The sequence below is a fragment of the Cydia pomonella genome, chromosome 6 (assembly GCF_033807575.1).
Source record: "Cydia pomonella isolate Wapato2018A chromosome 6, ilCydPomo1, whole genome shotgun sequence".
Classification (NCBI taxonomy): domain Eukaryota; kingdom Metazoa; phylum Arthropoda; class Insecta; order Lepidoptera; family Tortricidae; genus Cydia; species Cydia pomonella.
The window spans coordinates 266,523-410,701 of record NC_084708.1 but is presented as its reverse complement, the minus strand read 5'-3'; the positions used below and the strand labels follow the sequence as shown (position 1 = coordinate 410,701).

Genomic DNA, 144,179 nt, shown 5'->3' with positions numbered 1-144,179 from the left:
TTTCTAACGCTCCTTCATAGGTATTTGAAAGACAGAGAGGCAGATATCGAAATTTAGATTTTCGCGTTAGGCCCTTTAGACAGTCTGATATATCGTCCAGTTTCACCATATCGTACCGATTTATCGGTCGTGTGCCAAATTGACATTGGCGCCGTATGTCGTATGTCATGCTGTCAAGTTGCGATAGCAGGATTGTGGAATGTACGATTGTCACGCGGGAAACTTTGTGCATGGTTTCACAATCCGTGTATGGTTTCACTTTCAACAAAAGTGGAATTAATTTTCAGCCGTTGTTGCCGGTCGCAAGTAAATATTTATTATATCAAATCATATAAACGTATTCGAATTTTAGTTATTCCATCTCTTTCCGATATGTAAAGTCAAAAGTAACTTTGCTTAAAGAAATGTCACTTTTGACACTGAGAGATCAGTACCCCTAGTGTAACTTTGATCGACATCATAACGTGACGAACGCGTTTGCGTTAAGTCTCATTTTGTATAGGATTTTGAGGTTCCAAAACGTCCCGCTTGGCGCGCTCTTTCGAAATCCAATACAAAATGAGACTAAACGCAAACGCGACGTCACGTTTGGAAATCGAATTTAGTTACACTAGGGGTACAGTATCATATTGGAAACTATGGAAGGTGGAGGTAAGGAATGGAATCTAAAAACCTAGGTGGCGTAACAATACCTAAAATACTTGAAAAAAAAAATCAAATCATAGACAGCGCACTTCACTCCGTCACTAAGGCCTAGGTTCTTAGCTACTCTAGCGCTACTCTGGAGAGATTTGGAACTATTATTTATAGCTGACAACTGGACACTTTTGCATCAGTTCTGCCTATGGAGATTGCCTTCCATATTGGAAACTGATCGAATAACTAAAATTCGAATTGGAATGCGACGGCTCGAAGGCAAATAACATTGTGTGACCATCTTAAAGCTCAATGGAGTTGGAAATTCTACTTAAGTATGCTGCCGATGGTCGTTTTCTATCAGACAAGCCATTGTTCGAACCGTGTAATAAAATAAAATAAAATAAAAATAACTATTAAGAGCATGTCAGACCATGCTCAAAAGGGAGTGACGTAGTTATGTTACCCGTCCGTCACAATAGGCTACCTAAAACGGGGTTATTACTAATTATCATGTTGTACATAACCAAACCCCGGTTTGACGGGAGCAAAAATACGCTGCTAGTGTTTAACTAAATATCGACTTTTCTATTGACATCTATATGAAGCAATATACATAAGTAGGTCGCTAGATAAGTTTTGTAGAAGTACATTTTTGCTCCCGCCAAACCGGGGTTTGTACATAACAAGTAAAAGGATCAAACTTCACAGCACTTGTATCACGGAGCAAAGCCCCGCCCGGACGGACATACAGATAGGGTTCCGTAGTCAACTAGAGGGTTTCCATTCTAGTTGAATACTATGTAAACGGCACCAATCATAGGACATTTAAGAGAAATTTGGAATATTTTTGAGATTTCACCGACATCTGTGAAATTTCTACCACTTTATGCTTTATGTTTTATATGTATTTAATGAAAGCTTATGCAATTGGTTCAATATTAATAACTAATTAAAATTATGGTTTATTGCTCCAGTCATGGGATGTGTGGCGCCATTAACTTTCAAACAAACAAATATCAATGAAAAATTAAACTTAAGCAGCTCTTTGGCTCTTGTTTATGGTAAATTGTTGCCAGCAATTAAACTGATAGTAAATACTTGTTTTACAGGATTTGTCTATACCATCCCGTTACAGGTGCCTGTTCCATTATAGGGTTACCATAGAAACCCTCTAGTTGACTACGGAAACCTAAAAACTTTATCCTCCATTCACGAATATATTTCATATTTAATCCCAAGGGCCGCGTTCCTAAAACAGGTTATACAAATTAACTCAGATGATTGGTCGCGATGATTTGTCATCTCACTGTTCAGACGTTTCAATGAGGCTTACTTCGTAATGAATTCAATTAATTCATTGTTTTGTATCTATTTGTTTATTTAAGGTTTGAATAAGAAGAACAATTTGTGATATTAGAAATTACATATAATTTCTAATAAATTGTCTATAAACAAGGGATTTGTGGAGAATCATATTTAGTTAAACAGCTTTTTAGCAAATATACTGTTTAAGATATACATTTCCACGTATAGGTACAAAATTTTATTATTGTAAGATGTTCAGGTAGGTATACAAGTAGAAAAATCCAGCTGTTCAATAAAAACATCAACACACGGTTCACCGAAATGTATTGAATAGTTATTTATTTTACAAAGGAGCAAATTTGTTGTGGCAAAACCTCGTGCCTTGAAACCTTCGCAACGCTCAAGATTCCACTTTTCGAATCACTCGCTACGCTCTTGGTTCAATTTTGGAATCTCTCGCTTGCTCGGGTATCAATATTGGCACGAGCGGTTAAACAAATTTTGTAACTTAGTGAAACACAAAATTTATCACCACACCAACAGCAAAGAAAATTCTAACTTCTTAAATATTAAATAAAATTAAGTCCAAATGAAGTTTATTAAATATTCATCATTCAAAATCATCGTTTAAAAGTCAATTCCACATAAGGATGTAAGTAAGTAGATTACTTTGCCATACGTGCGGATAAAATGGAACTATCTCATCCGTTTTTGAACAATTAAGAGAGACTTTTACCAGCTGGTGTGGTAAAAAGGCTTTTACTCGTACTTATAGTTTGCGATCTCGGGGTTGGCTCCTTCCCTAGTAGGTAAAGTCTGTACGGAAAGAGAAGAGTCCTGGATTGAATTGGACCCCATAAATTCCACGACTCTTCTCTTTCTGCACAGACTCTAGTGTAGGTACAAATTATCAGTATGACATATATAGCCCTCAGAGTACCTACGGCAAGACTTTAATACGAGTACCATTATTTCTAATTCGAAATATAAGATATCTTAAGGACACGCAAGGGCACGTTAATGCAGTCCATTTGTTGTTTATCTTGTGCTGTTAAATCCGGCACGCAAGTGTAACCGACTATATGGCTTGGTCGCGTGTCAAGTAGAAGGTGTTATCGGTGTATCCAATATTGCATGGAAGTGCAATTTGGATGAAAGGAGTTCGCTAATGCGGTACAGCCAGCGAACGAAAAAAACATGGAAGACTAACGTCATACAAAATATCAGCGTAAAAGTGGCCCCACTATTAAAACACGCAGTACTGATAACGGACCAATTGCAACTCGTCAAAGTTTAGGTCTTGTTTTCTTCGACGTAACTTCGTTTGACTATTATTAGTCAATTTAAACCACCCGAACTACGATTGGTGTATTATAAAATACGGCGCTGTGATTGGCTGTAGCGTTAACACTTGAAAATACAGTTTCATAGGTTTCATGCGAACTATAGAACCATTTAAATGCAATATTTTTGTATGATAATTGATTATGTTATTTTAAAATGTACTAATATAAAGGCTTATTATTTGTTCGTTTGTCGCACATGTTTAAAGGCAATTGAGCGTCCGAACTAATTAGTACATTGTATCGTTCATCTTATAGGGCACCTGTGATGTTTAGTTGGGTGGCACAGAAATATGTTACTTATCTCCTCTTCGCAAAAATGCTTCTCTTTTTTTTTTTTTTTTAGAACACAAACAGTCACTTATACAAATGGATTTGAAGTACAATGTAGAGTACTTAACATACTTAAGAATCATAGACCTGGAGGTTCATTCTCTTTTGATGTTTACATATATGAACCTTGTAGCCGCCGTGCAGCTCAGGATCTCGACGACTTAAATAAAACTTCGATTTATAATGAAGCGAAGTATAATCTTCCAAAGGGCACTGGTTTACAAAGGTTCTTGTCAAAACGGTTCAATGTAGAAAAGTGGGTGTTGATAGTATGGAGGATGATCTGTTCCGGTCTGTTTTTATAATTTTTTTTGTAAGTAATGTCTATATTTTTATGTGTAACTGTATGTATTCTGAACAATAAATAAAATTAGAAAATCCAATACGTCTTAATAAAGTTCTAAAATGAACCTAATGTTTCATACCTGAGGTTCGTTTAGGATTGAATAGTAAGTAAACATCGTGCTGAGCCGTTGAGTGAGTTCATTAATTAGTTGTATTGACAAAGAATGATTAATTTAGTCGGTCCGTGCCGTTTGCACGCTGTGATTGAGTATCTTCACAATATCCTATTGTGTATTCGGATGGTTTGAACATATCCAGTTGTAATAATAAAGCCTACATTTCCCCGGACCATCGGATATACTTATACCAGACATTAGACAAGCTTTTGTTTTGGAACTGAAACCCTTCTACATACATTTCTTAACGGAAATACAGACTGAAATCTGAATTACTCGTATCCACAATTAAGGTTATTAATTAGTATTAGCGTTCGACCGAAATTTCCGTTTCCGTTTCCGTTTCGGCAAGTTTTGGCATACATATTCATCGTATTTCGGCTGAAGTCTTGGTTTCAGTCAAAAATCTTTACCAATTGTTTAATTGCTGCTGCTATAATTGCTTTTCAAGTGTCACTTTCGGCAGGTTTTGATGTAAAAATATTTCTTCGGCCGAAGGGTTTCAGCCAAAAAAGGTTTTGGTTTCGGCAAAAAATCCTGTTTCGGTCGAACACACGTGCATGCATGACTGACATCATGCTGACTCAAAAGAGACTAGAGTTCATAGCTCAAATCTACAAATACTATTATTAGGGCTTTATTACGAAACAATAATTGTATATAGTTAGCTGGGCAGTAAATAATTATGCATATACTAACATTAGCCTTAAGATAAACACTATCACTAACACACATTAATCCAAGTTGGCCGTAAATAAATGAATTTATTTTATTAAAAATATATTGGAATTACAAATAATATGTATAATATCTCTGTACCCGCGTGCTATTTTTTCTATCGTGTAATTCTTTATAATGGTATCATTCCGGGAAAATAACTTTTAAAGTCAGATCATGATTTCCTATGACAAAATTAAATTCCCCACCACAAATCATATCGGCGTGGACATTAGTCATTGTCGTTTCAGGCTGGAGTCGTGACGGTGCCGTGCTAGGGTCGCGGCGCGGGTGGTCGTTATTCATTCAATATCAGTTCGTTTCTCACCAGCCCGTCTAGCTTGGACGACGAGTAGGGTTGTAGAAGACAGTTCTGACACATTATCATATCAGCCGAAAGACGTCCACTTATCATATGACTTCAAGAATATCCACAATTAGCTATGGAGCGCTGGTAATCTTCAAATGGTTCCCGGCAATCTTGGCTAGATTGTCAGTCAACCTTGTTGGAAGCTTTCTGCTGTTCAGTTCACGCTCGCTAGTCAAGTATTTATCGGATTCATATAACATCTGAGCTATTGACCTTGGTTCTCTTTTTGATCTTCTCTTCCTAAGTACCATTGCCCATCTAAACTGCTATCTGCTAACTGACAATTTGTATATCTCATAAGAGTTATAAGGTCCACCGATGATGGACTTAGAAACGTGTAATTTAGTTAGAAAAGTGTAGTAGGTACTAACATTGACATATAATTTTGGCAGTTTGTTATTTATCTAATTTTAATGTAATCTATGAGTTTATCATAATGTTGTTAAATTTTAGTAATTAAGTAATTTATTTTGTTGAAATGTATTATGTTGTTTGTTGTGTGACCCCAGATGGTCAAAATAAATGTGAGGATATTTATAAGAACTTTTAGTGTCAGCCCTGAGCCCTGTTACAAGTAATTCTCTAGCTCGACCATCGTTAGGTCCTAATCGAGTAAAGCCTAGATTAGCATACCGCAAGCTGGACTATCGTATCGTTACGTTGCGAGGGTTCTGCCTTATGCATAATGCTTTACGTAATGAGGTGTCCGATAGCATTGCTGGAGGTTATTTTTAATTTGTAACAATTATTATTTGGGTGAATCAACTGTGAAGTGTCTCTCGTTGCCATGGTTACGGTACGGTAGTAAGGTGAGTTGTCCAGGGGACAACAATTCTTAAAGTTTTGATTCTCCTAACAAACTGTGGCCACCATTGTCCGGATTGTCCCTTAGACAACAGGAAAGAGTAACAACACAAAAAATAAACCAACCATTTTTATAAATTAAAAAAATGTAGGAATATTTCTAATTCCGTTCGTTTCAGTTATTTAATCAAAAGAATCGGATACAAATGGTAGCGATCAAAAGATCGATTCGTATAATTCGCACTCACAAATCGATATCAATATGTTATCATTTCGCCCGTACCCAATTGTAGATGCGAGCGAGATATTTAGGTACACGTTATGCCGTTCTGAACTTAGTATGCCAAACGTGATAAAAAGTCTATTGTTTACATTTCTATGGATTTGGCATAGAAAGTTAAGTTTTCATGTTTATCCTCACTAAAATGTTGTGACAGTGTTCACGGGTATATTAGCACATGACTAGTACTTAGCTACTAAGCTCGGATTACACGAGACCAGTGGTAACGCAAGTGAACTGGGACATGAAGAATTTGTACCGAACGAGCTGTACTAATCAAGTTTATTTTCAACCGACTGAAAGTCATCGTGAGATTAGTGAGTCAGTGATTTCAAGAGGAGAGGATGGTCTCAATTCGGTTGTATGTTTTTTTTATGTTTGTTATTTCATAATTATGAAAGAGGTATCTCGATTCGTAAAAAAATATCTTGATAGGGTCTTACCAAAAGTACCATAATGACAAAGACGACCTTACAATTTCGACGAGTAGATACAGTTGTGTGCAATATAACAGCAGTACATAATTAAATGTAAACTAAGGGAAAACTATAACTTTACAATCAATAATATTGTATCTTTTTATATAATTATTCTGCATTACTTGATATTGTTTCAAAATTAACTGCAGCCTTTACTTAAATGATATTGGAAGTAAAAAAATATATCATGAAAATCGGCTATTTTTACTAAGTTGCGGAAATTCCTATAAAAACGTAAAACCCTACGAAAAAAATACAATTGTGTACTATAATTGTCATTTAGAATCTTTCCTATTATTTCCCATTTCCAATCAAAGCTTTATATCTAAACTCAAGTCATCCAGAAAAAAAAAAACTATAAGACGATCTTCGTCGCAGAGTGTACTGCTATTATATTGCACACAACTGTACCTACATTACCTACTTACTCGTGTATCTTAAGGTTTTCACCTCAGAGCATAGAATACTACTATATTCATTTATCTATGGTTTTCACCTTTTGTTGCAGTATTAGACAGGTGACAATGATATATTCTTGTGTGAGACACTACACTTCAGCGTGCACTATACTGTAAGGTTATTCGTAGATCATGAATTTCACATATCAGAATTGTATTAAAAATAACTTTGGTGTGTGAGTTCGCTCGCTCTAAAACACAACTGTGTATACGGTCTCACTTTAGTACAAATTAAACGAAGGCCTTTTATTCTATGACATAGGAAACAATCGAGCAGACCACTCGTCTGATGGCGAGAGATTACCGTCGTCCATGGACACCTGCAACACAAGTTACATGTACATATTTTGAACTCTAATAAGTTGCAAGTACATGTCAGACGTGATTAAATAATCCGCATTGGAGTCGTACGTTCGACATGTCTTGTCGGACAACAAATGTGACAGCGGAAGCAGAAGAATCAGCAATATATATATAAAGCTACCATACAGGCAGGAAATCATCTGACTCATTTTAGATTCTTGAGAAAGAGAGTCAATTTGTTATAAAAATAGAAATAGTTTATTTGGAGTACATGAACCTTAACCAGTAATACATCTTATTCTAGAAAAATCTTACACCAAATTGGATGCCGCTCAGCATATGCCGATGACTAAGATCCTTAGCCATGGCGCTGGTTTTCAGGGCAACCACAGAGAAGAAAAAAAATACAGAAAAACACAATAAAATACAAACACATCTTAACTGCAACTACTGTTTATCGTGCTGCTCACCACCAGACCACCTGAAACTACTAATGTAGCGGCTAACTGGCTGCTACACCGGCGTTCAAGATGGGAGTACGCTCTTTTCTTGAAGATTATTATGGAGAATCTTACTAGCTACCGATTTGATTCGGCAAGTTGTTCAACGACAATTAATGACTCTTCTATGGCCCTTCGGTGCATAGCACCGAACGCGACATATAATTAAAATAGAACTGCGTTTGTAGAGAGACTGCGCCATATCGAAATTAAATTGATATTGTAGCTTTTGTTTTTGGAATAAGTCGTCTGCTCTTGTGTTGTGTTCACGGATCGTCGTGTCAACCGCTAAGTAAACCGGCGTGTCAGAGTACACGGGTTGCTACTTAGCGGAGTATAACTTGAAGCTGAGATGCTTCAGGTGTTGGAGAATGTACGTAGTTTAAACGTAGTAGTTAATGAAGAAACAATTACACATATAGACTCCATTCTTTCACCAAAAAATAGTTTGATTTGTGTTAGTAATGTAGTTCTAGGAACCAAATCGACAAAGTGGGTCCATCACTCTAAATGGGAGACATATATGTGATACGCAATGGCTTTTAAATCAAATTGATGTTAAGTATAGCTTTTGTTTTGGATTGGAATAAGTCTTCTGCTTTTGTGATGTGGTCTTGGAACGTCGTGTCAACCGCTAAGTAAGCTCGTGTCAGAGTACACGGGTTGCTACTTAGCGGAGTAAACCTTGAAGCTGAGCTGCGTCAAAACTAAAGGTTTTTTTTTTGTGATCTATGATATGATATAAGTTATGATATGATAAGATATAAGTTACTTTTTCGGTTTTATGGTCGTAGATATTTATATTACAAATGCACATTTCATACGGAAAAAAGGTTTCCGTTCTAAATGTACTATTTCCTATTGCCTAGATCAGAGGGCCTACCGCGAACCACGTTCGACGTGTTGCCTCCCTAGCCATACTTACGTATGAATCTACAAGTGCGACAGAGAGGCAACACGTCGAACGTGGTTTGCGGTAGGCCCTCAGGGTCTCTAAATTTATTGCCCCACAAGAGCCTCACTCAGGTTTCTAGTGCCTCCACCTTTTCGCGGGCTGGATTTAATTAATTATTTATTTGAGCATTATTGCACAATAAATGATCATAGAAATGGCGGATTTAATGCCAGAAGGCAATCTCTACAATTCAACGATGGGCTTAACCGAAAGATTGAGTTGGTGCAGGGTCGAACAGTTAGATCCTATCCTAAATTGTATATCTAAATATTAAGCCTATGTAGATCGATTGAGCTAACGATGTTGATAAAGAAAACATCAAAAAAGTTATTTCTGAGATGAAAGTATTTTTTGTTACAGTCGCCTCGGATATATTGGAGCTGCTGATTGGTCAAAAATATCTGTACCCGCATTCTAGCGCCTTGAAAATAGAGGCGTGTTTAGATATTCGTGAGCACCTTGGCCGCTCTGATATATCTGATGGGGACTGTACAATAGTTGACGTTTCAGCCAAAAGCTACTGAATGCAATTTTATTCTTGCACGTAGCTTCGCGAAGTAAGGGCTCAAATTACAGTGTATTTGCCCTGATTTGGACTTCAAAAACCTGATTTTGGTTTGATATTGATGATATGAAAAACCTGATTTTGCTATGACAGTGCAGCTCGGCCATCTTTGTATTGTGCGCGACATGAAGTATAAGTAATGTATCTCAATATCATCATTCACAATGTCGTTTATTTGAATAACTAAAAACATATCATTTAATTTCGTCTTTGCTGCAATTAATTACTATTGTATGAAACTGTATCCATCATTTAAAAAAATCCTAATACATATAAACATACTTAAATGACTCTCGGTAGACTTAATGTTTCTATAACAAGGTATACAAATTAAGAACAATGCTTAGAAATATTGGAAAAGTGGAAAAACTCAGTCCGTATCGCTCTGCCAACAGAGCTACTGAGACTTATCCGTTGGCAGCGAATATTTCCACCATATACCTCATATGCGCATTTTTTTTAAATTTATTGAGAAATAAATAGTCTTAAAATAAACAAAAACATAATTATGAGTTGGAGTCTCACCTGAGTCGGTGAGTTTTTCCACTTTTCCTTTATTTATTTTACGCTATGACAACCCCTCTGGTGTTGCAGGTGTCCATGGGCGGCGGTAATCGCTTACCATCAGGTGATCCATCTGCTCGTTTGTCTCCTGTATCATAAAAAATTCCAAGCATTGTCGTATCGTTTGCAGACGTTACTGCTTGATAAAAAGTTAAATCAAGATCAGATTTTCCAAGATCGAACGCGTCTCCCGGAGCCTGGGAAGCTCGGAGCCAATAATTAATCACGTCGTAACGGTTGCATCGTTAATGATTTCGGTGAACGCCACAATTCGACCAGTATTTTTGCCACTCGGTGTGTAGAACATGCTATAATTCGGCTACTTTAATGTCATCGCTCTTCATTTCGGTGAACGCCACAATTCGACCAGTATTTTTGTCATTCGGGCCGAGCAAAGCTATTTTCATGAAACGCGGCTACTTTTTGTCATCGCTCAACATTTAATCCACGTGATTTACTTACGAGCCGAGACAGAGGCGAACCAAAAAGGAACTGTTTATGATATAAGAGGCAAACGAGCAGACGCTTTGCCTGACGGTGAGCGGTTACCGTCGCCCATGGACAGCCGCAACAAGCATGCAGCAAAAGTACACGCTCTTTGTTCAAGGTCGTTCTTTTGAACAGAAACAATTATTAAATGTATAAAAAATATTAAAAGGCATTTTTTTTACTTTTTGCTTCTTCGTAGTTGTTCTAGGTTTTAGAAATTTCCAAAGAGAACTCTCGAGCGGCATCCTCGCATGAGTCGCGTTACTTGTATTCGGGGACCAAATGTTCTTCTTTCTTGTTCCCTTGCTTCCATTGCTAAGGATCCCGACTACATATGATTTGTCTCCTTGCTGTATTGTCATAAGCTATGTGGACTACACGGTTTGGACTGCCGCCAGCCGACCTCTTCATTGCGTTCGACTATCTTATACATCCCCAGCCCGAGCACGTTTGCCATTCATTCGACCTTAAATCATATGTATCTCCATATCATAGATAGATAGATAGAACACTCTTAATTGGCACACGTCAGTAAAAATATACAAGAAAATAAACAATTGATTAAATGTAGAGGCAGACAACAGGCGGTCTTATCGCTGAAAAGCGATCTCTTCCGAACAACCTTTGGGTAGCAGAAAAAGAGAAGTTAAACGAAAAAGTAGGTGTCGCTAAACCGTTATGAAGCCTACATTCACACACAATTACAGTGAATAAACATACACATATTAGAAATACAAATAGACATACATAAACATACATATAAATATATATAAAATTAACCGAAACATAGCATATATCATGCAGTGGAGACCGCATAATATGCCCGAAGAATAAGGGCTCTCTCATGGCATGTTGTGGAGAGCCCAGGGGCAACGTTGAGCTCTGACTCTTAGAATAGATAGGTTTTTTCTCCTAGCTGTCCAAGGTAAATACGCAACAGTCTCCGCCAACATCACATCTCAAAAGCGTCACACTTTTAGAGGCTCCACGTTTTACATCTCAGTGGAACCTCGAGCGACACGCGCGCATCAGTCGAGTTACACTTGTATTCGGGGACCGGTCCTGCGGCCAGTTTTTGCAGCCTCGCCCGCTGCTCGTTACGTTATCGAGACACGACCGACAAACATATGTATATACATATAGATATAGACATAATACCTACAGCCACGTAAGAAGTGAAGTGGCTATAAAATCACGGGGCGTTTAGAGAAATTTGTATTGTCTTTAGGTGCCGGAGTTTTTAATAACAGACTTCTAACATAAGACTGTCATTAGCTGGGGATATAAGTAGGATGTATACTACAAATCTGTCTATAAGGGTGTCGGGATTAGACTGCCTTTCCACTGGGGAGAGTTGAGACGAGAGATGTGCAGGAAATTAATTTGTTTTAAAAGTTAGGGGTAGTTTTGAAATTGAAAAGAGGGTTATTAGTTGGGTATAAAACGAAATTACACTTGGCCGACGGTTCTCAGTTGATTTGGAGTCGTGCTAACGAACGGATGTAATAAGTCGAGATTATTATGATTGTGAATACTATTATAAGTTGGAATAAGACAGGAAAATAAATGTTTATTATTTTACACGTGTAACGATAGTTTGACAACTGTGCGTGATACAACAGTGGTTATTCTTAATTATTGCTCTTTATTTCTTCGAAATGACCACAAACCACCTCCATTCCACGTGAAAAGTTTATTACTCCAGCCCCCAGCCTATGCGTATTAGAATAATGGGGTTGTAGGGTCGTATTAAAGGTAATACGACCCTACAACCGACCCTAGCGAAGTATCGTTAATTAGAGTATAGGTAAGGACCTATACTCTAATTAACGATACTTCGCTATGTGGTTTTAAGCTGTATACAGTCAGCGACTGTGGTGTACGATACACCATCGTATCACTTATTTGGGTTGTTATTTTGGGTTGGGGACGAATTTGGATGGCAACTATTCCGAGCACCGTTTAGTTGACGTTCGGATCTCAAATGATCGCCGCCGCATTACAGTCGTGATTATGACGTTTATTCCATCACTCGTTTTATCAAGGAAGTTGACAGATACCGCGGCGGCTAAAGCAACGCCGCAATAATGCAGATACAATTCGAGGCGCAGTCTAGACAGTGTGACCTCCTGTAGTCAAACATCGGTTTTATATTAGCTATTGAAAATTCTACTCGTACTTAAATAATATTCTATTCTCTGCCAGCGGCAGTGCGATGACTCCAAGCCCAGCTGGTCCATTTATCCGGTGTACTATTATCGGTACTAACAACACTAAACTGACCATCTGTGGACCCTATGTGTTTGCAATAAGGTTTAAGAAACGTCAATGGACAAGTACATGGGCTAGTTAAGCGCGTGCCCATTACCCTGCCGTTGCATTCTTAAACCCTGTTCTCTTCTTTGTCGTATCCTCATGAGTCCATGACTGAAAGATGTGACGACTGCAGCCACCAATACTGTTCGAGCTGCTCTATCTTGGGCCTGGTGTATACTAGCCTGTAATGTGGCTTTGGCTTAGACCATAGTTTTACTAACAGGACTGGCATTTCAGTCACTTACCTATCCCTCTGTCAAAAACCTTGCACAATCGTATAAAGACATTTCCATGAGTGATATGTTTGAGAGCGTCAAAATGAGAATGTGTTTGTTAAGTGTCTCTTCGTGTTTTGATCAATTTTTGTTTGCATCTGTGAGTAATCTTTTGCATGCGTTATTTCTTCACCTTCTCGCAAAATTGGGCAGACATTATTCTACGCAAAAGGAATGCCTTAGCTTAACAGTCTCTTGACGTGAAATATGTATTTCATACAATTTTTTATTTTTTTATTCTTTGACATTTGGAGAACCTTTACACCTCCAAATCTTATTATTGTGTATTATTATTTTTCTCCGACCGTGGGGACCTTATACATCTCCAAACTTAATATATTAACCGTGGAGACTATACGTCTCTGTCATATTGTATAATATACTTGACTTGGTACATACTAGTTATGTACAGAATGTAGCATTAGTTTATGAGACTGCTAGTTTAACAGTCCAGACGCGGTTTATTTATTTAGTATAAATTTTATTTTGACACTTGGAGAGACTTTACACCTCCAAATTTTATTAGTATTAGTACTCTGACATTGGGGACCTTTTACATCTCCAGATTTAATGTGTTTTTAACCATAGAGACTATACATCTCTATTGTATTGTATTAATTATTTATTTTAAGATTATTATAATGTAATGTTTACCCAGGTATTGGCTGTTGTATTTATAAATGTTGTTATGTATTTTTCATGTCACTATATGATGTTACTATAAATGTTGTATTGACTTGTAAAAGAGCCCTTGAGGCCTACTTGCAGAATAAATTTTTGAATTTTGAATTTTGAATTTTTAGATGCTAAAAATGTATACAATGCAGTTTTAAACTCTTTAATGTTTTCTTGTTTTAGGATGCGTAATTTATTAAATATTCGGGGCGCCATATCCATTATGCTTTTAGACACAAAGGCGGTTCTAGATGACTTATAATTAATTTTTCTCTGATGACGCCGAATATTACATTTAACATAGGTTCCTATTTCATACACATATAAACAAGGAACTGTCAGTATTTTAATATAATTCTCTAAAATGAGGTTTACATGAATCCATGGTTGTAATACCGCATACTGATCTTAAACATTTCTTTTGAGTCTTGAAAACCAATATCAGATTGGCTGTGACATAACGATGAACCCGCACGATCTTTCGTCCCCTTCTAATTTCAAACATTAACATAATTGTGATACATAAATACAAGTTACAAAAATTAGGAAGTCAAACAAACTGCAAGCTGCATAGTGAACAGAGTAAAAAGAGAAAAGCAAATAAATAACAAAAAGAGCTCCGCCGTGACAGTGACGCCTGTCACTGCCGTGACCAGGATTCGAACCTGGGTTACTACGGCCACAACGTAGGGTCCTAACCACTAGACGATCACGGCTATCGGAGCTGTGTCCGACACAGCGAAAAATCCAACCACTTTAAGAAATTTAAAATAATCTTGTAAATTAAAATGGTCTTTAAATAATATTACATAAAACGTAAAATGGTTTATTTACTGTCGAATCTGTAGTTGCGTTGATAACATTACAGAAAATACTAATTTAGAACCCTGCCATAATAAAGTAACCAAATACGAGTGGCATAAATTTATTGAAGGAGTGAAAGTGACAAGGTTCTAGGGCGGTTACTCGCTGACTTTCACTTGTGATCAACTCTTGCGCCGCCGTCCGATACAGATTTGCTTTTTTGTCGCAAGGTGTTCAAAGTGATTATAGAGATACTAGCTTATGTTCGCGACTTTGTCTGCGTGGATAATGATGGTCAATAAAACTGTTCTATTTCCTTCCCCGGGTCTCAAAGTATCTCTAATTTAATTAATTTGTATGAAGATAAACTACTTCCCCACTCTTTGTACTATGCAGAGACTGCAGGCAGACTGACCGGTAATGGGTGGGATGCCCTTTATGCTCACAAGGTACTCGATCATCGTATTGCATTTTTCAAAAATGTCTATTTGAGTATTGGCGTAGCGGTTTCATCCCTTACAGGCCCCTTGTTCTATACCTATTATTAAATTACCAGACACAGACAGATTAGCCAAAAGTAACAGATTGATTACCAGATTACATATCACAAGGTCATGTATGTGACAATTTTATTTCAGTTTAACTGCACGCTGTGCACTCGTATTCAGAAATAGATAATGCAACCTGACACCAATTTGATTGTTTTATGTAGGCATATTTACGTAAAGATATTTTTTTATAATAATAAGAGCCGGGAGGCTAACGAACTTACATTTGACGTCCAAATGATGTTATTTAGTTAGAAATTCCCGTGTGCATTTAGCTCCTACTGGCCCGTACTTATTGGTGCGAACGTGACGCACGAGCGAACAAAAACAAAAAGATATAATATTGATGTCATAATCTTCTTCTTCTTCCTAGCGTTGTCCCGGCATATTGCCACAGCTCATGAGAGCCTGGGGTCTGCTTGACAACTAATCTCAAGATTTAGCGTAGGCACTAGTTTTTACGAAAGCGACTGCCATCTGACCTTCCAACCCAGCGGGTAAAACTAGGCCTTGTTGGGATTAGTCCGGTTTCCTCACGATGTATTCCTTCACCGAAAAATGTCTGGTAAATATCAAATGATATTTCGTACATAAGTTCCGAAAAACTTATAGGTACAAGCCGAGGTTTGATCCCGCGACCTCCGGATTGGAAGTCGCACGCTCTTACCGCTATGCCATCAGCGCATCCGATAATTTATAATTTTCGCGCTTCATAATGAATGCTTCATGATGATGTCATAATGTGAGTTCGAATTAGCCTCCCTGTATAAACTGTCAAAATAAATCTATACAGTTTTGACTTGATAATGTCAAATTAAATCAAATGAAGATTTTTAAAATTCACATGCCGCTTCTAGAAGACTAATTCTGACCTGATTTTGTTATGGATATGATCTGCCATATCCATAACAAATTTATAATCTATTATTACAATCAGAATACGCCTCCATGGCGCCTCTAAAAGCTTATTGCCAGTCCATGTACACTTGCGCCATCTCAAAGCTTATTGTCAGTCCATGTACACACGCCCTGTGGACCAGATATACGCAGAAATCGTACAGTGCTCTCCGGGTCCAGTATAACAATGCCTTCAGGGTGCTGATGGGGCTGAAGGAATATTGTAGTGCATCGGGAATGTTTGCGGAAGCTCGAACGGATTGTTTTTATACAATAATCCGTAAACGTGTCGCCTCCCTGATGCACAGGATATGGAACAGCACCAACAGCATCCTGAAAGCCATTGCCGAGAGATGGGACAATCCTATCTTATTTTTCTGGGTGAGAAAACACGCAGTCGAGTTTTATCACCCGGAAAATATTATTAAAGGATTATTTTTGTTTATTCATTTTAATTTTAAATTTACTAATTTATTCATATTCATCATTCTTTACTAACCATTTTTCTACATGTGTAACAACTACTAACAAAAATATGGATTTGAAGTCTGTAAAAAAGAACTATTTTCATTTTTTTTAACCCATAAGTCACACGACACCGGCATGCTACGATCGTAGCAAAGGATGTTTCGTAGCGACTAGGTTCGGCGTACTGTGGTGCAAGTCTTGCCTTATATACGATATTCGGGTATATAAAATGATGTTAGTTGCATGCAAATACTACGTCATGTTATTTCCAAAACTAATACGAAATCCAACATGAAATTTAGGTGGAAGGTAAATATTGGTGTTTGATAAGTTCACAGATTGCAGCGGCATTATGCTCAGTGGGGATCTTATTTTAACGTCCAACTTTTTTTTTACTTCTTAAATGTGTGTTTTTGATGTACTATTTGGTACTATGTAGTCTACGTAGTTTATTTTAATAAAATTAAAGCCGTTTAGGAAAATAATCTTTTTTGGTACCCTCTAATTTTCAATGTAAATTATGGCGTGTAGCCTTCTATCCGTGCTGCACATTATTTGTGACGACAGCATGCGTTTCAAGGCCGTGAATTGTTCCCCTTCAGAGGGCCTACCGCGCACACCAAAGTTCGAAAATTGCGGGCATCTTTCTCATTTACCCGTAATTTTCAAATTCGGTGTTCGCGGTAGGCCCTCGGGAGTCACGTGGCACGATACGGAGCCTAATTCAGATTTAACGGGTGTGATCTTATTTTGATACGACGTGAAATGCGCGCCAATCACCAAGACGGTCGTCAAGGTTGTACTCGTATCAAAACCAGTTCAACACCATAACAGATTATTGGATCTGAATCGGTGACACGACACCGACATACATACGGTGGGACATTTCGTGGTAAACTATTTATTTATTCTATGTTTCTTTCTTTTGTTATGTTGTTATACTTTTTTATGTCATAGTTTATTACGAATAAATGCAATGATTTCTGATGATTTCTGATTTCTGCACTTTAAGTGGTACCTCTCGTATTGTGTCAAAAAGCCATTAATTTCTTTCTTAACAACAATATGAACGTTAATGTGACTCGAAATAAACTTTACTTTCCTCGTACCAAGTTAATGTCTTGAACATTGACACAATGATGAACGACGCAGAAAAAGTTATTCCTTGACAAGTTTTTCAGGACAAATGCACGATTCCTTTGGGAGTGAGTATTTTTGTAATAATATTTTTTACCAGTTCTAAGCATCGAGTAAATCTGCGAGCAATCATATTTCCTCTTACCGCCAGTGCCCTGCGCTCCTTTTCTATGTCATTATCGTGATAATACAAATAAATGCCATGCAGAGTTGGCTAGACTCTGCGCGCGTGTCAATGTGAAACGTGTCATTCGTGGTTCGGACTAATTTATAACTATAATTTAATAACAAGCTACATAATTAACACAGATAAACCGCAATTCAAAAAACATTCTCATTAGCAAACTAAAACCTAAAGCGCCTGCAAAAACATGTGCGGCAACAACTCTGACAAGCATATTTACCTTTATATTTTTCACACGCAAAATTTAAATAACACGAACAAACTGTAAATTAATGAAGTCCTAATGTAGTGGGTAGTTATAAATACTGGCGCTGCCAGCTGCCCGCGGCGGCGGGCGCGGGAGCGTGAGCAAATGGTTGTTTTGTTCCTAACGGCGCAGTTTTACTAGAAATTATACGCTTTGTTACAAAGAGATCTGAATTTTATTGTGTGTGCTATGTACGGTTGAGCTGAGTTGGGTTGAATGAACACTTGTGTATTTGTTTTTAAAGGTTATCAAAGATTTCAAAGTAAATATAGGTCTGTTCATATAATTCCGAGCGAACATGTATGTACACAAACGCTATATGCGCGAACGCACTGGCCCACTTCCTAGGGCCCGTAAGGCCCGTCTTTAAGAAGTTAGTACATAATTCATGGCTTGTATTTTTTTATAAAAAAATGTCATGTTAATTTTTGTTTTGGGAGGCTAACTTTAAAACCTAAAAATATGCTATCATTTTTATTTTTCTGCGTCGCACTCACACATCAGTCATGTCGAGAGTTAACAGTTTAATCATTATATCGCCAAAACAATAGATGGAAACGTACGGAGTTTTTATTATTAAATCAATAACAAAGACCGACCATCTCAAACAAAGCATATTTTCTGTTGATATTTATTATACACAGTTTCAAATTGCATACATAAACATTGTTTTAAGGATAAATGTCAGTCCGTTGCACTTAGCTTGCATAAACCGCACGTAGCCAAACTAGCACAGAAACGAAAACAAAAAGTTAGCCTACACCTTGTTTGGCACAACACGTTTTTGCTTAATATTAATATTCATCACTCTGCGGCGTCTAATAGTATTTAGATCGGTCAAGTGAGGCTACAATAATGTTAGACGACCGGTCTGGCCTAGTGGGTAGTGACCCTGCCTAAGAAGCCGATGGTCTCGGGTTCAAATCCTGGTAAGAGCATTTATTTAACACAATATTTGTTTCTGAGTCATGGGTGTTTTCTATATATTTATCGTTGTCTAGGTACCTACAACACAAGCCTTATTAAGCTTACTGCAGGACTTAGTCAATTTGTGTAATAATGTCCTATATCATTTATTTATTTTAATAATACTAGGGTTCCGTTCCTTTCAGATTCACAAATAAAAAGAGTTTTCGTCTTGGTTTCCTAAATATGGACTGAAGTCAGTTTTTTTATTTACTTAGGCAGATATGATTTTAGATTTATTAGGACAGATCGTAGTTATTACATATTAATCATAGATGAATAAGCTATTTCAGAGTGATCACTTCATATATCAGCTTCCTTACTTAATCAATAATCATAATAAGTTGTATGGTGGGTTATTAATAAGCTCACTTACAACTTAATACTTATAAGTTTTCGCAAAGCGTGCTTAAAACTTTTTTCTATGTATGGAGTAAGCACTCTAAGCCTACTATGTGTTAATAGATATCTATTTGTACAGTATCCGAAAATTATTATTATTATTATTTGGAGCTTGTCGTGTCCCACTGCTGGGCAAAGGCCTCACCCCAATCTCTCCACTGATCTCTGTCCAGTGCTATGTCTGGCCACTCCTTCATGAAGGAGTCCAGTTCATCCCGCCATCGCCGGTGAGGTCTGCCAGATCCCCGATTCGAGTTTTCGGGCTCCCACTCTGTAGTGACTTTGCCACACAACTCATTCGGCATTCGGCAGACATGACCAGCCCAATCCCATTTTAGCTTGGACGCTTTCCGAGCTACATCGATGATTTGTGTCTTGGAGCGCAGCATCCGAAAATTATTACCGATAATTAGTACCTGCTCATTGTTACTGCCTGTCACAAACAAATTGGAAAAGGAAACTCTACGCTTTATATTAAAATATAAATATATCAATTATCCTCCTCCTTATAAAATACAAGCATTTCTGAAAAGAGTTCGCTCGGCCAGATAAATGAGTCTTTTTGATATTGTAGCCACAAATACATACGAGTATACGTAATGCTACGAAAACTTTGGCAGCGAATGTGTTAATAAAAAAAGATCAATAATACCATTTGCGCTATAGAAATATATTTCATATTTTAGCACATTAGGCACTAAGTAATAATGCTTTTCAAATACTTTACTCGTATCAATGCAAAGAGATTTGAATTCAAATGTTAAAAGCATTTGCTTCATATTTTATATTTTTAATATAAATATACATAGTTACTTATCTACGTTCTGGAGAGATATTCTGATTGTGAAAATACCATTTTGATGTGAAAATTATTGTGATTCTTTTTAATGTGACTGCATAAAAGTACAAATAATAAAAAAAACTTTAGTAAGTTAATGAATGATATCGCATGATGAATTTAAAACATGTAAATCCCGACGTTTCGAAACCTTTACGGCGTTCGAGGTCAGCGGGAGACCAAGGAAAACATACGGCCCGATTGCAAGAATGATTAAGACACGTTTAAATTCTTGGAAAGATTTTTTAAAAGATCGATAACTAAACGATTCCGCTCTGATCCCAATAAGATCTATCTACGATATTTCTAACGTCAAAGTGACATTGGTTGCCCGAATCGAGTTGATTCGGTCAATTATACGACATACAAACGATATCTAAATCAGAACTTATCTAAACCAGAACTCATCGTTATCGTATTTCATGCTTCGAATCGAGCCGATACATTAATATGTTTACATACAAAAAATTATTTATATACATAATGTTTTATTTTAATTCATTATATAGTCCGTTCTTAATTATAAATCCGTTTACATAGTCTTATTTCACGAGTAACTATTGCGGTAACCGAAGACAGTAAACAATTGTTTAAGTACTTATGTTATGAATTAAAGCTAGCTTAAATATTCTTACTTAAAAAGTGAATATTGAAGGTTCGTAATGGGAACAAAGTTTGGGCACCGCCTGTCAAGGTGTCCGCGCTTCCCAAACTTCGTCGCAGTCAATTAAATGTTTCGTATCGACTTGTACTTTTATTTCCCTTTCCATTTCAGTATTAAGGAAAGGGGATGGCCGCTTTTCCATTCAAAGGTAGTCCCTATTTTCCTTTCTGGATATTGATATTATGGAAAATATTTTTATTTAATTTAATGTATATTAACCATAGCTATACCCCTACGTTTGACTTTATGCGACGTTTTGATTATTGTAAAAATTAGGAGCGTAAAACAGATTTCATACAATTTTTTAAATGCTTCTAACTCTTATAGTAATTAAAAATTCGATAAAAATCAAACATAGGGGCGTAGCTATGGTTGATATCCAACTAATTGTGTCAAAATATTTCAATAATGTTTATATTCAGAGAGGAAAATGAGGACTACGTTTGTATGGACAGGCGATTTCGCGCAGGTCCTCCACTTTCGTCTTAACAAGTTTTCGGAGTCTCAATTCTAGAGGCATTATTAAACTGAATTGTATTGGATTATTTTAGGCGTAAAACCCACGTAGCGGCGTCGTGTGTACAATCTAGAAAGCGGATTGTCTACATCTTGACAAAAGGGGGCCTACCGAGAAAACCAAAGTTCGCAAATCGCGGGGATCTTTATCTTTTACTCTCACTTAGACGTAATTCGAATGACAGAGAAAAATGCTCGCAATTGACGAACTTCGATTTTCGCGGTTATAGTCAAGGTTTCGCGCCGCGCCTCCGCCGTACCGCGTGCCGCGTAGCGCAGCGGTGCCACGGCCTCGCCGCTACGTGGTGGGTTCTTCACCCTCCAGGGGCTTCCAGGGGGGCTAGCAAATATGACAATCGTACATCGACAAACGATAAACGAAAATAAAATATATATCGGGATGACAGATGCTACAAGTCACGTGACTGATTCCATATACTCGTAATATTTAAGTTCCAATCAACTGGTGGTGAAAACATCGTCATCTAGGCCTCCAGAACCACTCGGCTGGACACGATCAATCGCGTTAATCTCACGTGAATGAAAATCGCGATTGACGGTTTACTGGTACAACCCTGACTGAAGTGATTGGACAGTTGTAATATTACACTGTCACTTTTGAGCCACATTTCTACGGTAATATTTTTAAGTTTTAATAACTATACTGTTGGACTATTTTAGGTGGGAGTATTTAAAATGAAAGTAACTAAAAACAAATACTGCAGGTTCCCTATAGCCAATGTTGCAGATAACATGAAATATTTGCGTATGAAAACTGCCATACTGCTATACGTAAAATTGGAGTAGAATGACGTCATAGTCAGAAAAGTAATAATCAACACAAATTTTCAGACTAATAAGACTTTTAAATTATTGTATTAGAAACCATTTTCTTAAAGCATTATTTGATATAAAAATGAGGCTTATCCTATTAAGAGAAAATTATTATATTAAAGTAAGATTTTTAATAATGTAGGTTGAGAAGAATTTGAGAGTCAAATCGCGCGAAAATTGAGAGCGGGCCACCTGTTGACGCGGTTCGACAGGATCGCTAGTCAAAGAATATAAATACTGTTTAATGTACACCTCAATGAAATAAAATAAGAATATAGGAATCAATTATTACTACTTTCTAAAAGCACGTCAATTACACGTCAAGATAGTTTACCTTTTTTTAACGCAAAAAAAAAAAATTCTCCGAGGCCGAAGTACATGCTAAAAATAAAATACAAAATTCGATCATAAATAAATACTTTTAATCTTAGTCAGTCAGTAAATGCTCCATCCCTACATAATTGAATGATGCTTAACTTCTTAGCTACTGCATACTGCATACAAAAATTAATTCTTTGAATGTCATCTCGCTTTGTGTGGTAGGGCACACCACAGCGGATGTCATTCCAGATCTAGAGCAGAGCCCAACTGGGGCAGTACCACCACCTTACAGAAAACCGCATTCAAATAACACTAGAGCCTAATCATAGGGTTGTGTTCCTGCCGGTGAGTAAGCTTGCCAGAGCTCAACGAAGGTGTGGAGTGTCAGTGTCGGCAACGCGCATGTAACACCTCTGGAGTTGCATAGGCTACGGAGACTGCTTACCATCAGGCGGGCCTTATGCTTGTTTGGCACCGACGTATTATAAAAAAAAAACTGTCATCGGGGACATCATTCGACGCGAGAGGTCGGTTTTATACAAAATTGTTTCAATATTGCTGTTAGTTAGGCAGCCACAATAAACTCCCTATCTGTAGCAATCCTCGTACGATCAGCGATGTGTTCTATTATGACAAAATTATGAAGGTTTGCTCGTCGCGTTATTCTTCAATAGAAGGGCACGAGAATACTTGACCCGCTTGTTAACTCCGGCTCCAGGCTTAATTTATAAAGCTAACGTACAATCTTTATATGTTTATATATTTTCTTATATGCCTTAATTAGCAAGGCTTGGAACCGGTGTTCAAAATAGCGGGAAATACCGGTTTATTTCGGTTTTACGCAGAACTGTGTGCGGTGTGTGTTGTGTTCCCGCCGGTGAGTAAGGTTGCCAGAGCTCATCGAGGGGGGCGGGTTTAGGGTCGGCAACGCGCATGTCTCTCTCTGGAGTTGCAGGCGTACATAGGCTACGGAGACTGCTTACCATCAGGCGGGCCGTATGCTTGTTTGCCACCGACGTAGTATTAAAAAAAAAACTTTCTTAAGAACGCGAACGTTATAAGAACTTTATTGTAACCTATATAAAACCAGTTTATTCGACGAGCGACGAGACGGCCGGCCGACCTGTACCCCTAGTGTAACTTTGATCGACATCATAACGTGACGAACGCGTTTGCGTTAAGTCTCATTTTGTATAGGATTTTGAGGTTCCAAAACGTCCCGCTTGGCGCGCTCTTTCGAAATCCAATACAAAATGAGAGTAAACGCAAACGCGTACGTCACGTTTGGAAATCGAATTTATTTACACTAAGACACCGCCATAGGAAGAAACCGGTTTTTATTGTTCTAAACCGGTTAATCTGACATGAACTTTACGGGAAATGTTCTTCTAAAAAACGGTTAAAAAATAACGGTTTTACAAACGAAATTTTTAATAAACGGTTATGCGCCAAGTACAACATGATAATGGTTTGGAAATTTAACCGGTTTCCGAGCCTTGCTATTTATGTCCCAATGCTGGGCAAAGCCCCGTTTTGCATCATATGTTAATGTAGACATGTAAGGATTGTAAGGTAGGTGTTACCCACATGAAAGAATTGAATGATTTAAAACTTTCAGCCGACTACGATTTTTCGTGGAGCTTTTCTTTTATTTTTGATTTAAGCTTTTTCAATATTATTATTTCTCATTTATTATATTGGAATAGAAAGAATGACATCACAAAAGAAAATTATACAATGATTGAGATCGCTGGGGAATAACATTAATTTCTTGATTGGATTAGATCTTTAGATTACTTTCCACGCAGATAATCCCAATGCTTAAGAAAAATCTTAATTAATGGTGTGTTGATAATTAATAAGGGCTTCAATTCATAATAATATAGAATTTAGAAAACTTCGGGGTACCTATGTATAAACCTTTAAGGAAACGAAATAGCATAGTTAATTTTCGAAAATTTGTATAATATTTTTTTTTTCATGAAATGTAATTAAATGATGCATGCGTTGTTGTAATACGGGTATTATTATTTAACTCAACCAAACAATTGAAAACGATGACATTTCGAACATCGATCGTTCTAGATAGTTCTTATGTTAATTAGAATATGTACAAACTAAACGCTAATCAATATGTACACAGGCCCTAAGGCAAGATTACGCGTTCGTGGGGCCTTATCAAATAAAAATAGTAATTTAGTTTTAATTTAGTTTTATTTAATAGATAAGTTAGTTTAATAAAAATTAGTTACTGATTATCCACGAAATGGAGTTAACTAGAATACCGGTTTCTTTGTGAAAGTAACCTAATCTGAGCTCAGGGAATGCACCCTTGAAATTAACGGAAATCAAAAAACACGGTGTATTATTATATATTTTAGATAATAATTATCGACAATCCACACAATCAGTAACAAAGTGAATATGTATTTAATTACTTATTGAGTAAAAACCTATACAGTGTGTCCCTAGCCATTGGACAAAGCCGAAATGTACATATGCATTAGGGTATTTAGAACCAGTGTACAAAGTATTATAACAGCCGGTGTAGCGGTTTCGAAGAAATTAACAAATTTCCAATTTTTACTTTGAAGCAGCCTGTATGTGTTAGTAGCTCCTAAGGTTATATCCTCAAAGAATAGTATGGAACCTTCTTCAACCTTTTTGATTATCTTTTTTATTTATGACACTAATAAGCTTCTGACTTTTGATAAATGTCATCATTATACAAATATTTCGAACAAATTGTCAAAAACACTGCCAAAGATTAACACAGTGTGTTTCTTTTTGTTGTCGAATTTATTTTTTTATCTTTTGTTCTTATTAAAGGCTAAGGTCAACCTGTATATTATAGAATACTAGAGATTTAGAAAAAATAAAGCTGTCGAACTATTAGACCAATTCGAACGTCCACTGACATCAGCATGGTATTTGAAACATATACTTAGTGCATCTCGCTACATGTACGTACACGTACTAACGAAATGCACGGTACCATTCGACAGTTAGAGGCCTTTCTGATATCAGTGTGTATTTGACTTATTGTTAGCCTGTATGAGTATTTTTTATTACAACGCCTACAACTTGTATATAAGCAAAATAATCAGTTTTTGATTTAACAAGGGGCGAAGTGCGCCTGCCGTGTAAGTGCGCCTACCTTTGATATATCCTGTAAGCAGTGTTCGATATATTGAAGGTAGGCGCACTTCTCCCCCCCCCCCCCCCCCCTCCCTCACCTTACAGCTTTGATCTTTTTACAAGAACTTGCAATGTATGCATCTATGTTAGTATGGATCAAATCTTACAATTTAAAGACCCAATTCCCGGTTTCCGATGAAGCTGAAAATTGCACCATCGAACTGATCTGATGGTGAAGGCAGGTGGTGGTTATAGAACTCTATGGTATTATCATTGTATTTGGGGGTTTTAAGATGCGCTGGTGGCCCAGCGGTAAAAGCGTGCGACTTGCAATCCGGAGGTCGCGGGTTCCAACCCAGGCTCGTACCAATGAGTTTTTCGGAACTTATGTACGAAATATTATTTGATATTTACCAGTCGCTTTTCGGTGAAGGAAAACATCGTTAGGAAACCGGACTAATCCCAACAAGGTCTAGTTTACCCTCTGGGTTGGAAGGTCACATGGCAGGCGCTTTCGTAAAAACTAGTGCCTACGCCAAATCTTGAGATTAGTTGTCAAACGGACCCCAGACTCCCATGAGCCGTGGCGAAATGCCGGGACAACGCAAGGAAGAAGAAGATTTGGGGTTTTTAAAATTCGATGAATATTAGTTTCCTGTGGAAAGAAAAGTAGTCAGCGATAAAAGCGTATACCAAAAATGAAATTTTTGCCAAAAACTTACTTTGATATCATCTTGAAGATCGGTAACGCTGATTGGTGCATGCGAAATGAAGTAAAATATTGTAGGTGGTATCAAAACCAGGTCAAAGACATAACAACTTGTGTTGAGGCTCCTACCAACGAAGGGGAAGCGGGGACTGCATACCAATAAACCAGTTGGCCCATCTGCCGCGCCCCTCGCCGCCTCTAGACGCCTAGCGAGCTCACTTGGCTCTGAGATACGCGCTCATGTGCGCGTCACACGCATTTCCAAACATATTTTTCTATTAAGCTTAAGTACCTTTGTGGAACTCGAATTAGAAGTTTTTAAAAGTATCTAAGATTTTTATTTTAATACTCAAGACTCCAGGCTTGATCATGGTGACCCATCGACGTGATTAATACGCAAAGATAGCTTCTGCCCGAGTCGAACGAAAGTCCTACGTGTGAAGAAGGCAAAGGTCACGACAGCAACAACGTGGCACAAATTGGACAACCCGGCGCCAACGCAGTTTTTTGGATCCGCCTGTTGGATTGTACCTATCCACGACGCCAGTTGTACTGTATAAATATTCGGAGATTTACGACGCCATTTTGGAAACTGCAGACACCCTTACTTCAAGCCCGCCGGTCAGAACTACGCCGCAGCCAGGTTTAGCAAGGGAAGTGCACCATTCCTTCATATTTCCTACTCTCTGCTCGTACTTTCCTCCACCTATTTGACTATTTAGCTTTGCCGTCTTCACCCCTTGCCTTGCCGTACTTAATTTTAATTGTATGCCATTTTATTGCATTAGTGACGTAAACATTTGTTAGCCACGTATCCTCTTTTGATAGCAAGTGTCAGTGAAATAATCTGGTCGCTGCTTTATAGCCAATTCAAAACTTATAGCCTTTTGCGCAAATTTAAGCATTTATTTAAGAACAGAAACGCTTATTTGAGTGACATTCTTATTAGTTAATTTCATCAGCTTAAACTTTTCTCCATTTCATAAAGCATACTCCTACTTTGTGCTAAATACACAAACAAAAAGAATACTGTCTAGCGATTTTACTAATTACGCGCAGTTAAATCTCAACGCATAAAAAAAATCCATTGCATTTCATAGTAACACAAGTGTTCGTGCGATCGTGTTACAGATAAGAACCGGTCGCGTCGCTCCCCGGCAACAGCTACCACTCAGCTGCAGCTGCGGTGTGTTTTCTGCTGACTCCTGCATTTCGCATAGCACTGTTGCCGACCGAGCCAACCACTGTGACTGTGAACATAGGCCAGAAAATTTACGTATTTATTCCATATTTTTATTTTTGATTTCTGATTTCCTCATTCGCTGTTTTCATTGAAATCAGATCTTTGTCATAAGATGGCTACGTTGGTACCCACTAGAACGTCTATTAAGGGACGTATTACTAAATTTAAAAATTATATTGCCGATTTGAATGCTCAGGAAAGCATTTCCTCGAAAGATGTAGACGAACTTTCGTTGAAATTGGATCGTTTTCGTAGTATGTTCACACAGTTTGACCAGATCCAAACTCAAATAGAAATTGCGACTACATCAGAAATGCAAACCGAAATTGACATAAGAGAAGAGATGGAAAATGATTTTATTTCTCTTATTGCCACGGCTCAAAAGATTATTAACAAGACAGCCGAAGGATCTGATTTCGCCAGCGTTAAGTCTGAAGTTCAAAGTAACCGTGGTCATGACAATACATGCAACGGTTTAAATTTTCGTTTGCCTGTGATTAAAATCGCTAGTTTCGATGGTTCGTACTTTAAGTGGCTCGAATTCAGAGACACATTTGATTCCCTTATTCACAGTTCCGACAACATCAAGCCGATTCACAAATTTCACTATTTAAATTCTTATTTGGATGGTGAAGCGGCTCAGGTGATTAGTAATTTAGAAGTGTCGGACAGTAATTACGCTGAGGCCTGGCGTCTTCTCTGCGAGAGATATGACAACAAAAAACAGCTGATTAGCAACCATTTGAACTCATTGTTTAATTTGCAAGCGATTGGTCGCGAATCAGCAAAGTCCCTTCGTTACTTAGTGGATCATGTGTCCAAAAACCTACGGGCTTTAAATACGTTGGGCCAGCCCACTGATAAATGGGACACGCTTCTTATACATATGATCGCAAGTAAACTCGACAGTAACACTAGCTTAAAATGGGAGGAATTTAAAAGTAATTCATTTTCAAATGACGATTTGCCGTCATTGGCCGATTTTAATCGCTTTTTAAAGGGACGTGCTGATGTTTTGGAATCGGTTCAGCGTAATAAATCTGATATGAAAAATAATATCACAAATAATAATAATAATAAACGCGAACCTATTGCCTCGCCTCATAATAAACGTGAGAAGTCTAGCACCAAGTGTTTTGCGGTTTCAGCCACTCCTGCTGCTTCGGCCTCGGCCTCTCCTCCTGCCTGTGTGTTCTGCAGCGGTGAGCACCGGATTTACGATTGCTCGTCATTCCTGTCCCTGTCCATCGAAGACCGGATCTCCGGAGCGTCAAGGTTACGCCTTTGTCTCAACTGTTTGCGGAAGGGGCACACTTCTCATCGCTGCAGAGTAGCTCCGTGTCACACTTGTAAGAAGCGCCATAATATTTTATTGCATAGGGAGACTCCTCAGGTTGCCACTGCGCCCGTAGATGCGCCTCCGCCGCGCTCGGAGCCCGGGCTCGGGCTGTCGTCAAATATGACCGTATCGCGCTCAAATCAGGTACTTTTACCTACCGCGTACGGAGACATATATAGCCCGGCTACTAATGATTATGTAACGGCGCGCGCTTTTTTAGATTGCGGAAGCATGACTTCTATTGTTACAACCGATTTTAAACAGAAATTGCAACTCGCACCGCTGCCCAGTAATACAAATCTTTTCGGATTATCTGACGTGCCTATATCTAGTAATCCGGAACGCTGTTTTGTGCAAATTCGGTCTAAACATGATAAAAATATTAAATTCGATATCTCATGTTTAGCGCTGCCCGTAATTAACAGCAATTTGCCACTAAGGCCTATCGATGTGTCGAACGTCAAGTGGCCACGTAATAAAAAACTCGCCGATCCTCATTTTAATCAGCCTGGACCTGTAGATATCTTAATTGGGGCTGACGTTTTTTGGAATTTGGTTGGAGGCGAGCAAATTGATTTAGGGCACGATACGCTTGTTTTGCGCAAATCAAAACTAGGATGGTTAGTTGTCAGTAAGTACAATGCATACTCAGCGTTCGATGAAAAGTCGTTCAACTCTTTTTTACAATGCAATCACCTGTACACAACCAGTGATAACAATCTTGACGACTCGCTTACTAAATTCTGGCAGCTGGAGCAAGTGCCCCAACCTAGTCAACCGTTTACCGATTTAGAGGCGGAATGTGAGCAACATTTTGTCACTCACACTTATCGTGACGATAACGGTAGGTTTCACGTACGCTTGCCATTGGTTACGGAGCCCGATTGTTTAGGGAACTCGTATCGCTTAGCTAAAAAACGGTTCTTTGCATTAGAGAAACGATTTAAACGTAACCCTGATTTAAAAGCGGCTTACGAGCAATTTATAAATGAATATGCCGAATTAGGCCATCTCTCTGTGTCCGATTCTGACATTCCGGACCCTTCTTTTTTGTGCCACATCATTGTGTGCAAAAGCCCTCCAGCGAATCTACGAAATTAAGAGTCGTTTTCCATGGTAGTGCCCCCACCACGTCTGGTTATTCTATAAACGACCTGCAGATGGTCGGGCCGACGATTCAGGATTCATTATTTAATATTCTATTGAGGTTTCGCACTTACAAATACGTTTTGACTGGGGATGTCGCTAAGATGTATCGGCAGGTCTTGGTTCAGGAGTGTGACCGCGATTTACAATTAATTCTTTGGCGCTCCAATGAGAACGGACCTTTAAAAACTTTAAAACTTAACACGGTCACTTACGGATTTTCAAGTGCTAGTTTTTTGAGCACACGCTGTTTATGGCAGTTGGGCGAAGAATGTGCAGATGAAAAAATTAAGACCATCATCCAAAATGATTTTTTAGTGGATGATTTGCTAACAGGATCGGACACAGAGGAGGAATTATGTTCTATTAAAGAGTCGGTTGAGCGTGCGCTGGCAGCTGGTTGTTTCCCTCTGCGCAAATATCGCTCAAATTTATCCTCAATTTTGCACGACTCAGAAAACTCAGAAAATAAAGGTAGCTTGATCATTAGCTCGTCGTCGCATACGTTAGGAGTGGGCTGGGACTCTGAGACAGATATCATTCATTTCCCTACTCAATATTCGGCCAAGGACGGCCATCCTACGAAACGATCAATTTTATCGGACTCGTGTAAAATATTTGATCCATTAGGCCTCCTTTGTTTGCTGACAATTATACCTAAATTTTTAATTCAAAAATTATGGATTGAAAAAATCGACTGGGATGCTCCCGTGCCGAGCTACATAAACGAGTCTTGGCAGGATTTTGTAAACGGACTAGCGTCTTTAACTTCGATCCAAATACCTCGTCATGTTCTATGCGACTCGCCGACGTATATCGAGATGCATGTATTTTGTGATGCGAGCTCAGTTGCATATGCGGCCTGTATTTATTTAAAGTCAACAAATGAGAAGGGCGTTGTTATGGTCAGGCTGCTGTGCGCCAAGGCCAAGGTCACGCCGGTCCAGGCTACGACTATTCCTCGTTTGGAATTATGTGCTTGCCTTCTAGGCGCTCAGCTCGCGTCAGCTGTCTCTAAGACGTTGCGCTGCCAGATTGCGCAAAAATTTTATTGGACTGACTCGTCAATTGTGATCGCATGGCTTAAAACAAATCAAACTAAATTAAAAACATTTGTTGCCAATCGCGTGGCTCATATTTTAGAACTCACCGATGGTAGTGAGTTTCGTCACGTTCCTACCGCTGTAAATCCGGCTGACTATCCATCTAGAGGGGTCGAAGCGCGTCGCTTACCTGATTTGCAAATGTGGTGGACCGGGCCGTCCTTTTTGTACGAGCCACAGAATAACTGGCCTCAGTTTTCCTCAAACTCGGAATTCGATTTACCCGAGCTAAAGGTCAACGTCGCGATCACTAAAGATTCACAAAAAAATGATGTCGTTGATTTCGATCGATATTCGACACTTAAAACTTTGCAACGTGCGGTAGCTTATATGCTTAGGTTTGCGCATAACTGCCGTCTCTCAACCAATAAAACTACGGGTGTGCTACAACCTGAGGAGCTCGAGGCTTCTTTTAAAAAATTGGTCGCTTTGTCGCAACAGGCTAGTTTCCCCCTCGAATTGAAACTGTTGCGTGACAAACAATCTCTAGGCCCTAAATGCCCTATTCTATCGCTTAACCCATTTTACGATGAAGACGACAAACTTCTCAGAGTTGGTGGACGTCTGTCCTCTTCGTTTTATCAATTTGATAAACGCCACCCAATGCTTTTACATGCCAAACATAGATTTACTAGATTGCTGTTTCAACAGGAACACATCCGTCTTCTGCACGCTCCTCCTCAGCTGCTTTTAGCCGCCATTCGCGAGTCGGTATGGGCCGTATCGGGGCGCACACTTGCGCGCACCGTCTCGCAACAATGCGTCACCTGTCGCCGCGTAGCTGGCAATACTTCTGCTCCATTGATGGGCGCTCTACCCTCTCAGCGCGTAACGCCTGATTTTCCGTTCATTAGTGTCGGCGTAGACTTCGCTGGGCCTTTTATGATTACGGACAGGCATGGCAGAGGTTGCAAAATAACGAAGTGCTATTTAGCGATATTTGTTTGTCTTCGATACAAATGTTTGCATTTAGAGGCAGTAAGCACGCTATCGACGGATTCGTTTATTCTTTCGCTGCGACGTTTTATCTCTCGCAGAGGGCGACCTCGCGAGATCTTCTGCGATAATGGACGTAATTTTGTAGGAGCGGCCAAGGAAATTAGCGATTATCTTAGTTCAAATTCAGACACGGTTTGCAATTTTGCAGCAAATGAGGGAATACAATTTAAATTCCAACCGGCATATGCTCCTCACTTTGGTGGTTTGTGGGAAGCAGGAGTCAAATCTGCCAAATTTCACCTCAATCGCATTCTAGGTAACGCTCATTTAACCTATGAAGAATTGGCAACTTTATTTAGTCAGGTTGAATCAATCCTGAACAGTCGTCCTTTATGTCCTTTATCGTCCTCACCAAACGATTTCCAACCCTTAACCCCAGGTCACTTCATCATCGGCCGCGCGCTCACTTCGTTGCCGTCGCCCCACCTCGCGGATATAAACCCAAGCCGTTTAGACAGGTTTCAGAGGCTCGAGGCACTAAGACAGCACTTCTGGCGGCGCTGGCAAATGGAATACGTCTGCGAGCTCCAGCAACGGACGAAATGGCGTGTTCCAGGACGAGCTCTTCAACTGGGTGACCTGGTCCTAATCAAGGAAGAGAATACTCCTCCACTGCACTGGCGGCTTGGACGAATCTCCAAATTGTTTCCTGGCGCCGACGGGATTTCGCGAGTAGCCGAAATTGCCACTGTAACAGGCACCTATAAGCGAGGTGTGAAATACCTCTGCCCTCTGCTGGACGAGACCCATGAAGCCTTGAAGGCTAAAGCCTCCAAGGGCCCCCAGGATGTTGCGGCTCCTACCAACGAAGGGGAAGCGGGGACTGCATACCAATAAACCAGTTGGCCCATCTGCCGCGCCCCTCGCCGCCTCTAGACGCCTAGCGAGCTCACTTGGCTCTGAGATACGCGCTCATGTGCGCGTCACACGCATTTCGAAACATATTTTTCTATACATACAATTTAAGCATAAGTACCTTTGTGGAACTCATATTAGAAGTTTTAAAAGTATCTAAGATTTTTATTTTAACACTCAAGAATCCAAGCTTGAACAACTTGTTAAATTAGAATCTACCTCCAGCGGTGGCAGCATGGTTCCACTCTTATCGCCTGTCACTATGCCCGTCGCTTTCGTTATAACGTGACAGGCAATAAAAATGCGACCGTGCTACCACCCCCGATAGTTTTATTTTATACTGTGAGTAGTATCTCTTACAAAATCATTTCAACCCTGTAAGATATCAAACAAAATCAAACCAAATCAAATCCAAATGAACTTGAACGTCAACATGTTAAGTTACAAGTATGTTTCGTAGTAACTTTACTTTTGAGTGGCATTAACGTAAGACACTTCATTCGGTTCTTGTCTGTTTATCTGATTTAATTTCATGTCTTTTAATTTATATATAAGAATTCAAGTCTTGGAGACCCTTTACATCTCTAAGGATATTTTAATAATCGTTTTTTTATTATATTTTATCTCTGACACTTAGAGACTTTTACATGTCTAGAGAATTTTAGTATTAGTTTATAGTTTCTTTTTGTGTGATTTGACATTTAGAGACTGTATACATCTCTTATAAAGTATAAAATGATTAATTCCATATTTGTTATTTTTATTGATTGTAAAAATGTTAAATGTAAAAGTGCCCCTGAACCGAATAAATGTTTGTTTGGCATTAAATATTTATAATCATTACGTAAAAGTCAATTCTGTCAGCTAACATAAGGAAACAACTCAAAATTGGCAGATTATTTTACCACACATGTGGATAAAATGCAATTTTCTTTCAAGGGGGCCTTTACCAGCTGGTGGTGTGAAAAATATTTTTATATTTTAAAGCTAATTTTTATCCAATTTTTGTTTAATAGACAATATCTGGGAGACATATAAAAACTCAAAAATGCGCGTTTTCCTAGAGATGAGATCAGATCGAATTTTTCGCCCCTGAAAACCTCCTTATAGCAAATTTCATCGAAATAATTGGAACCAATATTGTACAAAATCTTGCAACTAGCTAATAGCGTTCCTAAATACACATTTAAGAACAATATTAAGTTACTTCAATATACTAGACGCTAGACATTGTTCAGAAATGCCAACCTGCGTTTTCAGCTAAAAACCATTACAGCCTTTATAATTATATGGGAAAAGTTCAGATTTTCCGGCAAATGTAAGTTTGTAACATAAATGTCCACTCAGAGAGAGTCCTCGGGCGACTTTTGACACAAGATTCTATATAAAAACAGAGTAGGATCAAGTCATGAAGCGACAAGCTGCAAATTTAGTTCTTAAGTTAGTACAGTTAAGTTATATTATTGAATGCGACAGCGGTTAGACTTTGAGGGCTTATTCAGTCATTCTGCTTTTACTTTGAAATGTTTTGAGTAATTAGGTAGCAGCCCGCGGCGATCTTGAAATTGCACGTAAATATAGAGTTTTCTCAGGTAAACTAAAGATGACCCAGTTATAGGAACTATGACAGTAAGCTATCTTTGGTCGTGTCACAGGTCTAAAATGTACAATGTGCGACCAAAATTGGAATCATGTCAATATAGTCATAGGAAGTTTTGCTTGCCGAACAGTATTCCTTAATGCAGCGCTTCATATTTTGCAGTCTGTGCTAACCTTAGGTTTTGGTATATTAAAGCGCCCGTTAACGGCTGCTATGAAGCTCAAAAGTGCTCACATTTTTCCCATATGTAGTCTTTTTCGCACTCATGAAATGTTCATATACGTCATGACGACTCTTTTGCACACTTCAATTATATTTTAGCGTAAGCGTCATTGTAGACCGGTGGCAGACATTCATGACGTGGCACCTCGTTTAACGTTCTAATGTCGGATACCAGCACGGGTCGTCTCTTCTAATCTTGGTTAGTGGTTTACCTACTATGTTCTGTTTTCATGTCGCAAATCCTGAAAGGACAGTTCTCAATCTACGAGTATATAAACAGATCTAGACGACCGCAGCCGGAATCGAACTGGCGCTGCGGGATCTTCAGAAAGATGTATTTCATACACTTTATTTTTTATTTTATTTTTGACACTTGGAGAGCTTTTACACCTCCAAATCTTATTAATGTCATTATTATTGTCTATTATTATTTTTCTCAGATCATGGGGACCTTCTACATCTCCAAACTTAATGTATTAACCGTGGAGACTATACGTCTCTGTAATATTGTATAATATACTTGACTTGGTACATACTAGTTATGTAGCATTAGTTTGAGACTGTTAGCTAAACGAGAATGAATTTTATTTTGACACTTGGAGAGACTTTACACCTCCAAATCTTATTAGTATTAGTACTCTGTCATTGGGGACCTTTTACATCTCCAGATTTACATAATGTATTTTTAACCATAGAGACTATACATCTCTATTGTATTGTAGTAATTATTTATATTAAGATTATTATAATGTAATGTTTACCTAGGTATTGGCTGTTGTATTTATAAATGTTGTTAAGTATTTTTCATGTCACTATATGATGTTACTATAAATGTTGTATTGACTTGTAAAAGAGCCCTTGGGGCCTACTTGCAGAAAAAAAAATTGAATTTTGAATTAACGCGGCTAACAGCGCCCTTACCTCTAAGCCCCCGGGTCACGGTGGTATCCTAATTTCTCGAGTATATCCAATTTTTGAAAGGTTAATAGCCTCTGAACAACTCTAAACGGCGAGCACAATTGCACACCCTACATGTATCCCTTACGGGATATTCAGCCGAATGAGCGCATGTTATATTTTTTTAAGGGGGACAACTGTATTATAACATATATTCTAACTGAGAACAGTCATTTTATGCATAGCCCCCAGCTTATTTTATTTTATTTTATTTTCCTTTATTGCAAACCATGGTACATATGTTGTTACCTATTCTAAGCCATTGTACATCTCTAGAAGATTTTAACAAGCATACAATCAAGCTGTATTTCTTTTGTTTATGTTTAAGTTGTTTAAGGGTTGTTTCCAATTTTTTTAAACGCTTGTATTTTTTTTTAATTTATTTGAATCAAAAGAAGATTACAAAAAGCCTTAAAATCCTAATCTGCCAAACTGCAGTACAGTTTGTTGGCAGAAAAAAAAAAACTAAATCTACCCTCCATCAACTAGTAGGTATTGTAAATATTAATAACTATAGCCGCTTTTGCATACGTATGTATATTGAAACCTTGGTATGTTAAAACTTAAACTTCAGAGTGGTTATCACATACTGTTATCCTTTAGGCGGGCCAGGGCAGATTCGTATTGAGACTGTTTCGTTTTTGGGCCCGAATCTGAGTAAGCCCGACTCTGTAGAGGCCAGATTCGCCATAGGTATCTTTCTGAACAAAACAATATCGACATACGACTTATGATATAGAAGTCACTTTCTTTTTAAAACAATTTCTGAGTAGGTCAGATTCGTATATGGTCCCGTGACATGACAGTAATACGTCTGATTGGTAATAAGTTGGGATCGGATTTATGCAGTTTCTTATCTCATCCGATTAGCAACGATTCGATTAAAATATTAAGCAGATTCTTTTAATGATGAATTCTGGAAATAACGCTTTCTTATTAGGACAGATTTTATGTATATTTAATTTCGAAAAGGCCAGGTACAATCAGCAGATATCTGAGATACTGGCCACTTTAAGATTAAATATGATAAAGTAATTAATAGATAGTTCTTAATGACAATGTCACAATGGTTATGTGATTTTCTGACCTACTCAGAATCCGGCATTATGAGAATCTGAAGAGCTAGGAATTTGAGATCTTAATAACCTGACATCTTAGGAACTTGGATAACTAATAAAATGCTCTATACATTATCGAACTTACTCAGAATCAGAATTAAATAGAAACTGGCAACATTAGAGTCATACTTACTCAGATTTTGGCCTAAAACTCAACTGGTTTAATACGAACCCGTCTTGCCCCGCCTAAAGGTACAAGCTATTATCGCGGACTGTATACTTTTCTTTCAACATAAACGCAATTAAGTTTTATCACAGAGTTCCCATGGCCACCTCGTTTGTCCGTCAGATCAGCTCGATGTTACCAATATATTGCATTGCGTTCGACTTAGATAATAACATGTAAGTCAAGTTTCAGCTCAATCGAATAATGAGAATTGGTTCTAATTTAACTTTGCAAGATTTGACCCAAACATGCATACATACAAACTTGCATGTTAAATAAATGCTTGTAAAAAGCGAGTATGAATGCTGCTCCAGGACATAAAAGAACTCGTCCCAATATCCGGGCATTCAAGAAAACAACATTGCAATAAAACTCGTACTTGGATTAAGTCAATCAACTAGACGTTCACTCCAGCACGAGCAATGAAAAACTTTGTATGAAAAAACTATGTAAATTTAGATTTCGATAAAGTGTTTTTTCTAGTTTAATAAAAAAATAAGGCCTGTATAGTTATACATGTTAAGTAACGTATCGGCCAGTGGCGTAGCGTGCCTTGGCGGGGCCCCGTATAAAAATTTGTTTGGGAGCCTTTAGGAAGGGTAAAGATTTCTCACAAAAAGTCACGTTGTGGGCCCCCGTGGCCCGGGGGGGCCCGTATAATTGATACGGCAGATACGGCGGTAGCAACGCCGCTGGTATCGACTACCATATTCATGCAGTATTTATATCGAATACTAATTTAATAGGGTTGTTTCCATCTACAAATCTTAGGGCAGAATTGTATCCCAATAAATTCTTTTGGATTATAAGAACATGTTAAACTACTTTTAGGGGACCTGTAATGATCATATTTTTGTAAATATTGAATTTAGAATATCTTTTGGCACACGTCACGTGACCAAACTCGAAACGTCATTGAAGATTCTGATGACGTCACAACTCTTGGATTGACACTGTTGACAGTTAGGCCATAAACAATAAATGACAAATGCCAGTTGACAGTTCGTATCTTCTACGTGTGTATGTAGTTATGTGTCAAACCGTAAACTGTGACGTCACACAATTTTCAAAGAGCGTTTTGGGCGCGAAAGCATCTGTCAAAATATATTTTGTTAATTTAACATAATTAAAGCCGTTTTTAGTATAAAAGTTGAATTTTAGGGCAACTTTTAGTTAATATAGAACGTAATACAAGCGTTTCAAAAAGCGTTTAACATCATAATCCTTTTAAAATGTAGCCCGTTTTGATTTAATTTTGTATATTGGCGTTTTGTAAGAGGAGTTGAAATTATATATTTTAGGTAAATATATCTGTCTCGCAAACGGAAGCGGCTCCTAAAACTAATGCGATAAGGATAACGCCAGGCCAAGCGAAAAATCTTGCGAATTTTTTTCAAAAAACGTTGGTCGTACTCGACTGTTTCCTTCTCGAAAACTTAACTTAATGTGACGAAATTTTGAGGTCTAAATTTCGGACTGTTTTACTTTTTAGGCTAATTGATGTCAGTTTTGAATACCATGCTTCTCTTTGCGGCCTAGTAAATCAGGCCGTTTTTGCGAATATTTGAAGTGCACTAGCGCCTTAAGAAACAAAAATATCAAAATAGTCCGACAGATATTAATAGAAATAATCTGTGTTGAAAAATCTTCAAAAACCACGGAGGAAACAGTCGAGTACGTTTGTATGGAGAAATGACCACTCCTGTTGCCTCTTAAAAAGCGACCTTTTCGCTAAAGAGCGATGCAATGTGTGCTTTATGGATTATTGTATTATGACCGCATAACAATGTATTTATGATTTTGGTTTGATCAGATAATTATGTAATATTATGATGCTGCACCCTCTATAAAGTACAGTCAGCATCAAAAGTAGTGCATAAAACAACGAACCAAAAGTATCAGGCACCCCGCAACCCGCAATACTCTCCCAAATACAGTTTCTCGTCAAATAACTGTTGCAGTTGAATTGTTCTAAATATACAGGGTGTAACAAAAACAGTGGGGTGGGATCCGTTTATATTCGGTATCGTGTTGTGATAAGGAAAATGTAAAAGGATTTGTTTGTCGCGAATTTTTTTTTTGTTTGCTGGGGTAGGTCGTTTTTAGTTAGCCTACCCTCCATACAATAACAAAGTCCAAAAAAATTTCGTATCAAAAATAAATTTATTAAGAAAACCCCGGCTCGTATCAATAAGTTTTTCGGAACTTATATACGAAATATCATTTGATATTTACCAGTCACTTTTCGGTGAAGAAATATCGTGAGGAAGTCGGACTAATCCCAATAAATCCCAAAGATTACCCTCTGGGTGGGAAGGTCAGATGGCAGTCGCTTTTGTGAAAACTAGTGCTTATGTGTACTCGGGATTAGTTGCCAAGCGGACCCCAGGCGGGAGCCTGGGGTCAGCTGATGGGAATGAGCTGTGGATAAATGCCGGGACAACGCGAGGAAAGGAGGAGAAGAAGAAGAACAAAAATTTCGCCTACTTTCTCCTAATCAAAACACGGTACCGAATAAGTATGCGTTTAAACGGAGCCCTAGGTACTATTTTTATTACACCCTGTAAAGACATACCCCGCTTAGGTAAGTTATTTGAGAATGGTTAGATACTTTTGACGCGTAGTGTGATTCGTACTTCTGATGCTGACTGTGCACTTGTGCAGTGACTGGCATAAAAGTGATGGAGGTGGATTGGGAGGAAATGGTGCCCGGGCGGAGTTTGGAATGTCACTGCTCTTAAGAGGGCCTCAGTAACTCGTTGATTCATCATGGCCGGAGGGCCTTTCAGGGCTAGCTGTGTTTTTTTTTTATAAAATGTATAGGTACATTACACGTACATACGCATTATATATTTACGTTTAAAATATTATATGACATAACATATAACATTTTAAACTTTCGCGGTTTGAACACATTTAAAAACATATAAACCGTGTCTATCGCGAAATTATTTTGTTACCTTTATTTCCGACGCTTCGACGCAGGTTTCACTAGTCAAAACAGGAACTGGACTGGTGGAAGGTAACAAAATAAATCCGCGATAGACCCGATCTCAGATGTGTTTCAAAATGTATGTCATTTAAATACACAATAAGTCCCACAGTAAGCTCAACAAGGCTGGTGTTGTGCGTGGGTACTTAGACAACGATATATATACATTATATAATATAGAAATACTTATAAATATTCCATTACATAGAAAAACACCCATTACTCGGGAACAGATCCGTATTCATCACACAAATGAATGAGAGTTTGAGTGAGGGAGTGAGCAATGGATTCATTCAACATATCTACATCAACTCAAACAGTCAGGCTGCTCTGCTGGCACTAGATTCCCTTGAGTCAAACTCAAAACTAGTCCAGAACTGTAAAACAAACCTAAATGCACTGGCTAACTCCAACAGTCATACTTAGATGGGTACCAGGGCACTCCGACATTAACGGAAACGAAGAAGCGGACGATCTTGCTAGAAAGGGCGCAGACATACCCCTGGTCGGCCCAGAACCGTTCTGTGGAATCACAAAACGGGATGCATATTCTCCTTTCAGCAACTTAGAAAAAACAAGAGCAATGGATTGGTGGAAGTTCGTCTAAGGACAAGAACACTCGAAAGCTCTAATTAAAGGGTTCAACAGCAAATTTGCTAAGGAGCTTCTAGGGCTCAAAAGACACAAAACATGCGCGGTGACCAGAATGTTGACTGGACACTGTAAGTTGAACAAACACATGAAACAAGATGCGACATGTAAGTTCTGCCAGGAGTCAGAGGAGACTGTAATGTACACTCTGTTCCTGTGGACCACTAATAACAAAAAGAAGTACCCACTTAGGGCGGCACGTATTGCAACCCTATGAGGTACAGAACATTACGGCCCAAAGAATCTGGAATTTCCTGGATTCAACGGGCATAAGTAATGAACTTTAAAGGGCTGTCACAATAGATCACTGCCTGGTCGACGTGGCACTCAAAGGCCCACAAACTCCAATAATAAATGGATTCATAGACTCCTGCCTTCAACCAAGTAGGTTAGATAGGTCGTCAAAATTGTTACTTATTTTCTTTTTTTTTTGTGAATGGTATCAGTCGTGAACGCTTTAAGGCCTGTGCACACCGAGTGCGTGAGTGTAGACGTGCACGTGCACATGTTTGTTGTAATATACAGATCCTTATGAGAGTCGATACACCGCTTACGTGACGTGTGCGTGTGCGGCTCAAATATTTTAGCGCACGCGCACGTGCACGTCCTCCACGCACACGTAGCCAGTGTGGCCTGGCCTTTCGACGTTAGTTCAAATCCTTAATCGCCGGAGGGTTTGTCTATTTTTTTGCAGCATCGGTATAAGAATGATACCTTGTTAATAATTTATAATTAATATATGGAGTGATATTTCTAATGTAAAGTATTTTGATGTCGTTAATTGTCATGTCCTCTTAAAATTGCTAAATTGTCTATGTAATTGACCAAAATTCGTGACTTAAGGCTTGTGCACATCGGATGCGTGTACATAGACGTGCACGTGCACGTCCCCTTAAATCTTGGGGTTGTGGATGCAAGCGGTGTGCCATCTCTCGTAAGGATTTGTTCAAATACAAGTACGTGCACGTGCACGTCTACGCTCTCGCACTCGATGTGCATAGCCCTTTATTGTAGGTACCGGTTGTATATCTGGTGCAGACTTTCTCGGAAATCTAGGGAACTGGCATTGCCTGGCTTTGATCTAGTGCGATAATAAACATGGGTGGCTGGGCGCGACGGTGACAGAAGTGTACTGTCGCCAGAAAAAAATAAGTTGTTATTTGTAGCCCAATAAGAGCCGCGTCACATATTTTTCAGCCCTCGTTGTGTATCATATTATAGCTGATGACGGTACTTTATTTTTATAAGTGAAAAAAGCGTTCGTAGTTATACAAAAAGGTTTTGAAAAAGGCCATAATATAGTTATTTTTAGTATTATGTGCTTGGCATCTATTGTTAAGAATGTGTCAATATTTGTGTGCTTTTCTTTAAAATATTGTAAGTTTTCACAAACTAAGTAGGTAGTTAAGACCTCAAGTCATTATTTTCGAAGGCTTCTAGGTTGCCTAGATCATGTACCCAGTCCAATAATAGACACAATTTATAAATTAGGAACTTGACGTATGTGGCAGTGTGTAGCATATTTATGACAAACGATTCATATAAAAAAAATTGTTTATATCGGACCATAATCCATAGAAATTAGTTAATAATTTAGCTTCTTAAAAAATCTATGTTAGTCTTATGAACTATACATCTACAGGAAACTTAACCTAGTAGGTATTGGGAGCGATAAATAGTCTTACCCTATTTGCCCCTCCCAATAATCACATCAACCCAGTATTTTGTGAGCGGGCAGTCGAGGCGATCGGCCAACGTCCTTAGCATGCTGCTTCCGCGCACTCTCCCAAGCAGTGAGGCAATTCTTTTTCGCCTTATAGCAAAAAAGTCGTCTGTTCTAGCCTCGGCGAACATGCCCGATGCGCTGCAGTGTTGAGGTCGCCTCAACAGCATTCTAAGGACGTTGTTGTATTGCACACGCAGTGTATTATAAGCCTTCTGTGTAAATCTCACCCACAGGCTGCACGTGTAGAACGTCTGGCAATAAGCCCTAAAAAGTGTCAGTTTTACTTCCTCGTTACAGCGTGCGAACCTGCGGGTGAACATGTTACCTCGTACTGCCAAAGCTCTCCTCTCTCTTTCCAAATCCATATCATCACTGAGCTCCCTCGTAACTAAATGCCCTAAATATTTAAATTTATCAACTATTTTGAGAGCCACTGCCCCCAGCATGATCTCATGCATAAATATCATCATCAATTTATATTTACACCACACTGTAATACAAATCGAACCTTAATTATCACATTATTTCATTCCCAAAATGAATTACATTTTGAAATAGGTCGTGTATTATAGCGGTCGTACATTATACACGCTTTTCTACATGGCATCAGAGACACAATAATGCTCAGTACATATTAATCTCTATGAAAAAAGTAGTATCAAATTAAGAAGTTCCTATACGCTTGAGCTCTTTTAGTTCTAAGTCACTTTGTGCCGAACCTTTATGAAAAAGTAGTACCGATATAAGAACATTCTATACGCTTAAGCTCTTTAGGTTGTAAGGTAAAAAGGTCGATCATAACGGCCGGTCTACTTTCTAGTTGATCGATGGGCCGACCTTCGCGGTTAAAACGGCCCTTGGAATAATGTACATTGGTGTAATGGGTTTGATTGTGGGACCGAGAATAAGATGACGCTGGCAAGCATCTGTATTTTTTTTCGGCGTAAGGTGGCTCGCGTCCTTTTACCCAACAACGTAGCGGCAGCTGACCTTCACAAGGATTAATAAAATTATACATCTCTCTTTACATCGAAGACTAACAGTAGGCAAAGTTGTGGCTTAAATTTAAGGGTTTCAAGCCACGAGGTTGCTACAGAATGAAACACATTTTTTCCATCACACCAAGGTGAGGAAAATACTAACTGTATAACATTACAAGTCAAATCCAAATTACTGCTATTAAATATTCATCATCAATCATCACTTAGAAGTCCATAATCCACCAGCCAACATGAGGAAACAACTCAGAAAATGTTTTGTTTACACTCCTGTAAATAAAATGCAACCTTCTCATCAGTTTTTGACAATAAAGAGAGCCTTTACGTGCTGGTGTTCTAGCCAAGATGACAATCGTCCATCGACAAACACCGATTTGTTCCTTGGCTGGGACCGCTGGAAGGTGAAAAATTTGTTGGCTTTGGGTTTCTTATTGCAGACTTTGCTCAAAGCAATTTCTGCTGCGTTCATTGAGAATCTTCGAGAATTATTCTCTTATTTCACGACGGTGGTAAACACGCGTTCAGCATGCCTAAAAGTAAGCAGACACATTAGCAATATGAGTAATGTGGTAATAATTTTACTAACAGCCTTTTTGAACTTTTAAACATTGCGTGATGATATGAAAATGTAATGATTATTTTAAGCTGAAATAGTTTCCGAAGGCCCGTTGTTCATTTGCCTAATCAATATATATATATATACATTATGTTTGTTATACCTACATTAAATAATAACAGCATGTAAAGTAGATTCGGACCACGCTAAGTTTTCACGCCAAGTGCTACGTCAAGTATGGAGCTGATAGGGATATGTATGCATTCTTACTGCAAAGTTAGCTTGGTCAGAGTCTAACCTATGTTATGTGGTTATGTGTGTTATGTTGTGTTATGTGTCTAAACTATTTTCTTGTGAAGAATCATTGACTTGCTCAGCGAAATGACTCAATATGACTTGTTCTTATTAGTAGTGGGCGCTCGTCAGTAATTGACAGTTGAATCGGCCGAATTAATCGGCGGCCGCATTTATCCCGGCGCGGGCGCAGCGCGGGGCGCGGCGGGGGAGGGGTAGGGCTGCACACACCCTTCGAAAGTACTACAATAATTAGAAAGTTTAGCTACGAAACGAGAATGTGTAAAACGACACAACGGATAAACCCCACCTAATATTATAGTCATAAGTAGTAATAGTCATTTATTTATAATATTATAAATACGTATTACATGTCAAGTTATAGTTAGTTATAAATACGAAAGTGACTCTAGTCAATTTGTTTGTCTATTACCTCTTCATGTCTAATTGAACCGCTGAACCGATTTAGGTGCAATTGCGATGCGATTTAGATGGAGATAGTTTGATGTCCGGGGATGGGCATAGAAAAGTTATTAACAATCATCATCAACATTCCACGCAGACGAAGTCGCGGGCAGAAGCTAATAAATGTTATATAAATGGCACGGGTGGCGGCGTGATAAATTGATAGCACGTAAAATAACATACTTTCTAGCGATTTACTTGCTTAGTGAAAGGGCTCAATATTACTTGTACTTAAAGTACTTCTACGTAAAGTAACATAATTTCTCGTGAAGAATCACTTGCTTAGTGAAATGACTCAATATTACTTGTCGCATCTCATTAGTAGTAGCCGCTCGTCACTTCGTCAATAATTGACAGTTGAATCATCCGAATTATTCGGCGGCCGCATTTATAGCGGTGCGGGCGCAGCGCGGGCGCGGCGGGCGAGGGGCAGGGCTGCACACACCCTTTGATTTTTGGAACGCATTATAACCAAGGTACATAAGTACGTACCTACTAGAAAGTTTTGCTATCAAAACGATAGTGTGAAGCACGATAAATTATGTTATACTTATAATAAAACATATATAATATATTAAAACGGGTCACTCACATATTTTAAGTAGCAAATTGCTCGACATGTTTCACTCCATACCGAGTAGCATCATAGGAAGCACGCGTTGGCGGACCGACGCAGAGTCGCCGGCTCAATATCATAGTTAATATGTCTGTGTTTCACGAAAGTTTTGTTATTAAAATAATAAAGCCCTAGAAGGAAACAATCGACAAGAATTGAAACATGAAGAGGTACCAACAAAGCTGCGACGATGATCTATAAATGGTTAAATTATATCCGTAGCTTAGGTATTTTTCTTGTAAAAGTAAAAGAAAAGCGTTATAACTATGAACTGTGAATACGTACGTACCTCGTTGTCTCGTGTAAAAAAAAAAACTATCTATGTATTTACATACTTAGCTTATTTATATTATCGAGTATACAGTGGGTGTATACTAATTGCATAATAAATATAAGACTAGATCGATATGTAAAATAAAAATCCATACTTATTCAACTACACCTTCGAATACTATTATAATATACGTATAACAGACATACAATAAAACCACGCCTCGGCATAATAAAATTAAACCGACACCCGTGGCGGCACCCCTACCCATCGAAGGCAGGAATGCAGCCTCTTGTTCCTTTTGGGAGCGCCCGCGCGGCCCAGGTAGGCGTCTCGTTGCTATGCGGACCTTATCGTACTAAACGACGTAAGCGACACGCTTTAGTAACTCCTTTACGTCATTTTAGGGCATTATTGACGAATATTAACAAAGTTATAAGCGCTATATACACCTAATGTACTTAGGCCGTTCGATATATCTGTCGATGCTTATAAAAAAGGTGTAGGTGCAGTGCTGTTCCATAGACTTAAGGTGTTTTAAAATTGGGCGTTGTAAGAAGTTATAAGAGAAATCCTGGTTGTTTTACGTTTGGCGGGCTTGTTGCTAAGTGGACTTTAGTTCGGAATAAGTTCAATTCAATTTAAACAGTGATCTCTATTATGTGGAATACACAGGGTAAGCTTTTGCCTGCGTATCTAACAAGCATTGTAAATATTGTAAAGCTCGGCATTCATGAATTAAATTGGCCTTTAATGATAAAATCAAGAATTATTATCACTTTATCGAACGGCTATAACGATATTGGTAAATTTTACGATCTAAAGGGGTTTAGAGGCTCTTATGTTTTTTTTTTTTTGTGTTCGAGCAAAAGGTCGATTACCCTGTTGCTTATCAAATCTTTATATAAATTGTGAATACTTCGAACTTCAACCAAGTAAACAAGTATCAGTAATTAACACAAGCTAACAAAATGGTAAAATAAATATTATATTGATTTGTAATTCAAAGAATTCTGTATGATTACAAAATCGGTTGATAATTCAATCATTAAAACCCATCAAGTACAACTAAATATTTTCAGACAAATGGGCTGATTTTTATTTAGTTGTCGAATTTGGATATATGTATGTATTATTTTTAATTTAGCTAGTCTGAAGAGCTCCTCATTCTGGGTGGAATAAATACAAAATCACAACTTGTCCCAAAAAAAGTGTGTGTAATTTTTCGTCGAGTTACAATACAATACAATACAATACAAACGAAACAATACAATACAATAGTTACGAAAATACCATACGTTTTCGTAAATCAGATGATTTAAAAAAATCATACGGTGAACTTATACTGAAATGTATACCAAAATTTATCGAAAAATGACGAAAAAAAGATTCGGCAACAAAATACAAATCGGCACAAATACGCATTAAAAACATAACCCAGACTACGCTGCGCAGCCGGGTAATAAAAAGTCCAGCAGACATCCCATACTAAAGCCTCTACCTGGCCACTCGACTGGCCTAGCACAAAATGACAAATCACAAAGCAAACTGGCGTCAGTTAAGACCTTCTGTGATAAGGCTTGTAAGGCCCTTTATTTTTTTCCGTGCCCAGTCCTGAGGTCAGACAAGCAGTAAAAGTTAAGTTGGAGATTTTTAACTGACCTTTCTGTAGACCTTATGACGTATAAATAAAGTTAACTTTGGTTACTTATTTAAGAGGTCTTTCATTGGTTAAAATTGATTATGGGTAGATACTTAAGCTGGATTTAAAGGTAATTTTATAGATTTATCTATATGTATTTATATACATAGTGTACGAGAAAGAAAGTGAACTTTAAGAAATCTTTGCGATTACCCCAAAAATCGACTAAAATACGATTATCTTTAAAAACCTTATGTTAATGATTATATAATATTTTGACGACCGGTTTGGCCTAGTGGGTAGTGAGTCACTACCCACTAGGCAGGGTCACTACTAGTGACCCTGCCTACGAAGCTGATGGTCCCGGGTTCAAATCCTGGTAAGGGCATTTATTCGTGTGATGAGAATGGATATTTGTTCCTGAGTCATGGATGTTTTTTATGTACTTAAGTATTTATAAATATTTATATATTATATATATCGTTGTCTAAGTACCCTCAACACAAGCCTTAATGAGCTTACTGTGGGACTTAGTCAATTTGTGTAATAATGTCCTATAATATTTAATGATAGGAAAAATAAAGTTGTTAAGTATAAGGCAAAGCGACTGACGGTTTGTTAGCCTATTAGCCTATTAACTATTTTATAATACAGGTTATTAAGCTCGTTCTGATTAGAACACATATTCAGTGTAAATTTCAGTTCAGTACCTTGTAAATCTTACAGACAGACATGCAGACAGGCAAACAGACAGACTAACAGATGGAAGAACGTTTATAGGTATAGTATTGTGAGTCCTATGACTGCACTCTTGATTGCAGTGATTAAAACTGAACAGATTTAAGGGAAAACATTAGTTTCGTTATTCTTCGATATGAATGTTGAATTGTTGTCTCTAGTATGTGACCCTAGAGCAATGATATTTTATGCTAACACTAAGATTTTGCGGTTTAATTTGGGATTCGCCGGATTCGGAAGGTTTACCTTAAAAAACGAATATGCAAGAGTGATAGGCAGATAAGGAAATTTGATATTAGGTTTTCGCGATAGGCACTCAGCGTTTACAAATTTTGAGATATGGCATGTCTCCGCCAAGTCCAGAAAAATCTAGATAGCATTAGAAATTTAATTTAACTTCTGTTGTCAATAATTAATAAATAATAACCAATAAGGTCCCATTTCCCGAACGGTATTAAACGAATAATATTTGTTTATTGTGACTTGGGATTACCAAATGACAGCTCATAGACTAATATTGTTTCTCTAATATCATTCAAGAAATAGGTCCTAAGTAGGTGATTAAATCTCTAATATTTTCATTGACGTGCGATTACTCAGACTAAACAAAATACATTTAAATCCATAAATATTTGATAAATCTTTCCAGGGCATTATTTTTAAATCCACGTCGTTTGTGGCAGGCTTACATAAATGGGCTCGGCAGTCAATGAGCGCAATCCGATTATATACGTCGCATTACTTATTAAACAACTCTTCAAGGACCTTTTTTTGTGAGAGTTTATGAATGTGGACACATATTTTGTAAGTTATTGGAAATGATGTGGAATTTTGTGATTTTGGTGGCATTATAAAATTTGATGTCAATTTGACTTTTTTAAATGTAGTGGTGTAGAATTGTAGATGTAGATGAAATTATGAAAAAAATGATGTAGAAAATAGTGGTGTAGATTGTTAGCATTGGAGTGCAACGACTTTGTTTTTATTTTCATACTTTATTTACTTTAAGGTAATCAGAGACTCTTCACTGTTAAACCCCGTATAAATCTTGATAAGCCATTAATTTGACGACCTGTCTGCCATAATCGGTCCTGCCTATGAAGCTGATGGCCCTGCTGTCGAGTTCTGGAAAAGGCATATTTGTGTAATGAGCACGGATATTTGTTCCTAAGAATTGAAGTTTTGTTCAACCTAGCGTTTATCCGGCCTATTAGCGCTGGGTCCGCTTTCCTACTCCTTCTCCACTTTGCCCGGTCTTCGGCATCCTTAGGTGTGAGATTATTCTCTTCCATGCCCGCTATCACGACGTCCACCCAACACTTCTAGGCCTACCACGTCCGCGTTATCTAGGACCTTGGATAGTGAAATCGAGGCAGTAAAATATTTATTTATTATATGCATATATCGTTGTCTAAGTAAGTTCTTACAACACATGTCTTATTGAGCTTACCGTCGGGCTTAGTCAATGCGTAAGAATGTCCAATTATATGAGCATAAGCTTGATCGTCCCGGTTAAAGTATGTGTAAAACTTACAGTATAAATCCTTGGAGGTATGTCACATCTGCACAGTTCGTGGCGCTCGACCACTTGATAAATCTACTCCGTTTCCGAGATAAAACCTTATCAGATAGCGACAGACAGACGGACAGGTGTTGGACGTATATTGCAGGCTCAGTAGAACCTGCTGTGGGTAGTAAAATCAGGTTAATTGAGAAAATCGATTCAATTACAGTTAATTGACTGGTGATATAAGTAGGCTCATGTATTTTCCAATATGTAGGTACGTATTGTAAAGTCTATAGTTTAAAAAGGGCAGGCAACATGACACGTGTGTTGTACTTATCCACGGACAGACAGACGCACACGGCGCAACTATCACCTAAAGGCCATTTAGCAAAAAGCTCACGCGAATTGTATAATATGTGTTGTGTGTTGTACAACGGGGAGTGCTCCGAGGAATTGTTCGGATTAATCCCTGCCGCTTCTTTTCGCCATCGCCCTACGCGACAACATTTCCATCCTCACCACTTAGATGGTTGGCAGTCCTCAACTGTGCGTTTTTCCAGGAACTTTCTGCCTCGCACAGCTAAACTGTGGAATGAACTGTCGCCTGCGGTATTTCCGGACCGATACGACCTTCAAACCTTCAAGAAAAGAGCGTACTCCCATCTTAAAGGCCGGCAACGCACTTACAACCCCTCTGGTGTTGCAGGTGTCCATGGGCGGCGGTGATCGCTTACCATCAGGTGATCCGTCTGCTCGTTTGCCTCCTCTACCATAAAAAAAAAAAAATCGTATAAAATAAATATATGTGCTTTTCTCAATTGTATGATGGCTGTAAACGATGACAAATGAAGCGTCTAGCGCGTCTACCGATTTTTTGGTGAAGGCATAAGGGTTCCGTGTTAACTACGAAACCCTAAAAACGAAACGCAGAATCATACTTGGTCAGTGAGTTGCCAGCCTCAGAACGCGAACCGATACTAACGAAAGATAAGAATATCTTTGGCTAATAGCAGAAGAAAGCAAGCTTGAAACGCCTCACGAGTGCATTTGAAGATTCAAAATATTAACTTGATTTGCCATTGCCTGCAGAGCATGATGATTGTATTTATTGATGTACACACATTTTACTTACACTTGTTGAATCGCCGATGTGTTCTGATAATTATTGGAGGATTCAACAACGGGAGTCGCCTTTTCATTATATTGTATGGACTGACGGTTATCTGACCGCAAAAATCGGCAGACTTTTTTGCACAAAAATTTACAGACGAGGCTTCTCCAGTTCTTAAATCCTCCAAGTGCACATTGGATGAAGTAAGTAGGTAAGTAGTAATTATATAAACATTCTTTAAGTAAAACTACAAAGAAATTTTAAAGGAAAATATAACAAACTTTGGGAAGCGATGATAGCTTTTGTAGCGATGACGATGATGATGTTGTTAGCGATCGTAGTTTAACTTTGGATGAAGCATGTGGCCTGATTCGGATCCCTTTGTTTGACATAATTATTAAAAGTCATAATGTAATGATAGTCATATTATCATTAGTCATAACTCTGAAACCGTTAACTTTTCAGGAATTTCCTTAGGTTATCCTATAGATAGATTAGGTTAGGTTAAGTTTGTTTTATGGCAATCCTGAAAAGTTACGCGTTTCTGAGAAAAACCAAATTATGCCTAATGAAAATGCGGGCAAACAATACATTATGGCTTAAATCTTTATGGGAAACAATAGAGACCCGGCCTGATTACATTACTCTTTTTACGCGGAAATACAGAACTTCGATTAGTATCCGAACTTCGACTATCCGATCCCTCAATATCCGAACGCTGAATTAGTTTATCCGAACTCTCAATTAGTTATTCGAACTTTATTAAGTTGTTTTATATTTTAAAGTTAATTTCCACATCAAATTTAGGTACTGTATTGTTTTTATGTATACGGGTTTTGTTTTGGTTTGATGCAGATTCCAATTATCTGAACCTTTGATAATCTTTTTCCCGATTAATTCAGATAATCGAAGTTGAACTGTGAATAAAAAATTCTCGTCTAAGAAACATGTAAATAAAAATCAGCACGAGTAATATCAAACCTAGTTGGGAGTTTCTAAAGAGCAAAATCCACTCTAATAAATTCTATAAATAATATGTTACCCGTTTGACAGTGTAATAGCCTGCCTCCAGATGGTTCATTATCGACGTCTTTATAGCCGATGCAATTAAAGAAATACGAGCAACCACATAGATAGAGTAACTATGTGAAGTGGAGTACCTACCTATAATATCACCTAAAACTTGCGTACCGAGATTGCACTGGAAGTGCATTGGCCAAGTTATGGAATAAGCATTACTTACACTCGCGAAGGCAAATATGTGTCCTGTGAACTGAAATAGATGTCATATACCTACTGCAAAAAAGGGCGGCACTGGAGGGATTAGTCACTTTATTTAGATTTATTTCCTAAGTTTTATGTCCTGTGCATTAAAGTCTATCGTACAGATGGCGTAGGTATTGTTTTCAACCTGAAGCCAGATATGCAGAAGCTTCCTTCATAGCTCGCGCCTCGCATTATATCTTAGCAGTTCTTATAATTGGTTACATGTTGAAATATATGGGCCCTGGTAGGAGGACAATTGAAAAAATGTTTCGATTTAATCTACAAGTAAGGTAGAAGTACTAGTGCTCGACGCTGCACTAGTCACCGACATGGGCACTTTATTCCATGGAAATATAGGTTAAATTTGAACAACGAAGATTTTTCTGTATTCGAACTTAATCCTTGTCAATTTGACATAAAGTGCCCATGTCGAATACTAGTGCAGCGTCGAGCACTAGTACTTCTACCTTGTATGATAATTAAATAAAATATAATACAATTTTTATTACATTTTTGCCTCGCCATTCACCATGAGTGGACATGACGTTTATGCTTGCATTAGCTTTATTTGATGTTCATAAGCGCATTGTATTATATATGCCTAATTGAAAAAAACTATCTTAATTATTTACCTATTCGCGACAATGTCGCATATATCCATCTGAAATAATGGAAATTTCTTGGATTGGTCTAATCCCCAGAAAATCTTGTTACAACTTATCTATAAGCGCTCTGAAAGCAGCCGCAGCGGCAGCCCAGCGCTCCGTGAAACAATTGCCGAATGTGTTGGACATCACCTAAGATTATCATAATAGGATGAAAGGAAATGTAAGACTTCCCATAATTTAATTTTGTGTCTTTTTTATATTTTCTTAAAATAAATGCGTAACGCGAATAAAATAATAATACACACTACGCGAATACGCGGCTTAATTTAAATAGGTACTTCAGCTAATGAGAATACTGTTCGGGTTAAACTATCGATTACAAGCGTGTCTTTAATTAATTAATTACATTAGGGCGAGAACTTGCTCATACCGAAGTCCTTACGCCATTGACTTAAGGTTTCATTTTCCTTGTGAGAAATGCTTCTATAATGCGGTAGGTAATAGAGCCGCGATTGTATTAACGTACAATTCGATTAAAACGCTTATTACCTGAATTAATTGAATTGCCACGCCCGAACCCTGTCCAATATCTATTGGCATGTTTACAGACTTGGCTTATTTTTTACACTTGATAACTATATTTAGAGAGACAAACTAATACAGGGTGCTTAATTATGGCTGCCATTAACCAGTAAAAGTGCGAAAATAAATTATTTTTATATCAGAACATGCTATAAAATCCAGGAAATAGAGTGGTTTTCATAAATGTTATAGAGAGTTTAGTTATGCAGCAGTTTAATGGAAATTCTGCAGTTTTTATTATTTAGTCTTATAACTTTTTGACCAACATTTTGTACAAGCAAGTACAAAACGAAACAGTCGTATTCAGAAATTACGTCGTTTGTATGGAGCAATGGTCATCCACCATCTTCTTAATAAGCAGGTCATATCATAAAGCACTAAAGGCCAACCTCGTTATTTAGTGTGTCAATAAAACTTTAAATTAAATTTTAAGGGCATAAACGAATGGTTGTTACCCGCTATAAATTGCGGGGTTAAAATATTTCTTTATATATGTTACTGATGGGTGCCATTAAAATCCTTATGGGCCTTTTCTTCACCTTTAAGTGCGCTAAGAGAAGTCCTCCTGTATTTTTGGATATTTTTGATAAAAGCTTTTTTTTAATACTACGTCGGTGGCAAACAAGCATACGGCCTGCCTGGTGGTAAGCAGTCTCCGTAGCCTATGTACACCTGCAACTCCAGAGGAGTTACATGCGCGTTGCCGACCCTAAACCCACCCCCCTCGTTGAGCTCTGGCAACCTTACTCACCGGCAGGAACACAACACTATGAGTAGGGTCAAGCTTACTCGAGTAATAATATTTTATATTGAGTTTTTTAAATATAAAAGTAGGGTATATGCAAGTAAATAAATAACGTAACCATAAACTGTAATCCGTAATCTTGGAGGATTTAACCACTACTAACAGTCCGCCAATTTTTTCGTGTGAGGGGCACGTCAAATGTATGGCTATGTGTACGTAACGTACATAATTATTAACCTATAGGTGGCGCTACAATATCTAGAATACTTGAAAAAAAAAAAACAAATTATAGACAGCGCACTTCACTCCGTCAATAACGCCTAGGTTCTTAGCTACTCTAGCGCTACTCTGGAGAGATTTGGAACTATTATTTATAGCTGACCACTGGACACTTTTGCATAAGTTCTGCCTATGGAGATTGCGTTCCTTAACGACAGAGGGGTTAGCTCCTTAAGTGCCTCCAGTTGTTAAATTCTCCAATATCACGGGATATTAATGAATTACTTTTTTTCTTTTATAGGAATAAAAAAATAATAATAATTACTTAATCTAATGAAGAAATGCATCTACAATAAGCCATTTTCTTCAAGTGTTGTAGAGCTCCATTGATAAAGGATTTACTTATTAAAATTTAACCCCTATGGGGAGAAAATTGGGTTAAAAGTTTTTAACAACACAAATGAAGTCACAGATGGGGGATAGCTTAAATAAATATGCCTGAATTAAAAAGAGATAATTCGACTTCTGTGATAAAATAAAACTATGTAAATGGATTTATCGCGCACCTTTAATGAAAATTACATAGTTGTACAGTCGCCATCAGATATATCGGAGCGGTCGGGGTGCTCAAAAATATCTGAACACGCACTCTAGCGCTTAGACAATAGAGGCGTGTTCACCTATTTGTGAGCACTTTGGTCGCTCCGATATATCTGATGGCGACCGTACAGTCACTAATAAAATATCGATACGAAAAAGTGGCAACACGACCTTCTTCCTCGCGTTGTCCCGGCATTTTGCCACGGCTCATGGGAGCCTGGGGTCCGCTTGGCAACTTATCCCGAGAATTGGCGTAGATACTAGTTTTTACGAAAGCGACTGCCATCTGACCTTTCAACCCAGAGGGTAAACTAGGACTTATTGGGATCAGTCCGGTTTCCTCACGATGTTTTCACCGTACATAAGTTCTGAAAAACTCATTGGTACGAGCCAATTCAACACGACCTTGTTGCCCATATATTAAGGTTAGTGTATACATTTATTTTTGGCACTGACCGTACTGAGTAAGTATCGCGGTAGCCAAAGACAACATTCGACTTCTGCCATTCCTCCTCGTTTGTGACTCCTAATGAATATGAGCTTACTGACACAGAATAATTAATAGATATAGTGGAATGATTGGAGTAATTATCGCTTTGATGCCGTCTGGAGCACTCTAACTGATCAAAACGTAATGTAGCAATTGACAGACGCCTTCTAAACGAAGTAGCTATTAGTCTAAGTAATTATTTCAAATAAATAATAAGTAATTATGTCTTGAGAAATTAACAAGCAATTCATACTCAAATATATATAATACCTATAAGGTTTACTAGCTTCTGCTCGCGACCGCGTGGGCTGATGATACTCGTAAATATTGGTAAAATCTTACAAATTATTATTTAAAATAAGAATCAATTCTTATTTTAATGTTCTTACGAATTTTCAATCTGACGAATCTGTCGGTCACGTGACCTGTCGCGAGTTTAACATTTTTTCCCCATCACAAAAAGTGCACAGCGCCGCTAAAGAAGTTTTCACTTCAATAAAATCTATTCTTAGTCCTTCCCCAGGCCTCAAATTATCTGCATACCAAATTTCATCTGAATCGGTTCAGCCGTTTAAGCGTGAAGAGGTAACAGACGGGCAGACAAAGTTGCTTTCGTATTTATAATATTAGTAGAGATGGGAAAATGCTTTCGTATGTTTGGGTGTACGGATTACAGGACTGAAAGTCAGATTTCTTAACGGATTTTTAATTTGTCAGTTTGGATTTTTTTACCGCGCTAGAGAGAAGGTCTCTGTTTCATCTTGGCTTGGCCAAAAATATTTTCTTTAGTTTCTCCGTATGTTCTCATCTGTCGCATTTCTCAGTCGATTCTCGTGAAATTTGGTGAGATAATTCTACATATTTTTTTGTAGATTCAGTTTTTTTTTCAAAATGGTGGATCCACTGGGGTTCGTGAGGAATACAGCCCACAAAGCCATGAGTAGCATATACACATACTTATGCTACTCATACATATCTAGCCTTATATACATATATAGCCGATCAAATAACTTTGCCGGTAGAAAAAGACGCGAATTTCAAATTTTCTATTGGACGATAACCCTTCGCGCCTACATTTTTTAAATTAGCCGTTTTTTTCTACTGACGGAAATGGCTTGACAGACTATACTTAGTATATTAAAAATGAATATCTTTATTTCAGGCAACTAGTGGCCTATAGATAAATAACTTGAAACTTACACATATTATAATAATATATTTTAAAACGAAATACTACAAATCACATTGATATACAGGGTGAAATTTTAACCACCGTTCATACTCTGCGTAGTGACTTCATAGGCCATACTGAACAAGTTTTATTAAACTTTTAATAATCATCATTCGTTTGCCCTTATCCCATTCATTTGGGGTCGGCGCAGCATGTCTTTTTCTTCCATATCTTTTTGTCCCCGTCATCTCATCATTCACTCGCGTTCGGTTCATGTCATCTCTCACAAAATCCATCCACCTTTTCCTATAATAAATAAATAAAATAACGGTGGTTGTGGAGGATGAAATTTTTCCTATATTTTTAGAAATTCGTTAGGAAACTTTCCATTCGCTAGCGCCAAGTATACTTAGTTACTTATTGTGACATTTCTTGAAAACACTTAAAATATTACAATCTCAGTTTCGTCATGTTTAAACAAAGAATCTTTCAATAAATTACAAGAAATAGTAATCGGAATAAATGCGAATCGTTTTTTATGGGCCATAAAGTGTTTTTTGTTTTGGTAACGGCCAGTCGCGGCCGTTAAACTTGTGTAATCTGCTTTATTATCTATGGCCTGAACACTGCCAATAATAATACCTAGTAGTGGTCGTTGAGATTTGAGATAAATATAGAATGACTAATCTATAGAGTATACACTCTCAAACATTTATTAGGGCACACTTAGATTTTATATTTATGGCAATAATGACCACCTTTTTTTTTTGTCATGCGGAATTTTTACAACTTTAAGGGGGTGATGAGGCTTGAATAGTGTATTTTTTTTAATTTTGTCCGTAAAGGGATAATGAACGTAGCTCTAATACAACATTGAGGTCGTCCTCATGATGTTTCACAATGGGTATATATTTATACCGGGTGTTTCCTGTAACACGAGCAAATAATTAAACCATATATCATACTCCTAAAACGATATAACTTTTGATTAATTAACAACTTTTTAAAAATATGAAATCTTTAGAATTTAACTTTTTCATACAAATTAAATATTATTTTCAATGTACACTGACATCAGTGTGTTTGACGTTGCTTGTCACGATTTAAACATAACAAAATTCGCAATACATTTCGTCTTAGAATTAACTTCAATGTGTAATAAAAATTAAACCATAAGTTATTTAAAAAAGTTGCTGAACAAATGTTGGTCAGTTTGAGGAGTACAGCCTACAGTTCAATTTATTGCTCCTGTTACAGGAAACACCCGGTATATGTATGTATTTATATTTATGTATCATATTATTTATGTACGTATAATTTTATATAATTTTGTGATATTTTATTTTTTGTCATTTTACTCTGTATTCTGACCCTGCACCGATTTGGCTCATGGTTGACTGGTAGAGAATGCCTTCTGGCATTAAGTCCGCCATTTGTACTCTTCATGTATTGTGCAATAAAGTTTAAACAAATAAATGAATAAACATGAACCAGAAATCCTGTGAAATAAGTATTTAACCTGAGTTTTTAAATATTGGATTTCGTTTTAAAGAAATGGTGCCATGATTTAAGAAAAAAAAATTGGATTTTATTTTTTAATTACATATATTGAAACCAATTGCAGTATCTTTCATTAAAAACATCAGAAACATAAAAGACTAATAAGATAATTTATTCAACTTATAAGCATACGTCGGGGTTTTCGGTGCGGGAATGTTTTCTTGTATTTATAACTTTGTCTATTGTAAAATAATTACCAAACTATGAATTAAAAATAGAAGGTAAGCTTCAAATGCGCTTAGAAATATTTAAATAGTATTGGTTTTTATAGTTTTAACCTGTTTATTGGCTAGTGTATAACATTCCCGCACCGAAAACCCCGACGTATGCTTATAAGGCGCAAAGCGGTAGAAATATATCAAAGATACTCCAAAATTTTCTCTTAAACGTTCCGTGACTAGTAGTGTTAATAATAGGAATAGTAAACTACTTACATGTTACAAAAACGTAAGTTTGGATACAAATATGGGGATAATATATTTAATGCAAATAAGACTGGCTACGCCTACGCATAATAATAAAAATAAGTTTTTGGCAAAAATTTAATTTTTGGTACTTACAAGCTATTATCGCTGACTGTATTTTTCTTTCCACAAGTAACTAATACTCATCGAGACAATTCTAAAAACCCCAAACACAATTGGGTTACGTTGTTTTATCACAGAGTTCCTATGGCCACCTCCTGTCTCCATCATCAGATCATCTCGATGGTACCATAATATTGCATTGTCACCCGACTTACATATGTATGCAAATTTTCAGCTTCATCGGAAACCGGGAAGTGGGTCAAATTTAACTTGCAAGATTTGATTACTAACAGACAATGGTCAGGTGAAAGTAAATAAAAGCTTGTAAAAAAAAAGTCTTTATTTCTTGCAAGTAGTTACAATGTCAACATGATTCGAAAAATAGGAGGAATATACATAATTATGATAAATAATCAAAAATGTCATTATTTTTACATAAATTAAATTTAAAATTCAATTTTTAAATAACATTAAGTATATTCCTACACTACGAAGCAAGAACCCCTTCTCGGGTAAAGGCCTCCTCCAGAGATAGATCGGTCTTGTGCTGTTAGAGTCCACTTTGGGTCAGCAATTTTTGTAATGTCATACGTCAACGCATACATTTTCCTAATCACAGATTTAAAAAAAAACATATATCTTCACTGAAAAAATATGAACACAATTTCTTTTTATGCAGATTGAACGCGATTAATTTAAAATATTTAAATATATTCTCAATTTACACAACACCCCATTAAAAACCTAAAAAAATACTTTAAACAATCAAATACAAAACAAAACATTAAAAGAAAACAGTGCATCCAACATAAATAAACCTACCTGTACTGGCTCGCGAAAAGATAACCTTGGTTTCAAAATATGTGAGTACCGTACACGCTGTTAACCGTGAACCTTATTTCAAAGGCATAAGATCCATCTATGGTCAATGTTGTGTACGAGGCCGCGGTCCAACTTTTTTTAGAGCGGTTTTTTCTGATGCTCGTTTTTTCGCCGCCATGGGAGCGGCCGTTAAGGCGCGTGACTGGCCTCAGACGAAGTGGTGTGGACGCGACTGTATATTTTTTTAGTGTGTGTTGGAGTGTGGATGGGATCTACGAGTATGTTTGTGCGGAGTATAAGGTTATTAAGGACAATACGGGTGAAGGTTTTAAAATTAGTACCTAACAAGTGCTATGGCGATTAAACTATGGTATCAAAAACACATATACTTATATACATATGTATATTAAATCAGGCACGGGTTGAATCACCACTAACTTCCTTACCTTACTTCCACGGGTATGTCCTTAAGGACTCGGGTACGTTTACGCCCTCTGTGGGCGAGAGGGTTCCGTATAAATTTGTAGGTAGGTTACATCTATATCTTTTATGATTAAATTTTTATGATTTTCAGATTTTTCCCTGTACTTCGAGTATAAGACGATATTACTTGCAAAATTTCATAGTTCTAGGTCAACAGAAAGTACCCTACATTGTGATTCCCTTGAGAGTATCGAAATATACTTTTTTTGCGGCATAAACGGCCGTATCTTTTTTTACGCCAACTTAGAAGTTTGATTTTTCACAACTTCAAGGGACTCTTGGTTTTAATTTCAGCTTGATACCTCCACGCGTTTCCGAGATATAGGTATTGACGGACAGACAGACGGACAATAAAGTGATCCTGCAAGGGTTCCGTTTTTTCCTTTTGACGTACGGAATCCTGAAAATCAAAGAATGGATACAGAATAATTTATTTCTTAAAATTTTCACGTATAGGTCTAGTCTTTAGAAGGATTCTTAAATAATATGTACTCGTAAGCATTACTTACACTGACTCTCCAATCATCACATTGAAATATGTTTAGAAATTCACAATATAACTGACATTATGATATTAAGTATATCAATATCAATTCCCTGTAGTTAATTCTAATGTAATTATTTGTACAGCGGGAAGCAAACATGAAATGGTGACATGACAAGCTTAGGGTAATTGCATAATTAGTTTCAGTTAGTTGGCATCGCCGTCACTATAAAGCGCGTTTATCTTAACATAACCTCATCATGTTTGTCTCAAGTGACATGGAGACAACCTGGACAACTTATGGTCACTGGTTCGGTAGAAGGAAAGAGAAGGGGCCCCAGTCCAACGTGATGGTCCGGCAAGCCAAACAAGGAAGGAAGAAACGCAGCAAGGAAGGATAACACCTTGAAATTATCTATACAATTGAAATTTGAGCACTAAAAATACGAATACCATTTTAATACGAATACGAATAGTCGTGAAAACGCTGATATTCGGCGAATACGAATACGACTCTTTCATTTCATAATCGCAATTTCCACGTAAATACCCATGTATACAGAGGGTCTACCGCGAAAAACGGAAGTCGTAATTTCGTTATCTGCCTCTTTATCACTCTTGCATATTCCAACGACAGAGAGGCAGAAAACGAATTTTCCATTTTCGATTTTCACTGTAGGTTCTCAGACCGTTGGTACTGTAAATAACGTGTAACTTTTTCCGAACTAGGCCAGGTGGTCCCGACAACCGTAGTTTAAACCCTACTTAACAGATAACCAGTTAACAACAGCTAACTGTCCCGGAGATAAGCTTAAAACTGAGATAAGACCAGTATTCTGAAAGCATTCGATATTATGTCGGTGGTCGGTTTAGTCAACGAGCTAGAATATCTACTAATAGAAGTCTGATTAGACAATTTGTGTAAGAATGTCCCTATAATTATATTTTATATTTTTCACGAGAGAATCAACGTACACTCGCTCTATAGGGCCACAGAATAAGTAATACTTTTTTTTTTAATACTACGTCGGTGGCAAACTAGCATACGGCCCGCCTGATGGTAAGCAGTCTCCGTAGCCTATGTACGCCTGCAACTCCAGAGGAGTTACATGCGCGTTGCCGACCCTAAACCCGCCCCCCCTCATTGAGCTCTGGCAACCTTACTTACCGGCAGGAACACAACACTATGAGTAGGGTCTAGTGTTATTTGGCTGCGGTTTTCTGTAAGGTGGAGGTACTTCCCCAGTTGGGCTCTGCTCTAGATCTTGAATGACATCCACTGCTGTGCCCTACCACACAAAGCGAGATGAAATTCACAATGCCCATACCTCTCTTACTAATACTATTAAGTATGCAGCGCGCGCGTTGATAACGTCAAATTTAATACTGTAATGCCGCGAAGGAGGTTTGACATACAGAACTTTATTATAGCCTATGTACACTTTTATTGGCGAAGCTACGACTATATTTATGGAGAAGGGATAGTTAATTGTCAGTAATAACTTTTGATAAATTAAGCTCGCTAAGTTTCAATTACGAAATTCAAATACTAAATTTAATAAAAAATCGCTCCATTGCAGAATGAACCCCTCGTTGTCGCCAATCGTGCAATTTATACTATTTATAGATAGATCGTTCCGGCGACCGCCCCAATCCAGATATTATCTACATTTATTGCTGTAAACTATTTACAGCTTTCCTATTAACTTTACATACTACTGTCTCGGGCACTAGGTTTAAGTTCGACGTGGGCACCCAGACATAGGACGCCCGCTAGCTGGCGCGGGTGCACGGAGCGGGCACACGCACGCGGGTGCCTCTGTAGGTAAAGTAAAATCCGTCGCACGCATCCGGGACAGTTAGCGTTGCTTTGCTTATACTATTTTTCGTAAACCCGCTCACCCGCTCGAGTGGAACACAACTAAATTAGATACATATGCCATAATACTCTGTACCTTGACCTCTATGACTCAAAATCGACAAAAAAATAGTATAATCACTCATTTTAGGAGAATCGGTTGAGAGAAGGGTCGGACAGACATACGAAAGCATTTTTCCCAAGATGAAACGAATCCTCGCTCTCTCTCGATCAAAAGTATACGATAGGTCGTAAAAACATTAATTAAGACATCTGTCCTTCCTTTTAGACATCCTTTTTGACCGACTGTTAGCGAAAGTCTCCGTTTCAGCTTGGGGTAAAAATACTTTCGTTTGTCCGGATATTCCTCTCTACAGGTCGCAATGCTAACCGGTTCTAGTGACGTTTTGTGAGCTGGTTTGATTAATTATATTTTTTCCCGATTCAGTCTTAGTTTTTTTTTGTTTTTAAATGCGTACATACATAAGTTAATTTTTAGCTATTCTCGCAAGGGCTACAGTTCACAGAGCCACTAGTAATTCGATTTTTAACTGGACGTATTTAGAGAAAACGATCCAACCCACAAAAATCTGTCAATCAAATTTGAAATTTCGGTCAAAAAGAAAATTTGAGCATCTTTTCGCTAAACTACTTCCAGCTTTACACACTCCACAGTTTTGTTAAAGTCTGTCAGCAGTCGCAGTTGGCAAGTAGTCGTCAATACGCCTTCGCATTGATTGCTCGATGAGTTCAACGACCTCGCTACTGTTTACGCGAAAATGGCGATTTCCAGCGGTTTCCTTATTTGCCCAACTATTTATATGTTAGTCATTATGGAGATTTGTCTCGGTCAGTCGACAGTTAACATGGTAGAATAAATGGGGATAATAAATAAAATAGGAAATAGAGGTTTATACCTCCTTGACTTTTATCTTATTAGACTACGATTTTAGCAGTCTATGTAAGACGTCTTTTTACACTCTCTCCAGCTCCAGCGGGACCTTGGACGTCCAGACGGTCTTCGACCATTTGGTACTCCAGAGTACGCCCTCTAGACTGCGGGATCGTCATCCATCCGGACCGTCCCCGAGCTATCGGAGTCTAGCGGCTTTCGTTTCTCCAATGATGTTCGGTTCAGACACCAGGTCTTCTATTTCGGCCTCGGTGCCGTTAATTGTTAGAAACGGCTTTGGGCAGAGAAGCGTGGTGGTCTTTGGTGTCGGAGGCGAAGATCCACTTCGGGTCGTCGCGCCACAGCAGTAGAGTATGTAGGATGTTGGACCGAGAGTTCTAAAACCCCGGACGTTTCAATGAAATCTCCTATATTCTCCAGACAAAAATTGTAGTTTACAAAAAATGGTTCTAACTATATTGATTTTTACCATAGAAAAGAGATGGTATCAGTAACCTCTAGCTATGTACGAGGGCGGTTTGAGAAGTCGGTGACTTTATGTAAAACAAAAATCATTTTAACATATAAACATTTTAATTACAATTCTGAACTCCTTGGTAGCTGCCAGTTTTTTTTTTAAAGGCGGGGCAATAAAAAACTTGCCAAAAAAAAGCAATTTTGATTAGTCAAAATAAAAATTCCAAATAAAATGGAATGGGAAACCTTTCTATATTCGGGCGGGTAGAAGGTAATTAAATTAAAAATGTAAGGTAATGGTTGAAATTTGGAGTAAAAAAAAATATAGCAAAAAACGGGACAAGTGCGAGTCGGACTCGCCCACCGAGGGCTACGTACTTTTTAGTATTTGTTGTTATAGCGGCAACAGAAATATATCATTTGTGAAATTTTCAACTGTCTAGCTGTGGTGTAGTATCACGGTTCATGAGATACAGCCTGGTGACAGACGGACAGACAGACAGACGGACACCGGAGTCTTAGTAATAGGGTCCCGTTTTACTCTTTAGGTACGGAACCCTGAAAACATGTATTTTCATACAGATACGTTTTTATTTGCTTGTTCAAGTTTGCTAGATTCTTGTTTGGTTTGACAGTCATTGTTGGCCATGTATGACTAACCATGACTATCGTATATATACATATTTACTGCGGGCATACAGGTATTTGCGTTTTTGCTATTTGATCGCATGTCTTGATTGTGAATGGAGACATGTTAGTTTGTAGGTATAATGAATACAAAACAGTAAAAATAATGCAAAGGTTTTGAGAATGTGAATGGACTGCAGGAAGGATACATGGGTCGAAAACTAAGTACAAGTTAAGGTTATGCGACTTTCTGGTGGACATCATCATAATTAATAACCTATAATTAAAATCCGAATACGCCTGTGTGACATAGAATGCTCGAACTTGGTTGATTCACTACAAAGGTAACACGATAACTCGGTATCTACTTGGAGTAAAACATGGCTTGTTAAATGGCAATGTTGTGAAGTTATGTATGTAAACTTCACAACATTGCCTGCTACAAAGTTTTAGAAACATCGGGTCCAGCTACAAAGTTAGAGTTGGAACCATAAAGTTTTATGTCAACTAAAAATAACTAGCATACGCACGACATTATCATAAAGTATAAATGGTACTTAATCGCAAATGAACTTTAAAAACGAGCGGCAATCCGCACTCAAAACGTCGGCGGTCATTTTAAAGCTGCAAATCTGAACGTTTATTTCACCTAACTGATAGAAAAGATAATTCAAGGTATATGCCTCCTTATGTGTGTTCTACCGCTTGTACAATGGGCAGTGCTCTGAAGAATTGTTTGACATGATGCGCACGGCTACTTTCTATCACCGCACCGCCCGCCGTCGGCAGGGTGTTCATCCTCACACCCTAGAACCTAAATGGTCACGCACTGTGCGGTTTAAGAGGAATTTCCTCCCGCGCACGCTCCGGTTGTGGAATGAGCTACCTGCCGAGGTTTTCCCGAGGGTCTACAGTATGAGGTTCTTCAAAAAAGGAGTGTACAGATTTTTAAAGGGTCGGCAACGCGTATGTAATACCTCTGGAGTTGCAGGCGTCCATAGGCTACGGTGACTGCTTACCATCAGGCGGGCCGTATGCTTGCTTGCCACCGTAGTCGTATAAAAAAAAATGTAGTAAACAACCCTACGATGAAATAACATTGGTAAAATATGGGAACGGAAAATTTGCCACTAAGAAAAAATGATTTTCGGAAATTATGGGCCACACTCCACCAGTAATGGGATGTATACCATGAATACAGAAAAACAAGTCTTCAGTTTTTAAACATTGGCAAAATTTACTATAAATAAGAGCCATAGGGTTTTAGTTTGATGTTTCATTGATTTTTGTTTATTTTAATATTGGCGCCATATTGACCATGCCTGGAGAAAAAACAACATAGTTTTATTTTATTGATAATGTTCAAACCAATTACAGTATCTTTCATGAAACACTTCGAAAACATATAGAACGAATAGGGCACTCGTGCGAATGGCAAAAACCTTCGTCGCAAGTTTCGTGCGGCCTCCTCTTCAGGTCATTTTGATCTTAGAGCTAGCTCGCTAGGACACAAGTTTAAACCGAGGCCCAATTCTTGGAATTGTTGTATGAATGATTTTTAAACTTTGCCTATCACTTTTCGATGAAGAAAAAAATCTGCATTTAAAGCTCGGATTGCAGTTGTTTTCTTATAAATTTAACTGCGCCAATTATTTGTATAAGGTTTCAGGGTGGATGCATGTCGCTCGTGATCCGTGGTAATGACATAGCTAGGAATACAAATACAAATCGTTTATTTACCAAACGTTTTTTACAAATTGACGTAAAATATTGAACTTTTAAATTAGATTTTGCAATTAAATTAATTGGCCCCAAACTAGGCACAGTATCTCGGGAACCGGGAAAATAGATTTTACTGAGAGATTTTAACTAAACTGAATATGGCCGTTTTTTGAATGAGAAATATCAAGCAGAAAAATCTCAGGAAGTTGATGTTCTTCACTTATTTTCATTACGTCTCCTAGAGGTTAAAACATGTAGTTTTTTAATCAAAAGAAAAATGGCGAGACTAGAACTGCCTGTACTTGTCCTTTCCATAGTCTTTCTTTAGACATAAGCTAGTTCCGGAAAATGGTGAACGATTTTGAGAGCAACGAAACTTGCCAGCTAGTTTAGACCCTCAAATATCCAAATTTTATATTAAAGGAAAAATGGAAAAATGTACACTTCCGGCAAGAATTGCATGAACTAGCAACTATTGGAACACCGGTCCAATCGCTGCTGCCAACGGGCTACGGAGGCTTACCAGATGTGTGCCTATCTATCCATTCCTTAATGCTTAAACGCCTCAAATTCATCCTGTATTCTTAACCTGACATTTAGCTGACATTTAAACCGAAACGTTGAACCTAACCGAATGAACTGAGATTGTTGCAGACAAGTTCGGCGGAGGTACCTAATGGGAGTTTTTAATCTGATTCGGCGGGTCAGTGACCCGGCCTCGCCATTCGAGTATGAACTAGTTTGTGGCGGTTAATGGACTGATATCCGGCGGTTTTGGAAATGCCTAAATTGGTTAATATTTTTAAGGTGTCCGTATTGTAGGAACAGCTCTTAACGCATTCACTGCCAACGTTTTCGTAGCGCTACGCTCGTAGCCGATCTCACCGATTGCCCGCTTTGTAGAGGAAAGTGACTACGAACAGAAAACCCACCGAACGGGTTTCCGGCACTCAATATGTTAAGAGGATACGGGAACTGAGATTTTAATATTTAAGGTGAATATATCCGGCTCTCTAACGGAAGCGGCTCCTAAAACTAGTGGTTAGGAAAAAAATCCTGCCTAAAAATCTTAAAAAATTCTATCTCGTACTCGACTGTTTCCTCCTCCAAAACCAAATCAAATGTAACGAAATTTTGAGATCTGAATGGTAATGAAATTATCGGGCTGTTTTGCTTCTTAGGCTAATTGATGTGAGTTTTGAATACCATGCTTCTCTTTGTGGCCTAGTAAATTAGGCCGTTTTTGCGAATATTTGAAGTGCACTAGCGCCTTAAGAAACAAAAATATCAAGAAAAGCAAAACAGTCCTACACAGATATTAATAGTAATAATCTGTGTTGAAAAAATCATTGTTCTAGCTTCAAAAACCACGGAGGAAACAGTCGAGTACGTTTGTATAGAGAAATGACCACTCCTGTTAAGGTAGATTTGGAGCCCGATTCAGATTAAAACTAAAAATATTACTTTGCTTATCAGCGAAAAGATAACGTGCTAGTCAATAGGAACTAATCCGTTATACTTTGTATTTGCCTTGTTTTCATTCGGCGGACTTCCGACAACAGCTCCTGAGGATGCCTGGATGTCGAGTTTTGTATTTTAGGTGGTGGGATGCTATATTTATTTACGTATATATTTTTGCGGTGGGAGGGTGGGAAGATTATTATATGTAAAAATACATAAGCAAGTATAATGGGTTAGCACTGATTGACTATCACGTTATATTTTCGCGGATAAACAAAGTAATATTTTTTGTTTTAATTAATATGGATTTCCGCAAAGCAACGCCTGATTCTATTCATTATCCGATTCAGATATAATTATTTGTTACCGGTTTGATCTTATTTTGATTCGATCTTGAAGATCGCTGACGCTGATCAAGTGATCACCAAGACAATCGTCAAGGTCGTGTCAAAACCAGTTCTAAACCATAACTAATTGTTATTTTTATTTATTTTATTTATTTAAGGTTCACCAACAATTGTTGACATCGATACATTCAAAACGTACAAGCTAATACATGTAAGGAGTGGTGTCACAATTACTTACAGGTAAACACGGCATGCGAAACAAATATAAGTAAACAACTATAGAACTACCAAAATTTTAACTTAAATTCTAATTACTTATGTTTAAAAAAATATTTTCGGACAGATTTTATAAATTGATTTAGTGGGTCATAGTGCATATCCGCCTTGTCACAGCAGCCATTAGCAATTTTACATAACCTGCATATTGGAGAGTTAGTGACTGAAACTGATCTTCTAAGCGGGGCGTAAAGAGGGGTGATAGCATTACGGGGGAAACGGGATGGAGCACGAAAGTTCAACAATGTCAGAAGTTGTGGACAATCTATTTTGTGGTTCACTAACTTGTGCAAAAAAGTTGCATCTAGGAGCGTCCGTCGATCTTCTAGGGAATCCATCTTGAAATATTGCAGTTTCCTTTGATAGGATATTGATCTTTTAGCCATAACACGTGCCTGAAAAGCTAAGTGACGAGTGAACCTTTTTTGAATACGCTCTAACCGTAATGAGTGGGTAGCATAATGCGGCCTCCAGACAACGCTGCAATATTCCAAAATACTCCTCGTCAGACTATTGTATACCTAGCAATATTTTGGTTATATTAGAATAGACCTCTCGGGCACCTTAAAAAATTCTAACTTTACTACCCGTATGGCACAATTACCTGTATTGACAACTGCAATCGATGTTCAAAAGCAGTCATAACAAATGGTGTTGAAAAGGGGTTGTAGGTTTATATTTGGTTATCTGGATCTCCGCGATCTTATAAATAATGCAGCGACGGAGTAATGAGTTGTTTTACATTTTAATAGCTTGTGGAATAAGCAATGCGAATGGAACAAGGGCAATTTGTAGCCCATATTTATTAAATGTTATCGCGGGATTAAACAAAAAGCCCTTCGACGATAGGTACTTCATGTTAAGTATGTGAATAATATATTAGTTTACAGAGAAGATTTTCTTGTACTGAAATTTTATTGAAACCTTACGAACATGGTAGAGATATCATCAAAATATTTCAATATATTGTGGGTTTCCATCTTTCACTCACAAACATAAAGTCGTTGTACTGGAACCGGACTTTATACACAATGTCGGAAAGTAAAATATGCCAGCAACATATATTATACGTATAGGAAAGGTAACCTATTCGAGTCAGTTGCGGAGTGGGACGGAGATTGTCAATTAAAACAGTTATGCGTTTTTTATGCTTTTTTTATGCCTTTTCGTGTCAATCGACCGTTGCTCTTAATCTTGATCTTTTATCTCCTGCCTTATAATTGAGGTCTGCAAAAAATATAGGTCTGAGATGAATTATTGTTATAAGTCACCCACTACTTGTTTTTTTAAAAATGAGATCAATTTATCATGTACTCGTAGTTCTCTGAGATGAAATAAAAAACACCAGACATCGAAGACTAGTTAGCTTCTGTCCGAGATTTCGTCTGCATTGAATAATTTCACTAAATACATATATGTACCATAAATCCACCCAACTATAATCTTACGTTTAAATGCATAGTGTAGGATGCAGCCTACACAACAAAAACATTTAATTTCATACATACTCCTAATTAGACAAAATCGATTATTTCCTTTCAATAGAAATACTAATCAGTTTTACACTTTTTAACTTAACTTTACGCAGTTCTTTCATTTATAAAAATTACATTTGTTTGAAGACGAAATTCCGGAGAAGTTAGAAATACGAGTATCCAGAATTTGATGATTATTAATAACAATAACAATATACATAATGGATATATACAGATGATTACTATAACTAGCTTATATCTAAAATAGGCCCTTGAGGCATTGTACCAAGGATGCTGGCGGCATTTCCTCGTTGTATCGCAATACTGATACGTTGTGCGAGGAAGCCGCCAGCTCTTCGGTCACCAGTTACGTCAACCAGACGTTTCGCGATTTCTCCAAAAAACTTGTGCGCGCTGGGACCCCATGGACCTAGAGTTTCAACGCCAAATGGTACAAAATGGTACTCTCTACCGAGGCTCTTATATTTATTACGTTTCAAATGATGATTATTAGTATGTGATTTTGTGCGTTTTTTTTTTTTTTTCGAGGTTTGCCATTATTTTATATTTAAAATTTAATAGTCTAGTGTACTATTTAATAGTGTTTTTGATGGTAGTAATTTTTTTTATATATCTATCACTGAAAATTATATATTTACATAACTATAATTTAACCTATTTAACTTCTAACAGTGATTTCGCAGTAAAAATCGATGTTATATTTTGTTTTATTATTTTTCCCAGAATCAGCAAACAATTACGTGACGAAATCGTGCAATAAAGGGTTAAAGCTCCCAATCATTTTTTGTTGTTGTTTTGTTTTGGTTAAGGTTAAGAATGTTAACATAAGTACAAAATGTAAGCAGCAGTAGTATTAGCAAGTTGTGTTTGCCTATAATTGGGTGAATACTTCGGTATGATTTTTGTGGTTATTATTTAAGTCCAATTGTATTTGTATTACAACTGTTGGAAAACCTTAATAAATAAATAAAATAAATCATACTTATAGTCCAAATCCAAAATAAACTCGAATATCTTTGTTTAGGTGAGACTATTATTTGAATGGCGTAGTTATATGGCTATTTCATCTAAATCGGTTCAGCGGTTTAAGCGGAAAATGTCAGATAGGTAAATAGTTTTCTTATTTACTGTTGGCGGTTACTTTGTTTAATATATAAATAAAGTTACCGCCAATAGTGTCTGGTAAATATCACAACAAGTGCACGTGAACAATGGTTACTTCAGCTAATTATAGTACAATAATTGAGCTCTAATTAAGATTTTAATTAAGGTTTCTATTTATTTATTTTATAAACTTTACAGTTTTGTGGTTTTGCACTGCCCAATAACTTTATTTCTAGCCACTGAATCGCTATCTGCAGGTTGTCTGGAAGAGATCGCTTTTTAGCGATAAGTCCGCCTGTTGTTACCTACTCACTTATAACTCTTTCTTTGCAACATGTATTATTCTTTGTAGTGCACAATAAAGGATTTTTTTATTATTATTAAGAGCAATAAAAATACATTCTATAGAAACTTAGGGATCTGTGCGTATAATGAATACTTCTTTTGAGCGTATAATGAATACCTACACACACTGAAGTGAACAATGAATAATAAAATTTCCTATATGGTGGTCTGTACACCCATCTACCTAAGGGTTATTAACTCATAGCTTGAATATAATTATAATCATTTCGAATAATTAAACTAACAAACAGGCGGACAAACAGACCTATTCCATCATCATAAATTATATTCACGTTTTGCTTAATCGTAAAAATCGCGCATAGAAGCACTATGTTAAGGCAGTTATCACACTGGATACAATTCGCACGTTGCTCCGATGTTGCACGTTTACATCGGAGCGACGTGCGAATCGCATCAAGTGTGAGAGCCGCCTAAAAGCCAGATACACTAGGGGACAAATGTACCGCGACACATGTCGCTAGCGACGTCGGGTGATCTGGCGCGACGTCGCTGGATTTTGCTCTTCATCAGTGATCGGAACTATGGGAGTAAAACTTTAACAAAACTTATCAAGCGGACGTAAAAACTGTGCTTATAGCCTTAAAAATATTCGAATATCTATAAGTGTAAATATTTTTATGGCTGTAAGTACTATACTATTCCTATCCCTATGGGCATGAATATTTTTAGGGCTGTATGCACTATTTTATGTCCGCTTAACAAGTTTTGTTAAAGTTTTACTCCCATAGTTCCGATCACTGTTCATCATGTCTGTCAATGTCTGTATTAATTAATACCTATATTGAAACATTTTAAAATTAATTTTATTTTCATTTATTTTTATTTGATCGAATTTTGTTTTTATTGTATTTTGTTTGATTTAATTTCACTTCTTTTCAATTTCATTTTAATTTATTTATTCTTATTCATCATTAATTTATTGACATTCCCGTTATTGTGTATAGTACTAACCATATATTTTAAGATATAACATTTTTACTAACAATAATGATCTCAGTTGGTCTCTCAATAAATGAAATTGAATTATAGCGCGCGACACATGTCGCCGGTGTGTGTCATAAGTCGTGCGATGTCGCCAATATGTCAGCGACCCTGAGCGTTGGGAGGAGCTTGCTGGAAGGAGGTCTTCTTGGCGTTCTACCATCCATAACGGTGTCAAAACATTCGAAGATAACCGCCTCACTAGCCTAGACATGAAACGCCAGTTACGGAAAGAGAGACCTAAGCCCTCCTACGTGTACACGTTCAACGCAGCTGGCCAACTTTATTGTCACGCGTGCAATAGAGTATTTAAGAGCAAGTTCGGCCTGGCCAGCCACATTAGGGCTCTTGCTAGACAACGTCCATAATGTGTTTATTTGGGGTCGCCGTCATCGAAAACGATGAGGAGGACTATATATATATATATATATGTCAGCGAAGTTTCGCAAAGCCGCACGACTTCGCGTGACGTCGCTGCTGACTTAAGTCGCGCGATGTCACTAGATATGTCAAGGACAATCGCTCGACTTAGCTTGACTTGTTGCAGGACATTTGTCCCCTATTGTATCCCTGGCTTAAAACCAACATATTTCTGCCGCTATACTTCATGAGCTCGTACTACCTATATACCAATTTAGTATCTGTATTGTGCAACTTTGTAGACTCAAAACGTTTTAAGTACCTTCATCGTTCATATGCGATTGCGTCTTTTTAAAATTGAATAAAAGTTCTGAACCGGACCGACGGGGCGAACCTGTTCCAACGAACTTATACAAACTTACATTTGCCATCGAAAAAGACGCTTTCCAAGGCGGTTATTTTAAAAGTAGTATCAAATTAGCTTAGTTCTTAATTTGGACACGTGCAATGGTAAGTTTGCGGTGAGATTACGAGTCCTAAAGGAGGGTAATATATTCTAAATCTATCGGCCGTCGTTTTTTAATGTATGGGTGGCTCCGTGGACTCATTTAAGGTGATGTGTGTCGTCTAAGTACATTATATGTTGTGCCGAAATACCTGATTACTCATAACTGTAAAACTGCTCAACACTGTCCATGTCCAGCATTACCTGGCTTAAATAACCGGCCAAGAGCATGTCGGGCCACGCTCAGTGTAGGGTTCCGTAGTTACTCTTCCATCACAATAAGCTAAACTGGAGCTTAAAGTATAGTAAATTGTTAACCAAGGGATGAAACGGTACCTTTCACCCGAGTTAAACAAATAGGCAAATTTGCATAATTAGTACCTAATTAAAGTAAGTCTTTTTACTATGAGGGGAAAACTTTTTGCGATAACTCAAAAACAGCTAAACTGATCATGTCCGCTATAGTTTTCATTTAATGTCTTTCTTAAGTTCTACTTCCACAATTTTTTTCATATTTTTTGGACCTATGGTTCAAAAGTTAGAGGGGGGGGGACACATTTTTTTTTCTTTCGGAGCGATTATCTCCGAATATATTCACTTTATCAAAAAATGTTTCTTGAAAACCCCTATTAGTTTTGAAAGACCTTTCCAACGATATCCCACACTTTAGGGTTGAAGCGAAAAAGAAAATTCACCCCCACTTTACGTGTAGGGGAGGTACCCTAAAAAATATTAAATTTTTAGATTTTATTGTACGACTTTGTCGGCTTTATTGATTTATATATCCATGCCAAATTTCAGCTTTCTAGCACTAACGACCACGGAGCAAAGCCTCGGACAGACAGACAGACAGACGGACAGACAGACAGACAGACAGACAGACGGACATGGTGAAACTATAAGGGTTCCGTTTTATGCCATTTGGCTACGGAACCCTAAAAACGGCTAAAACTAAACGGGTAAACTTTCCAAGTCGTAGTCTAACCTGTCGTAGTCTAGTACTTACTGTAGGTATAACTTAAACAGACGGCCGATGTCGCTAAATTTGAAAATCGAAATATTGATATTTATACACTGTCGTGAAATCCCTAACTGCAATTTTCGAGATAAACGCAAAAAACAGTTTATAAGTGATTTATTTTCGGCGATGTAATAATAATTTAGTTTTTTAAGTATGTACTTATTACATACTTCATTTTTTGAATCTCACAATCCAATAAGTTCTAAAACACATACTTATTTGAGTCTTTCCTAAAATAAAATATTAGACATTTTTCAAATTCTCACTTAATTCCTGTACTGCGTTCTTGGACAAAATAAAAAACTTAACAAATACTTCATAAAGAGCAGTAAAAAGTCCAACTACTGCACGCATTTTGCACACCCTTTTAGACAATTTTAGCTAAGTATATACAGTTAAAACGCAGTAACAGAGCTTCATCTATTGTGATTTAGCCAGTATTTTGATTGAACTAAATAAAATTTAGTTCAAAAAATCAAATTACTGCATAAAATATATGTGATGGTTACGACATTAAATTTAACTGGTTTTATTGAATTTAAAGTAGTAAATATACGTAAAGGTCCCAAATGTAGTTTTTGTACATAATAATTGCAAAATGCATTTTAATTCGTATTGTCGCTACAAATATTAAGAATATTTATAAATAAAAGCGTCTGAAAAATTATGTTGTTCTGTGTCTTCGTTTTAGTCTGCATTGCCCCAAAATTCGTAGAAGTAGGATGCGAATAGAACTTTTACTGCGTTTAAAGCAGCATTGCGTAAGAAAAACTAGTCTCTTACCTAAAGGTTGTCTGGAAGAGATCGCTTTTAAGCGATAAGACCGCCTGTTGTCACCTGGTTCTACTTTCCTTTAAAATTCATTTGTAGTTTTACATGTATGTAAAATGTATAATTGTTGGTGCAATAAAGAATATTTACTTACTTACTTACTTACTCTTACTGTATTTGGGAATTTTTATTTTCATGTTCCAATTGTCCAAATGGAAAACTGATTGCATACAATTATGTGTCTGAGTGCAATGATTATAGAACACGAAAAAAACAAAGTCGGAAACATCGTTACTAGTGAATTTCCAATATGACTTGGAACTCCGGTAGCCGTCTAAGAAGTGTAACGTTCTTACGGTAGATGTCGCTAGGGTCCCCTAGACCCATATGGAAAAATGTGCTGCTTATGGATGAGGTCTTGGTGGCTCAGATGGCAGAGCGCTGGAGTATCGATCCAGAGGCCGTGAGTTCAAAACTCACCCAAGACAGTAATTTTTCCACTTATAAAATTATTCTAAGCTTAATAGCAAACTAAAAATCGGAAAATTGCGAGTTACTGTGGTTTATAGGGTCTGCACGGCAGTACTCCTTCCTATAACTTTTACACATCGAGCGATGAATAGAGAGAGGCAGATAACAAAATTTCGATTTTCTATTTACCCGGTAAACCTTAGGGTCGGCAACGCGCATTAACTCCTCTGGAGTTGCAGGCGTACATAGGCTGTGGAGACTGCTTACCATCAGGCGGGCCGTATGCTTGTTTGCCACCGACGTAGTATAAAAAAAAATAGTTGTCTTTGCCTTATTCCTAATAATTGTTATGATTCTCCCATTATTATAGGAAGTAATTCAGAGATATTGGCGTTTTAATGCGATTTTATCGTCTACCTATAATTAAGTACATATATTTAAAGGGATTAAAACGCTACTTTAATGCCAAATAGTCTATTTGAATACTGTACAAAAAGTATTCAACTATTATGAACATAATTCCCGAAGCCGTAGATATTCGTAGTTCTGTTCTGCATACAATGGCCGTTTTGTTTAAAAACGTCGCAAGGGCTGGGAGCCTTCTTATTTACTATTTTATTGAAAAGTAGACCTTATCCTTACTGATAAGGGTATCTTTTTCTGAAAACCTGTGTATGTTTCGCCAGAGTATACTGAAATAGAGTAGCCTGTTCACCAAAAGTCCCACTAATATATCGTTAAACAAAAACGTTCGGCAATAGTTCAGCTACTTGGGCCACGCAAGGAAGAGTCCATGGCGTCGGAGAGGCTAGTTGTTCAGGGCATTAGTGGTACTTACAAGACCCAGGTTGCTTCTCTCAATGCGATGGACCGACTAAGTGAAGGTTCTCAACGGGTCATCCTTAAATACGTGCGTTTGAAAAGCATTAAATAGATAAGGATGACGGGATCAATACAAAAGACCGTACAACGACCTCGCTGACCGCGACTAATCTTACAAGAGTATACGACTGAGAAGAAATTAACTAAAGGTATATATACGCATAGGTAGGTAGGTGTATGTCGTGGAGGCGGACCTGCGTCGGCTGAATGCCAATTCATGGCAGGAAACCGCGCTGGATCGGGACAGGTGGCGTTCTCTCGTTTCGGAGGCCAAGATTCTTTTTGGATCGCTGAGCCAAAGCAGTTAGTTAGTTAGTTATATATACGCGGGTCGTGCTTAAAAACCAATTTTCATACAAAACTTGTTTTTGCTCTATTTCGTTTGTTTTATAAGATGGAGCAATATAAACTTATTTCAGCCCTCATGCTTTTGTAGATGCATAGTTTCTTTACAATCCAACACGTAGTTTTAAAATGAGAACGAAACTCCGTTTGTATGGGAAGGTGAAATTCGACCGATACCCGCTACGCAGCCATGGTCATGCAGAGCGAGCCGCCGATCGGAGTTACCCTACTGTTTCGCCTATACTATGTGTGCAGTTAGGTCGTTTTGCTGAGCATGCGTGGGCAGACTGAGTCAGGCGGATGTCTTGAGTTAAGCCGCTATTGTGTCGTAGTCTAGTACTTACTGTAGGTATAACTTGAATGTATGTTTGCTTAAAAAGCTTCACTTGGATTTTAGAACCCTGAACTTTGAACGCTTTATGTCATAAACACAAACATCACTCAAACACCAAGCTCCCGGGCGCAAGCGAGCTAATGTAAACCTTACTCGACAGTGTGAAGGTTACTTTGACAGCGTCCGCCATTAACACCTATAGGTGTCCTTGGCGCTGTGGGCACGACTAGTAAAGTAGTAGTTCAAAGGGCTAAAGGCATAAAGATGATATAACCAAAAAAGGGCAATCTATCACAGATCAACCTAGCCTCAATCTAAGGAAAGCTTTTACGTATACGCTTGTAAGTTTTAAATCACAATTATTTAACAAAACTTACTCAAGTATAACTTAATGACTGCTTAAAATATAGCAATAACTATTGTATGGATACTGTTTAGTTTATATAGATATTTTGTCATTATAATACATTTTCTAGATTAAATAAGCTAACACTATTAAAAGTATTTGTAACGATCGATCACGTGAAGAGTTATATCTTAAATATTGAACGAGCATTCGGGAGGTGACATTCGAACGATGAGAGTGGATGCAAATTACAAGTGGTTACGTTGATTGTATTATTAGCAGGTCAGTACGTTTTGTTTTGTTAGAACTCGAGACAATATAATTGCTTGTCTAAGCGCACTACTGTCGTGTGGTTAGTTAGATTGGAAGAGGTTATATTCATTGTGCCATATAAATGTATTTTGATCACACCTACCGTTGTTTTAATATTATAGTTAGACCCCTTATATCATATCTTAAGAGAGGTATGGGCATTGTGAATGTCATCTCCCTTTGTGTGGTAGGGCACAGCCGGTGGATGTCATTCCAGATCTAGAGCAGAGCCCAACTGGGGAAGTACCTCCACCTTACAGAAAACCGCAGCCAAATAACACTAGACCCTACTCATAGTGTTGTGTTCCTGCCGGTGAGTAAGGTTGCCAGAGCTCAACGAGGGGGGGTCGGGTTTAGGGTCGGCAACGCGCATGTAACTCCTCTGGAGTTGCAGGCGTACATAGGCTACGGAGACTGCTTACCATCAGGCGGGCCGTATGCTCGTTTGCCACCGATGTAGTATAAAAAAAAAAATATCGTTGAACGTGTTAAGTTACTACACTTATAACCCTTTTTTCAACCAGATATTTTCTAAAAACCACGATGTATTATATTTACTTCACCTAACATTCCATTTCAATTGAAGTTATTTGAAACCACAAATCTGGCCTATTATTTAAAGAGTCCCTCGTGTGAACACGCGCCCTAGCGTTAAGGTCGCGCTACACTTGTCACAGATTCGGCAGGTGAACGGGCGAAGCGAGGGTTCCGTGTGTTCTTCATTCAATATTGCGCGTATTGCAGCCTTGCTAAGATAATTTGAAATACAGGTGGATTGTCAAAGAAAACTTTGTAGCCACAGTAAATTTACTGCCATCTTTCGACACATGATTAAAACTTTTAGTACGCCATTTGACGTTGATCCTTATTCTTTCACTGATATGTGTTAATGTTGTTAAATGTCAAAAAGTGGCGCCATCTAATAGATCAACGGCCAAAGGTATGGCGGCATGGTTTCGAGCGATGACACCACAACCTTTAGCTGATGCCCGGTAAGATGGCAACACATATCAGTGAAAGAATAAGGATCTAAAGCAAATGGCGTTCTAAAAGTTTTAATCATGTGTCGAAAGATGGCAGTAAATTGACTGTGGCTACAAAATCGAAATACGGACCAGTAAAAGAAGACACATATAGAACCTTAGTAATTGTACCTACTTACGAGCAACTTTAAAACGCAAACTCATTTAAAGGTGCGACCAGACCGCAGCTTAAAAAACGGTCACGATACGGAATCGCAGTGACGCGTCGTATGCGTACCGTTTTTGACGCATGCTCCCCACACCACTGCTTAATATACGCTGACGCACCGTAAATTGATCTGCGTAAAAATCGCAAAAAATATTACACGGAGATCTTATGGCAGACACCACACCTGTGACGTAAAAGACGCAACTGTTTTGTAAACAAAAAAGATTCGCATGAAGCACGTCACTGCGATTCCGTACCGTCACCGTTTTTTAAGCAGCGGTGTGGGGAGCATGCGTCAAAAACGGTACGCATACGACGCGTTACTGCGATTCCGTATCGTGACCGTTATTTAAGCTGCGGTCTGGTCGCACCTTAAGGTGATATTGGGTTCGGTTACGATCTTATCTTATCTTTCGGGGCCCTTCGGACACACTATGACCAATAGGGATCTTTTGTGTAATTACCCCCTTAGGAATGATCCGTCAACTACTCAAGCTTTTCCGACCATCTCCATCTGCCGGATGATGGAGCTCGTGGGTAGCATTTTGAATTCCTTTGGTTCCAGATAGCGTGCTCCGAAGTACTTCATTCTTTGTCTGGCGGGGGCATTCGGTAACGATTATATCGTGTATAATAAATATAAAAATGGTACATCCTTTGAACCTTTTCAGGGAGACTGAGAATTAACTAAGGATTGTAACTTTGACATAAGTTAATATATTTTTCCCGAGTGTTTCCTTGCCACGAATGCTGTAAAGGGTTCGTTCGAATCGTCAGGTTGCACTTTTAATTGATTATACGCCATATAATCAATTTAAATAGTTTTACTACATTTTTTATGATATAGAAGGCAAACGAGCAGACAAATCGCCTGATGGTAAGCGATTGGACATCCGCAACACCAGATGGGTTGCAAGTGCTTTGCCCGTACGCTCTTTTCTTGTGAGTTTGATGGTCGTTTCGGTCCGAAAATACCGCGGGTGACAATTAATTCCACAGTGTAGCTGCGCAAGGTAGTAAGTTTCTGGAGAAACGTACAGTTGTGAACTGCCAACCGTCTAAGTGGTGAAGATGGAAATGTTGTCGCGTAGAGCGATGGCGGAAAGAGACGGCATATAGATAGATATAGATGTTAGATTACACAAACTTCTATAGTCCTAGTTTGAAACTATTATTTAAAACAATCTATACGTAATTATACTGATATGCAGAATTCGGAAGATCAAACTGACATCAGTTGGAAAAAGACGTGATTCAATTGTATGTTAAAATATAATGCAACCACGCCACGTGAAAAAAGTACCTGTAAGTCATAAGAAGTATAGATGCAGTGTTTAGTCCTTAACTTAAATAGTTACGTTACGTCTTTCTAATTTTTACGAGTAAGCAACATATGGGCCGACATCGACAATGACAGGTTGATCGTAGTTCATCGCTCTCAATAGTCCCCATACCTGTTGCTTCGCCCACACCCACGTTTAAGGAGTGGTACTCGACACCATTCGTCGGCACATGTACAAGGCAGGTACAATCACCTGCAGTATCTTACACAACGAAACAAGTAAGATAAGTGAAACAATCTCATCTCTGCGACTACCAACCTGCAAATAGATAGATACCTAATTTGATGAGATTATGAATACGTACTAACAGAAAGTGTTGGGCTTTAGTTATAAATGGGGACGACGTCACGTGACCGCTTTCCAAGCAAACGTAATCCCCATTTTCCTATCTGGATTTTAACATTATAGAAAACACTTTTTTCTCTTAACGACTTCTACGCCTGTCCAGGTTTACCTGATTATAAAAGAGTCACGGGGATCAATCACAATATTCTTATTCTTTTCGTGTCGAGGTTCCCTTAAACAGTGGATGTCAAAGCAGCGGTGCTGATACATCAATTCCTGGCGGCAATTAATTCAAATTCAAAAATTTCAAAATTCAAAAATTTATTCTGCAAGTAGGCCTCAAGGGCTCTTTTACAAGTCAATACAACATTTATAGTAACATCATATAGTGACATGAAAAATACATAACAACATTTATAAATACAACAGCCAATACCTGGGTAAACATTACATTATAATAATCTTAAAATAAATAATTAATACAATACAATAGAGATGTATAGTCTCTATGGTTAAAAACACATTAAATCTGGAGATGTAAAAGGTCCCCAATGTCAGAGTACTAATACTAATAAAATTTGGAGGTGTAAAGTCTCTCCAAGTGTCAAAATAAAATTTATACTAAATAAATAAACCGCGTCTGGACTGTTAAACTAGCAGTCTCATAAACTAATGCTACATTCTGTACATAACTAGTATGTACCAAGTCAAGTATATTATACAATATGACAGAGACGTATAGTCTCCACGGTTAATACATTAAGTTTGGAGATGTATAAGGTCCCCACGGTCTGAGAAAAATAATAATACACAATAATAAGATTTGGAGGTGTAAAGGTTCTCCAAATGTCAAAGAATAAAAAAAATAAAAAATTGTATGAAATACATATTTCACGTCAAGAGACTGTTAAGCTAACAATCTTAAAACTAGTTCTACAGAATACATAACTACTATGTATTTAATATGTCAATGTCATCATCAAAATAACTAAAACATAACAAACATTAATACATAAGGTTGAACAGCTAGAAACAACAGCGCCATATGCCTCTCCGGGACACTTCACGCAAAACTATTACAGCTTTTGAGACTGTATACTTGGCCATGATTCCGTGTCTCCCAAGTAGTCATCTATTTTATAGTATCCCTTTTTGAGAAGTGCATTTTTGACGTATTGCTTGAATGAAGTATAGGGCAGGTTCCATGCCTCTAAGGGTACTTTGTTATAAAATGTTACACAGTTTCCCATGAACGATTTTTTAACTTTCTGTAGACGAAACTTGGAGACTACTAACTTATGTTTATTTCGCGTATTATAACTATGGATATCGGACAGTTTCTTAAAGGACTTTATATTCTTATGCGTATACATTATCACATCTAGTATGTATTGTGAAGCTACTGTGAGAATATCTATTTCCTTGAATCGTTCTCTCAGTGAGTCACGAGAAGCCATGTTATAAATAGATCTGATTGCCCTCTTCTGAAGAACGAAGATGGTTTCTATGTCAGCTGCTTTGCCCCACGCCAGTATGCCATAAGACATAATACTGTGAAAGTAACTGAAGTAAACTAGGCGAGCTGTCTCCACGTCAGTAAACTGCCTGATTCTTCTTACTGCATACGCGGCAGAGCTCAACCTTTTCGCCAGGGCAGATATGTGAGGGGCCCATTGCAGTTTACTATCTAAAGTAAGGCCCAGAAAAACCGTATTCTCGACAAGGTCCAGCGTTTCGCCATTTAATGTGATGATAGTTTCAGATTTTCTTACATTCGGCAGCGAAAATTTGACACATTTCGTCTTTTTCGCATTAAGAAGTAAGTTATTTGCTGTGAACCATTCTAGTACCTTTTCCAAAGTTTCATTGACTTGGCTATAATCGCTCAGTTTCCTGTCAACTTTGAAAATTAGTGAGGTGTCATCAGCAAATAAGACTATCTCACATTTATGTTTTACAAGGTTCGGCAGATCATTTATATATACAAGGAAGAGAAAAGGACCCAAAATTGAACCCTGTGGAACTCCGAGCTTTACAGTCATTCCAGTAGACTCCGTTCCATTTACAACCACTTTCTGGGTTCTTTGGTTTAAGTAAGACTTAACAAGGCTTAGAGCTTCCGTTGACAGACCGTAGTGCTTCAGCTTGTGTAAAAGTGTGTCATGCTCCACGCAATCAAATGCTTTGGACAGATCGCAGAAGACACCTATAGCATCTAGCGAGTGTTCCCAGGCGTCGTATATGTGCTTGATTAGTACAGAGGCGGCATCAGTCGTCGAACGACCTCTTGTAAAACCAAATTGCTGATCTTGAAGTAGTTCATTCGAGTTGAAATGTCGAAGCAATTGGTTTAATACAATTTTTTCAAACACTTTACTGAGAACAGGAAGTATTGAAATAGGTCTAAAATTTCCAAGGTCATCTTTGCTGCCCGCTTTAAATAGAGGAATGACCTTACTGTACTTCATCAGATCGGGAAATACACATTCTCTAACACAAGCATTAAATATATCGGCCAAATACGGTGCCACTACGTCGATTACAGATTGCATGACTTTCACAGAGATCCCCCAAAGGTCCTCAGTATTCTTTAATTTCAAGGACTTGAACGTTTTAATGATTTCATGGGGGTCAGTATATTGGAAGTATAATTCCATGCTGCATTTCTTGACATTGTTTGTATCTAAGTAAACACCAGCCTTTGCTACAGAGGAGTTCAAGTTCCGTGTAGCATCTGTGGCTATGTTGGTGAAAAAGTGTTGAAAGGCGCCAGCAACATCCAGGTCTGCAGACAATATTCGGTCTTGAACTTTCAGTCTGTAGTGGCCATCACGGGGTTTCGTTTTTCCAGTTTCAGTGTTTATTACAGTCCAAGTAGCTTTTACTTTATTGTCAGCTGACCTGACTTTCTGACCTATAAAGGCAGACTTAGCCGCGGCGCAGACTTTCTTAAACACTTTTGAATATTTTTTTACATATTCTGCAAAATTCTCGTCATGGTTAATGCTCCTCATTTCATACAGGTCATACAATCTATTCCTACTCTTATGGATGCCCACTGTGGCCCATTCACTAAACCTTGTTTTCAGTGATCCTTGCTTTAGAGTCTTTGTTTTAAAAATATTCTTGTGGACGTCATGTATCACATTCGACAGTTCCTTGTATAGTGTATCAGGATCTTGCTCACCTGTAATCAGTGCTGGTACCTTGGATATAACACCTTCTCTAAACCTTTCCATTCGACTGGCAGTGATGGGTCTATATGTAAATGATTGCTGTTGTCTTATAACATTGACTTGGAAATAGGCTTTTTGACCACAGTGATCAGAGTTGAAGCAGCTAAAGATCTCTTTTTTTATAACTTCACAATTATAGAATACATTGTCCAAACATGTCGCCGTGCTAGCTGTAATCCTTGTGGGCTCGTTGAATAGCGGAAACAAGTCAAAAGACTGATAAAGGTTTAGAAGTCTTACAGTGTGTGCATGTGTGGGATCTAATATATTAACATTAAAGTCCCCACAAACTATTATCTTCCTACTGCTAACAAAGACTCGTTTCAACGCATCTTCCATCACGGACTCAAACTGGCTAAAATCCGACGAAGGTGGTATTATAATGTGACTCTCCATTTCCACACATGATATTTCTATAGTTCGCTCAATAGAAAGTTTGACTATGTCGTTTCTTTCCTTGCATTTAAATTTTCTTTTCACTATAATCAATGAGCCCCCGTGAATGGCCGACTTTCTACTGAACGAGCTAACTATATCATAATTATAAATATTGAGTAATAACAATTCATATTCCTTGAGCCAGTGTTCCGTAATACACATAATATCTACATCTAGAGATTCTAAGAACAGACCCACCTCTAATTCCTTGCTGGAGAAGCCCTGTAGGTTTTGGTGGACTAACATGATCTCGCGGGGCTTCTCCGCTGTCTCAGCAGTCAGTTTAAATGCTGTGGGCGCCCCCCGGGAGAGACTGCGCTCGCGCCTGCGCTCGTGGCGCCGCTGGCGCTGTTGCCACTGGCTGCAGAGTCAAAAAGCCCAGGTTCAATGTTGTAAGCAAGCAATTTGGCTGTTGTAACTTTACAGTTTCTCGGTACATACAAATATTGATCATACAATGTGACATTATAAAAGTTTCTTTTGTACATTTGGTTGATATCCATAAAATGGTAGTTACTGTTGTAACATGTCACAGTGTACAGCATGGAATTTAATTCGGACACTCTAATATTATGTTCACGAGATACTGAATTGGAATACGGAAAGGCACACAAAATAATTTTATAAATTCCACGCTGCTCAATATCTGACAGTGTTTGCATAAGGGGTTCTAGGTGGGATTTCCTTACGCCAACACTATCGCCCAAATGTACAATTAGAGTGGTGCCCCTATCAAATTTGTCCTTCGCTAAGCGGTCCACAAAACATTTGATGGAGGCACCACGCATACATATATTTGTCACCTTCTGCTGGAGACATTCACTCAACATGGATCCGAGGCCGGCACCAATACCATCAGAGTAGACGACTGTCGACGGGGAAGGAGTGTCCTGGCTCAGGTCAGGGCGCGCGGGCAGGGGCGCGGCGGGCGCCGGGGCGGGCGCTGCGGGGCCCGGGCGGCGCGGGGCGTCGGTTGACTGTGACGTGTCCTGGCTCTGGGGACTCCTGAGGTCAGGTCGTGCAGGCTGGGGCGCGGCCGGGGTCAGGGGACGCGGAGCGGGGGTCGCCAGCAGAGGCGCGGCGCTCGACTCACTCAACGCGCTCCCCGGGCTCCGGCACTGCACCTCGGGAGATGGTTGACAGGAACACTTGCTCATCAGGTCTTGTATCAGTTCCTCATTTTCATGGCAGAGGTCGACCAGGTCTGAGGCAGAGTTGACATGCTGTTGGTTTTCTTTTACAATATGATTGTAATTATCACTTAAGGTTTTGAGTGACCATTTCAATCTACTTATTTCGGACTGAAGTCTAAATTTTTCAGTCTCATATAAATCAATATTGTCCTGTAATTTTCCATGACACCGATCTAATTTTTCCACAAGGTCACTTTGTTTCCTTATAAGTTTCACATTGAGTTGCACACTTTCATTTGATTTAATAAGTTTCTGAGTGCGCCTTATAAATTTATTTAATTTAATATATTTCCTCAATTTCTTGTTACTTGCAAAATAATAAGAAGGGGAAGAATCAACTTTAGTCACATCCATAACTGACATTTCAGCAAAAAGGCTCTGTGTATGTACAGTTTCATTCATCTCACATTGACTCCGCAGATCACTTATTAATAAATTTGCTTCATTCAGTTCACTTTCTAGGTCACTGATACGCCTTAAATTGGATTCATAGTTTAAAACACAGTTATCAAATGTGTCCACAATACACTGTAGGTGTTGACACTGTTTCACACTGTCCATGTAATCAGAGTGTAGTACATTCAGCTGGTTCTTTAGCTCAGAGTTTCTTTGAACTATTTTTGCCACTTCCACTTCACTTTCATCTCGTTCACATATTAGGTTGTTACAGTCCTTTCTCGAGATCTCAAGCTCTTTTAATGTCGCTTTCAGTTGCATTTCCAGGTGGCGAGTTGTGCCTTGACGTGTAAGAACATTTGAAGCCATTCTGAAATATATAAAACTGCACTGTGGAACCCTAAAACCGCCGAAATTGTAATCCAAGATGGCGGCGTGCCGTGGGATCGTAACGAGCGTCATGAAACAATGCTCGTTCCGCTGCCGGGCTCCATTACTTGCCGATTCCTTCACCAACGATAGGGCTTATGGCGGGCATTTGAAGGATTATTTAGAAAATTAGCGGTTTACTAACAATTATCATCTCACCAAGTCACCACTCGGATTGCCGATTCCTTCACCAACGGTAGGGAGCGTGCATGAACTGTAGGAGGCAGCACAGGAGCCGTCAGATTTTTGGCGCGAGGCGTAAATGTGATGTTTATTGTTCCGATGTAGCTCACAAGATGGCAGAACCTACTATGCACAAGACAACACGTGACGTGTAAATGTACATGTTTATGGTTCCGATTCAGGCCACAAGATGGCAGACCCTCCAACGCGCACTGTCCCTATAGGGCTTCTGGCGTGCATTTGAAGGATTATACTCTGTAATCTCTGTATCTCTAGGTATTTAAATAAAAGTAAACAAAATCTACTGTCAAGTGTCTACTTAACCAGTTGAACACATTACATGATCAAATAATATAGGTTAAAGTCAGGTCGTTCAGTCACAGATCCAGGCTGTTTTGCATTTGGTTGGTTAACCATTAAATGTTATAACTAACCGAAAATGTACAAATTGTTTGTTTAATTTCATTTAAATACCTAAAGATACAGAGTATAGTGCCTGCGCTAGTGGACACTGGTAAGGCAGTCTCAAAATATCCAAATGTTAAAAAGTAAAAAGTAAAGTAAAGTAGTAAAGTAAGTGTAAGTGTTAGTGTTCTTTTTAAAGGCCGAATTGCCGATAACACTTCCTTCATATGTTTAATAGGTACTTTCAATTAAAATATGTCTTGAGTACAATTTTATAATCTTTGTCGTAGGTAGGTATTACGTAACAATATTTTTTTAAATTATTGTTAAGTATATTGGCATTCTGTGATTCAATCATTTGGATACTATTCCGTTTTTAGTTACGGGAAATGGTAAATGGGTAAAATGAAATTAAGGTGCAACGAAACCAAAGCGGGTGATTAAAAAATAATACCGTTCTAAAATGAGCGATAAAAGACCACCTTTAAAAGAGTTTACTCAGTCACTGACCATTCATAAACCTTATTGCGAAGAGATAAGGTCTGGTTTTGTCTAATTCATTGTTGCTATTTATAGTATTTATACGTGTCAATACTAAGAAGTAAGAACACATTACGCGGGCGTTGTCGCCGGCATATTTTGACAGAAGTCAAATATTGTTGCGGGCTCCGGCTGCCACATAATCTTGTATTGATATTGTTTGACATTTAACGTTTGCCGTTGATATTCAATTTATAACGAACTAGCTTTTGCCCGTGACTTTGTCTGCTTGGAAGTAGTAATTTTGGAAACAAATTTTTTATACAATTTGCTTTTTATTGATCTGTCATACCTATAAACTTTCTTATTTGAGAGGAAACTATAACGCCATAATGTCTCGAGAAAGTATAATGAGAATAATTTAATTTAAGCATATGGTTACGAATATATCAATTATCATGCGAAGCATCCATTATCTCATTTCCACCCCGCTTTTCACTCTCTTAAGGGAAGGGAATTAAAAACATTCCTATGTCCTTCCACGGGACTTAAACAATATCTTTACCTCAACTAAATCGGTTCGGCGGTTTATGCATTTATAATATTAACTTTTCTGAAACATTTTTTGCATTTATAATACATATTAAGAATGGATATTTTCAAGTAACGTCTTAAATCTACAATAGATAAGTTAGACCATAATACTAAGTATTTCGTCAATATTGTACATTAATTTATCAGTAAAAAGTTATGTATAGTAAGAGGCCTGTAAATCAGATCACTGCCCAGTGCCCACCCAAGTACCCACGAACTTGAAATTCATCACTTACCATCAGGTGTGATCGTGGTCAAACGCTTGCCTATCCTCCATAAAAAAAAATCTCCCCTTTTCTTTTCGTCAACCTAAATTAATTTCATACAGAAATATTTTAAAATATAAATAACTTTGACAAAAATGTGATTTTTGTGACAAGTCGTCTGATGGGCAGATATTATTCGGAAATCTAATATATCAATATGGTGTTGCAGGTGTCCATGGACGTCGGTAATCGCTTCCGTCAGGCGATTCGTCTGCTTGTTTGTTTCCTATATCATTAAAAAATCAAGATCTAGAAAATGAAACATCTGTTTTTTTTACTACGGTATATTGTGTTTGTGTTTCAAAACTAAATAATGTTTTGAAGATAATATCTTTTGTTTTAGTTAAATGATTGTTTTTTTTTAATGACATTTTGCAAAAGACATGTAAGTAAAAAATATTCCAAAAAATTCTTGATCAGTATTTTTGAGCTACCACCCTGTATTATTTTTAATTTTTTTTTTATATATATATATAAAGCATTACAGTACCGTCTTATCACTAATACACTGTGTGACTACATACTATAATTCAAAATTATTAACGTCGCCTGCACTTGACTGCCTATTATCCATCAACTCACAAAATTATGAATATATTTGTGTGGGCTACCGGTACTGAGCGCGGCAGTTGACAGTGGTGATATTGTATGGCGGCCTTGTACGGCCGTGACTTTGCCAGACGGCTGATTTCACACCTAGCCATTCTCACAATAGTACCTAACTATACCTACTCCATTCTAACCTAATCCATTTTTAGAATCTATTTCAGAATTTATTTGTCATCATGATCTTCCTAGCGCGTAGCGTTGTCCTGGGTCAAAAACCTTTAAAGTATCAATTAACGCTATGTATCTTTCCTGTAGACATTACTAAATGAATGAACTTTGAAGCCTAATTTGCTTGTTGGACCTCGTTAATAGGCATGTTCTAACCTTCTATTTACTACGTGCAATGTAATGAAGGTCTTGATGAAATCTCGATTTCCAGAAAATTTTCAATCCTCATGCCCCTCATGGCATTTTTGCTCGACTTTCGTTTGTATTTGTATTCATTGGCTTTTCGACGCCAAATGTATAGCAGCGATAAACGAAAAGTTATAAACATATTTACTATCTATATTCTATAAGGGTACATTTTTAAAATAAGCCGTACAGTCCATGAAAAATTAACAAAAGCAATTTATTATTATTGGTGCAATAAAAATATTTACTTACTTAACTAAATTAATGTTAGTATGTCTCACGACAGTTTATTAAATTCGATTATTTACACTTACCGCCAAGTTTGAAATTAAAACCCATGACACTTTCTTTCCCAAGTAGGTAAAACACGTTTTGTTATAGAATTGGACACGAATTGCACGAGCTCGAGCTCTGTTAGTCAAAATAAAGCTTACCAACATACTCGTGCACTTATAAATTCATCATTTCACACACAAACTAAGCATTTTGTGAGAAATGATTTCATTATTTTTTTTATTCACACGCACATGTAATTTTGCAAAGTTTCGCGTCATAATATACCCAGTTTGTAGTGATCCCCGAATGCATGATGTTTCTCAGAAATATATGCAGTTAAAGTGAAGCATGAGGGGTCTTCTTACATTGGTCGGGATAAGGCACGAAAAAACCGCTTAACGGTACCGTATTGTGTAATGGTGTAATAAATATTATTTTGCAGCAAGCTGGAATGACCCTGGCTACGAGAGGTCAAATTAGTAAAAGAGATTTGTTATAATTATGCTAAATTGATCGAAGATATCAGGTTTTGTCTCTCCATTTTATGGATATTATGAAAGCACCTCTAAACACAAGAAAATGCTAAAGAAAAGTAAGGATTGTTAATTGGAACGAACGAAATATCCCCCCTTTTGCTCTTATGGCTGTTTCATACCGCATGAAGGAGACGAAGGCACGGACCCCTTCATTATGCGTGTTTATTCGTGAAACTTCGTCCACGCTATTTACTATAAACCCTCTTACAAAAAAAGGTCCTTTTTTTGGTCAGCCAATGTTGCTGTGAAACCTTTGCCCGGCTCATTAGCGGTAGTAACATTGTAAGCGGGCTCTAATCAAGATCGCATCTCCTTTGGCAACGTGAATGTTCCTTTAATGGGTAGTATTCTATTTTGTATTATTTAAATTCTTGCTGATAAATCCTTCAAAAACACAGTGATTTTGAGAGCTCTGCACAAAACTGTTCACGGAGCTCTTATGAGATCACTTAATTCGGTCTTACAAATCGGTTAAATGCGTTTTTTATGAAGCTATTTATATCTAATTTCTACTATAATTCTTGCTAATATCCAAATACGAGTATGACGACCGGTCTAGCCTAGTGGTTAGTGACACTGCCTATGAAGCCGATGGTCCCGGGTTCAAATCCTGGCAGGGGCATTTATTTGTGTGATGAATACGGATATTTGTTCCTGAGTCATAAGTGTTTTCTATGTATTTTATAAATATTTGTGACATTATCTATGAAAAAGGACCTTATTGTCGATAGCGCTTACGCCGCACTGCGTAGCGCGGCGTTATTTATAATATGGGAGCATCGCTGATAATGGCGTAAGCGCCAACGACAATAAGGTACCTTTTCAGAGATAATGTCACATTTATACTTATAGTATATATCGTTGTCTAAGTACCCTCAACACAAGCCTTATTGAGCTTACTGTGGGACTTAGCCAATTTGTGTAATAATATCCTATAATGTTTATTTTATTTTATTTATTAATTAATAAATATGTTATGTTAACCAGAATAGAATTAGTTTTCCCGTATCGATCAAAATTCTTAGTGGCCACTATTCTATTTTCTTTTGAGTACTTAGTAGTTAAGTATTTATTTATTTATTACAACACAACCCTGCCTACTGCGCACAGCTGAGTAAGAAGATATTGCCTTGTACCAAAAAGACACACATTAGATAGTGTTGTGTATGACAAAGCAGAATAGACTAAGAGCTAGCCTCGGAAAAAGTTATGCAAACTAATCTATGGGATCAAATCCTTAATGGGTTAACGTTTTAATTTAAACAACTAAGCACTTAAGCTTTTTTCATTTTCTTCTTTGGGGTCTGATATCAGATGTCAGATCGAACAATATGAAAACGCTTTAACCCTTTAGATAGACGCTTTAACATAACATTATATTAGACTGATGTTATATTATGTAAGTTAGCTAATAGTTCTAAATATGAAAATTTGTATTGACATGTAAAACTATGTTTTATAAAGGAATAAATGAATGAATGAATGAATGAATAGTTAGTTATCCTTATTGCTAGATCCGGGCATTTGGCAGCTGTTCATCGGTGGATACAAGAAGCAAAATCATACTCATCATTTTAAAAATCTATGTATGGATGTTTATGTATGAATGAGTGGCTTGTTCAGTCGAGGTGAAGTAATGTATACATATTTATGAACTCAACTGTTCCACGGTAGCGTCCAAACCACTGACAAAATTTGTATGAATTTAATGTCAGTCGACTTGTGTATATAGCTCTTTCAGTTGAATGTATATCCTCTGTGTAGGCATGCTTCTCTGTCCTCTAATGGGGCATTCGGTTGGATACCGAATGCCCCGGTAGGTATTCGGTACGTGATGTTATTTTTGTAACACAGAAGCCGATATTTGGCATGATAACGTTTGATAACTTTGCTTTAAATTCAACGGTGTATAATACAGATTTCTGCAAGTTATTAAGGTAGCTGCCATACGCGCTACGACGCCTACAAAGTAGACCTTTTAGTGGAATACCCTCACTGATGAGCAACCAGGCATGGAGGTCGAGCAATAAAAATATTCAATTGTGTTCGTTTTTCGCAGCCAGCTCTTCGCCTAGAACATTGCTTCGCAGCATACTTTCATATTCAATTTGATCATACTTCAGATAAATAGAGTTTAGGCAAATTTCATGCAACACTATTGCCTGCAGTCGGAATTAACATGAGCAGATTACAGTTAGCATACTTGCGGAATGTGTTAGAGACTTGTGACTAGACAGATTGGTACTTTTTTTTTTTTTTTTCTATGTATGGACTTGCAGATTGGTACTTACTATTTCCACAACCATAGAGAAACAAGTGAGCTTAGAGTGTTCGTTCCATACATAGATCAAAATCAATTTATAATAAGTTTTACGCTGCTAAACCGAGCACATACGATCGATTTTTAAGTATGAAATGCGAGCGTGGCGTTCAATGTGCAAAGTCTTATTTATGATAAGATTCAAGCTTTATAAGTTTAAGTTTTAAGCAAGTCTAAAAATTGTTAATCATAATTTTAACCATGTTGGAAGGTATGGTTAAACAGTTTATTATTATGAAGTAAGGAAATCTGTAATAGATTAGTAGCTTCTGCTTACTCCACTTGGTCTGCGGAAATCTGTGATGGAAATTCCCATTGCCTTTGCCGGGACCTCAACTAGGTATATGTAGGTACTAAATATTATACAAATCAGTTCACCGGTTTAAGCGTGAAGAGGTAACAGGCAGACAGACAGAGAGACACACTTTTGGATTTGGAATGTAGTAAGGAGTGAAGCTCAATAAGACTCTCAATAAAGCTTAACGTTACGTAGTAAAAAATACCGAGGGTTCCGTACAAATTTAACTTTTTTTTAATTTCTAAAAAATGTATAGTTTTGAGATTTTTTCCTGTATTTGTAGTGTAAAAAAAAACTTGCGAAATTTCTTAGTTCTAAGTCAACGGAAAGTACCTTATTAATTTTGATTCGTTTATTCATTGATACGTTTTTTGCGGCATTTTTTCACAGCTTTAAGGGGTTGTAGACCTGAGTATATGAATTTAATTTGAACTCGATACCTCGACGCGTTTCAGTCTGTGTTTATGTGTCTGCGTCTTGTTAGACAGACGGACGGACGGATAACAAAGTGATCCTATCCTATAAGGGTTCCGTTTTTTCCTTTTGAGGCACGGAACCCTAAAACGTGAGGGGACGACTATTAAGAGTCACACGAACCCACGCGACATTTCCATCCTCACCAGATGGTTGGTAGATCGTTGGCAGTCCTTGTCCGTTTTTCCAGAAACTTTCTGCCTCAAACAGTTACACTGCGAATGAACTGTCGCCTGCGGTATTTCCGGACCGAAACGACCTTCAAACCTTCAAGAAAAGAGCGTACTCCTTGAAGTCCGGCAACGCACTTACAACCCCATGTGTGCATGGGCGGCGGTAATCGCTTACCATCAGGTGATCCATCTGCTCGTTTGCTTTATATCATAAAAAAATAACCTAGCCGCCGCCATACAATCGAAGTTACTCTCGCATTTTAAAACGACTCGCTGAAATGACATAAAACTTGGCTTGGATATTATAGTAACATATACAGGGCGTTCCAAGACTATGGGACAACAAGGGAAAGTACCTTAAATATAAGACATAGGATATTTTGCTAAAAGGTGACTTTATTTTATTTTCAAAACTGAGTAATACTGCATACAAAGATTTAAAAAAAATAAGTTACTTTGTCTGGAAATCGAACCAACTCAAATGTGAAAAAAAAAACATTCTGTATTCCATCCTGGGTTCCTAGTTGACTACGGAACCCTAAAAACCGGATGATACTCCACTGACAAGAGAATAACTCTTAAGTTTATGATGATGATGATGATGACCCGTTTCTGCTAAAATACTCGCATCCCCAGTTGTAAAATATGATCACTTGCATTCATTATACGTAGTAACTATGTGTAATATGATAATAGTTACAAAGTATGCTAATGCTTTAATCGCCATCCCTGTGTAGGGTTGACATATGAAAAAAAAATATCCAGACAAAATCCGGACATTACCTTAAAAATGCTGACATTGCCTGGACGGTGTTTTTTTTAATCCGCTCATTCAATCCCTCATTTCAAAACCTTTCGTGATCCATCATGCACTAGAGCCTTAAGGGACTGTGCGCGTTGGAGAGTCTGCCATCTTGTGGCCTGAATCGGAAATATAAACATATACATTGACACTTCACGCCAAACCAATTGCTGCTATCTACCGTTCTTGTAAATTTTCTTGTGAATAGTAGGTTCTGCCATCTTGTAGGCTACATTGGAAACATAAACTTCACATTTACTTTGCGCCAAAAATCTGACTTCTCCTGTGCTGCCCTTGGTGATTTAACAACTGGAGACCCCTTGTCTGTAATTTTCTGTACAAAACAGTCTGCCGATTTTTACGGGGGAGGGGCACGTCAAATGTATGTCTATTTGTACTTAACGCACAAATAGACATGTCAGATAAACATCAGTCCATACAATACATAATTATGACCATTGGCCGAGGTTTTCGACAGAGGGGTAAGCTCTTAAAGGCGACTCCAGATGTTAAATCCTTCAAGGTGCTGCCCCCTACAGTTTATGCACGCTCATATTCGCTGAATTAGCTACAGTATTAGTCTCCCGTTTCCTCTGCCCAACTCCATACTTTTAACTAGCTTCCAGTAAGTAGTTGAGGTTTCTAAAAAAACATGTCAATCTCCAAGTGTCCATACTCCAATCCTGCCAAAAGACTTAAAATCCTGACATGTCAGGGAAATCCTGACGTATGGCGACCCCTGTTTAGCATACGTTTGTAATTCAGCGGGGACAACCTTGTTATGTTTATCACAAAGTTCTCAAACTGTGGTGTTTACAAGCGCTCATAGAATATCACTTTATACTTTGTATATATCATTCTAAATGTCAAGAAAAGTTTTAAGCGCAAGGAGCTTAGGGGTGTTACGGTAACATACAAACATATTGAAGGTCGATTTGAGCTTAGAAATTGATGTCGATTTGATGTCATATTGATATTACATACCCTGCAATTTAGAGGGTTATGTTTTCCGAGCGTATTATGTATGTCTTTAGTAATATTTTTACAGTTGTAGGAGGCTAATATATAAAAATTACTTGCGGAGCCTAATTGCAATTTTTGGGTTTTAAATTTCATTAATTTACTTCGATTTTGTTTCTCTGCGTCTATTCTCAAAAATATTTTCTAAATTACGCTCTTTTCGTCGCATCTTTTTTTTTAAATTTTCCTAATACAAGATATAAATAAATATATACAAACTTACAGAAGTTACAGAACCGGAAATATATAATGAAATAGAATCCTCTCCAAGGATAAGAAATATAGATTAATGGAACTCAGTAATAAATAAAATATAAAAACATTTTTAGATAACATCCACCTTTTTGTAAAATTATGTATTTGTAAAAAGCTGGTTGACTATTTTATTTTATAAATATTAGTGTACCTGCATACTTGCATATTGTAACCGTAATGTTTAATTTAGGGAAAGCATAGAATGGTAGCAACTTAAGTGTTGTACAGTCAGCATCAAAAGTAGCGGATGAAACAACGCGCCAAAAGTATCTGATATTCCGTATAACTTTTCGAAATGAAGATAATTTTCTAAAATTCGCATTCAAAAATATATCTTTTACAGTCTTAGTTGTTGTATATTAAGGACATCTCTTTTTGTTAAGCTGTTACGGAATGGTAGATACTTATGAAGCGTTATTTGATCCGCTACTTTTGAAGCTGACTGTACCTACTTGACTCTTCGAGGTGCATAGTACAAATCTGCAAAGAATGAGCGCTGTCTCCCATGCGTAAGCAGTTTGGCGAATAACTTTAAGATTGAAAAAAAAAAAAACAAAAACGATTACTTGGCCCGACATGCACCTGGCCAGGGGCCCGTTTCTCAAAAACTTGTAGCTCGTAATACAAGTGAAAGTCCCTTTCTAACAAAAGCTGTCAAAAAATGACATCCGCTTGTATTACAAGTTACAAGCTTTTGAGAAACGGGCCCCAGTTCTCCCGCCGTACAAGTCCTATCTCACTTATTGGAATAGCCACGGAACCTGCGAGTGTAATGTCGCCATTATAAATAAACTGCCATCATTTGTACCGTCCAACACCACCTATAAAAGACCCTATTGCAACTGAATAAAGTCTGATATCAAATGTACGAAAATCAAATATACATTGCAGTCTAGCGTCTTATTGTCTTATAAACCTTATTGCTACTGAATAAAGTCTACAATCGGACGCTTGCGTTTATACCAGTCAATATTGCTAGTTATCCACTCACATGATTCCAGCAACTAAGGTTTCAACATTTCGCACCTCTAAAATGATCGTCGCAACTCGAGTTGCGAACGGAGTGTATGCGGTTTTTTATTTCTTATCTGTGAAGGGCTGCACAGATATGGTGTAAACAATTATTAAAACACAGAATACCAACGTGACAATATTTAAAAAATGTTTCAACCACATAGACATAACCACAGTATTTTTTATCTATGTCACTTTGCAAGTTGTTCGGAAAAGTGCGTGTGTTAAAAGTTGCTGCGTGTTTTAAAATGCCGTAAGTATTCAAATTTACATATTTCTGTTAGTATTATATATTAAATTACTCCGCGTTTATTGGTCTATTAGATTAAAACTATATTTTAGACCTACTTAATATTGATGACCATAAAATCTCACTTCAAACCAATAACTCTGTAGATTTTTGGCGTGTTTCCTATTTTAATGCCCTAGATTTCTATGATTACCAAATATATCTTGAGCAACCTATAGTCATTAAATAGTTGGATTATTAAATTACATTAATAAACAATAAAATGCATTAAATCACTGTGTATTATCCAGGATTAGCGAACAAACCATGTGACGGAAAATTGTAAGTACAAACACAGCAACTCTGGTTGCTTAAAGCATTTCTGTACATCGTAAGGCATGTGGTACACTAGACGTTGCATACGCGTTTTGGGGTGTTTGTTACTACTTACTTATAATTTCTATTTACTAATATTTCTTTGCTATATTGCCCGGATCCTGGGGTAGCTTGCCGTTTTTCGTCTGGCAGTGAATGTGTTAAAAGTTCCTATTTCTGTTGAACATCTGCACTGCGCGACTGTTGTGTTTCCGACCTGAATAGGTAGCCATCTTTGTTTTTGACATGGCGCAGGTCAGTTTGTTTGTTTATTTACGTTTGTAATCAGTATAATTTCATGTGGTAATAGTTACTATTTGCTTATTGTGCTTAATTTGTTGTAAAGTGTATGTTATGGTGTATATATTATACGTGTTAGTGTAGTTATAAGTTAGTTCGGTTGTTGGTGATCGGCCGTTTTAAAAACACCAAAGTTTAGTAGGTATGTAAATACTCCTTTGTTATTTTAAGTTATAAAGCCACTATCATTATGATAATTACATAAATTATGTATTTTATTTCAAGGTAATTAGTGTCTTAAACGGTTTTTTACTATATTTTTGTACTTCAGTGTCTAAATTAGCCACAAAAAAATCACGAACATAGCACATAGTTACACGCCAGGTGGAGCAATTCGAAAGTTCCTTATCAGAATTTGAATCAGTTTTACTCTGCAATTTTATAGGTGAGCTATCAAGGTTTTTAGTATCAATTAAAAGCTTATTAAGCCTTCTTTAAATTGAATACAAAAAAAAGATATGTTATCGATTTAGATTTTTTATTAAAAATAGTTTTCTACTATAACTCGGAAATTATTCCTTTGGGTAAACTTCGTGAATTTTTAATAATTATTTTTATTATAACAGCAAATAGCTAAAGTAAGAAAATAAATTTCTTTGTTTCTTTATCATTATAAAACCGAAAGAATTATTCCAAATGCTTAAGCAGAAGCAAAGTTATCGATTTTTGAAGATATCACGACACTGTGCCGTCGTATCTGCGAAATGGCAGAGCAATTCAGGGCACCTTTCGTTAAAATCGGAATCATGTGAGTGGTTATAGGCCAATCAAAATAGATCCATAAAAAGCGAAATTAATTCCCAGCAAGATGGATATAATTTTAATACCATCATTTGGTCCCAAGAGGTGTGCATGTATTTCAGGAGCCGGCTGTTTTATACATTTTGGCTGGTTTGATATCGATATTTCCATCCATTTCAAAGTTTTCATGTAAATATTGTTATATTTTGTATGGTCTGCGGAGTATACATATCTATGTATTGTCTCCTTATTCAAACTTTAGCTTAAAAGATATACCATTATATTGACCTTAAATAACAAGGTCGGAGCTAATAAATTGAAAAATAAACTTCTTTTTCAATTTCCATACATTTTACGAAAACTTCAACTCAAATCCGGTGACGGTCAAATTGAAGCTAAGAATAAAATAAAAATACGTGCAGTAATTAATTACGAAATGGCACCCCTTTTAAACTATTATTCATAGTACAATAAAAGTGACCCTGTACTATATATTCTCACCGTAAAATATTGCAAGTTCTTAAAAAAAAAGCGGCCAAGTGCGAGTCGGACTCGCGCATGAAGGGTTCCGTACAATTTAAGACGTATTAAAAAAAAATCTTCGTACTAGATCTTGTTCAACATTTTACCACTTTGGACACACATTTTACCACTTTGGAAGTGACTCTCGCGCAAACTATTCAGTTTAGAAAAAAATGATATTAGGAACCTAAATATCATTTTTGAAGACCTATCCATAGATACCCCACACGTATATGTTTGATGAAAAAATTTTTTTTTAAATTTTATGACGTATTAAAAAAAACTACTCACTAGATCTCGTTCAAACCAATTTTCAGTGGAAGTTTGCATGGTAATGTATATCATATATTTTTTTTAGATTTTTCATTCTGTTATTTTAGAAGTTACAGGGGGGGGGACACACTTTTTTTCACTTTGGAAGGTTCTCTCGCGCAAACTATTCAGTTTAAAAAAAAATGATATTAGAAACCTTAATATCATTTTTGAAGACCTATCCATAGATACCCCACACGTATGGGTATGATGAAAAAAAATTTTTTTTTTAAATTTCATGACGTATTAAAAAAAAACTACTTACTAGATCTCGTTCAAACCAATTTTCGGTGGAAGTTTACATGGCAATGTATATCATATATTTTTTTTAGATTTTTCATTCTTTTATTTTAGAAGTTACGGGGGGGGGGGACACACATTTTACCACTTTAGAAGTGTCTCTCGCGCAAACTATTCATTTTAGAAAAAAATGATATTAGAAACCTCAATATCATTTTTGAAGACCTATCCATAGATATCCCACACGTATGGGTTTGATGAAAAAAGATTTTTTGAGTTTTAGTTCGAAGTATGGGGAACCCGCAAAATTTATTGTTTTTTTTCTATTTTTGTGTGAAAATCTTAATGCGGTTCATAGAATACATCCACTTACTAAGTTTGAACAGTACAGCTCTTATAGTTTCGGAAAAAAGTGGCTGTGACAGAATCGGACAGACAGACGGACATGACGAATCTATAAGGGTTCCGTTTTTTGCCATTTGGCTACGGAACCCTAACAACCTGTATGTATATTAATACATATCTTTGAGGTTCTTGTACACTATTTCTATTCCTCATTAGTCTTGCCCAACTCTATCGGGAGGAATTTCCATTGAATGGAGTTGCGCAAGAGACTCGAAAACGGGCTCACTCACTGATTAAATACATACGGAATATCGCAAACGTACAGAATACGTCGGTAATTGGTTAGGTATATATATATGAACGACTGGGCGTATTTCTTCTATGCTGACAAGACTTTAGATTCGTACCTGGGCCTATTTTCATTTTGTGGTCGAATATTTTTTGTCAAATTTTGAAACAATTTTATGGATAAATCAAGTTCCCTAGTTATTCTGTGCAAAATAAAGGCAATTATTGTTGATTTACGATCACTTATATTTCACCGTTAATCTTATATATTTCACCGTAAATCACATATATTTCGTCGTAAAGAACATAATTATATTTTACAGGCACAAGTTGTGATTTCGTATTTATTCCGTGCAAAATGAGGAACTCTTTGAACCAGCCCAATTTTATCCAAATCTAACAAAAATTATCAAGAACATAAAAAAAAATGAATGAATAATATTATATTCGGTGATATAGAACTCTATATAATAAAGGTAAACCCTAAAGAAAGTTAGTTTAGTGTTGCTGATACTATACTATATTGTTAACCCGCTCATTCGCTCCGTGCACCCGCACCAGCTAGCGGACGCCCTTAATCCATTGTCAATATTAACATCTTCGTCATAAAAATATCAAAGTAACTTTAAGCTGGCAACCAAGTTAATCCTTTATTTCCGTAACATAAAACACGCCTTAAAAATCCGTTGCGGTTCGAAATGTAAACTTGTCGGAATTTCGCGTTCGCCGAAACACGACCTTCTGCACGGGTTCAACGGCCGCTAGCAATGCAGATGCGTTGGCTCACACTCATACGGCATCCGATCGCTTACCGAGCTCGAGTTTAACCATCCACCAGTATAGGAGGAATACTGCTGCCACCTATGGGACTGCACCACCAAATATCAGCTGGCAGCCCTAAACTCGATAGAACGCCGGGCTCATAGTAGGGATTGCAATCCGGTCCGGCGGATCCGGTAATCCGGCCGGATCCGGCACTTTTCAGGAGCTACCGGATCCGATAAAAATCACCGGATCCGGACCGGATCCGGTCAAATAAAAAAATGTCTAAATACAGCACGCACTGTGCGGTTTAGATAAGGAAAAGGCGACGGATGAGAGGTATGAACTTGAACAGAGCATGAAACGAATGAAAAAGTTTAAATTAAGTTAAATAAAAATATATTTATTATGACGATGACTGGGAACAGAAGTTGCCTTTCATGTTGGTGGCACGATACGACGATTACATAAATACTGTAATAGAAGGAAAAATTAAACGATGGAGATGCCATGGAAGGCATTTGTAATTTATGCTAAAGAGAAGAAAAGAGTGTCATAATGTTGTGATAGGAGATTAAAAGTAAACAAATGAGCAGGATTAAGTCGGCGGTACTCAACCGACTAGAGCTGGGCTAATCAATATGTGTTACATGTGTGAATGAATATAAGATTGAAAGTTTGTATTGAAAATGAATGTATGAAATGAAATGATAACATTGATAATGTTTAGTTTACTTCGATTTTATTATATATATGATAAAATATTGTTTATTTTCTATTCAAATTTGAGAGAGAATCTTTTGTATTTAGAATTTCATCCAATCTTATGCAATTTCCTTAATGGTACATGCTACTCTACGTCTAGCCAATTCTATATTTGATCCATGTAACTTTTCTTAAGGAGTCCCTTTCCGCGATGGATTTCAATCCTACACTCTATTATTTTTCGCATGAGATCGTCGTGTCGTGTTCCATTCCCTATAATTTACCAATATACTTTTCTGTAAATAAAAAAAAGGTAATTTTTTTAAATCATACGGACTACTACTTTCTTGGGCAAAAAATGAGGGAAAATTTTATATCATTTTGGTTAATAGTAAAATATCTTATGTTCTTACTAGAATGGATGTCAACGTTACAAAGAATTCAATCAAGGAACAGTTACGAAAACTTGTCATTTCAAGGAGTTTCAATTCCCACCCCACATCCCATTACCGGACTTTGGAAACTAATCAAATTTATAATTGTAAACGAAAATTTGAGCACTTGTGAATGGTTATATATAATAAATGACCGATTTCAAATTTGGGTTTTTAAGTGATATTGACAAGGTCACACTTTTTACCACTAAGGGTTATTTTATTGTTAAGAAGTTATTTATTAACTTCAAATTATAGATTTAGGAATAAGTATTACGCAAAAAACTAGAAAAATATGTCATTTAATTAATTTTGATATCCCTATACCAAACCGGATCCGGCCGGATTGAAAATCAATCCGGTTTGCAATCCCTAGCTCATAGTCTTTTTCGCAAAGACCCATAGTCTGTCAAGTCAAAGTTGCAGAGCCTTGAGCATCGCCGTCGCGTCGAGTCGCTAGCCTATCGGTGTTCTATCGGATACATTCCGGGGAGTGCGCACAGGAACTACACGACCGGATCCTACCTTCCCCTTTCCAACATCGGACATCCAGGCGTGGGGAGCGAATGCACCCGTTCGTTGTAAACGTTCCATTTGTCAGCACAGAACGGTTTGCCTCCTCTTTTTTGGTACTGATGGCTAAAGAATGGAATGCGCTCCAGCCATCTATATTCCCTGATAAATATGACCTCGGTCTTTTTAAGCAAGAGTGAAGAGGCTACTACTGAACCGGTGAGCTCCATCGTAGGCCCTGTCTTCACTTTCCATCAGGTCCGTCTAGGGTCAATAGCCGCGCCGATCAGTTTATACAAAAATATCTACCTATTCTATTTTAAAACACTTTCTGTTAAGAGGCACAGAAAGGAATATGATGAATAAATGTTTTCTTTCATCATGCTGAAGAATGTTTCAAACATGTTTCATCTCACCGATTCTTAATAAACTACAAACCTTTGCTTCTTTGAAACCGGAGGAGGGGTGCTTCTTAGCAGCATATTCGTAGAATGCGTCCAACGAAATGAGATCTTAAGATTCGTGCAATCCAGGACGGGCACGCCGTAGTACGGAAATCATTAATCTGTGGGCTTATATATGTCTAATGCAATTAAGATTCTGTTAATCTGAAGTCTACCTGTTGCCCAGGCATTGGCTGTTGTCTTCGAGTACACCGGCTTTCGACACGTCGGAAGTAGGAGTTCAAGCGATAGCTTACCGTACAAATAGTTCTACCATTTCTTGCGGGGGGAAACGTGTACACAGTCTGACTTTTCACTCACTACATACAAAATCCAATCTGTAACGACGACACAATTACATAGAAAATGACACACGTCAAATACAAACCTTGCATACCTCGATCACTATTTTTGTACGGACGAGTCACAACATGCACCGCACTATGCCTAGTTGGGCATGTGCTTCGGCAAAGCAAAGGGGAAATAGTGTGAATGCCAAACCCCTTCCCGGTGTTGCTCGAAGGCTGTTATATTTATATATATGTTGCTGTTGTATTTTTCATATCACTGTAAATGTTGTATTGACTTGTAAAAGAGCCCTTGAGGCCTACAGAATATTTTTTTTGAATTTTGACGCGTGTTCCGTATTCTGTATATAGAAAATGCAGTTCTGAGCATAATTAGAGATCTCGCTTAAGGGATTATTATAAATATTTTTTCGCCGGACATTTTTTGCTGACTTATTGCAATGAGGGACATGTAAACAACATTTATTTATCTTTTCGCTCGCTCAATTACAATAACCTTTTACAATAAATTTAAAATATGGTTAACTGCCCAAGATTTTTATGACATTAACGAATTTCTTAACTTTCAAATATAACTATAATGTAGCTTTAATAATATTAATGCATGATTTTAATTTTATCCGAATTACTTGATAATATTAACTGGTCATTTTTATTTGTATCCTTTTATTTTAATGTAATGTAGATCAACTAAATTATTCTTAATTGTATATTTAATTTCATCTGACTTAACACTGTTCTTGTGCAAACTATTTTATTATTGTAAAATGTAAAATACCAATAAACGAGTATGAGTATGAATGTGCCGTGGATAGGATAGACATGACCACAACCCCTTTAGAATGGTCGTGCTTGATACGAGAGCTCGGTAGTTAGCAGGAATGTTGGCCACGTACTTATAGCATAAATTAACTGACCATTGTTAGACCTTAAGTCGTTGGAATAAGATTTACTAATGATCAAAGTTCACTGTGATAGCGATGGTCGAGTCCCACGCGAAGAGCGAGCGGCAGCGGGCGTTTTCTATCACTGTACAGCCACCATCAGATATATCCGTGCGGCTAAGGTGTTCACTAATATCTGAACAAAGCCTCTATTATCAAGACATTAAAGTGCATATTCAGATATTTTTGAACAGTTTGGCTGCTCCGATATATCTGATAGCTGTATGTATCAATTGCAGCACGAGGCTTAAAGAAATCAGCCTAAGCAGAAGCTTTTATTTGACACAAAAGACTACGGGGAACCTTTTATATTTTATTTGTCGTAAAAGTCATCTTTAAATATAGCACGGTAGTTTGTTTATTGCCATATGAGTCTATTTAATAATTTGCAAAGGCAATAAATGCCGCGTGCAGAATATATGTATTCATGAAAAGAGCCTCTTTTCATTTCGACATACTGAACTTGCACGAGCAACGTAAGTCCTTTCTTCTTTGTCGTTGTACTCTTTGCAGAGCGTCGTGGTCAACTGCTGACACCAGGCGCAGATGTTGCTTGCCGTACGATTTCTCGCCATTTTTCGCGGTTGGGGGCCATTCTGGCAAATGCGTTCAGGGGTCCCTTCATGGCAAATTTGATTTGCTCAGTTAGGGTTGCCTGAAAGAATATCTTGACAAAAGTTATCACATTACCCTAAAAACAGGTAGTGACATTTCCTGAATGGTAATTTCTTCAAAAACTCGCCTATTACCTCCCTAAATCCATAAACTTTCGTGGGCCACTAGCGCCTACGCGCGTCAATGCGCTGTAAGTAAATAGCAGCATAACTTTCCCTTTCCTCTGCCCAACACCAAACTTTTAGCTAGCTTCTAGTATGGTAATTGAGGATTCCAAACCCTGACACTCGCCAAGTCCCCCCACAATCCTGACACAAAACCAACAAGCAATCTTACATAAGCCCTTCTCCTTATTTACGAAAAGTATGTCAAACTATGTCATTGTTATATAAATTCATCCTACGCTTTAATTATAAGGCGGTTATCATACTAATGCGCCCGTATGCACAGCCAGTGCGTTGACCGTCTAAAACAGATCGATTATCGATTCTTTATTGATTAACGTCGATGATTAATCATAAATCGATTAATGATTGATCGAAAATCATTGACGATTATCTTTATAGTTAGGTATATAAGGTTGGATGGAATAAGATGAATAAGGAATAATGACTTTATTAATATTTTCTTATACACCACTTCGGTGGCAAACGTAGCCTATGGACGCCTGCAACACCAGAGATATTATATGCACATTGTCAATCCTTTAAGAACCTGTACACTACTTTTTTGAAGAACCGTGGAGTTGTAGTATAGCCCCTCGGGAAAACCTCGACTGGGAGCTCATTCCACAGCTGGAGCGTCCGCGGGAGGAAATTCCTTTTAAATCACACAGTGCGCGATCATGTAGGCTTTAGGAGTCAAGGGTGTGAGGATGAACACCCTGCTGACGGCGAGCGGTGCGATGGTTTCTGAAGCGGAGATGAGAGCAGACGCGCCGGAATAAACCAAAAGCATAGGTTGTAATCCAGCGGAGCGAAGAAGAGATGTGGATTAGTGGATTATAACCAATGCTATTGGTTGATGCCGGCACGTCTGCTCTCATCTCCATTTATCTTCACATGAGTGGACAGGCAGCCTGCGTCCTCAAACCGCTAGTAGATAGTGCCCACGCGAGGTCCAACTACGGAACCTACGGACCCCGATCCGACGCGATCTGACCACTTTTTGTTTGCATTTAGATCTGACTCGTTATAGCTTATACCATTGTCCACACTTAAGAGGGGGCATAAAGCCGAGACATTAGAAGGAAACAAAAGATATGGCGTGCCGCACAAAACTAGCTACGGAAAATATGGCCGTCGTGTGGATTTTTATCTTTTATCTCAACTCGGAAAATATACTTGTATTCAAAATTTTGCTGGTATATCATTAGCTATTTCATAGTTCATACTAACATTATACTGTTATGGTATACGTAACGGTAACGGAAAATTAATAAAAATTAGACATGGTTTTTGTATTTTTTTTTACCAAACCAACTTTTACTTTTAAAGATTTTGGTTAGATTAGAATCTGCTTTTGCAAATATAGTAAAGTTTCCGTATACATTTTTTCATCGCATTGTTCCATGATTAAAACGTTCATTCATTCATTCATTTATTTCTTTATAAAACATAGTTTTACATGTCAATAAAATTTTTCATATTTAGAACTATTTATAGCTAACTTACATAATATAACATCAGTCTATTATAATGTTAGGTATAACATGTCAGGTGGGTACAATTATTATTTTATTATTAAAAGGTATAAAAGGTATAAAAAAACTTAAACTTTGCGTTAGTCCCCTCTTAAGAGTGTTACTGTTAGTACTAACAGCAACTACCTTAACTGACCAAAAGTAGATCTTATTCCTTTGTAACAAGGTTGAAGAAAGGTTAGTTTTCGGCGGTAATAGTGAACATGATGCGGTGTAACGAACCGAGTATGTGGCGTGGGATTTACATGAGGTCTTTAGTTTTGGCAGACTGTTTTTAGTAGTTTTCCTGTCTGGCTATCTAATCCAACTTAGAGAGACTTTGTGTTTGAAAGGTAATTGGGTAAACCTATACAAATACAACTCATGCTGAGAACGTGGTTAAACCAAATTGTAGAAAATTGTATTTTATACAAACATGGTATAATAGAGAGCTTTTCAGTATCTCAGTGGATAAAAATATAGACATAAACGCGTGACTCCCGCCCCGCGCCCCGCGCCCATTTGGTCTTTTCTATGGGAGCGGCGGTTGGTCATTTTTTATAGTCGTCTAACAGCTTATCGAAAAGAATCTTATAGTGGAGTTGGGAGCCCATACATGAAAAGTATGCAATTATAGTTTGCTATACGAAATCTTAATTCAAGCATTACTCACTCGACGAGTAGAAAAACAACGTTGAAGAGTATTCTGCATCAGAGCGGCGTCATTTATCATCTGTCACCATATTTACAAAAGACTTAGATCTAGATAAGGCCTCAAGTTTCAAATTCATGACTAGAGTCTGAAAAACTGAGTCGAGTCTTACAGAAGAGGACTCAAAGGACTTGGGTCTTATCTTAACCAACACTAATGATTAGTCAGGGTACGTTCGAATTGGCCTGTTATTAGGATACGTGATGCTACGTGGTGCGATGTCTGTTGACAAAACTCAAGGTCGAATAAAATTAAATCAAAACCTTATCAAATTGTTGAAACAGAATTGGCCCGCACGTATCTAACGCTTCTAGTCAGGAGAAGGAATTCCGTTCTCCCAGTTTTCTGCGCGGATATTTCGAGGCAGTCAGGCGGGAAATGCGTTTATCCACGCATTTTTGCGATGCAACGCTTCACGTTTTTGGAATTTTTGCGATCAATTTATTATTCCTTTGTGCAGTGATAGTTATAATTCGCTGTTTGAAATATCTGAAAAATAAAGATACAAAAAGAAACCAGAACTTTGAGCATAATATTTTATACATTTAAGAATTAGTATTTTATACAATCGTGATGTAATAGATAACTTTTCAGTCGAGGACCGTGTTTAGGTACGAAGCTTGCTGAGTTGCCTAAGTAAGGTACGAGATTGAAAAGCTTGATTATATCAGTATTGTATATTTATTTTTACAATGTTTTACCATTATTATTACCGTAATTGTAGTGAATTGTGCGTCATTCATTTTGATTTATATGAGTTTTAATGAATAATTTTAGTTTACCTAAAAATATAAATGAATTATGTATGTATGAAATCTAGATTAGGAATATTCTGTATTTTGCTAAGCCCTATCCGGGTCCTAGTAGATATGTATGTACCTAGCATTAAGTTGCATTTGTCTACTGTAATCTACTTTGGTTGCAAATACAATATTTTATCTACGAGTCATCTAAAATAATACTTTTTTTACTATAAATACATAATTAACTAATGAAAATTGGTAAGTATCTCAGTAGACAAAAATGTACATATAAACATGAGACTCCCGCCCCGGGTCCCGCGCCCCGAGCCCGTTTAGTCTTTTCTATGGGATAGCGCGGCGGCACATGATCGGTAATTTTTTTATAGTTGACTACAGCGTATTGAAATTAATCTTATAGTTGAGTTGGGAGCTCATACATGAAAATACGCAATTATAGTTTGCTATACGAAAACTTAATTCAACAATTACAGTCGATGAGTAGAAAAAACTATTTAAAATGCGGTAGTAGGTACTTTTAACTTTTTAAATTATATTGCGATTCGAATGTCTTTAGTTTAAATTGTTATTTATCTGGACTAGATGTATTGGAAATCAAATTTTCCGAGAATTAGATTTAAATTTCGCATTTTAAGCATGTTAACAAATTCGATTTCATTGAAAGTCCAACGAGCACGTCTGAGTCACAGGAGGTGTAATAGCAGTAGCGCGTCGTTGGTCGTTGTTCTTTAGGCCGGTTCGTCTTAAACCTTAACTGGACCCCTGAGCATAGGATTTAGGAGCCCAAAATAAAAATAACCCTGGTTCTTGTGCACTCCCTCTGTGCGTAATCCCGTGCCCTGTATCCTTACCACGAGTTTGACATTGATATATTCGCTAGCCCCTGCTTAAACTAACTTACAATTTATCTCCCTCGTACTGTCATTGGTGAAAGCGAGATGCACTGCGTTTGAGTTGATGCAGTCGCTAGAGTTTACGGCCGCGTAAAACTGATGGTGAGGGTATGTGGTAAGAGTTACACAGCAACGATTGTTTTTTACAATTGATTGAAATTTCTGAAACGTAACAAATTCATTTTTTTTTAATAGTTCTAACAGGTTAAAACCCGGCAATAGAACCCGGGTTCTATTCCATGCCTATTTGTTTCTTTTATCCGACCTCATTCACTCCTAAGAATAAATCGCTGTATATTTTTTTACATTGCAAGTTGCGTGTAGGTAGGTACCTGCATCTACTCATCTATTCTACATCATGAGGTAGTGTTAGCAGATAAGAAGAGAGAGTGGTTTTCAATTGGTCGAAAATTACCCTCTTATTTTTCATTGTGGATTAAAAAACATTGCAATGAATAATCTGATTGAAGCCGAGCTACTGCTCGTTCCTCTATTGCGATCGAGATGACATTGCTTGCGTACATTGTGTACGAATTCGTACATTTCGTACGTGACGCACATTTCTATTCAGTGTCATCGTTGCGACACTTAGATTTAAGGTCTTTTACGAAACTGTCATGTCATTAGGATGTGTTAGGTCCAACTTTGCCCGCGACTACGTTCAATAAGATGTATTCAGGCTGTATCCACTACCCTCTTCCGAACTCCTTTTAGTCACTCCATACTATCGCTATCCCCTCTTTCATTCACTTGTAGATTACTCCCGGGATAAAAGTATCCTATATCAGAATCTAGGTTGGAATTTCAGCTAAATCTTTTGTGAGTCTGGAATAAGACCAGCGTCCTCTGCATTCACGCCTCGCGGCAGATTTCCGTTTACTTGTACGAAATTCCCAAAGCTTATGTTCAAAGGGCCGAAGTAACTTTGTGACAGTAACTAGTGTCAAGTTACCTTATATTCGCCGTCACACGGTCAAGGAGACAGCCATGTAGCGAATCTCGCTGTCATGTTAGTTTATATTCCATGTTCTTGTCCAGGCATTTCAAACCGGGCCGACTAGCATGATGTCAAAAAGTAATCGAAATACGGTACCAATATGTAGACAAGCACTGGTCGTTGAGCGGTTAAGACGTGTGTAAGTCGTGGCTCCAATCTTGGCTCGTACGAACGTTTTTTTTTAAACAACATGAAATAATATTTGACAAAGAAAATATCGAGAGGAAACCGGACTGATACCAATAAGACCTAGTTTTCATATTTTTCTTAAGATAAAGGTTTCCAAGCAGCAAACAGCCGGAACAACGCTAGATCGCGGGACAAGAAGATAATCTTTGTTACGAAGTACAGTATGCTAGCCATGCCATCTGTATCCCAGTGGGGGAGCGAATCTTCATAAAGATAAACAAGTACACGCGGAATATAATAGTGTTCTGGCGTGTTTAGACTCCATGAGCACAAGCGATTCAAGCTCCTACATACCAACGTAAGGTGGCCTCTGGTAGCATCAGCTATACGTATGTAATCGTGTAACATTAAGCGTAGCATGTAAGCAGCCAAAAGAAGGAATACATACAAAGAAAAGTAGATAGCTTTTCTGAATTAGCGTGGTTCCGTATCCACTGGAACTTACGAAGAGTGGTGTCCAGATCCGTCCCAAGGGTCGTGAAAAATCTCTCTACGGTGTGAATTTAATTCTTATTTTGTGTGAATTCAATGTAAGATAGTTTGATGATATTGATGAGTTGCTTTTTGGTGGAAGTGAAGTAAAATATCGTGAGGAAACCGGACTTATTCTAATAAGGCCTAGTTTTCCCTCTGGGTTGATGGGTCAGACGTCAGTAACTTTCGTAAAAACCCCAGGCTCCGGGTAGACGGAATAACGCGAGGAAAATGATGATTTGCTGTGCATTCAAACCAAATATCTGACGAGCACCACACAGAAGTTTTTAGGGCCCAAGGGTGTCAAATTCCGGTGGTTCCGTGGCTGGCTCCCTGATACCGCGGAAATGCTTATTGGCAGTTGTGTGTTCGAAAAAAGTCTACTAGTTTTAAGGTATTTACTTAAATATTTAGGCTCGTAGATACCCAATAATAGTGATAATGGTTATATTTTATTCAAATATATTTGTTCACCTGAACTTTCTCTCCTATTCTTGGCAAGTATTTGGAATGACGCCCCTGTTACGGACGTGCCTTTTTATTTGACAAGGTTTATTTGAAGCCGTTGGGGGTGCGCGTGTACTGGAGGCTTGCAGAACATCCTGAATTATATTAAAAGATTGCATATAGGCTCGAGAATTTGGGACAGGGATCGTTGTGCCTGGGTGGTCTAGTCGATCAGGACGTTACCCGCGTAAGCTGAAGTTTGATTCCGGGTTCGGCTACCGGAGGGCTTACTACAGTTTATAATGCCAATTTTGTTCGAAAGTAACGTGGAACTTGGAATTCGTGCAGTAAATTACTGCCAGTAATTAAGGCACAGTCTTGCGACCGAGAAAGAGTGTCATGCGTTAAGGAGTGGCAATATCAATAATTACCTTCCACAGATAAACTCACACTATTTTTTTTACCACAGCTTGTCTCTGCTAAAGTTAGAACCCCTTACACCCTATGCGTAATGCAGTGACGTCTCCAGAATAACAGTGCAAAATCCGACTCATAATAATGAAAAACTGGAAGGAAATGGAAACAATGTTTTATCTATTTCCTGTTCATGAGGATTTCGTCTTGATATTTGAGCTAATGACGATCACACTGTAATTGGATTGTGAGGAAGCGGTGGTGGATTAATTGATATAAAAAGTATTAATGTATTTTGTGGTATTGACCTTAATGCAGATTAATCCAGTTATTTGCGCGTGTACCGTTCTTCGAAAATGGCCTAGTTATATAGATCTACTTCGTTATATGTAAGCCAAGCCTAGCGATGACTCGACCTAACTGTAACAAGTCTGACATTTACCATCGACTTGACGTGTTTTGTTTTAATACAATCTGACATGTTTGACGGCCGCTACGTGAACACTGGTTTAATTCTTTTGGGGCTGGAGAATAACTTATCTTCATTTACTAAAAGCAACACTCCTAGCTGACGAATGACGATTAATTAAATTTGTCTTTCCATTTACCTATTTGAACGCTACGCATATCGTGGACTTTCTCAGAAAGCATAAAGGTTGATATTCAGATGTAGCTGCGTGGATTTTGGATTTCTACAGGAACGACCGTATAAGAGTCGCTGGGGAGACCTATTTTCCGCTGTGTAAGGTAAATTTGTGCCTGATTGATTACGCGTATGTACCGTGTACTTCCCAGTAGTGTCAAGGAACATGGAATGGATGTGACATGGACACGAAGCTGGACGTAAGCGGAGTAAACTGTCGTCTGATTCACACGATCTCGTCGCACGACGCGCCCTCGCCCTCGAGAAAGCGCACAGATGCAGGATTTACAGAAGATGTGGTGGAATATGTCCGCAAGAAGATTCGTTACGAGCTGAAAGTATTCCAGCTGCGATCGCGGCATTACGTGCACTTCAGCTCGTTTGTGGTACGCGTCCCGCGGCCGCTGCTGGAAATCATCGCGAGCGCGGACTTCTGGCCGAAAGGTGTGATATTTCGGCGGTTTCGTGGGAATCTGCCGAATCCCGCACCAGAACAGGTGGCGCAACCGAAAACTGCGTCGTCGAAATGATATTTATATTTTAAGATTTTTATTATTGTATGTATGTTAGTCTGTAAGATATGTTTATATGGGCCATAGTTGCCTGAAAATAAATGATATAAATTAAATAACTAGTTTCAAGTAATGATGAACAACTGAACATCCCTAAAAATATATATAGAACAATTTCGTTTTTTTGACACTGAGCGACAACGCACAGCCAAAGGACCTACGCAAATATTGTTCAGATCGTGTAGCTCCATTTTTTTATATTCCAGAGGTTGAACGATTTTAAACGACTTCTACGCATTTTATATTAAAGGAAAAATGGAAAAAATCTCCGCCTCTTGCAGGACTTGAACCTTGCAATCCATGCATCGCTGTTAACCAACTGAAAAATATAGTATCGTTCGCAGACGTATCTGCTTGACATAAAATTTAAATCTAAAGGCTCCGGCTATGGAATAAACTCCCATCGAGGCTTTCTTAAGAGATTTCATTATAGGGTTATTCAAAAAAGCAGTGTACAGATTTAAAATAGGGTCGGGAACATACTACACGCAGCGTAGTATAGATAGGGTTACCATATGAAAAATGGAATAACTTGACGAAAGTCTAGATATTACCCTAAAAACTCTGACTTTTCCCAGACGTTCATTAGGTACTCCAAAAATCACCATCACTTCTATATCTTGAAGTTTTTTTAACTTTAATAATTATGCCATAACCATTGCTACTATACGCTGTAGGGTAGGTAGTTAGAGCACAACCTTTCCTTTTCTCTGCCCAATTCCAATCTTTTAGCTAGCTTCTAGTGGATAGTTGGTTTTTCATTTTTCAACATTTGCCAAGTCAAGGCAAAGCCTGACATATGTCAAACATATTTAAAAGCTACTTTAACTGCTTACCATCAGCCAAAGCAAGCAAGGAAAACATGCCACAGATGTATAAAACAGGTAACAAGTAGAAATGGTGTATGGAATCATCACCTTTCTAGCATCGGTCCCGTCTTTTTGCCAAAGAAAGTACGAAATATTATTGAGTAAGTATGGCGTCGCCGGCGCACGATTCGCGGAACCTCGGCCGAACTTGAAACAAGGCCCTCGACCGGTTGTCCGCGGGCCAGAAAAAGAAAATGCTATTCTTATTCTTACTTTATAATAAGAGTACGAGCAGTGATGTGATTGAAGTATCGATGAAATATCGATGGTCAGATTATAAATGGTTAAATGGCTATTGAATTCTATTAAGAGGCTAGCCTTTCCTCTTAATCGTTCTTCTCCCTTTTCAGATTTGAAAAGGCTCCTAAAATTGGCGCGATAAGGACAACTGCAGCTTAGGTGAAAAATCCTGCGTAAAAATCAGAAATCGAGGTTTCATTTTCGACATTTTCCTCCTCCAAAACTTAACTAATTGTAACGAAATTTTAAGAACGGACTGAGAAAGAAATTATCAGTGTCTGACTGTTTTGATACTTGCTTTTACTGTTGCCGATTTTGTATGTTAGGCGTCTGTTTATGGCGCATTTATTTGGCGGTCATTAGTTTGGCGGTTTGAAGTAACCTAGTTCTAATAAAAACAAGACTATAAAAAAGAAAAACGTAAAGACACATATTCATCTAGGGCCAAAATCCAGAGTTATACTAATCTATCCTCTCAATTTATTGGGAAAGTAAATATAAAACATTTTTTGGAAAAGATAATTATTTATTTAATTTTAATGAAATATTCTTGCATTAAATATTATTTATCAGATTGATTTACCATTTTACAACTTTTGATTCGAACGACCATTTTCGTTTTTAAATAACATTGGGTAGTGATGGCTGTTATATGATACTCAAATATTCATATTCATATTCCTTTATTGATAAAATAAATAAATTTACATGTCAAAATTCCGTATTCATAATTCCGTTGTGCTCTCACAAGGATAGGAAAATTTATATTTAATGTTAAATAGATACGTAAAGGCACGCAGACAGGATGTGTTAGGGGTCTTGACCGATTAATAATACCTATTCTGCTAAGAAATTTAAATCATGATCAATTTGAACAGAGTTGCATTTGTTTTGTTTCGTTTAATTTAAAAACAAAACAAAATCAACTATATTTCCTACATTATAGGTTGAAACTTCACTGGAAAATTTTGGACTTTTGTCTTGTATTTCTGGACCTCAGGAGGCTATATTAAAGTTTAGTTTAGTTAGCGAATGAACGGGTCTTACATCCCACGCCAGAAGCACCACGTACCTACTCGGTATGACTCATGGAAATCGAAACATGCGCAAACGATACTCAACCTAACCTATTCGATTATTCGCATTTACCGATTATATCGGCTCATTAAATTACCACGACACTATCCTTTACGCGCTGCAATCAATGTGCAACTTTACTTACTTAAAGTTAAGACTTAATTTTACTTAATGCTTTTCACAAAGTTATCTTTGCCGGGGGTGAGTATAGGAACTAATGGAATTGGTAGTGTTTTATAGAGTTTTCATAGACAGTGGCGCCGCTATGGGCTGCAGGTGGCGGTGGTTGTAGAAAGCTTGGGAAAATTGGCGGGCGAAATTGACAGTTTCGGCCGGACGGCATTCCGCACTTTTATGCGCGCGCAGGTAAGATGGCCGCCCCTTTATCATCTGTCACGGTGGCTGTCACGTTCTAACAATACAAGTGCGAGAGTGATGCGTGATATAAGAAACGATAAAACGCGACCATCCTAACCATATAGGTCTGCCCAGAAGCGCAAGAGCTGCTTTCGGACTTTTAAAATCTTAAATTGATTTGGCTTTACTCGTTGTGTATTTCCGTTGTGTATTATGTACTTGGCGGTCTCCGCGGTCAAATGACTAACGGCCCGATTCGAAAAATGCTTACAAGGTGTCACAGCGATACGATACTGATCTGTTAGCGTCTAAAGTGTCGTTCTAGGTTGAATTTTTTTAACTTCTGACACTGACAGATCAGTATCGTATCACTGAAACATATTTTTTTTATTAGATACATGGAAAACCAACAACTTTAAACATTTCTATAAGATACAATAGAATTTATAGAATTAAAGAGCCAATTACAGGTTTTTACTTATAGAATTTAAATATAACAAAGATCAAATATAATTACAATTCAGTTACACACACAAGTACCTACAGAACAAGCCAAGCTTAGTGTGTACAGCAAGCTGCAAAACTGCATCGACACATTAGGAATGGAATTAATTCATAAAGTGGCCACGCACTTCCACCGCTGGCTGTACAAAACATATTATTAGAATTGGTCGAATCGGGCAGTGAACATCAAACCTCGTAGATTTGGAACACAACTTGGGTAGATAATACTGAACACAAAATGTTTAATATTTTAGGAGACGGCATGGGCATAGCTCGATTCATATAAAATGGTGTTATGAAATAGTTATTTACGATACAAGTGCAGAAAATAGGAAATTCGCAACGAGTGGTGATACATTAAAACACGACCGAAGCAAGTGTTTTAAATCGACACGAGTTGCGAGTTACCAATTCGCACGTGTATCGTACAGCGTTTTATAGTACATATGGCTCTTTAAAGTTTCGACATATGCACGGAAAGTGCTCATTCCCGCACACGTGCGGGAAAGTAGCACCATATTATGTATTGCAAAGAATATTCATCATCTTGCTAGGCCTTGTTCCCATTTGCTTGGGTCGGCCTTCCCTGTTCTTCTCTTCCATTCTGCACGATTGAGAAAGAATATTAACAATATTGATACATCATAGGATAGGCTACGAAACTTGAGTAGGTACCTAACTAATCTACCTACGTTTTAAAGGAGGAAACAGATGACAACAAGACCTCGATTTTTGTTACTAACAATAAGAATCTTAGTCATTCTATAGATCGTGTCATTCACGAAGACGCCTGCCTTGACTTCTAATGTCATGTTATTAAATGTTAGATTTGACATATCTGCGCGTCATCGTGTATGACACGAGCATACCACACGAACACGCGGTCGCGTTTTCGTAAGAATTGTTTGTTCCTAAAACCACAACGTATGTACAGTCAGCATCAATAGTAGCGGATGAAACAAACACGTATCTGATATTCCGGATAACTTTTCCAAATATAGATAAATCTCTAAAATTCACATTCAAAAGTATATCTTTTACAGTCTTAATTGTTCTACATATAAAACCATAAAATTTTGCTAAGCTGTTACAGAATGGTAGATACTTTTGACACCTTGTTTCATCCGTTACTTTTGATGCTGACTGTACATACATCTAAAAAAACCTTTAAGTTTTAAGTTAGGTTAACTTCTTAACTTTAACCGACAGTTAAGGATCGAAGCAAATGGCCATAATTAGCAAACTAATTATGATTATGTATAGCGAGGTATTTTAAAGGTAAGTACAACTCAGATCTCCGCGGACCCTAACTGGGCACGACTTGGAAAAAAACGTCCAAGACCAAAACGAGGCGAAGGTAAACCCTTCTTTTTTGTTCCTCTACCTGCCCCTCGAAGATGCAAATCACTGTTTTTTTACTTAAATAACTAGAGTTAACCTTTTGTGGGTGAGATCCTTTCGGGTGATATTATCTATGAGCGGTTTAAATCGTGGTCAAGCGCGTTTAATATTATTCAATTTATACATATACCTATTTATAAGAAAGTGCTTAACTCTGTATGTCTGTTACCTCTTCACTCTCAAGACGCTGCCACAGAATAAATAATAGTACTGCGTACAGAAGGATCACTGTACACCAAACCCCTGTTTAGGTATACCGAACGCGCCTTGCCGATGGGAAATAATTATTATATATACTTATGTGTTGTCAGCATTATTATCATTGTTTTTGTAACTAGCTGCAATGCAGTATTTAATTGTTTTAGACATATTATCGCGACTTTGTGACACCAATTTTGGTGCAATTGTTTACCCCTGCCGCTGCACCGAACAGCAGCGTTTTTTTAAACATTGGCTAAAAATCACTTTTTTCATTATTCGGTTGCTGTGAAGGATTTTACATGTATGAACTCTACACAATTGGGTTCGTCTTTGACGTCTGTAAAAACTGATAAACACAAAAGTTATGGCCAGTAAACCAGTTTTTTGGCCTAAAATTGTTCAACTTTAATGCCAAATATCTCGAAGACGATGAACTTTGAAGTAAATATGGGATACTATATTGCTTACAGCCGTTGCTGTTAATATGATAAGCTACAAAAAAAAGCGAAAACTAAGGGATTCAGATCGAAGGTTGCCGTTAGAGAGCCCCTTAATGATTATCATTCCGTGCAGACACAGTTGCATACAGAAGCTAGTATTGTGAGTGCGAATTTAACTCTGTTTTTCTTCACGCGTAAGTCGCCGAGTCGATAAGATGAAATTTGGTCTAGAGATAGTTTCAGTTCTGGGGATGGACTTTAGGGTCTTTTTATTACGAAAATTCTATGCAGATAAAGTCGCAGGCAGAAGCTAATTATTATATATAAAAGAATATACTTGTAAATACTGACAGACAACGCGCAGCCTAAATTGTTGATGGTTTGACTTTGAAATATTATATCTTTCACTGTTGTAAACACTAAGAAAATATTTTTGAAAATCTAAACCGAGAGAGAGTGGAAATGGGGTTGAAAGTGTAGTGTTGCTACAAGCTAGTAGAAAAGAGAAAATTTCACATACTAATGTGCCATCGGAGAGTTTGCAAAATTGCGAACTTTCCACAAGGAAACATTTCGGCATCTTCTCATTTTTTTTGTACCTAAGGGAATCAAAATTTTCCTTTGTCTCCTGTGTTTTTTTTTTAAATTTCCGCATCTTGCAACTTTTCACTTCGCATTTATTGACCGAGCTTTAGCGAAGGGCTCCGTTTCAGCTTGGACAAATTAAAAATGCTTTCGTATTTCCGGATGCTTCCCTCTACAGGCCGCATTTCCCAACCCATTCTCGTGAAATTTTGTGACCAGGTTCGATGATTAAATGTGTTTTTTTGTAGATTCAGTTTTTGGAATAGTTCTAACATTTATTGTGTTTTAAGCTATGCTGGCGACCTCTGCAGCTCGGGGAGCCACTAGTTATATCAGATAGAAGCTAGAATTCGAAAAACATTACTCTATTTTATTAAGGCTGGTAAAAAGGCTAAAAAGTGTTCACCCGCAGCCTCCCTGCATCTGACCGCGTGCGCGGGCGCAGACTCTTACAAGGCTTAAGGCCAAACCAGTTTGACCACACCGGTCAATCAACGGACACGTCTCGCTGCGACAAGGTTCTAAACCACTACCACTGTTGGGGTGCATAGGACCTTGGCGGCTTAGTTGGGTGCCCAAAAGCGAATGTCAATTTATATCTGTTCGGTGTGTGGATTGGGAAAAAACTTGAGTGTATAATGTTGCGAGGAGTTTTACGACGGAGTTTTTGAAAAGTTTTCCAGAGACATGGAGAAATGAAAATGTTTCTACTCCGCAAGTGATATAAATATTAAGCTAATTTTTCATCGCGTGATATGTTTCGGAGAACTTAGGTAGGTAGGATTAAAAATACGTGAGCTAAACTTAATGTGAGTATGACTCACGTCAGTTTTAATTCGACGACAAAAACATATCGATATTGAATGAAATAATAACGAAGAAGTTAGTTTATTTGAGAATTTCCTTTTTTTCGAAAATCTGATTAAAAAGTAGAATATATATATCTACCGGGCCACAAAAATGATCATTTAATTCTTAAAACTGATCCACATTTTAAATAATTTAGCTACAAAGTTTGGGAGCTAGCTTTAAGATATCGAATTAAGAAAATAAGGAAAAATACTGTGATATACCTTGTTAAGTATGTAAGAACTTCGTAAAATTACAAATATGATTATTATTTTTATGCAAGCTGATTTCTATTTCTACCCTCATTTATATCTTCTAAATCGAATCGATTTGTCCAGTTTTGAGCTCGTTTATTGCTATCTATTATTTCATATCTTTTTCGAGTTTTAAGTAATACTTAATAATGTTACATATTCTTGAATACCTAACTTCATATTGCAATACATATTCGCCACATAAACCTGCTTCAAAAATCCAACGTCTATATTCAAAAGTCGGGCGTCTCCGCTGCTGCTCGTGCGCATCTCGCCGCGCTGACGTCACGCACGGCGTCCAATCGCGCGCCGCGCGCCCGGCCACGCCGTCAGTCGCCTCCGCCCATCGGCGCGAACGCCTGTGCCCGTGCCTTCCAAATTTAAAAAATTCTCAAACCGTGATTCTGTTTTAAACGTTTCTCACCAGCCAGTGCCTTTACACCCTTATAAGGTAAGTTTTTGTAACTTTTGAGAAAATTTTATCAAGTTTTTGAAAAGTTTAGTTATATCCGGGTTCGCTGGGCAGCCTTGACCGGTGCGAACCCGTTCACGTGTCTATCGATTCATACTATTCATAATGTGCTAAAAAACAAGTTACTTAAGTGTCTCGAAGTGGGCATACTAGATTTTTTGCGAATCTCAATTTTCTTGAGTAGTTTTTTTGGTGTAGATATTAAATTATTCTTTGTAATTAGTTTGGAAAGTATATTTAATGCTTTGCGGTCCAAATTAAGCGTAGCATTGTATGCGGGTTCGAAAATTACGATTAGCGGGAACGCGTTGATGTCTTTCCCATTAAGAGGGTGCACTCCATTTTAATTAGCAATTTGTGTTTGGAAAACTATGTATTGCTATGGTAAATGATAAAGTTATGTAAACGATAAAATAAGGTACGAACAGTAACGTATTTTATAAGGAAAATGTGCCTCGTCTGAGATCACTATTTGAGGAGGCATCGTAGGTTTGAAGTAGAAAATGGAGGTAGTATTATATTTGATTGAGATTTGAAATTTAACGTATTTTCGTCATACTTTTGATTATTATTTATATAGCTTTTTCACGTGAGTAGTTTATTTAACGTATAAAATGAAATAATTTCATAAAATAGATTCCGCCATAACTATAAATGTTTTATAATCATTAGTGGGTGCGGTATGTAGGTAGTATAACAATCTAGAACATTCTAATACAAATTAGTAATTCTTTTAAATAAATAAGCCAAAATAAAATCAATTATTTATAGCGTTGATAAAACATTCTGACTAGCTTTTAACATCCCAAAAAGGATAATTTCGACAGCAAGTTTAATTTATTTATATTCAAGGATAATATGTTTTATGACCGGCGGCACGCCCTAGATGAAGAAGGTATTAATAAAGTGTGAGCAAGATATAATTATACAACCTTCTTAGATAGGAGCGACCTTAATGAGATTCTGATGGAGATGCATAATTACACGCGTATCATACATATACACGAGTTTATTAAAAGAATGTTAATGCTTAGGGCTTGTGGGAACCGTTTCATACAATTTTTATGCCACCGTCTGAATTATTTTAAGGACAGAGATCTTCTAGAGGATAGTAGTTGAAATATTTTGCACAAGACATTATTTATACTTTAAGATGCACTGCATGCAAATATGACCTTACTCATAAACTGAAAAAGATGTTATATACTTACTTTACTAACTGATTCAGCGTTAATCACGACACGTTGTCGTTTTGCCTCTACGAAGCATTTTCGCTACATACCGGGAAAACCATGTTATCGGCTACGACGTAACGCTACGACCGTATCTCAGCGGTGAATATATCTTCAGCTTACGCGACTAACTTATTGACTATTAGACTATGACCAAGGTACCTGTTCCAAATTTTCGAGTATATTTAGGCATAAAGAAAAGGAATAATCTTTCTTTTACGTAAGTTTGAGGGGTAAAGGGGGAGAAAACGGGGGGGGGGGGTAAAGTTTCATTAAACCGAAAAACCTACACAAAACGTCGGACGAAGCGTCGCTAAGCGGGGTTTCGTTTTTTACATTGAGGAGCAAAAGATAACTAAAATAAAAGTACTTGTAGCGGGTCTGAGTTTACTATTTTGGTAATTTTAGGACAAAGTAGTACAAAAGTTACTCGTCTTGGATATTCTACACAAAGCAGGTAATTATATACTTAACCGGTAAAATATTGATCTAAAATATTTTTCACCACACCAACGCGAGGAAATGACTAACTATGAAATACCAGAAAAATCTAACCAAACCAAATCTAAATTAACGTAATAAAATATTTTTCAATCAAAATCTTCATTTTAAAGTCAATTCTACCAGCTAACATAAGAAAACAACTCAAAATTTGCATCAAATTACTTTGCCTTACATGTGGATAAAATGCAACTTTCTCATTCGTTTTTGAACAATCAAGAAAAATATTTTGAGTGAGCTACAATGCAACACACTTATTCTTTATTGGTCACCAACATCAAAACTAACATGACATACAAATTAAGCATCATGTAATTCAAACGAATAGTAGCCAACTGGCGGTATTACCTATCTACCTAACCTACCTTTGGTACTTTTGCACCCTTGGGGAGCTACCTTGGTAGTCTAAGCTAAAGCTACGAACATATTTGAGAATGGGCAATGGTGATATGCTGTTTTAGGATAGCATTGTTCATAAATCTCTGGTCCCTACTTCGCAAACTTGACAGGTGACAGTTGACGATGACAGTCACAGGGTATTGTGACGAGTTGTCACAGCTGCCTGGATGAAATATGGTCTCGGTAAATATTATCCCTACTAATATTATAAATGCGAAAGTTTGTCTGTTACCTCTCCACGCTTTAACCGCTGAACCGATTTTTATGTAACTTGGCATGGAAATAGTTTTGAGGCCTGATGACGTAGGGTAGTTATCTAATTATATTTTTTTATTAATCGTCTACTTTTAAACTATTTGTTCTCTGCAAATAAAAAACAAGATTGTTTATCATTTGAAAAATTTTGATCATTTGTGAAAATTTATCATAGCTCCCATTTTGTGTTATAATTGGTTATCCAAAATGGCTGGCTTGTAACCAAAATTTTATGACTATAATTACAAAGTAAAGTTTGAATCGAATAAGGAGAATAAAAAAACATTACAATAGCTATATTTAAAGTAGTATTATTGAGAGCTAATATATTTTAACATGGTTTTACTAGACAGGAAAAGCTGGTTAATCCTGCTGGGGGTCTACATTAAACCTATGTTTTATTAACCTACCTGAATAGCTACATAGAAAATACTCTTATTCAACGTTTTAGTTATTCCTTGATACCAACACGAATTTCTTGCAGTAAGCTGAAAATCGAAAATTTACCAAGTCGCCTCAAGTTAAATTCTTGATGTTGAATTGAATCAATATTGGTCTACATTTTGATTATTGAATTAGATATTTTTTTATTAGATAGTTCTCTTTTTTTTAAATCAGGTTTAAATGTTGTTTATTTAAAAACTTGAGTTGTATACAATCCGTATCCAATTGTAACCTACTTATCACAAAATATAATACTTGAATTAACATTTAATTGTAATCTATCAACACATATCGGCAGACTAAGCATTTGATTAAAAATATAGCATTCAATACGATTCATCCGTTCGGGAGCTACGACGCCACACAGTCATGTTAAACTTATAAGTCTTATGACACGGTTTGTTGCATTAAGAGTGGATCCTTGCGTATTAAACTTAAGTATTAAATTAAATAGCCTGACAAAAATATAGCACAACTGCAATTTCTTTCGAATTTACACTGCGTTTATAGGTATTACAAACTCATAAATAACTGCCAAGAATCAGTAAATAATTCTGACCCACAGCCCGTCGAGCGCCATTTTCGGCGCCCAGACATGTCGCAACGTCGTGCGACCACTCGGCCAATTATAAACAATTAAATACAGAACCGTCCACATTTTGCCCGATTACGGATAAGTGCAGCTAATTGAGTGTGTTGAAACGCGATTCTGGGTTACAAGTTATCGAGAGCTTGCAAGTTAATCGAGTTGGCCATTACTGTATAAAATGTAAGGTCTATTAGGTACGTACATTGGATTATGTAAATGATATTTGGAAGGTTTGGTAAGAGCACTGGTAGCCTAGTGGAGAGCGTACGATTTTCAATCCGAAGCTGCGGTACCAATGAATTTTCGGAACGTATGTATTTTCGGTGAAGGAAAATTCGTGCGGAAACCGGACTTATCACAATAAGGCCTAGTTTCACCTCTGGGTTGGAAGATGGCAGTCGCTTTCGCAAAAACTTATGCTCTGGCAATTTTGGGATTAGATGCCGAGGAAAGAGAAGAGAGAGCTTAATATTTTTTTGAATAATGAAATGTAATTATCTTGTAGTTTAGTGTACCTATATATTTGACATGTCTCATTTTTAATTATTAATTTAAGATTGAAATTAACATTTTATGGATAGGTATTGATATTCTTGACATAAACGGTATAATTAATGTAAGATTTAAGATAATTGCCGTGCCCTACCAGGGCCCATGTGAAAAAGACTAAAATGTAACACCTGTGTACCTACCATGGATGCAATAAATATATGAATATGAATGAATATGAATATGAATATGAAACCCTAGGCTCCCATGAGCCATGGCAAAAAAACCGCGACAACGAGAAAGATGATGATTAAAAGTTTCGTTGATATAACGGGGCAGGTCGCTTGAAGGTGTTTTGCTTTTTATGTGTCGTTTCTAAGCTAAAAGTCCCACTTTATCGCTTGCCATGAGGACGCTTTGACAGGTTATTCGTATAAAGATAGAAGCGAATCTCGTCCTTACGGTGAGCGACAAAGTGGGACCTTTGAGTAGACTTCGAGAAATATATTTACAAAATTTGAGGATACTGTATTGCCACCGCCAAGTTTTTGAAGCATTTCTTATTTAACAGTTACCTTCCTGTACTTAATTAAAGTAATTATTACATAACCGCGCCATCAATCTTTAGATAAGCTACTTTCCCGTTCCCATTGTTTGGTGGAATTCAAAATTCCTATTTACATAGCCAGTGACCGTGAATGTGTGAGGTGTGTGTGGGTGTGTGTGTGTGTGTGTGGGTGTGTGTGTGTGTGTGTGTGTGGGCGCAGGGTTGACGACCGTTCGTCGAATATAAGACAGTGGGAATGTTAAGTAGTCTGGATTAAATATATTTTACTAGCTTCTTCTACTTACTTCGTTCGCTTAGAGTGGTGATTTCCGTGATAAAATACTATGTTCATATCAAATTTCATCTTAATCTGCTCAGTCGTTTAAGGGTGAAGAGGTAACAGACAGAGAGAAATACTAACGGCTCTATTCGAAGAATGAGATACGATAACGATAAGTTCTCATTTAGATATCATTTATGTCGTATAATTGATCTGTCAATTATACGAGCAGCTCGATTCGGGCAACCTATGTCACTTTGACGTTAGAAATATCGTAGATAGATCTTATTGGGATCACAGCGGAATCGAAATAAACGTCGATTTTGACATGTCGTTTAGTTATCGATCTTTTAAAGATCTTTCCTGGATCTTAAACGTGTCTTAATAATTCTTCGAATCGGGCCGTCTGTTATTTTCGTATTTGTTTGCAAATATTGCGAGGATACAAAGTTTAAAAGAAAAAAAAACCGGACAAGTGCGAGTCGGACTCGTCCATCCAGGGTTCGGTACTTTTTAGTATATGTTGTTATAGTGGCAACAGAAATATATCATCTGTGAAAATGTCAACTGTCTAACTTTCTTTCTTTCCAACGAAAACGGACAGCGGAGTTTTAGTAATAGGATGCCGTTTTCCCGTTTGGGTACGGAACCCTAAAATGTAAATTATATCGCAGCTATATTCAACGCATATACATAAATTACATCATTCACTATTTTCAATAGATATATGCCTTTCATGTTTTAATGTTAACAGTAGAGATTTGTAATGAGCTATTTTGATATATTTGGGTTTCCTTGACCAGTACCAGTTGTAAACTTTCTATGATCCAATTATTGGTATTATGTATTTGTGTTTGTCATTGGATAGTATAAAAAATTAAATAAATTCAGTAATATGTGTAATTTGGAAAATATGCGGTAGGCATTCGTTGTTATTATACTTAAAGCAAAATGTAATATAATTTATTACACAGATAACTAGATTTATGATACGCAACGCAATGAAAGGCACGCGAAGGTAATTTGATGTTTACGTAAAATATTAATCAAACATAACTTTAGAGAAAGTGTTATTTCACTAAATAATTTTCCTGTTTTGTTATGAACTGAAGTCTAATTTGTAAGAAACTTATACTACAATAGGGTTGTTTCCATCTACAAATCTTAGGGCAGAATTGTATCCCAATAAATTCTTTTGGATTATAAGAACATGTTAAACTACTTTTAGGGGACCTGTAATGACCATATTTTTGTATATATTGAATTTAAAATATCTTTTGGCACACGTCACGTGACCAAACTCGAAACGTCATTGAAGATCTCTCGGATTGACACTGTTGACAGTTGGCCATAAACAATAAATGACAAATGTCAGTTGACAGTTCGTATCTTCTAAGTGCGTATGTAGTTATGTGTCAAACCGTGAACTGTGACGTCACACAATTTTCAAAGAGCGTTTTGGGCGCGAAAGCATAAATTAGTTCTCGATGAGACGATTTGTGTGGTTTAAGATTACATGGAAATTTAAATTCTAATAAGTAGGATGGTCGATATCTTTATTGTTAGTATCACTACATAAATACGCAAGTGTCATCCCTGATGTGTATGATTGTGTGTGTGTCGTGTGAAATTGTGAATCTACCCGCTAAGATTGTGGTCGCAAAAATGTGTCTGTCATGTGTCAGTGACCAACATTTGGTATTATTCCGGAATAAATACCTACCAGGTATTTATAGACATTACGCTTTTCAAATTGATTTTTTTTAGTGGTTGCACATGCAGTGAATAATAACGTTTTTGAGTTGTTTGTTAACCACATAACAGTCGAGATTGCAAAATTATCTTGTATGTAACTACTTTTTTATTTGAACTAAATTGACAGAGGTGTCTCCGTATTAACTTTCAACTTAATTGTATTGAGAAAATTACGATTCGCCTATCAGGCCAATTAGAGATTTAGTTATTCGATCTGTTTCCGATATGATACTGATCTGTCAGTGTCAAAAGTGATGTTTTTGCTTGAAAAATGTCACTTTTGGCATTGACAGATCAGTATCATATCCGAAACAGATCCAATAAGTAAAACTTGAATAGGCCTACGACGAATGATAGATCGACATGTTGTACCATTCGCGAGTCTGAAAAACGTATGCTATGGCTTGTGATTCAGCGATCATGCATCTCTACAGCCTCACACCTCGTCTATCCACGATTCGTCTCGCGGCCGTCGACCCCGGGCAAAACCCGCTAATCTCATCTCTAATGACACATGCCGTGGACAATACTCAAGGCAGATGAGTACAGTTACACTAGTCAGGGGCAGAGAAAAGAAACGCGTGGGTTTATTATTGTTATTTTATAAAGCCTTGGGGATTCGACACGTTTCAATGGTACGTTTACCAGTTTAAATATCTTAAGGCAATTTATAATAACCACTCGGAAGTTTAAGTTTTAATATACTTACCAAGGTTTCAATATACATACGTATGCAAAAGCGGCTATAACTTTTAATATTTATTATACCTACTAGTTGATGGAGGGTAGATTTAGTTTTTTCTGTGTGAGGGTAGATGTAGTTTAGGGCTTTTTGTAATCTTCTTTTGTATCAAATGAATTAAAAAAAATAACCTACTTCGAAAATACGGATGGAAATTTTCACGACTTTGTAAATAATTACTTCTAATATATAAGGACTTAGGACATAAAACTATATTATTACTTATTTGTGGAGTTTTACTTAATTGTTTAAACATTATTTTAAAATAAACGTGTTAGGTTCAGGTAAATGATATGCCTTTTGTGTGTGTTTGTTCGACTTGATGACCGATAATTAAAAAAATACAGAAAAAAATTATTTACTTCGTTCGCCATCTCACTATCTGAAGGTTGTCTGGAAGAGATCGCTGTCTAGTGATAAGTCTGTCTGTTGTTACCTACCAATTTACGACTATATCTTTTCTCATTTTTTGTATCTTTTTATGTAGTGTGCAATCTTCTTCTTCAACCTAGCGGCCTAGCGCTCCAGTCCGCTTTCCTACTTAATCTTCTCCACTTTGCCAGTGAAGAATGTTATTATTATAAACGTAGAATTGTAAAATTTTGTGCAAAACTTTACCGACCAACTGATAACTCAGTTTACTCAGAAACATTCCTGTTGCTGATTTGCTTAAAACAAAGTTATAGTTATTATACCCAGCTCACGTAAAACTTCTCTCTTGTACTTAATTTAGTGTTTCGCGTAACTTTGTTGCACACGGTACGAACTTGTTTACTGGTCCCTAAGGATCTATTTACCTGGAAAACTTTAACCGTTAATATCACATATGACAAATGAACCGAAATACCTTTTTCACGTCAGCAGCTGGAACAAGGGTAATTTGCTGCTTAAAAACAGTGAGCAAAATCGCATTTTGCTCACTGAGTGAGACAAAATAACATTCAAGTGACCTTCATATTCTAATGTCATTTCAACGTGCGGGGCCTAATACAAGTTCGAAGTATTTGGATTCTATTGTCTTTGTCCCTTTCACGTCATTAGCAAAAAGAAAGAGACAAAAAAGTGCATACGTAATTCAACGATATATTGACGGTTTATAATAGACCCCCGAAATAAGTCAGACCGCATCGTTCCAAAATACCCTACGAGTCTTCATTCGTAATAATTAATTAATGAAATAAAAGTTTAAAATTTAATAAAAATACCATATTTTACGTATTTTATTATACAATCAAAACAATGTACTTATACAAATTTACGCAATTGTTACGCAGTAAATAATTCTACTTAACGACTTTTAACGATCTCTACTATAGTTGACAAATAGTAGTATCCGCAATTCGGACCGTATCTTACAAAGTTTTTTTTAACAAAAAAAATTTGACGATTGAACTGTCAATTGATGTTCGTTAATTCATTATTTTCGTATGATTTTATTGAAATTTCTTTCGTTTTGTTTTATTGCGGTAATTAAACTTAATTGTTAGAATACCTTCAGAAAACATGAGTGAAATAGTGATGAAGACGGATTACATTTTTTCAGGTTGTATGTTTGATGGCTGACTGACGTGAAAAATTTTGTGTACTACACGAGATCAAAGTTATTTACATCTCGTGCGCTTTTGAGTCCCTTACTACGCTCAAGATTCTAAATTTATAGAATCTTTCGGTTGCACGGGACTCAAAACAAGCACTCGAAGAAATATCAAACTTTGCTCTCTTGTTGTACAAATAACTATTGTTTCATAAATCAGACGAAGACAAATATGTTCTCTTTGAACATGTCGAAACATAATTATCAGTTTTATTAATGTGTTTGGTTAATTAGTTTACCCGTCATTATTTTTAATTGCTTTTAACTATTTGTGAAAGTATATTAACTGTCGTAAGATCTATTCATATTCTTTCGTTAACGTCAGACTAAAGTCAAGGCTAGATACAAAAATCCAAATTTCCTGTACTCAAGGCACCTGATTTGCGTGAACTTCAAACATTCCATTGTTTCACAGCCTAACTGTAAGTCTTCTAGTAAATTAGCCAGAAACACATGAAATGTCAGCCTTACGCCTTCGACTTAAGGAGTGGATAGGTAACGCATTTACATAGGCAGTGACCGTAAATTTCTCGTGAGAACTGCGCCGCGCCGGCGGACCGTGCAGACTGTTTTTATTATCCAAATTAAATTAGATTTTTGTATGTGTTTTGTTAGAATGCGGTTTTTGCTTTGCAGCTATTTGTTGCGTGTTTTGTAGGGGCGTAGAAATGTCTAATTTTGAGAGCTATTAGGTTTAATTTAGGGGTATAATTGCAATGATCCAAACTATATTCATACCAAATTAAATCTAAAGCGGTTTAAGCATGAGGAGGTAATACACAGACAGACAGACATAGTTATTTCGCATTCGTAATATGTGTAGTGATGTATGAGATATTTCAAATGTAATGAATTAAAAAACCACGGACACTACGATTAAGGTAATCCAGAAATAACTATATACTTTTCTGCATTATATAGCCCTCATATATCGCTCGTATATCGCTGTATTTCTTTAGACGGCTTTGGAAGGAGGTTACTAAAAGCAAATTATGCTGCTTAAAACAGACAACCACCCATTCAAGCACTAAAAACTATCGTTATCCTGAACCTAGACTGTTTCCTCCCCATTTAATTTAACGAGACTGTCCCCAGTAAAGGGCGACCGTTGGCCGCAGGAGCTTGGCGACGCCGGTCACGGGTGATTCCACGAATGGTGCACGAGTGAATGCGCCGTCGTAGGGACGGTTATTGGGCAAATGTGACCGGAATTTGATGAGGTGTGAAGAGATACCCGTTTGGACATTTGGGTCTTCTGAAATATGTATTATTTTGGATGCCTACTATTGATACATTTAAAAAGTGTCTACAGTAAATTTCTATAAATAGCGACGTAACGATGAAAGTGATTAGGAGCTACGTATGGCAAAAATATTAAAATATTTATGTGCTTAGTATTAAAAAAAACCTTGCAAGCCAACAAGCAAGAATCAATATGTGTCAGATGAGATATAAACATAATATAAATGGCCCTTTAATAAAATTTTAAGTTGTCTTTACAGCCAGAGGTTCGGCTTCTAATTTTAAATGGAAACGTATAAATTTCATCTCAAATTACGAGGAAACTACCCTGTGTGGTCAACAACAATGGACATTGTATTGTTTTGAATTATTACTCAAACAAAACTTAACAGTAATGCACTCAAAATATTGAAAGACTTGGCTTAAGGATTCTGTATTCAGAACACAATGAGAAACAACCCACGGACAAAAGGCCAGCAATCAAGGAAAGAGTAAATTACGACAAACAGAAATTACACTTGCAGAAACCTGGCTTAAAGGACCTGTAACCAGGCCGTAAAATTTAAAAAAAGAAGGTATCGATTCTCCTAACTACCTGGCATAAAACCGGTGCAAAATGATGACTGCTTGCGGATAAGAGATGTACTTAAAAATTGTATTTCTTATGCATGCATTATGTAGACAGTGGCGCCACTATCAACCGTACTTGTAACTTTGTATTTGTAATGATGCTTTGTTCATTTATTTTTACAATTCGAAATTTGAAGTGTTTTTATGGTTATGGACAAAGAAAGAAATCGGTAAAGATGGTACAAATACAAAGGATGCTGTGAAATAAAGTGGAGATTACGGTTTTGTGTTAAGAGTTAGTACTTAAGTGTGGGTTTAAGCTTAAGTGTAGGCTGTGGGTTTCCTGGGATAGCCGTGGCTTTGCGGTATATTTATTGCAATGCTGGTGATTTAACTTTAAGTAACAAGGATGGTCGGGCGGGGTTCAAGGGATGTTCAGAGGTTGAGTATTCGTTTAGCAGGTTAAAAATATCGTCAGGTGACAAGCAAAAGTCACTAATTCTTAAAAAATAATTAAACAAAAATTAACCTTATTTTAGTAGTAATATGGTTCATTGTGGCTATGACCTTGTGGTAGTAATTACTGACTTTTGCTTGTCACCTGACGATATACGATTATATTTTTGGCACTTTGTCCGTGTATATATTTAATAGGGAGCGTGCATGAACAGGGAGGCAGCACAGGAGCCGTCAGAGTTTTGGCGCGAGGCGTAAATGTGATGTTTATTGTTCCGATGTAGCCCACAAGATGGCAGAACCTACTATGCACAAGAAAATACATGACGTGTAAATGTACATGTTTATGGTTCCGATTCAGGCCACAAGATGGCAGACCCTCAAACGCACACGGTCCCTATACCTTGACTTTATACCATCACGATCCGCGATTATTGATCCATTTAGGGCCCTAGCTAAATTGGTTGATCATTACTTGCGCTATGGAATGTCCAATTTAGCTAAAACCCTAAATTGCTCAACAATCCCGGAGCGTGACTGTACGTTAGACGACCGTAAAATATTGCCACATCAGAAATGTCTTCCTAAGCTGTCTAACTAGTGAATTGCTGGCTATCAGGCTGACAAATAAGTTTACAGTGTATTGTTTGTATGTAAATCGTCACGGTCGATTTGGCGCAGGTGGGGACGAAGGATTGATGATAGAAATCTAAGTCGTGGGAACGACATGTGGGCAGAACTATTTTTTTAACAAGCAGTTACGTCTGCGAGCGATACTCCTTTTTTCTGCTGGTTAATTTTTCTTAAAAAAAAAACAGAATATAGATGTGTGGTGTGTACCCACACAGATCATTGTGGATGTATCGGTAGTAAGATCGTTTGTATGGCTCCAGCGTTTGTGCTTGTAATGCTTAAAATATATATTTGACCTAATCTAACCTGCATGTATTATGCCTGTAGTGTGTATTGGCCTTAAATATTTAAAACAAATGAAATTTATTTTAACAAGAAGCTCAAAGTCAAATTCTTCCAACAAATATTTCTTATACTTAGAGTGTAATATTCTTTTAATTTTTTGAGAAAACTGCAAGAGTTTACAAACTGTAGATTTTCTGACACAAAAAATCTCACCATGAATGTACATACCTACTACCTTCTTTCCATCGTGGGTAAAAATAATAAACAGCAAAAGCTTCGAACGATAATATTCGCATAACTCAGGAATAAATGATTGAATAATGTTGCTAGCAACGAACAAAATTATTCCGCCGAATTCGAGCCTGTTCGAAACTTAAATGAATTAATTCAATTTCTGCGCGATCGAGTTATGTCGTTGGTCGCTATATCTTGATAATTAATTTTTGCAGCTCATCGAAATGTGAAGGGTTTTGGACGGGCGTTTATTTAAGCACCGCGTTTCAACTGCTCGTTCAACTAGTACAGTAGAAATCGTGTTACGAAAGCTGGGATTTATATTATATTTCAGTATTCTTTGGTAGGCATTTAGGCAAGATATTGTGTTATATACCTATATGATTTTTCCTAAAAAATATATACAGTACTTTATTACATACTCAAGAACAAAGTATATGCGTCATTTTAAATTTAAAATAATGTGTAACGTTACCCGTTCTTTTGTGTGTAGAATACACTTTGAATTCATAAAAACGTGTCTATGCCATACTACATTTGTATACATACAATATTTGTAATCGGCAATTCCTAATGTTTGTTACGCTAATAACAATTGGATGATGATGAAAGTTAACGTGTTGGTATCACTATTTAAACAGTTGGCCACTTTTCCAAGTCCCACGCACGGTCGGCCGACTCCATTTTAAAATAATTATAATAGAATAAGTAAATTTGAGTCAAGAGAAAAACCGTGCGACAACCGGAATAAGATCATTTAAATCATCCGCCGAATACTTAACGAACTTTTGCATTTAATTTGTGTTGTTTGGACAGTTCGCTTTCCACAATCACTCCGAAACACTTGCTCATTCATCAAAAAAGAAAAACTGGCAACTCGGCCGGATGGCGGTTTAAAAAGTTAAAAACAAAGCATCCCTCATATTCCCCCTGAGCAATTAATTCAAATTTGGAACAGGTCGGATTCTTTTTCTTTTTATCCAAGCAGGTAACTGGTCGGTCCACCTGCTATCCTGCCAGTTATACGAGACCCCTGCGTTCCCCTTTGTCACCCGAGCGTGGTACGGAGGAACAGGGTAGTGGTAGGTCCTTATAGTCTGGTCGTTAGTCCAATGCAGCCACCTGTAAAGTTACACGGGTCTATTGACAGTGCCGTATTGTGAGGAATCATCTGCCAGACGTTCTCAAGGTATTTCTTTGAAAGAACTGTGGATGATTTATGATGTGCTATTATATTTTTAGATATGGCGTTAGAAATAATGAGCTCGCAAAAAATATTTTTGTACTTTTCACATGTCCTGCTACAATGATACTAAGGTATATTCTGATTGTAATAACAGGCTATGAATTTGATCTAGATTTTTAAGGATATGATCTGTCATTATCAAAATTGGCATTTCTTTGACCAGAAACGTCACTTTTGACACTGACAGATCACATATATAACAAATCTAAATCAAATTAATGGCCTGTTATTACAATCAGAATACACTGCCTGGTCAATATCGTTTCGTTTTTTACTTGTATGTTAATATATTTTGTTCGTGGGTGAATCACAAATCACAACGCCCTTTTGTTTCAAAACCTTTGTGTTGTAGTCACCTCCACTACGCGCGGTGAATGCTCAAGTCAAACTGCGCATAAATCACCACAACTTCCATTTTAAGTACTAAGGGCAGGGGCTCCCAACCTTTTTTGTTGCGTAAAAATATTTGCATATCCTAAGCTAATTTTGAAGTTAAAAGGAAAATCTGCGGCATTCTTTTTTGGAAGGCTTTGCTGTCTCGCTACCCGTCTTTTTTATGGATTTTTAATTTATTCATAGTATTTAAATTGGTAATTAATAATTTTTAAATAGAGTATTTACACTGCTTGAACATTATTTTTGATAATACAAACTAACAATAAATTGAAAACAACATTAAATGAAAAAAAAAAAACCAACACAAACGGGTAATCTGATTTTGATAAAACATATCTAAGAACCAGCGCCAAAGAACCTGCTTTCTATAAAAAAAACCGCATCCAAATCAGTATACGCGTTTAACACCTCTCTTTTTTTACGTCGGGGGTTAATTGTAACACCCTTCTTTTGTGTCAGGGGTTAATAAAAATACGTTTATTTTACCTTACCAAATATTTTTTACGTTGTCGTGGTGAATGAAAAAGTAACACGCTTATTAAGTTATAAATTAATTGAAACCACTGACGTGGAAAACAAAAAAAAGTCTATTAGCATAATTCTAAAATTGTAATGTAGCGTAATTATGATGTCAAGCGGAACGCTACAATTACCCGGGTAAATAGAGAAGTCGTAAAAATGGTAAATTTACCCACACTGTTGACTAATTGTCAACTGTATTTCAAAGATACTAAGATTCACTAAAGGTCAGTTAAAATGTAACAGTTGGTATGAGATCGCGTATGTTTTGTTTTGTCGGTTAGCCGACAATAGTACGCGTTAATGAATGAATCGATGAACAATTGAGCGATGAATGAAATGCATAATGCAGCTGGTGTAACAAGGTCGTATCGCGTCGTTTGGGTATTCAAATTTAAACGGATGCAACTGAATTTCTTACATCATTTTAAGTTTTGCACAAAATGAAATGATGATTTTTTCTGGCTGTCACGTTTTTTTTTTAATAAATATTTTAATATTTGTGAACGAACTTTAAGATCGATCTAACTCCAAATTCTTACCATATGTAGGTACAGTCAGCGTCAAATACTTTGTAGCAACCAAAGTAGCCAAATAGTTCGGTACACCATATATTTAGTATGGTGTACCGAACTATTTGGCCACTTTGACTGCTACAAATTATTTGACGCTGACTGTACTAACTAGTCGACGATATACATACTTGTATAGATAAACATATATATGTCATTCATAATTCAGGAATACATTTTCGTGATAACAACACAAAAGATGCCCTTACCAGGATTCGAACCCGATTCCTCTTGCTTCGTGGGCTTCATCAAATGTTAAACTTATTCAAATCATCGTCAGTCATCAAGTTAAGCTGATTTTAATTGAAATAAATATTTTTTAATTTATTTAATTTAATAGCGTTTTTTTCGATTTGGTCTCTCTATACACAAGAAGAGTCATTAGTCTAATGATATTATTTTAAAATAACCTTATATTTGCAAATTAACAAGATGATATTCATTCATCTTGTTATGATATATATTTATTATTAAGTTTATTTTAATTAGCTGTAGTCTGAAATATGTTTCTATTTCAAAATGTTACCTTTTGTTTAGTAAATCTATCACATGTTTCGCAGTCTGGCATTTGACATTGACAATTAACTTAACTATCGTTACATGACGAGACTTGTATTTAAATTCTCGACCACAATCAAAAGATTGTTTTAACGAGTTCAGCAGAAAGAATAATGAAAAATGTTGCTCACAGCTGCCCTCTAGGGGGCACCGTTTAATTAGAATTGTTCTTACTCTTTTGATCTTGATGATTTTACGTAATTCTGAGAAAGGGAACATACGGGGCTATATTTATCCCCTGAAGGGTTTTAGCCATATTTTTCCTCCTGCAAAAATCTTGTATCTTAAGATTGGTAGCACAAAAATATATTGAAAATTAAATTACGTGTAGGAAGTGTGGGGTGGGTGTCGTGAGGAAACCGGACTAATCCCAACAAGGCCTAGTAAAAACTAGTGCCTACGCCAAATCTTGGGATTAGTTGTCAAGCGGACCCCAGGCTCCCATGAGCCGTGGCAAAATGCCGGGACAACGCGAGGAAGAAGAAGAAATTACGTGTAGGTGGATTTTTTAAAGACGAGTGTCCTAATGTAACTTAGAATCGTTTTCTATAATTTGGATACCTTAAAATATTCTAACTACAATTTTTTTCATTGAATTAGCTATAGTTTTTGTACGTTTCTACTTTTCATCTTTTTTTCTAGATAATAGAAGAGAAAAATCTCGAAATCGGCAACCTAGTCGAATATTACGGATTCATTTGCGCATTCCATGAGATAAATTATGTCAAATGGATGGGACGTAATCGTCAAATGTAGCGTAAAATAGTCCACGTGATTGTCACACGACTAACCCATTTGTGCTTCGTTTCATGGACTCAAATCCCTTTTATATTGATTATTCGATCCAGTATGGATAAGCCTCGTTTTAAAAATGAACTTTTTTATTTATTCACGTCGTCACGAATTTAATCGTCGCGTGTCGTGGTTACGTGGTATGAAAACACCTTTATTTTCAAATATATTTGTAATTGCGATTGACATGGGAATTATATATATAATAGTATAGTTTCATTTTAGTAGATAAGCTCAAGGGAACTAAGTTCTAAGGCTTTAACGTTCATAGCACGTAGACATATTAATTATGTTTTAATTGTTTCAAGGCCGTTAAGAGCCGTTTTGTAATGATTTGTATCTGGCTTCCGTTGTGGCTCGTTCAGCAATACTGGCGCAGTTCAAGAACACAGTCATACAGATATTTCACAAAACTTATTTTACACGTGGTTCCTTTGACGATAGATATGTACATTTTACATCACACTATGCTATGAATGTCTTAATATTTGTTTTTTGGCTACATTATTGGTTCACTTAAAGAGTCGTAAAATAAAAATGTCAAAAGTTGCAGCGATATTTAAGTACATAAATTAAGTTACAAATACCTCGTACAACAACAACAATTCAGATATTTTTTGTCTTTACAGATGCTCAACTACATGCTGCCTAATAACCAAGAAACACCAAACACAGGTAATTATCAGAGTATAAGTAAGTAAGTAAGTAAATATTCTTTATTGTGCACCATACATTTAAAAATAGACAGGAAATGAAAAAACACGTAAAAGTTAGGTAACAACAGGCGGTCTTATCGCTAAGAAGCGATCTCTTCCAGACAACCTATATAAGTATACAAAAGTAGTCCATCCTAGTTAGGCCTGGTTCGATCCCAGCCCTGGGCATTTAGATGCTTTAGTCACTTTTATTCTATGCTCAGTTGTGTTAAATTTTAGGCAAGATTTTGAGTTCAACTAAATAAATAACTAAATTTTATAGGGACATTCTTAAGTAAGTCGAACGGTAAGCCAAGAAGCTCATTAGCTCCTCAAAATGGCTCCCGCTTCTCAAAAAGTGGAAATTGTATCCAAACATTGCGCAAACACCTGTGCGAATGAAGGCAGATTAAATATACTACATTTTGTTTATACTGTCAATTTTAACCAACGACTGAATAGCTAACGATCTGCCCGACAAGTCGCCATCCGCGACATAGCAACGATATCGCAACGAAACCGGCTCGAATAAGCCATTACTGCAATTACAGTCGCCATATACGGCGGACCAGTCGGCGTGGCGCAATCTGGAATGGGGTATTATTTTAGAGCTAACCTACTTGAGATACCTACTTAGACTAGTCGTAGTAGTAATAATAGTAAACTCTTAACAAAAACACATAATAAAAGTAACTTACAACTAGGAAAAGCTAAGTACTAAGGCGAACTTTTCACTTTGAGGGATCTTTTCCTGTTAACCTAAGATCAATATTCGCGGTCTGAGTTGAACACAGATCTAGACTTCAAAAAGGAAGTCATAACGTATTTGAAAATTGTATGAGTGTGAAAGAGGGAGACTATAAACGGATAAAACTTGACTACCTTTAAGTTGCATAGCGGCTGCTAGCGGCCGGCTTGAATATACATATAAAACGTAAAGTTAGCGAACTGAAGGAAAACGAAAAACTGCATTTAGGAGATGTGGTGGGTGGTCATATCTCGCATTATCTTGTTAATTTTACGCATTTATATGAATATTAATTCAGAATTTAGTACCTACTTCCAATGATACTTGTCATCATTCCGATTTTGGCCGCGCGTTTGATTTTTGAGCGGCAATCTTGAACATTCTACAACTGTGTGACATTCTACAGTTGAATGAAATTGCATTACTTTCTCGCTCTAACAGGATAGCTGCATGCCTACCCATCTGAATGGCTTTTCACAATACGTGTGTATAGTTTTGGTCATTTGTAAATAAAGAGCTCTTAAAAGTTGACAGGCTTATCACAAATTTCACACTACAGTATAGTTTACACCTATCCTGTTTCCATACACATCAAGCCCATTTTATTCGTTATAATTCGTTCCATTCTTTCGTTCATTATCAACAGGACGTCACGCGCCATATTCTAGTATTCATCGAAAACCTTAATGTCTCCGAAAAGGTCTATTTAGTTCTAGTTTCCAAGTCGTCTTTATTACCGAGACATTAGGGACTTAAAAACATCAAGTTGTTAAGTTCGTCCTTCGATCGTGATTGGAATGACAAACTCCGACAAGTGCTTGATATTTTGAACTCTATTTTCCACGTGATAAAGGTGTCGAATGGCTCGGTACATTGGTATGCGCGCGCGCAACGTTTTTGTAGGAATCGCCTTGTGTGAACGTGATGTGAACATGATCGAGACATTGCGGAATCTAGGCGGAAAGTTAACCGAAAACACAAGGTATAATTGTAATTGTCTAAAAATATTTCAATTGCACACGTAAAGAAAAGAAAATACAGCAGGAACAAATTGCGGGAAAGAGGGGAGGTCTTTGTTCAGCAGTGGGACAATTAAATGGGAAGAAATTGTTCCAGACTATCTTCGTGAAGGTACAGAATAATTTGAAAACAGATCCATATCCATAAGCACGTAGTTTTGCTTGCTCGAAGCAAATACAAGTGTTCAGTTTGAACTTAAAAATCGTCCATATGTCAGTGTGTACTCTGACAAGTGCATTTCCGATAGAAGTCAAACGATTGGCTTCCTAAAACCGTGAAGGGAAACATTCCAACTGATGAAACTGCTGATGCAGACCACGCTAAACTCTTTTTTTTATCGAGCAGATCATTCTGCGAGTGATATTACAATTGTTTTAAATTAAAGTAGAAATTGAAAAATTCACCGGTTTGAGCAAGATCCGAAGTAGCGATTTTTTTGAAAACTGATCCAATCGCTCTTAACCAACTGAACTACCGAAGCTTACCAGGCAAGTGAAAATTCCAAAAGTGTTCCAAAAGGTCGCAAGTCCGAGTCTTGCTGGAAACGAAGTTTTCCATTTTTTATTAAATTGTAAAAACTATCAGTGAATGATAAAAAAGTCTTAATTTCTTCAACATAAGTGTGGACCGCCCATAACACTTGACGTATTCTAGTCCACGATAGTGTTGTTTCTGGGAAAATAATCAGTTGTATATAAAACACTAATTATCACGATTTCGATAATCAGTGCCAAGGTTATACACACTTTGCGTAGGTTGTGGTTATAGTCAGGTTAGTGGTTGCGTAGGTTTTGGTAGACGATGACTGTATAAAAATGTAGACGAAGGTATTTAAACGGAGGTGCGGCGATATTTGTGGAACATGTGTGTTTTTCCTTTGTTGTCCTTTTGTCTGTTACAACTTCTCCTTCTTCTGGTGCCATGGCCATTCAGCTCTCTGGTCTTTGCGGATCTCTTGAGGGTGGCTGCGTCTTTTGTATGCGTCCAGTCTTTAATGTTATTTATCCATTTATTTCTATAGGTCTACCTCTGCATCTGTTACAACAATTTTACTTTTTAACATGTTTAGAAATAATTTGGGATCATCACCAGATCAACTTATAAGTACGAGAACAGACAGTTTTTTTTTAATTTGCCTTTTACAATACAATACAATATAAATACTCCAGAGGCCGTGAGTTCAAGTCTCACCCAAGACAGTAATTGTTCCACTTTTAAATTTATTCTAAGCTTAATAGCATCGTTCGCAAACGTTTCTGCTTGTTAAAAATTAATACAAATACTCTTTATTGCACACCTCAATACAGAAACAATACAAATAATACAGTACATTAAGAAGTGGTAAACAACAGGCTGTCTTATTGCTAAAAAGCGATCCAGACAACCTTTAATGAAACCTTTAGTTTAGTTAACGTTTAGTGCCGTTGTTAATTTGTTTGTATGCAAACTTCATGTTAGCCGAACTCTACCCCCCTTATTCATAAACGTGTACTAAAGTTACGATGCCGCTAATCATCGTTTGTTCCATCATATCAATACGTCGGAAAGGGACAAACGATGATTATCGGCATCGTAACTTTAGTACACGTTTATGAATTAGGGGGTACTAGTTTACTGTAAATACTGGACGTGTAAACTTCCGAGTTTGGTTTAAAATATACTTAAAAGAAGAAGAAATTGAAATTATGATAGACAGATAGAATGAACCGAGCATTCGCGATTGTAAGTCATAATCCCTAGGTCACTCTAGGCCTTTCTGAAGTACATATATTATGCAATCTTGTAAAGGATAGGCGCATATGCACTAAATGTGAGGTCTTTTAATATGCTCGTACCTCCTAACCGTACCCATAAAATTTAATAAGGAAGGAGTGTTTCTTAAAATCAACACAAACAAAAGTAATTAATACGATAATCCAGTTTTTTCCATAGTGATAGAACAAGATTTCGAAGTGGGCTGTATATTTAATAATCAAACGAACTTACCTGTGAAGTTTGATTACAATTATGCGAGTATCCAAATCCAAGACAACAAATATAATTTACTAGCAGCAGTACACGTTATCGTGCAGTCCAAGTCACACATTTTAGAGATTATAGTATTTAAAAAACAAGTTCGCGCTGTCCCTCTCACTCGCTACGCTGCGTTCCAGCTTCGACATCGCTCCTCCAGTACTCATTATTTCAGAGTTATTTTTGTGTTATTAACACATACTATTTTATTTTCATTTTTGGGGATGGGGGGCGGGTCTTTGTTGTCTTGGATTTGGATACTCGCATAATTGTAATCAAACTTCACAGGTAAGTTCGTTTGATTATTAATTATACTTCGTATCCAAATCCAAGACAACAAATATAATTTACTAGCAGATGTTCAGAGCTTTGTATTTAAATTCAAATCCTGAATGCGAAAATAAAATAAAATATCGATATCAAATCAGTATGTTACGAACATACTGATATTATTGATTTTGACTAAAGAGAACAACGTACCACCTAGAAGTTATTAATTTATATCCAATTTAAATAATTATTTATGTATCTACATAGTATAAAAGTAAAATGTATGTATAGCATAATAAAATATTATAATGATAAGCCATTAAGGAGTCAGATCATGCATTAAGGAGTGAAATTGCTCTTGGTATTTCATTTCGTTAATATTAAAAAAGTATAAAACTTTCTTTGATTTCACTGTAGTATATTGATAAAGTTGTATATATCTAAATATTCACAAGGTACAACTATTTTTATGTCATTTACAAGCCAGGACGCCATTAAGTGTAAATGTGTTTTCAAGCTTTAGTTGGCTCTAAATACGTTTTAGATGGGCATTTTCTGTCTGTAACCATATAAACAAACCATTTTGTATAATTTAGAATTTACCAACCATTTTCTGGATGTAATTACAACGGAGACAAACAAGCATACGGCCCGCCTGATGGTAAACAATCACCGTAGCCTATGAATGCCCGCTACTGCAGAGGTATATTACATGCGCGTTACTGACCCTAAAATATAATCTAATTTTATGTTACGACACTTTAAAGTTAATTTTGAATACAGCAATCAATACTTTCCTCTGTAAATAGCCTTTGAGTGAGGTAGATAAAGGAGAATTTTCTTCATTGTAAAGCTACCATAAATATCAAGGCTATATGTAAGTACTTTAAAACTAAGTCTGGACAATTACTAGTAGAGTATCCTGTAGGTATTAAGTATTTGAAACTTATCACTTTGAAAATATAGATGGACTAATTTTAGTTATTACCACAGATCAAGAAATAGTAATATGATATTATTTATAACTAAATAGCTAATCTCATCTGCTTATGCGTATCTGAACGATGATGGCTACTACGCTAACAAGTGGCAAGGAACTTAGGTAGATTATGTGTTGAGTTATGATATATTTGTGAACAAAATATCTGGCATGACTTGTAACTTGTAATTCATTTTAAGGAGTAACATTTTTTAACGTTACCTACAATAAAACTGTACAGTGTGCATTGCGACGAAAAATGAAAACTATTTAAGCTTTCTTTTACAGCAAGACAATATGGCAACCCGAGCATTTACATTTCAGACAATAATAATGTTATTGTTAAAGGATTTCAACCCTTTATTGCGATTATTAATCTAGCTACTTAGCGCAAGCGACTGCAACACGTGGCAGCATAACTCTAGTTGCATGGTTGCACAATTTACAGCACTTATTTCGCGTCGCGGGATAGTGCATCAACGGCGGTTCAGCTCTTGTTTGATGCGGCGATGTTCCCCTGAAGTTTGGAGCTGAGAATCCGTAAGTAAATTGTACCGGATTTATTACATTAGGCTCGTTGATATGGTATATTTTTGACAGCATAGCAAAGCTGACGTTTGAAGTTATTAGGAGTATATAACAGCGTGATATGAGTACGAATCATAAATTTGGGTTAAAGGGTTTACAGATATATTTTTTCCTATATGTTGTTTACATACAGCATTTCTTTGTCTGTAAGGGCAATGACATTGCGTACATTTTGTTTAAGGTATTTTAGGCCGCATTAATACCTATTAAATTACCTCAGCGTAACAAGAACCTCCTTTATATTTCATTATTTTTACAAGTCCTGTAAACTTTAGCTCAACCTTAAATATTTTTGCTCTTTAGTGCCTTATATTTACATGCGTAAAGCTACTTCCAATACTATTAAAGTCTTCAATCATTAGATTGGCATCAACACTGTTATAGTAGAGCAACGTTATATATCTTTGACGATATCATTTTGAGATATGTATAATGACCGACTGTAGACCGAAGAGCGAAGTGACCGAAGAGCGTAGCGACCAAAGTGCGAAGCGACCGAAGAGCGAAGCGACCAAAAGGAGCAAAGCAACCGAAGAACCAAATGACCGAAGCATTATAACCTCGACACTTAAAATGAAGCACATATAGCCTCGACGCTGCGGAAATGGAGGCCTCGATACGATTATTGTGGAATTGTATAGTACATATAACTTAAAGTGCGGCATATATCTTCGTGACTGCGACAGCTGCGACAGCGGACCCCTTGACACAATTATTGTGGAGTAATGATAGCATCCTCACTATGACGTGGGGCAAACTTAGCCTCAACACTACGACAGCAGAGCCCTCGACACAATGATTGTGGAGTAATGATAGCCTCCTCACTATTAAAGTGGGGTACATATAGCCTCGACGCTGTGAAAGCGGAACCCTCGACACAATATTGTGGAGTAATGATAGCCTCTTCACTATTAAAGTGGGGCAAATATGGCTTCAACGCTGTGAAAGCGGAGCCCTCGACACAATGACTGTGGAGTAATGATAGCCTCTTCACTATTAAAGTGGGGCAAATATAGCTTCGACGCAGTGAAAGCGGAGCACTCGACACAATGGTTGTGGAGTAATGATAGCCTCATCACTATTAAAGTGGGGCAAATATAGCTTCAACGCTGTTAAAGCGGAGCCCTCGACACAGTGATTGTGGAGTAATGATAGCCTCATCACTATTAAAGTGGGGCAAATATAGCTTCGACGCTGTTAAAGCGGAGCCCTCGACACAATGGTTGTGGAGTAATGATAGCCTCATCACTATTAAAGTGGGGCAAATATAGCTTCAACGCTGTTAAAGCGGAGCCCTCGACACAATGATTGTGGAGAAATGATAGCCTCTTCACTATTAAAGTGGGGCAAATATAGCTTCGACGCTGTTAAAGCGGAGCCCTCGACACAATGGTTGTGGAGTAATGATAGCCTCATCACTATTAAAGTGGGGCAAATATAGCTTCGACGCTGTTAAAGCGGAGCCCTCGACACAATGATTGTGGAGTAATGATAGCCTCATCACTATTAAAGTGGGGCAAATATAGCTTCAACGCTGTTAAAGCGGAGCCCTCGACACAATGATTGTGGAGTAATGATAGCCTCATCACTATTAAAGTGGGGCAAATATAGCTTCGACGCTGTGAAAGCGGAGCCCTCGACACTCGACACAATGGTTGTGGAGTAATGATAGCCTCTTCACTATTAAAGTGGGGCAAATATAACCTCGACGCTGTGAAAGCGGAGCCCTCGACACAATGATTGTGGAGTAATGATAGCCTCTTCACTATTAAAGTGGGGCAAATATAGTACCATGTCGACATCTCATTTATAAGAAAATATTTATTTAATATGTGTTTTAATTTTGAACTATTAATTAATGTGCATTATAAAATTACATTAAAACTTTAATCAACACAGTTAATACCGATTTTCTGTTTGATGAATATCTTGTTGCACAGTAAACCTAAGCTTCTAAGTACTCACGGAAAGGAGAATTATTATTAGACGGAGTCCACAATATTACACAAATCAAGTATATCTTTCCATAATATATTTCATTTTAAAATTATATTATATTATGTTAATCAAAGCTGTCTAATAATAACAAAGCGGGTAACTAACTGATGATCAAATTTAGGAGGCGACCACATCGATTGGACCCAAGACTCGACGATACCGCGATGTCCGATTAAAGCCTACTACCTAATCTGTCATGATCCATACGATAGATTCACTATGGCCCTCATATGGGGCATGGGGCGCACGGTATCGGAGCACGCATAGCACGTCCCGTTTGTATACGTCGATTAATGGCATTAAACACTTTAAACTGTCAGTCAGACTAAATAGTCTTCCAATGTCTTATAGATTGTGTATTGATTGACATTACTCCTGTATATTTATACCTATAGGTATCCTCATAAGACGCTCATTAAACTTGTTGGTACTGTGTATGTACATTTGCATAAAGACGCGTTTTGTTATCATTCATAGGCACTTATTACCAATCGGCAAGGATTACCATTGTTATCTGTTTTATTATATGG

At 37.3% G+C, this 144,179-nt stretch overlaps 1 protein-coding gene, 1 long non-coding RNA gene and 1 other non-coding gene across 3 annotated transcripts; 1 reads left to right on the top strand and 2 right to left on the bottom strand.

Moving 5' to 3' along the window:
* Positions 1-14,475: 14,475 nt before the first annotated feature.
* On the bottom strand, positions 14,476-14,547 carry Trnah-gug (transfer RNA histidin (anticodon GUG)). Its single transcript has one exon. It is a non-coding gene; the product is annotated as a tRNA-His (tRNA).
* A 15,699-nt stretch (positions 14,548-30,246) lies between these two features.
* LOC133518663 (uncharacterized) lies at positions 30,247-33,341 on the top strand. The gene has a single exon (XM_061852340.1). It carries the CDS (start codon positions 30,247-30,249, stop codon positions 33,169-33,171), a length of 2,925 nt encoding a protein of 974 aa, XP_061708324.1. The 3' UTR covers positions 33,172-33,341.
* A 25,275-nt stretch (positions 33,342-58,616) lies between these two features.
* Positions 58,617-134,076, bottom strand: LOC133518608 (uncharacterized). Its single transcript, XR_009799495.1, has 2 exons — positions 133,972-134,076; positions 58,617-59,750 (listed from the first exon to the last, which is right to left on the bottom strand). It is a non-coding gene; the product is annotated as an uncharacterized LOC133518608 (long non-coding RNA).
* Positions 134,077-144,179: the final 10,103 nt, after the last annotated feature.

Bases quoted from the DNA above. Each gene is read 5' to 3' on its own strand.
- LOC133518663 (XM_061852340.1), top strand. From the start codon at position 30,247: ATGGTCGGGCCGACGATTCAGGATTCATTATTTAATATTCTATTGAGG.